Source organism: Natator depressus, chromosome 2 (assembly GCF_965152275.1).
Source record: "Natator depressus isolate rNatDep1 chromosome 2, rNatDep2.hap1, whole genome shotgun sequence".
Classification (NCBI taxonomy): Eukaryota; Metazoa; Chordata; order Testudines; family Cheloniidae; genus Natator; species Natator depressus.
Genome location: NC_134235.1, coordinates 36,067,522 through 36,211,700, shown reverse-complemented (window position 1 = coordinate 36,211,700; position 144,179 = coordinate 36,067,522). Strand labels below are relative to the sequence as shown.

Sequence of the window (144,179 nt, the reverse complement as noted above, 5' to 3'; positions counted from 1 at the left end):
CTAACCACTGGGCTATGGGATATTCTGATATAGAGCTCCCTCACTCTCTCCTCTTAAAGCTGTTGCACTGTGCAACTGTGGATAAATAGTCATCGGAGCTGGGGAACTGGATCCTACTAGATTGGGCTCCGCACATGACTTAGGGGGCCAAATGCCTATCTTACCCCAGTTTGTGAATAGTTCTGGGGCTTAGGTAAGAGATAGGTATCTGGAGGCCTCGAGGGTGAAAGCAGTACACACATGGAGAGGCAGAAACATAAGTGCCTAGGGAATGTATACCGCAAAAACTTAGGCGCTGAGAGTGAATTTAGATACTTACAGGGTTCAGAGGGAGTTTTGTGCATTGCAGTGGCCCAGAAACTGAAACAGGGACTTAGGCACCTACCTCCTTTTGTGCATCCAGTCCTTTGTACCTGACTTATGTGAGCCAGATTTTGGTTGATGCACTCTCAGAGCTGGTCTACGTGGGGAAATTTACAAACAGAAATACAATTTTACTGCTATAGTCATACCGGTATAACTCCTTACATAGACACTTATTCTGCAATAAGAGTGTCTTGGAAAAAGAGCGCACAAAAGAAGTATTCTAGAAGTAGTGTACGCTTAACTGTACATTAAATTCAAGTTAGTTTTACAAGGTTTATAAATAAGAGGGCAACTAGTCTATCACTAATCAAGACTAACTAACTAACTAATCACTATAACTAGTCTTTCACTAATCAAGACTAACGCTGATAGGCATTGTTGCACTGGCTGTGTTTTGTAAGCAAATAACCCAATCAACATGCATCACACGGAGGTCTGTATTAAAATTGTTCTTTATTGTAAACAAGGTATAAAGTACGACATAAGAAGTATTGTGCAAAATTTTAAAGTAGTCATAAAAGATTACCTAGTACACTATTATCCAACTGTTTAGTTGTCTATATTTGTGTAATCAACATAATAAGATACAATAGAAAGATGGTTAGTAAAAGTTGATGCATTATTTGTCACAAAAATCTACAGTATTAATTCAAGGCTGGTGTGTTTACTGCCTTATTTTTACTTTACAAATAACTCCTAACTTTCTAATTTAATACAGTATAGATTATATCCTCATTATATAAAGACCATTTATCTCTAATAGAAATCATCTTCAAAAGTGACCCCCACATCAAGTAGCCTAGCATAACATACTTGTTCTTGCCTTCTTAATAAACCCACGTAATTTATTATTCTTATGGTTACATTTTTATTTTTTTAAACATACCATCTCAGTGTTTATGACAAATGGGGTGGTATGGAATTTTGAAAGGTATAAAGGAAACCATAAGCAACTTGAAAGCAGAAGCATCATAGGATGCCTAAATATAACCAATTGTAATAATCATGAGCTTTCAAGAGGAATAGCAAAAATAGTATTAGTGTTCTATATTATAATAAATTAATGGGGATTTAGGTACTTTTGGCTCTCTCTAGCCACTCAATCTATTACATATTTGGACAGTAATGTAAAACTGGCATGACTGACATACTTGATACAGTATTTAATGTATCAAGAGGTGCTGAGCCTCAATGCCCATCTCTCATGATTGGGCTGCAATGTAAATAGAAGAAAAAAAGTACAAATATCCTATCAAGGAAAGGTGACAGCAGTAGGATAACTGTTTTATACTATCTCGTACAGATGCATTTCTGATCTACAAATCTGTACTATACATTGATATTTCTCTCTAGTCTGTGCTCTACTGAAAACTCATTACGTCTTTGAAAGCTGTAATTTTAGTTGGTTTCAAGAATTATCAGCCAACAGCTCTGCATGACTTATGTCTGACCACTCTATAGTACATACAAATAATCTGCATAAATTCAAAACCCTTCGCTACCTGTGCTGCTCTGCTCTCAAACCTTCAACCTCTTTCTCTTTTCACCAAGTCGAAAAGAAACCTGACATTCCATTATTAGTCACTGGTTCTCTCAGTAGCATTTCCTGTGACCAAGCACAGACTGCCTTTGCCTCTCTGCTGTAATGCCATCAACAGCTGGCACTGAAGAACTACAGACCTGGAGTAGGAGCTTTTTATACATCACTGGTGGTATACCATAGTGACAACAGTTAGTTCTGGTAACTTTTCAGGAGTTCTTTCACTGTGCAGGTGTGGATGCAGGTGGTACAACAATGTCATTTAGCTTGCTCACTTCCATTTGCCAGTTTGGTAGCTTCTTAGCTGACAAATGCCGCCGTGCATGCTTTGTTAAATGGTCACTCCTCATGAACCGCCGATCACACATCGGGCAAGCAAACTTCTTCTCACCAGTATGCGTTCTGCGATGCCGAGACAGTTCATCAGATCGTGCAAATCTCCTGTCACAGCCTTTCCAACTACAGCTAAAAGGCTTTTCTCCTAAAACAAAATAGAAACACGAGCATTTATTTAGCAATGATTTTGCTTTTGACTGATAATATGTTTGACTTTTTTATAACCGATTTCTACTGTGACAATCAAGACACAAATAAACAACCAGCAAACCCAGAGACATACAATATTAAGATGGTTTTGACGGTGCTAACTTGAAGAGTCACCATCATTAGGTAGCTAGCTGTACAAAGGGTCAGTGCACTAGCCTTTCATCACTGGAAAGCAGAGTTCAGCTTGTGCTTTATGTTTCAAAACAGTTATCTTCATTTATATACATTACGAAACCATGACAGCTTTGCGTGACCAGCACCCACTGCTGAAAATGACGTCTATACTAAAAACAAGAGGGATGTTACATGACAAGGCTGAAGTGCGCCAGTGGAGCTGTGTAAACATACATAGCCCCTTATCCTTTACTAGTGTGATTAGATTCACTACCAGGTTTTTTTAAAGAACTGCCGGACACCTGAAGGAATGACCCTCTGGGGTGTTAATGTTGAAGGTGAGAATGCTAGTCACCTCTCCTTTTTGAGGCATCCTACCAAAGATTATGCCATGTATTAACACCTACTGGCAAAAGCAAGCAATAGCACTCTGGGACTACCCCACAATGCTAGATTATGTTCAGTCAAGACAAAAAAAAAAAAAAAAAATTATCTTTAGAGATGTACAATGTTAAGATAGCTTTAACTGAGGTGACTAGAAAGGTCATCATTATCAGGAAGCCAGCTGTACAAAGGATTAGTGCACTAGCCTTTCACCTCTGGAAAGCAGCAAACATGAACAAAATCACAACTCACTAGAACATTGATAAATATTAGCACAAATATACATGAAAAGCTTTCTTTGAAATTCCTACTATCCACTGCTTAATGACTTACCCGTGTGTGTTCTCACATGAGCCTTCAAATGAGAGCTCTTGAAATAGGTCTTTCCACATCCTGGATAGTTGCAAATGTGGCTTCTTATTCTTGATGAGTCAATTGGTGGAGTGATTTTTGCTGCAGAAGGTGTAAAACCTGGAGCAGGAGCAATAGGAGAGAGTCTAGTGCCATTTGGACTAATGTTTGGAGCCTTTGTGTTCTGCACAACCGGCTGGGGCACAACAAACATAACGGCACCTTTAGGAACTTGAGTTCCCATGAACATCATAGGCTGGCAAAGGGTTGATTGTTGGCTAGAAGGAGTGCTGGGCACTATTGCTGTCACAACAGAGTTGTTAGTAGACAGAGGAACCATCTGGCAAATTACTGGTACAGATGAGACACCACTCGCTTGCACAGCAGGTGAAGATGCTATCATCGATGACTGCTGTACTGATCCAGGAACAGGCTGATGTCTACTGGTTGAAGTCTGGATCAGGGACAATGGACTGACAGCTAGTGCTGTACTTGTTTTTTCTTCTAAAACTGGAAGATTGTCACTTTTGTAAGTTGCTCTATTTGGTGACACAATTGCACAAGGTGGATTTTGTTTTGCAGTTCCATTATTCTGTATATTTATTTCCCTTGAAGTATTGTTCTGATACTTCAACACACTAGCTGCTCTCACTGGACATGTTCTTTGATTACAAAGCTGAGCATCAGCTGTATGGCGAATAACACTTGTTGCTTGAGCTTTCATTGGTCTTGGTGCTGGAGACATTTCAGTCTCTTTAAAAGTTGCTGAAGGAACAGGCTTTGAAATATCAGACACTAATCTACATTGTACAGCAGATGGCGCTGCTGCTGCTGGCAGATGAATTACTTGAGACATCTCAAAATCAGAAGGGCTGTAGGGTGGAGTCAAGCACTAAAAGGGGAAAAAAGATGCAAGTAATGAGACATCTATTCAGCATGATTATTTCTCACAGTTAATGTGATCTAAAAAACTTTAATAAGGCATGTACAATAATAGAATAAAGCTTACAAATGCTGGTATTGCATGAAAGTCAGCTGCACCAGGTAGCAGGTTATCATCAGTTTCTTCTGACGTATCAGATGCTGGTGTTATAGGTCTCAGTTCAGCATATTTTTTGAAGTCTGATTTCCAGTTGCAGCTCATGGACATAAGGGCTTCTACGGCTTCAAAATCACTCTTTTCAGCGGTATTGTTCCAGGAACGTCTATTATTTTGCTTTTCAGTAATCATCTCTATTCCTTCCTCCTAAAAGGAATATTTTTCAGTTTACGGTTAATTTAACTATATCAGTTCCTTCTTTAAAGAAAAATTACAAAAATTAAATGCAACCTGTAAAACATATCATACTTCATAGAACCTATTCAATATTTTTAAAGACACTCTACATTCCTGTTTCCTCTCCTAATACAGTATATAACTTTCATTAAAAGGTTAATATGAAAGAGGGAATCAGACTATCTGATGAATATTGTGTCTGCACAGCTGTCTAGTGAAATTATTTGGAACAAAATACAAAACAGTTTTTGAAAAGCAACAGTAAGTTACTCCCTTACTGCAAGTTTTGAATGACTGAAAGAAAGCTTGTTTCTTAAACTTTCCTTTAGTTATTTTGTACTTGCTGTTCCTTTATTCCATCCTGTAAGGATTTTAATTAGGGTACAATCTTAATTTTTTTGTTTGAATAAACTGAAAAGGGACAATGCTGAGGCACAAAAGTTGACTGACTTGAATTGTGACCTGATAAAGTTGGTCAGGCAATATGGAAAATGTTTCTGTTGTTTCATTCTGTTGTTTTACTCATATCATTTGAATATTAAAAACAGGTAAACACTATTTTGTGTAGCTGGAGGGTGGTGGGTGGGGAATGTTTTGGACTCTACAGGATCATATAGCAGCTGCCATTGCTGAAGCCGTTGATTTTAGAGTGCTGATGCACAAACAGATATTTGTGTGCCTGAGCTCATTGGTGGGTGTCCTCAGTGGACAATTCACTCTTCAGGAAGCTGTGCCTAAAGTGCTCTTGCCAGGGCCCAAACTAGTGGAGCTTCAGCATGCATTAAGATGGAGCTGTTTGATCAAGCTTTTAACCAGCCTCTGGATCATTCTTAGGGGCAGGACAGGTAAGGTTTTATAGATGCTTTTCTAAAGGCCTATGTTTTGCAGATTTTGAATTTTATAAATAAATAAAGATGGAACATGTAATACTCAGAAGATGGACCCTGAGAGGGCTAGGGAAAGGTTGTCCTCATTGGATTCTATAAGGAACTGGCCTATATTAAGAGAGACATGACCAATGAGCAAAAGCAGCAGAGGAAAAAACTGCCTTTGGCTCACAAGGGAGGCAGCAGAGGCTCAGGGAGATCCTCGCTGGCAGACGGATCCTGTGTTTGAACCACGCTCACCTCAGTGAACCTCTGTGACTCACTCTCTCCATGCCTGCACTCAAACCACGCAGTACCGCCCCCGCCTCTCGCCCATTGGTCGCCACGGGCAGGCACCTCAGAAGCCGAATGGCTGGCACAGGGCCGAGGCGAGGTTGGGGCGGAGGCATGTGAACAAAGCGTGATCAGCAGCTGGTCCCAGGCACTCGCGAAACGTGGTGAACTGGGGACTGCCGCTCGGCGACCTTTCCCCTACTTGTGCGGTCTCTCTCTTCCCCCGCCTCCCTCCCCAGAGGGTGGAGGCTGAGCCAGGGCCCGCCGCCAAGCAGGAAGGGAGCCCGCCTGCTGCAGCAGTGAGCAAGGCTGACAGCCAGCCAGCCGCGTGCTTCCTCGCAGCTCCCGCCAGGCCAGAGCCACACGGAAGGGAGGGGGCGGCCTCAGTCCACCCCCGCGGCTCCCAGGAGAATAAGGCGGAGACAGCCCCTCCTCTCCAAGGGCTGGGGCCGAGAGGTTCAGCACCACCACACCCGACGCTTTCTCGCGCCGCAGCTCGGGTTACCACAGGGAGCCCTACGAGGGGTGCTCCGGGGGGGGGGGGGGCTCTCAAGGGAACGGAGACAGGGCGCTCCCTGTTCCCAGGCTGCACAAGAACCATTCGCCCAACAGGCACAAGCCCTGTCCGGAGCCTGAGCCCGGCCGACGTGCCCGGGGACTCTTGCATGGCGGGAGCTGGCCACGGACTCCCTCGCCCCGCCCGCCGCCTTCAGCCTGTCTCGTCTCATCTCACCCACCCCCGGCTGACCTCCAGCCCCCGCAGCCTCGCCCACCAGCTTGTCCCAGGCTCATCCCTCCCCGTTCCGATCCCCCTCCCTGAGCCTCGCCCACCGCCTTCCGCACCCGCGAGGGAATCCCCCAGCGTCTCCGGCGCCCAGCCCCCACTCACCGCCCCTTTCCCTCAGAGGCCCTCTCAGTCTTTTACCGTCACCCCAGTGCAGTCCGCCCCCGACCAAACCCTCCCCACCCACCCCTCGCTCTGTCACACGCACCCACCTCCCCGCCCTGCAGGCAGGGCTCCCCAACTACCCTCATCCTAGCGGCGTGAGCCCAATAGCTCCCGGTACACACCACGTGCCCCTCCACTCGCCACAGGCCCCCCAGCAACCTCTCCCCGCCAGCGCCCGCAGACCGATGCCCTGACATCCAGTTCCCCAGTAACCTCCCCCAAACAGCCCCCCCCCGACTGCCTCCCTCTCTGCCATCCCCTCTCCGCAGATCACCACAGGTTCCCCAATAACCCTCCTCTAATCCCTCCCCCTCCTCTGCAGATCAGGCTCCCCAATAACCTACCCCAGCTCCCCCCACCCACTACCTCCCCCTCTGCCATCCCCTCTCCGCAGATCACCACAGGTTCCCCAATAACCCTCCCCTAATCCCTCCCCCTCCTCTGCAGATCAGGCTCCCCAATAACCTACCCCAGCTCCCCCCACCCACTGCCTCCCTCTCTGCCATCCCCTCTTCGCAGATCACCACAGGTTCCCTAATAAACTTCCCCCGACTGCCTCCCTCTCTGCCATCCCCTCTCTGATCACCGCAGGTTCCCCAATAACCTTCCCCTAATCCCTCCCCCCTCTCTGCAGATCAGGCTCCCCAATAACCTACCCCAGCTCCCCCAACCCCCGACTGCCTCCCTCTCTGCCATCCCCTCTGCAAATCAGGCTCCCCAATATACCCCCCGAGTGCCTCCCTCTCTGCCATCCCCTCTCCGCAGCCCCACAATAACCTCCCCGCAAGACCCCGATTCTCTCTCCAGATCCCACAAGCTCCCAGTAACCTCAGCCCCAGCTCGATTCCTCCTCTGCCACCACAGGATTCCCAGCAACTCCTCCCCGCAGCTCCCCAAAGGGAATCCCTTGGGGCATCGTACCCCAGACAACATCTCTCCCCCTCCATCCTTCCCGGGCTGAGCCCCTTCTCCTCGTGCCCCGCCTCACGGCGCGTATCCACCTCTCCCCAGGTGCAGCTGATGCGGGGAGGGCTCGCTGGGCACCAACCCCCCAGGACTAGGGAGCGGGAAGAGCCGCACTTACAGCTGGCTGGTAGAGGGAAGCTGCGAAATTCAGCATGGCCCTGCTGGGAGGCGCCGTGGCTGGGAGCTGCTCTGATGCTGATGCTGCAGCTGCTGACAAGAGCCTTCACCCCAGGCGCTCTCTGGCCACTGCCTTGATTTTCCTCTTTTTGTTCGCAGCTGCCCATTCGGCTGCTCGTTCCACCAGCCCGGCGTAGGGGGAGACCGGAGCTGGCCGCGGCCAATCCGCTGCAAAGGTGTGTGAGGCGGCGGCCAATGGCGAGCGGGGGCACGCGTGATCAGCGGCTGCCCAGCGGCATGGAGAGCGTGTCAGCTCTGCGTGTGCACTAGCCCCGGCAGCGTGTTCCCGACGCAGCCCTTGGGTAAGTCCCGACGAGGGCTGAGTCAGTGTCACGTCTCCTCTGTCTCCCTCTCCGGATCCATGTGGGAGAGGCGCGCCCGAGCGGGGGAGGGGGCAGAAAGATACTTCCTGTCAAATGAGATCATACCGCTGGGGGAGGGGAGGGCATAGATCATGTCTCCGCATCTCCCTTCTCATCCGACTAGCCGGGGCTTGTCCTTGCACCACTCCCGAGGTCTCAGGTTGGGTAGGGGGTACTTTGTCCAGATTTTTTTGGAGGGGGGATCTCCTGTGGGAGTCCAAATGGCTGTACCTAAGTGACATTAAATGGAGCAGTTTACAGTCACCAGTAATAGCTGCTATTTATTATTTTATTTATGGTCTCCATCTGAGCAAATATTAACCAACTTTTCACTGCAACTCCCCTGTGAGGTATGCAAGTATTATTATCTTCATGTTACAGATTGGGGACTGAGGCACGGAAAGATTTGTCACCCCGGGGGTGAGTGTGGCAGAGCCTGAAAGAGATCTCATACCCAGCCTTAACAAGACCATCTGATACTCTTACCATTTGAGTGGGTTGGTCAGTGTGATCCATGGAGGCTACAAGTTCCAATATTTGTTGCTCCTAGGGGGCCTTCAGTGCAATCAAAGGAAACAGCTGCTCAGGCTCCTACCTGTGTGTCACCACTCTAAATCCAGCCTAGGTTTGAGTCCCAGTGACAATGAGTTTGCAGTTCATAGTGTAGAACCAGGGACATCTACGTCGAACACATCACCGGCCGCCGACAGTACCAGGAGGTGTGAGCCAGTACAACATTGTGCATCAACTATGGGAAAGGGACTGAGAGACTTTTTCCATTGGACCATGTGAACTGGAACCATAAACTCACTGAACATTAAATCCCACCAAATGAGGGTAAATCCATCCTCATCATCGTATCCACTCATACTCCACACCTGAACATAGCCATTATATGAACAACATAACCCCATATCTCAATGTCTGTACTTTGATCTGTTAAACTTTTACCCCCAATCGGGGAGATTGCAGATTATGTATTCCTTACACCACCTGTTCCTAAACCGAATTTTGCACCCCTTGATAATCTGTACCTTATTCCCTGATAACCAGAAACTTCTATGCTTAAACTCAGTACCGTTTTCTTTTTACTTCAACGTCATCTTAATAAAATTATTAAATGTGAGTGACTTTAATCATCTGTAGAACCCAGCTAAAACCTCAGTCCTATCCTAGGCTTTAGCCTCCTATTGGAACACTCTATACTACAGATGGCAACTGTGTCAGAGGATAGCCTTGGTGTAATTAGGTTCATTCAGCTGTCTTCCTAGTGGCTTGGCCCTTAATGAACCTGCATCCAAGGCAAGCTCTACTTGTCCTAGCTCCCGTACTATTATTGAGACTCAAAGGGGAAGATGATAACTAAGTGTTTTTCACACATGCTTGTTGGGAGCAGGCCTTGAGAAGAGGCAACTCATGGCTTGATTTCTCCTACTGGGAAGTTGGAACAATAACTGTAAGGCCAGCCTCATCTTAATCGGAGTGGTGCAGCTTATGTGGCAGTTAGTACCTATTTTACAGGTTCTTATATTGTTACCAAAACTGTGGTATCTGAGTGCCTTGCATATATTAATGTATTCTCATAACACCTGTTATTTAGGAAAGTATTATTAGTCTTTTACAGATGGACACAGAAAGAGATTAAGTGACTTTGCCAAGATGGTACAAGAGGTCTGTGGCAGAACTGGGAACTGAAACGAGAGTCACAGTCTAACACCTTAACCACAGCATGTGCTGCTCTGCCTTGATCTGAGAGAACAACTCTTGCTTGGATCAAGTTGGAGTATCTCTCGGGCTAGGACCCATTGTCCCCACAGACTATCATTATGAATCAAAGCTGTAGATGAATGAGGGTCATACTGTTGCAGTCAGTGGGCTGTGTTTGATATAAGGACCAATGTATTGGTCCCTATATCTCTCAGTGATTACTCTGCTTTACTGTAACTGTTGTTAGAAAAAAAATAAAATAAAAGGGCTTAGTAGTTAAAAAATTTTTACACTCTGTTTTCCTGTGGAGTTGGTTAGAAACGTGAAGAGTGAAAACATCTAAACTTTTAAATTTTACATTTGTCAAACTTCATTCCTTTCTTAGTGCTGACTTCAGCTCTTTTAGTAGCACAGTTTTAAAATTAGTGTTCTACAGCATCTTTGTCCAAAACATCTTTAATAATGATGCTGTAGAAAGTACATATGGGTCTGACCCAACTTCCATTAAATTCATTGGGAGTTGGATTGGGATCAGTGGCAGTTTAGATGCTAAATAGCAAACGGGAGAGTACACACTTTTTTCTGCATTTCATAAAAATTGTTACTGTTCCTTGAATGTTAAACTTTATTTCAGACATTATAATACTTTAAATCTCTCTAATTTCTTTCGTTCTAAAGGGTTCTAAAGTACTTGGTTAACTATATACATCTAACACCAATGAAATGCAAGCCTGTCTTGGGTGGAGGCTGGCAGTCAACTGACACATTGCATAGTAACAAGGGGTGTGGGAATTTTGGCTAAGGACTGTCAAAGTCAGATTCAAGGCTCACAGAATTTGTCAGACCACTCTGTTTATTAGCGAAGCGCTTTGCCAATGCACCCAGATATGTGAGCCCCCTGCAAAAGCTCAAGCTAACTTATTTATACAGATAAGCCAAAGCCAATTTAACATAAGAGACAAAAGGAAGAGAAACTGACAAATATACATACATATCTTATTTGCATACTAACGTTTACCAATCTCCTAGCTCAGTAGGAGCTCTAAGTTAATTAGTTTGAGGACCCATTGTCTCACACTCCTTAATGTTTCTCTTCCTGACAACTATATTTCAACAAACCTTTCAAGCAGCATTTCTTTAATGAATTATAATTTAAATATAATTCGTTCTACTTTCACAATCCCTCCTTTTGGTCAAGCTACGCAATGACCAACAATTACTGGGTTCCACATATCAATCGTTTTTTATCTCTTTGTTCATCAGTGATATTTAAAATCATCAAATTAGCACTCTGGTTTGGGGCAGTTATCTGTGTAGCATGCCTGACACAATTTTGGATACAACAGGAAAGTAACTGAAAACATACAAAAATTATTAGGATTCCAAACAGGAGAGTTAGGGCTCCCTGAAACAACCAGTTTTCTATGCCAGAGAAATTGAAAAGGTTACTTAGCCACTTCCATAAAGAACTTGGCTCTTCGTGGGGAAGATATGCGATTTGTTCTAAGTGGCTAGCACGATCTATTACCTCATTGGTGTTGTCTGGTATATACACACAGCAGTCTTTTGCAATAAGAGCACAAGTCCCTCCTTTTGCCGCCAGCACTATGTCCAATGCCTGACGGTTTTGGAGGGCCATCTGTCGGATTGCCCCTGTTTCTTTGGCCAGGGCTCTTAAACTTTCTCCGGTTTCATTTGCCATTATTTCAACTACTGCTTGTAACCTTAGGAGCCTTTTTGCATGGTGTATTACTCCCCCTAATGGTATTAAGGAACCGCCAATGGCCTCTTCCCAGGTTAAAGGGCTTATGTTATTTACATACCATTGGGCATCTGTTAAGCCCCTTCTTTTTTGCCTGAAATTGCAGAGGCGTTCTCGAGGGAAGGTTCCTAGCACTCGGAATTGTGGGAAGAGTCAGGCGGATAAACAAATTCCTGACCAATTAGCTGGTAGTGCAGTATAAGCTCTGGTCCCACACACCCAGTGATGGCCTATTAAGGCCAGGAAGGGTTGGTTGCACCCATTTGTCATATAGGTGTTTGCAAGGAAGGAGTAGTATCCCACAAAGGGTACAGGGTAATTCTCCTTACGAGGAGTGATGTTATTTGCATGACATTGAAAGATTGTATTGTTTTCACTAAGGTTACTGTAGGGGGGAACATGAGAGTGATTTCTCTGTTTGATCCCAGGTTGAGAAAAAATTCATATCTCCATACCCGGCCCGCCACTTTTTAGTTTTGTTTGAATAATCCCATACACCACTGGCCACAATATGCTGAAGGCAACGGCTTTTCCCCAAATCCAGCACTGTCCCATTACACACCCAACACCAATGACCTTTTCCCTCCACCACACTTATCCATTTAGATGCATTTATTCCCACCGCTTCCCAAGTGTCATTGCTGTTCCATATTTTGTTAAATGGATGAGGCCCTCCAGTGAGGTCTGGGGACTTGAGTGGGATAGCCAGGACAGGAACACCAGTTTGAGAGTGGGCTGGGATGTGGCTGCAGTTAGAAATATTAAGGGTCTGAGCTATCCACACCTGCTGCTGGATAAAAGAATTGTCATCGTGGTCTCCCCAGACCATAAGATACCAGCAGCCGAGGAACAGGCAGAGGCGCATGTTGGAGGCAAGGCTCTTCTGGTTCTGACAACCTCAACTGAGGGAACCGCAGTCACGGTTTTATGCCCACCAGGCAGTAGGCGCTAGGCTCACTACTGCTTTTTTTTTTTTTTTTGTTCGTCGTCTGTTTCTGGCAACCCTTACGAGAGCATAGATTGTAAGGTATTGCAGACTGTTCCTCTATGTCTTCTTCTGGAGTCAAAATTGACTCTGCGTTGTCCTGAGGTGATGATTGGTTCTCTGGGGATGGTGCCTTCTTACACTGTGAAGCATGTATCCACGCTGCGATGCCAGATAGTTTAACAGCTGTCTGTGTAGTAAGCAGTACCTGATGAGGACCCTTCCACCAGGTCTCCAAGGTGTGCTTTCGATGATAGCGCCATACGTAGATCCAATCACCTGGCTGGAGGTTGTGGCAAGCGTCGGCGGTGGGTTCCGTGGGCCAGGTGGCTCGAACCTGTGAATGGAAGTGACTTACAGCTTGCATTAGTCCCTTGCAATACTGAAGGAGCGCGCGCTGTGGGTCAAGTTCAAATCTGGAACGGGAGTAATGGTAGTCACAGCTCACATAGGGCGTCCCAAAACAATTTCAAAGGGACTTAATTTATGCCTTTGGGATGGAGTGGATCTCATGTCCATAAGGACTAATGGTAAGGCTACTGGCCAGCTTAATCCTGTAGAGTCACAAATTTTAGCAAGCTTATTCTTAAGTACACCATTTCATCTTTCAACTGCATCTGCACTCTGTGGGTGGTAGGGACAGTGCAACAGGTGTTTGATATGCAATATACGGTCCAGGTGTTGAACAAGTTGTCCAGTAAAATGTGTACCCTGATCACTGGACAGAGTAGCAGGAATTCCCTTGGCAGGCATAATATGATTTAACAAACATTTGGCAACAGGCAGTGAGTCAGCCTTGCAACAAGGAAAGGCTTCAATCCAACCCGAGAATAAACATACCATAACCAATATAAATTCATATTGTTGACACTTAGGCATTTGTACAAAATCAAGTTGCCAATGCAAGAACGGTGCTTGAGGCAGGCCCTGGAACCCCTGGGCCATTTTTACAGGTTTACCAATATTATGGCTTTTGCAAATGGTATAGGCTGCACAGTGGCGGGCTGCAAAAGAGCAAAAATGGGGGGCCCACCATCCTGTCTTAGTTACAGCAGAGACCATCCCCTCCTTTCCGACATGCGAAACACCGTGTAGCAGGGCGGCCAGAGACTGGTAGAGTGAAAAGGGGGTTACAAAAGCTCCAGTAGGCGAGCGCCAAAGAGAATCGGGATGTAGAGAGCAACCTTGGGCAACCCAGGATTCTTTCTCGGTTTCTGGGGCAGAGTCTTGGAGCAGGGTGAGGTCAGTGAGGGACGGCGGCGGTATAGAAACAGAAAGGGAACCTAGAAATGCATCTGGGGAAGGTTCTATGGCAGCAGCATGTTTAGCAGAGGCGTCAGCAAATGTGTTACACTTAGCAACATCAGTATCCGCCATTGAGTGGCCAGGGCACTTAACAATAGCTAGGGCAGACGGAAGTAAAACTGCATACAGGAGGGCAACGATGTAGGGCCCATTTTTAATAGGGGTATCGGCAGAGGTAAGGAAACCCCGAGTTTGCCAGAGGGTACCAAAGTCATGTACAACCCCAAAATCGTAGCGGGAGTCAGTGTAAATGGTGGCGGAGCGTCCCTCCGCCAAAAAGCAGGCACGGGTGAGGGCAACTAATTCAGCGACTTATGCTGAGGTTACAGAAGGTAAAGGCACAGCTTCCAGGGTTTCAGAGAGTGAAACTACAGCGTATCCTGCAAGGAGATGACCTTGGTCATCTCGAAAACAGGAACCATCAGTAAATAAAACAAGGTCAGAGTTAGGGAGAGGGACATCAGAAAGGTCAGAGCGCGGGACGGTGACAGCAGAGACAGTTGCAAGGCAGTCGTGGGGATCACCGTCAGTAGACAAAGGAAGGAGAGTGGCAGGGTTTAACTGAGAACAACGCTTTATGGTGATATATGAAGCTGATAGTAGTAAAAGTTCGTACCTGGTAAGGCGGGCAGAGGAGAGGTGGCCTGTGTTACTTTGTAGCAGGAGAGTTTCTACAGAGTGAGGGACCAGGAGGGTAAGAGGAGAGCGGAGAACAAGGGAATCAGATATTTCGACTAGGTGCGCTGCAGCAGCCACAGCACGCAGGCAGGGGGGTAAGCCTTGGGCAACAGGGTCTAAAGTGGCAGAGAAATAAGCCACTGGGTGGTTCTTTTCTCCGTGCATCTGAGTGAGAACTCCAAGTGCACACCCAGATTGTTCATGGCAGAAAAGGGTAAAAGGCTTAGAATAGTCAGGCAGCCCTAAGGCAGGGGCAGAAGCCAAACCCTGTTTGAGGGAAACAAAGGCAGAATTGGCCTTAGGGGGCCACGGCATGGGGTCAGGCACAGAGAATCGAGTGAGTTCCTGAAGAGATTTTGCAAGGGAGGCATATTGGGGAATCCATTGTCTGCAAAATCCAGCCATGCCTAAAAACTTCTGGACCTGGCGTGGGGAGCGGGGTTGGGGAAAGCTAAGGATAGCTTGGACGCAGGTGGGAGAAAGTGCACGGGAACCCTGGGAGAGGAGAAAGCCAAGGTATGTGACAGAAGCTTGACAGAGTTGTAGTTTAGAGCGAGAAGCTTTGTGACCCTTATTTGCTAGGGCAGTCAGGAGCACTAAAGAGTCAGTTTCAGAGGCAGACAATGAAGGGAAACAGAGGAGTAGATCATCTACATATTGGACTAGTGTGGACCTGGATGGGAAAACAAGGTCAGCAAGGTCTCGGGCTAATGCTTGGGAAAAATATGACGGGCTTTCAGTATACCCCTGGGGCAGTGTGGTCCATGTGTACTGTTGCCCCTTGTAAGAAAAGGCAAACAAGAACTGGGAGTCAGGGTGAACCGGGACAGAAAAGAAAGCAGAGCACAAATCAACAACAGTAAAATGAGTTGCATCTGGTGGGATAGAAGCCAGAATCTTTGAGAGAGGCAAGTTTTGACTCTGTCCACCTATGATTTGCCTCTTCCCACCACTGCATGAAACAATCAACCTCTCCTTTTGCCAATTTAGTTTCAGGTTGGCCGAGTTTGTCTTTTAAGACGTCTACTCAGTCTTTGTCCCAAGATCCTAACAGTGGCCACTGAATTTTGGGATTCTCCTGAGTTAGCCTAGACCATTTTTCCAGAAATTTACAGGAGTCCGGACCCTTCCTAAAATACATAAAATGAGCCGGCATTCCTTTAGGGAACTGTTCCGACTTAGACATCTGGTTAAATATACAGGAGGACTTTACACACCAATCACACAAGAAGGAAAGTCGGGTTCGTCAGAGCGATGCCCGGTGCAACACACAAAAGGAGCCCACAGGCTACTGCCTCAGTCGCCCTTGCTTTCAAACCAAGGGTTTTACCCAAGGCACGGTGCGGCTGCGATTGTGCAGATTTCACTCACTCAGATCGTGGGGACAGGAACCTTTTGGTCAGCCAATCCCCGGACAGAGACGGCGACCAGACTCAAACACACCACAGGGAGGACGGATAGACACAGAGACAAGACAGTCCTTAGTCCGGACAAAACACAAAAATAATTACCTGACCAGATTCCTGATGTCAGATCCCGGGATCCCTACCAGAACAGAGTGGGAACCAACAGGTTCAATGGCGTAGACTTCACTGTGGTCATGCACCCTTCCGTTCTGGCGGAGGACCATTTGGGCCAAGTGCCCAGGTGCCGGCTTGCCACGGCTGTCCTAAGAACGGTCAGGAGTCACACGGCCCCAGTGAAGACAGTTGCCATCTCAGTGGGACCTCCAAATTGTCAAAGTCAGATTCAAGGCTCACAGAATTTGTCAGACCACTCTGTTTATTGGCGAAGCGCTTTGCCAATGCACCCAGATATGTGAGCCCCCTGCAAAAGCTCAAGCTAACTTATTTATACAGATAAGCCAAAGCCAATTTAACATAAGAGACAAAAGGAAGAGAAACTGACAAATATACATACATATCTTATTTGCATACTAACGTTTACCAATCTCCTAGCTCAGTAGGAGCTCTAAGTTAATTAGTTTGAGGACCCATTGTCTCACACTCCTTAATGTTTCTCTTCCTGACAACTATATTTCAACAAACCTTTCAAGCAGCATTTCTTTAATGAATTATAATTTAAATATAATTCATTCTACTTTCACAGGACCCTGGAGCAGAACCTCCTTCTTATGAAAAGTGCTATGGGATCTTTAACTTTCACACACAACAGGCAGGACGCATCCTAAAGGCTCTAACGCAAGCAACTTCTTTGGTTGTCTTTGGGAGGATGAAGAATTGCAGTGCATTTTTAGATAGTACAGATAAGTATTTAGAATCCAGAGAGTGCCCCCATAATATATGTAATGATTTTAAATGCATACCAAATAATGGGTTAAAATATTCACAGTGTCCTTTTAATTAACTCCAAGAACCTGATTCTCCACTTAGTTGCACCATTGTAAATCAGAAGTAACATAAAATAAATGGAATGATGTCAGTGTAAAACTAGTGTGAGAGGAGAATCAAGTCTTTTGTGCTTATTTTCCTTAGACAGAAACACATTGGTTAATCATTTGGGCTCTCGGAAATGCACACAGAGCAGTGCCAAATTCAGCATTCATTTACATTAAAGTAAATGTGGAGTCACTCCACGGAAGTTGATGGAGTAATCCATCCAGATTTACACCAGCGTACCTGAGAACAGAGTTTGAAACACAAGTTTTATGTTTCCCACCAAAATAAGAATAAATTATTTAACAATTATCTTTCTTCCCATGTTGGAGTATTACGGATCAGGTTTCAGCAACCATCCTTCCAACCAACATGGACTGGACATGGACTCCTTTTACAGTCACCCTTAAGTCCTAATATCTTCTAGAGAGGTTACTGTTGAGAAATGAATGCCTCTTTTCCTCCTTGGCTGTCTGTGTCTTTCCTCTCTGTGTGTCCCATCCTCCTGTGCACGTTGTGCTGCATTGAAGCAGTGTAGTTGGACACAGCACTGCTTGGAATGAGTGTTGTCAGGTCTGAACTCAGCGCTTAATACAGTGCTTTCTGTTATTGGTTGACACGGGGTGCTGCATTCAGCTAAGCCATTTCAAAGTGATATGTTGTCGTCAGGACAAGCGATACCTAACTTGTGTTTCAGATAGAGGCCCCATTCTCTCTGTGGCATGGTCTTCCTCTGTCTGTTCTTTTTAACCATCTCTTTAATGAAATGATAATACCAGGATGTATTGGGGGAGCTTCTCTGAAGCCCTCAGGCCCTGGTGCTCTCTTCTCTTGCTGCTTTTTTTTTTTTATTATTGTGGCTTCTCATTATCACGGCAAAAAATGTGCTCTTCTTTTGTGTCATGCACTCCATACAAGTTATGAGGATGAGAAGGTGGTTGAGTTTGGCAGCATCTGAAAAAGTATCACCTCCTGGAAGGCTGTTACTTTGGTGGTTCAGTGCACCATCTCATCTCTCCTGCATTGGGCCACTCCCCTCACTCCTGTTCTGCTCCTCCAATAGCAGATCACCACCTGCAGATGGGAGCTGACAGCAAGTTGGTTATATCCTGCTGTTTGCTTGTAAGCATTACATAATACTTTGCATATCTGAAGGTGAGAAGTGCCATAATAATAGTGCACAAAACACTCTGGGATATTTCAGTCTGAAGGTAGAGTGAGGATATAAAGTGAAAGCTGAATGCACAAATTCACTGGACAAGAATAATTCTAACAAATTCTTAAATTATTTATTTTTTTAGCTGAGAAGACACATTCTGAGGTGTTACCTTGATTCTGCAGTTGCCACTGAAATTCTGTGCATGGGGGTTCCTTTCAACACAACTGCTCATACTCATTTCCTTCCTACTGGGGTACTCCATGCCACACACCAATGGTGCCCTTCTGTCTTTCCTCTGTTCTGTCCTATTCAGGTTATTTATACTGCTTTCATCACCATGGTATCTGAGAGACCCATTATCTCTCTGAAATGGGAGAGCCTACGTATTTTGCCTTTTGGTTACATTATGTAGCTTGTAGCAATATTGAGGATCTGCTACTCTTTGGCTGGTTCTGTAAGACCTCTAATCTAATTGTAAGGAGCCCAATCGGCTGAAAAGCCCTTTTCTAGATTTCTTGAAAGAGATTTAGTATACTCTGAGCCTCACTCCCTAACAGCAGCGAACGGTTGTTTATAAACTAATCCTCTGGTTCCCACAACTCAAGTTATGCTTCAGCAGGAGAAATTGTATTAACTGTTACTCTTAGGGTTTGATCTTTCTCCTGCTGAAGTCAGTGGGAGTCTTCAGTGGGAATAGATCAAGCCCTTAATGTACTGTACTTCATCAAAAGGCTCAAAAAAATCCCTTAGGCATCCTCATAAGCACAGATTCTCCTAGCTGCTGCCCCAAGCCCCCACTCCCAGTTACATAAATAACTGCTGTGAGATTGAGGTAGGAGTCACTCAGTGAAATTCTATGGTCTCTCTTATGCAGGAGGTCAGACTAGATGATTGTAATAGTTCCTTCTGGCCTTAAAATCAATGAAATATTTCATTTACTAGTATGCTAGAGATTAATCCAGAATAATGACAACAAAGAACAATTGTCTGTGTAAATGAAATGAGTACATTGTATGAAATACTACTTCCACTTTTTTTTTTTTAAAGAGTTTGTTGACTTACCCTCTAAGGCCCACTGCAATTACAGAAAGTTGCTGGTAGGTCTACACTGCAGCTGGGAGCTAGTGCGGCTTGAGCTAGCACATTACAAACAGCAGCATGGACGTTGTGGCTGGCAGCAGCTCAGGCTCTCAAGTCCACCTGAGCCCCTTGGCTTGAGAGCCCGAACTGCTAGCTTAAGGAGAGCTAGCGTGAATGTCTACCTGGCAACAGTATAAAGAGACCCTCAGTCATCAGTGAAAGCTAATGATATACAGTACTCTCCTAGTGGGGGGGAGGGGAAAGAAACTACTCAGAGAAATTCCATCGTTATGTTCATACATAGGTCAAAAACAGAGTATTTCTTTAGTTTATCTATATTGAGGCTTGATTCAGTGCTCACTGAAGTCAATGTACGGACTTCCATTGATTTCAGTGGGCATTGGATTAGACCCTTAAATTGTATGCACTTTGGGGCAAGGACTGTGTCTTTGTGTTTGTACAGCACCAAACATGATGGGTTGGAGTCTCTGGGCACTGCTGTAGTATAAATATTAAATCACTCACATTCTCAGGTGGCCCTTCTCAGTCAGTTTTTCCTTTTCTGCTCTTTCTTCCTCTTTTGCTCCCTTCCCCTTTTCTTTCTTCACTGCACTTCGTTATTTTCACACGTTTATTTTGGCTTCCTCTTAACGCTTTCTTTCTGACTCACACCTTTTTTTGTTGCCTCCTCAAAGGGTGACCTTCTGCTGTTGCTATACCATCTTCAGATATCCAGTACTCACCCACCGCTTTCCAACTGCCACCCCCAATTAACCCCTCCTAACCTGGCCCCCCCAACTGCCATTTTCATCTGGCCCTGCCTTAATTTGCACCTGTTCCCAGATGCTCCTTCCCATCCATCATTTCCAGACTGCCTTCTCCCAGTGCACTGTGTCCCACACAACCCCCTCCCAACTGACATTCCCAACACGCCCCCTTCCAACCTGCCCTGTAACAACTGTCGTTGTCAACCCACCGCCTCCCCACTGCCCTTTTCAGTTAAATTCTTCCAACCTGTCCCTTGCCAACAGTCATTTCAAGCTGCTCTCTTCAATGGTGTTTCCCATCCTGCACCTCCCAACTGCCATTTTAAACCTACCTCTTGCAACTGTAATTCCCAGCTGACAACTTCCCACCTGCCATTCACACTTGCGTGACCTAACCTGCTTGTTGCACTCTAATTCCCAAATGAAGCTTTCCCAGCTGGTATTCTCAACTGCCCCTCCCAACTGTCATACCCACCATGACCCTTCACAACTATCATTCTCACTTACCCCCTCCCAACTGTCAGTCTTGTCTGTTCCCTCCCAGTTGTCTATTTCCAGCTGCCATGGCACCTTCAGAGTCCAGCATGCCATTCCATCTCTTGTTCAAGGGACAGCATCCAAAACACTGTGCATTCTGCCTGAACATCAATACAGAATAGAATATCTCCCTGTCGGAATCCTGTTACAATTCTTCTTGGATCCTTTGGGCTAGATTTCAAATGAGATCTGGCCAGCAGCACAAAGGGGCTGAGTTCTAGCTGCAGTGGCCAGCAGGGAATTTCCCTAGTGTAGAGGAACTCCATGCTGGCATAAAGCTGACACCTGAGTGCTATGCCAGCTGCTCCTGAATCCTGCAGTGGGGTTACATCAAGGGGAAAGGAGGTAGGGAGGGGAAGAAGTATGGTGGAGTAGAATTTTACTACACCTATCCTCCACTGACAGAGACTCCCTTAAGGACCCTATGCCAGTGACATACACATGTCAGGGCTGGGATTGGTGTAGATCAGCCCTCAGAATGAGGGAGCTGTAACCAGCTCCGTGACACTGCTGCCATTATCCTAAGGAAAGCTGCGTCTCAAGAGACTCTGGTCCTTTCTGTGTACTCAGAACTTCCAACTGGTCTAAACCTCTGCAGGGTACTGGGAGTGGGCTGGTGTATGTTGTACTGTCATTTCCCCCTACTCTGCATGTTTGTCCCAGGGTATTAAAGAGAGGAGGTGGGTGAGGTAGTATCTTTTATTGGACCAACTTCTGTTGGTGAGAGAGAGAAGCTTGCAAGCTGCACAGAGCTCTCAGTTCAGTTCAGAGTGCTGCTCAGAAATACCATCCATGCTTCCGAGAGAGGAAAATGTGACAGCTTCATTTTCACACCTAGATCAGGGCAGTGGGTGTCGGAGGCAGAGAAGTTTGAGGGGGTGGGAAGGGAAGCACAGTGCTGAAGCAGCAGAAGAGTGTTGAGCAGTCAGGGAACAGGAGAGGAGAGAAGTGGGAGGAAAGGGAACAAATTAGAAAGTGAGGAGGGGGAAGGGAAGGGAGGAGACAAAGGGGAGGTCAAAGCGGGCCAGTATGTGGCAGTTGAAGGGATAGATATATTTTTCCCCTGCCTCTAGTCTGACTTGAGGGAAAAATGAATTGAAGCAGCATTCATTTCAGAAGTGTTTTGTTGGCAGGGGCAGGTGACGAGTGGTGCAAAGGAGGGACAGTGTAATGATGTGTGGATGTTGTAACTGTGTGGTAGAGGTGGAACTTACAATTTGCACCTCTACCATGGGGGTGGATTCAAGGGAGGTGACAGCGTGTGTGAGGATGAGAAAGTGGATAGTGTGCATGGACCTGAGGGAGGGAGGTAAAGTGGGGAAAGGCAACAATGTGCACATGTAGCAATACAAGGCCGTGATCAGAGATGATACAGGCCCTAGGAAATGTTCGCAGTGTCCTGGTTATAGAAGTAGTTTAGTTTTTGTCTGTCAGAGAAAAGACAGAGCTTAATTGAAATGAGTATAAAGGGGATTCTTTATTAAGGCTCTGGAGACAGGCAGCTCCCTGTAGTTTCTTCTAGCAGCCTGCCTCCCAAGCTAACTAAGCACTGTTTGGCTGACTATTTTTTGTTGTTGTTGTTTCTTCCCCATGCTACATCACATAATCTGTAGTCATTAAATGTAGCTACTTTGTATGTGCATTTCACAGAATACTCCTCATGGCTTAGGGCCTCCTGTCTAAAAGCACTTGTGCCTGGTCCTGAGTCATCACTGCTCTAGTTTTGCCTCTCCTGATTGGTGCCTTTCAAGGGGAGGGATCAGAAAAGGGTCATAACCATGACGTTCTCACTCCTGCTGGTAGGAGACCAAGGCTGCCAGGAAGGGCAGTGACTCGGACACCAATGATGATCCTTCCTGACGCCTAAGGAGAGCAAGAGAAACTGTTTGTGCTATCAAATAAACCGTTTCCAATAAATCTGTCGCCCCCCCCCCATAGTCATTGGAAGCATTTGAACGATCACAATAAGCTCAAACTTAGTTATGCTTCTCATTCACTTTCCCAAACATGTTAACTACATTCATGTTTCTAAGAGAAAATTTGTGAAGAGTTTACAAGTATGACCTGTTTAGCACTTGTGCCGGGGTTATCTATTTGTATATGCCTGTTGCACTGGATTGTATATCTTTTATGCTGAATTTCCCAGAAAGCCTGCAGCCAGGAAGTCCAGCCCGCAGGTCCTATTCTGTTGATGTAGAAAACTGAATTACCATGGAATTGTGACGATAAACTGGGAGAATAATTGGCAGCATGTCAGGTTTCTGGTGGGGAGTCCCCAGGATTGGGAGGGGGATCCCAGGTCCCAGCCATGCACCTCTGCACAAACATCAACACTCCCTTCTAGGTGGGTCAGAGTTAACCTGAGGAACAAGCACCTTACTTAACCATTGAACAACAGTTCTATCTATCCCAGGCAAAGCCAGGAATAGACCCATGTGAGGATCTCTAGCAGGGCTTACACAGACTTCCTTGTCTCTGACACAGCATACAGAAAAAGAGCACCCCTTCTCCCTCTGCCCCCACCCCCCAAACGCCTGGCTAGACACACACAAGATCTCTGCTCCACACCAATGAAATCTCCCCCTCCCCACCCCTGCCCTTGGGTCAGTACAACCTGTCTGTGCACTCTGATGCTGGCATGTGATGTGAGCTCAGAATGGTGTGTCCTGTTGTGTGGTCTCAGCTGTTCTGTCAGCTCCAGGCTAGGCATTTACAAGAATCCCCTTTTGCAAACAGCTGGCTCTCCTCCAAGCAACTCCCTCCCTGCTGTAGCTGAGGGTTTCTGCTTCCTGTGCTTGCTTCTTCCTTTATTTCCTCTCTGAATTTTCCCAGGCTCGTCCCTGTTCGCGCATTCACTCAAACCCTGGCTGAGTTCAGAGTTAGTTCTGTGTCCTTGATTTGGAAACCACCCCACCCCCCACAATCAGGTTTCTGCAGAGTATCAGGAAGGGGAGGAGAGGAAGGAAGGGAGGAGCTTTCTGGTTAGCCCCAGACCTGCCACCATGTAACACAAATGTCACCAGGTAGTAGGCACACCCTGTAGCTTGGTCACCCTCATGACTGCTATAGCAGTCGGGTACGGGGACCCCAACCCCACCCCCACCCCCGGTTTGGCCTTTGAGAACAGCAGGGTCCTCTGCCTCATTGCTCTGTTTCCTCCCCTGCCCCAGTGTCAGGCTTGGGTGCCTCCTCCCTGCTCTGCTCTTGCCCTGCCTCAAGGCCAGGACCAAGGTCTGGGGCTTCTGGTGGGGATCCCTCCCAATGTGATCCACCCCACAAGTGGGAGCACATTGACTCCTTCTGGCCCTGTCTCCTAGGTACTAGGGCTTGGATCTCTTCCCCCACACCCTCTTTTGTGACTCAGGCTCCAAGTGGTAAGGCCTGAGCATGTTGTGGTGGCCCAGGTCCTCCAGTCTATCCGCAGACTCTGCTCAGATCTTGTATCCTGGCTGTCTGGGGTATGGGATCCCACAGACAATGCATGACTTGGGGCTCCAGGCTGGATCCAGTTTGGAGCACCTCTGCTGCTTAAGTAGGACCAGATCCCCCAGCGCCAGTGGCCTGGCACCAGTCTGTCATAACGCTGTTTCTGCCTGTCTCGGTCATGGCCTATGTTAGTGGCCACAATCTGGCCTGCCTCCCAGAGGCATTGGTGATGCTCATGGACCAATTCTGGGGCCCCTGGACCCTGGTTCCCCTAGGTGGTTGCCCAGGGTCATGTCTGTAGGCTGCTGGCCATGCCTGCTGAAAACCAGGAATTAGCAGGTGTATTTTGGGGCAGAGTGCACTGCATTGTTACACATGTAGGTCAGTTCCAGCAGGTAGGAAAGCCAGTGTGTCTGCTGCATTTCTGACAGGGGCCTCAGCCCTGCTAGCAGTGTCTGGTTGGCTTGTTTGCAGATGATAGGATGTCATCCTTAGCTTGTGGCTGCCATATAAAGAGCACAGTTCTTTGAACATCTGAGACTTGTAGGGTGTGCCTTTGTCTGTGAGCACCTTGGTAGGACAGCCATAGGGCTGGTCAAAGTAGTGCCGGAAGGCTTCTGTGGTTGCTCTGGATGTGATCTCCCTGAGGGGCGTGGTGACCAGGAATTTGGTATAATGATCTACCATGGTCAGGATGTAGGATGCACTGCTCTGGTTTATTTCCATCTTCAAGGGGTCCAATGCCACTGACTCCAAGAGTGTGCTGGTCTCTGTTGGCTGGAGGGTTTCTCCATTCCTGGGTTTCTTCTGCAGGTGCAGACCAAGCAGTTGTCACAACACTCCTGCATGGCTTGGGCTATACTACGGGTAGAACATCCTAAGGCTGTTTTTCTCAGACTTTTTGGGGCCAGAATGTCCCATAGCATCATGATAGGCTTGGAGCACTGTCTCAGCTGCTATCTGGGGCAGCACTGTCTGGATGATTTATTCATTAGTCCCTGGGTCTCGGGTCTTGTGTACCAGTCTGCCCTCTACCCTCACATAGATAGGCCTGCTGGTCACTTCTGGGGTCAGAGCACTCCAATCCATGGCAGAAAGTCCAATGCTTCTCTGGATAATCTCTAATACTCTCTGAATAACAGCGTTACGGTCTTGGATCTGGACCCAGAGGTCTTTGCCCTTTTCAAACTCTTCCAGGCGTGGTTCATGCAAGCCTGGACTGCTTCAGCAGAGATGGTCACAAGTGGTAACATCTCTAAATCCTTGTGGTCATCTGGTGCTCTGGTTCCAGTGTTGTCGGAGCCTTGATAGGGAATCAGCATTGATGTTGCTCCGGTCAGATCGGAATTGCATGGAGAAGCTGTAATTAGCCAGTCTTGATGCCCAGCATTGATCTAGTGCTCCTGGCAGAAGGGGAGAAGAGAGGAAGGCGCTTTCTGCCCAGCCCCACAATGGCAAATCACAGCACTTTTAGCCATTCAGCTGAACCTGAACCATTTTAAATACTTCTGATTCTTATAGTGCACTGGTATCTTTTAGTCACAGGTCTGTACAAGTGGGTGTCTGGCTAGTGGGTCTTGCCCACGTGCTCAGGGTCTAACTGATTGCCATATTTGGGGTTGTGAAGGAATTTTCCCCTGGGTCAGATTGGCAGAGACCCAGGGCTGGGGGAGATTTGCCTTCATCTGCAGCATGGGGCAGGGGTCACTTGCAGGTTTAAATTAGTGTAAATAGTGGATTCTCTGTAACTTGAAGTCTTTTTAACCCATGATTTCAGGATTCAGTAACTCAGCTAGAGGTTATGGGTCTATTGCAGGAGTGGGTGGGTGAGTTTCTGTAGCCTGCAATGTGCAGGAGGTCAGACTAGATGATCATGATTAAGGATAAGATTATGTCATGGAGGTCACGGATTCCGTGACTTTCAGAGACCTCCATGACATTTTCCAGCCCCGGCATGGCGGGCCGGAGCTGTCAGCTGGCGGTGGGCCCCTGCTCCTTGTGGGCAGTGGGCACCTGTAACAAGCGGGTGGTGTAGGTGGTGAATGCTGAACCCCTTCCGCAGTGGGGGTTCTCATTTCCCCCCAGCTGCCCCACTTGGGCTTCAGTCCCTCTCCAACCCCCTGGCCAGCCCCATTTTCTCAGTTACTTTTAGTAGAAGTCAGGGACAGATCACGGGCTTCCATGAATTTTTGTTTATTGCCCATTACCTTTCTGTGGCTTTTACTAACAATAACTGACAAAATCTTAACCTTAATCATGATGGTCCTGATCTTAGTCTATGAGAAGAGCCTGCAATTAGAGCAAGAGGAATTCTAGCTCAATAAATACCTCATCCAGTGCCTAAAGTGAAAGGCTTTCCATTAGCTTCAGGTGTTGAATCAGACCCTATGTCAGCCACAGTTCCTTCTGGGGTTCTGCAGGTGTGTGTGCTGTTGCAAAAGTTCACATCCTTTTGCAGTGTGCGGTATCGGTATGTGCACCTCCTTGTGTTCAGTTGGTGTGCTGACAGGCCCTTCCCTGTCCTCCCCCTTCCTCTCCTTTTTGCAGGCTAGCCACAGTACTAACCTAGTGCAGTGGCTGCACTTTCTAGCTACTGTGCAGCTGGTATCTGAGTGGGGATGGGGCCGGGACAGGGGAAGTCTCCTTGTATTCTCTACCACCGCCTTAGTTAGCCCCCACATGAGTGTGTGAGCACAATTTGCCCTTTACTGCTCTCAGAACACTCTAGTATTATTGTCAAGGTTCCTTCCCCACTCTGAACTCTAGGGTACAGATGAGGGGACCTGCATGAAAGACCCCCTAAGCTTATTCTTACCAGCTTAGGTTAAAAGCTTCCCCAAGGTACAAACTGTTTTACCTTTTGTCCTTGAACCTTTATGCTGCCACCACCAAAGTGTCTAACAAAAATAACAGGGGAAGTGCCCACTTGGAAACGTCTCCCCCCCCCAAAATATCCGCCCAAGCACTACACCCCCTTTCCTGGGGAAGGCTTGATAAAAATCCTCACCAATTTGCATAGGTGAACACAGACCCAAACCCTTGGATCTTAAGAACAATGAAAAGTAATCAGGTTCTTAAAAGAAGAATTTTAATAGAAGAAAAAGTAAAAGAATCACCTCTGTAAAATCAGGATGGTAAATATCTTACAGGGTAATTAGATTCAAAACATAGAGAATCCCTCTAGGCAAAACCTTAAGTTACAAAAAGACACAAAAACAGGAATATATATTCCATTCAGCAGAACTTATTTTATCAGCCATTTAAACAAAACAGAATCTAATGCATATCTAACTAGATTGCTTATTAACCCTTTACAGGAGTTCTGACCTGCATTCCTGCTCTGGTCCTGGCAAAAGCATCACACAGACAGAGAGAACCTTTGTTTCTCCCCCCTCCAGCTTTGAAAGTATCTTGTCTCCTCATTGGTTATTTTGGTCAAGTGCCAGCGAGGTTATCCTAGCTTCTTAACCCTTTACAGGTGAAAGGGTTTTTCCTCTGGCCAGGAGGGATTTAAAGGTGTTTACCCTTCCCTTTATATTTATGACAACTATCTATGCTAATTCCAGTAGATCCAGTACTTAAAATGGAGTTCTAAACATTACTCAATGAATTTCCCTCACACTTCGTAGGAAAAGTTTCTGCCTGTTGACAGTTTATGTATGCAGTACTGCAGCATATTAGACAGAAACATACTTTTGCCAAAAGTTGAAAATCCTATACAAAAGAGATTTATTTACCCCTTCACAAGAACCAGGGGTCACCCAAAGAAATTAATAGGCAGCAGGTTCAAAACAAGCATAAGGAAGTACTTCTTCACACAACACACAGTCAACCTATAGAACTCTTTGCCAGGGGCTATTGTGAATGCCAAAAGTATAACTGGGGTAAAAAAAGAATAAAATAAGTTAATGAAGAATAGGTCCATCAGTGGCTACTAGCCAAGGTGGTCCGGGGCGCAACCCCATGCCTAAACCTCTGACGGCCGAAAATGTGACTGGATGACAGAGGTGGATCACTTGATGAATTGCCCTGTTCTGATCATTCCTACTGAAGCATCTGGCACCAGCCACTGTTGGAAGACCGGATACTGGCCTAGACAGACCATTGTTCTGCCCCAATATGGCTGTTTTTATGAGATCCAAACCAAACCTGCTGCCAGTCTTAATTATTACATTCACAAACAAGCTATATTATAGTTTATGAATACCAAATTCATGGTCCATTTTGATCAATTTCACACGCACAGGATTTTAAAAATCATAAAATTCACGATTTCAGGTATTTAAATATGAAATTTCATAGTGTTGTAACCATGGGGAGGGGGGGTCCCGGGGCAGAAGGGGAGGATCACAAGGCTATTGTAGGTGGGTTGCAGTATTGCCCCCCCCCTTACCTCTGCAGGCGGCAGCGCTGCCTTCAGAGCTGGGCTCCCAGCTAGCAGCTGCGGGGAGGTTCCTAGAGATGGGTCTGACCCAGCCCTGGGAGCAGCCACTGCAGGGGAAGAGGAAGTCCCGTCCCTCCTCAGTCCAGCTGGAACTAGCATCTGGAGACCAGCGCATAGTAAGAGGCCCCAGCCCTGCCCCTCCCCTACACTAGCCAGATTTCTTGGGTGAGACCAGATTTCACGGTGTGTGACACATTTTTAATGGACATGAATTTGGTAGGTCCTATTTTTGAAGTTATGCAATATAGCAGTCAGGTGGAAACCTGTGAATGCTGGTTTGTAAAGTATTGGGACGACAAAATACAACATTTACATGTTAACTATCATGATTAAAGTAGCCCACGTGCCTAGAATAAGAAGATCCCAGGCAAAACCAAGGGCTGCTGTGTACTGGCCCCACACATCCTATAACTTTCCTACAGTGTTATTGGAGACATTGGGTTAGTGTGTGCTGCTTTAGTTTGTTTGTAGTCCTAACTCCTTCACATTTAGAACTGCAAGTAGTGCACACGGATTCAGAATTAGCTTTTCCTCCTCACTGCTGCCCAAATCAATGACGCTGTATTCTTGAGCTTACGCTCTTTATAGGATGATGATAATTTGCATCTACCCCATAAATGCAAAACCTTGAGTCTTGATCTGAGATGATACTTGCCCTGGTTTTCTTAAACCAATTGGCTGCTGCCCAAAATAGCTGCATTAGGGGCCAGCTTCAGATGCAATGTTTTAGTGAAGCAGACTTCTGCCCACACTTACGGGAAATAGCTCCTTATGTTGGTTCCATTCTGTTTGGGGTTAAAGATGAGTAGGAGTGCCTGTATATAATACAAGCACTACATCTGTTTGTAAGAATTGCTGTTTCAAATGGGTACTGCAAAATGTATACCCTCTGACTATCTTCCACAGTAGTTTTTGGTTCTTAAGCCCAGGGTTCACAATTTGGAGTATAGACTTGGAAGTGTTCTTATGGGTAAGATATACACTCTTGTTTAGATGGCCTTTTGGGTCTAACCAGCCCAGGAGAGAGATGAGGGTATATGGCCGGTGGAGAATGGGCGGGAGGACACAGAACCCTTGGCAGGAGCAGAATAGGGGACCGTGGTATGAAGGTGAAGGGGGCATAGAATCCCTGGTATGAGGGGGAGGATTAAGGGAGGCGGTAATGGGGGGAGGAACAGCCCCTTGTATGGGAGAAGGAGGGAGGGGGACACCTACAGTGCCCCTGCCATGGGGAGGGGGGAATGGGGAGTACACAGAGCCCCAGGTGGGGGAAGAATTGGGGACCCTGGTACGGGAGGGGGGATGCAGGGGTACACAGCGCTCCTGGCATGAAGGAGGTGGTGGGAGAAGATGCAGGGAGTCTCTGAAATGGAGGGAGATGGGAGGGTGGCACACAAGGAAGGAGTTTGTGGGAGGAATGAAGGGATGTGGGGAGCTCCTGGTATGTGCAAGGTGCTCAGTCTACAGAAGCAACAAAGTTACAATCTTCTAGTAAAACTTGCAGATAGGAAGCTGAATCTCTCTCTGCCTCATTGCTTTGAACTCTCATTCTGGGGTATTGCCTTGCCAGGGAAATGAAGCACATATATGGGTCAACTCTTTCCTGTACCACCCTGCAAAAACTCCTGGTAAGAGCAAGGAATGTTTGTCTTCACTAAATTAATGCAGCCAACTAGAGGTAAAGGAAGACTTTGCAACCTTTGAAGGTCTAATCTAAACACTTCATCTACTCTCCCTTCTTCAGATATTATCTGTTTAGATAAACACTTGCATTCCCACATATCTGTGGCCTTTAGGGTTCAATCACATTAGAAGTTAATTATGGATTGATATGCTGATTCATTCCATATAGGCAATGTTTCAAATTTCGCCATGTTTACATAGAAACTGAATATGGCACTGTTCTTCTAGAGCTACATTGAATAGAGTTGCCAGTTTGAGTTAGGGATACCAAAATATCACACAGAAGTAGTCAGAACTTGTGTTCATATTCTAGTCCTGGGGGAATTCTGTGCCAAAAAACTAAAAATTCTGTGCGTAATATTTTAAAATTCCGCAAAATAACACTATAATCATGCCAGTTTCAATTATTTTGGTAATTTATTTCAAAATACTTATCCGTAAGTATGTCTGTAGCAATACAGATTAAAAAAAAATCAGGGATTTTTTTTTTTGACAAATAGATTCCTTACTAGGCATATTAATACAGAATGTTGAGTAATTCATTTAAACTACAATACAGAAATCCTGTGTGCTCTCAGAAGCATTGCGAAGGCTTGGAGGAATCAGGGGTAACAGAGGAGCGGAGGAAGAGAGAAGGAGCCTGGGAAGGAACCTGGAGGGTTGTTGGGTGTGGGTGGGAGAAGTATGGAACTGTTGTTTTGGGGGAGCGGGGTGGGAAGGAAGGGATTTTTAGGGAGTTGGGGAGCCTCCCCTATGCAGACCCTGGTTGACCCCTAGCCTCTCCCATTCAGTCAAGCACATCTGCCCCGTCCCTGTGTGGCCCTGCAGCCCTTCTCCCATTCAACCCCTGGCTCAGTGTTGTCACCTCACTAGCTCCTGAGCCCACGCTCCAGTCTATCCCCGCCACTAGCCCTTCTGAACCCCAGTCTGTGACATGCCCCCCAGCAGCTCCTTGTGCCCTGCTCTGCCCATCCCATGTCTCCTCACCTAGCCCCATTGTGAGGAACGAATCCTCTCCCGCTGGCTGCCCTCTCTTCTGGTGCCACAGCAGCCTCTGGTGGGTGAAAGGTGTAACTGCAGCACCTCTCCAGCAGAATCTATATTCTGTGGAGGAAAAGAAAGTTGTGGGGGGGGAGGACATGATTCTGCACATGTGCAGTGGCACAGAACTCCCACAGCAGTAATATTCATTTATATCAGTGCCTTGTGTATCTTCACTGAGTATAAACTGCTAGTGGGTCTATAAATAAGACAAATAAGGGTAGGGACAATGCGCAGTCTTGTCATGTCCCACATCATAATTCAACAAGTTCTAAATGTATCCCATTTAAGAATGCCTTTGGATAGTTACAGAAGCATTCGATAGATTTCATAAATTATTGGATGAAGTTAAATTACCTTTTGCAGTACTTGAAAAATCTCATAACCTAAGTTCCCTGTAAGCTGTGCAGTTGGGCGGCTGCCCAGCAAGCTATCAAGTGCCACACAGTTCAGGTGTCCCTCCCCCCACTGCCATGTGTTGCTTCTGCCTTAGAGCTGCTCCCAGGCGCCTCCTGCTTGCTGTGCAGAGTAAGGGGGAGAGGAGTGCTGATGACAGGGTGCCCCTCTCCCCCCACCCCTGTACCCCATCTCCACAGAGCGGGAATATGACAGGGCTCAGGATGCCGGGAGCTTGCTGGCAGCTGCCGCTGTGTTTGAACTTGCTGATTTACTTAAATGGGAAGCATACTTAAAGCGGGGTCAGCATACTTAAAGGGGTAACATGCATCTCTATCTCTGTCTCACACACACACAAACACACACTGTCTTTCACACTCACCTCCCAGCACAAACATGTTGTTGTTGTTACTTCTTGATACTTCTTTCAAAGTGTGTTGTTTTAGTTTTTTGACTGCTCTATGCATTTCATAATTTTTATTTCTCTCTTATGCTTAAATTTAATTTTTTGAATAGTGAGTTCTCAAATGCCTAACCTGTCCTGGATGGAGTAATTATCCCTATGGTAACTCTTAAAAAATATATATTATATCTAGGTTTTTGGTTTCTACTGGTGGCGCACACATCCACACATTACCTCGATATGGTGCACATAACAAAATTCATTTTGCACATGGATGGAAAAAATTAGAGGGAACACTACCCATAATACACAATCAGAATTTTTTTTTTCATGGAAGGATAAAAGAAGCCTGTGTGTTGTGTCTTTGGGAATGGTGTAGGACATTCAAAGGTCTCCTGCTATAATGATTTGTTGATCTGCCATATGTAAAGCCCACTTGATCAATGTGAATTAGGGCTTGATCTTGCCAACACTAATAGCTGAGCTGTCAGCCACCTTGGTTGAAATACAACAACCTTTAAGCATGACAGAATGATGGGCTTTCACTGAGCACAACACCATCTGTCTGTACTATGAAAAATAAGCAAATTTCTTGACAAAATGCTAGATGCAACTCTGTGTTTTTAATATCAAAACCACAATTTATTTGTGATATAGGTGACCTAATTACTGCTATTCTTGACAGAGCTCCTTTGATGTGATAAACTCAGGCTGTAGGAAGTGGGATTGTTTAGTGATCTAAACGTCATGATTGGCATATTGATATGGATTCAAATCCTAGCAGGGACTATTCAGCCTTTCATCCTTTTAAGGAAGATAAATAGAATACTATCTAGCTACTCTGTGTGCATGTGTCTTTTGAGGCCTTAAAATGAAGGTCCTGTCTTCCCTCTTTACTCCAGTGTCCTTGATTTTCACCTCTCTGCCTTGATGTGCAGCAGACTGCAGGCCTCCACCCCAGAAGGGGTTGCATATCAGTGGCATTGTGTGTATATAAGCCCTGATCCTGCAGTAGTATCACCGTATGTGAACCCCTGCACCTATGTAAAGCCCTGCTGACTTAACTGTCAGGCACCAGTGTCTGCTTCTGTGGATTCTGTTGCCCCTTTTTGACCTGAGGGGCTAGTCAAATTTTGGGGCCCTGGGGTTGTGTCAATTAGAAATAGAAATTGATGGTGTGTGGTATTTTCTTTGATGCTATCTTGTTTATTTACAAGGAATGTACAAAGTCCTGCTTCAACAAACACAAGAGGAATCAAAAGCAAAAGGAGCGGTTCTTAGCTTCCATCCCCAAGCCTCTTTAGCCAACAGCCCCAAAAGGTCTGTCTGTAGCTTTTCCCAGGGTCAGACTGTGCTTGCAGGTTACTGCTTGGCTTTCTTTCTTTTTGTTTTTCACCCTCTCTCTCTTCTTTGTTTCTGTGCATTCTCTCACATGCCCATCTGGTCACAATACCCAGTGGAACTCCTGCCCACATGGTACTAGTTTCTGGGAAGACTCTATTAGGTCTTGTTTTTGGTGTGGCCTCTTAACTGTCTCTGACAACTATCTTAATTGAAGGGCACGTTCATACGTCAGTTTGAATAAGGTTTTGTCTCAACACATAGCAAGGCTTAATCCATTTTACAGCAATCTATTGTGAAACTGGGGTCAGTTTGTAAAAGGTTTTGTGATTCTTATAATTTTCCAGAGATGATTTTAAAGTATAAACTGCAAAAGCTACTGGAGAAAATCAGTTAATAACAAGAATGTTTTATTAAGACAATTAACTCCTGCTTTGTTTGTGAGCTGTCAAAATCCCATTTGGTGAGAATAGTTGTTTGATTACTTTTGTTAAATCTTCCTGGAATTAATTGTTACAAGATATATTATCTTAGCTCTCAGTATTTGCATGTATCCATTTCAGTTTTTTATTTTTATATTTTCTTGTTTAATGGTTAGATTGTGTAAACAAATCTTAGTTTTATTAAGATATAAATGTTCAAAGTAAATGTATAGCAATATCAGTTTTTATCTTTCAAATGGCTCTTTGTGTCAGTGGAATGGTGCTATCTAAATTTAACCATCTGTTTCTATAGTAATGACAGGACAAAGTGATTGTTGTACAAACCCATTTCACCTCACTTCAACCTCAGGACAAGGAAGGGCTGGTGATGGTGTTTGTGGTACGTGCAGAGGGCCTGATCCTGCAGTTCTGCTCAGAGGTTTTCTTGAGGAAGGGCCCTGTGGCTGAGAGGAGTGAGGGTGAGGGCCTTGAGGGAAGAGGTAGAGTGAGGGGGAAGGGAGGCTGGTGGTTCCCCCACTTCTAGGGAGCTTTGCATCCTGCACTACGAAAGTGACAGACTGGTGCACCTCCAAAGGGAGGTGACCCATGGTGTATCCGTGGCATTTGCCCTCCTGCATGGCCAGCCTTTATTTTATTTTTTTTTTTTTTTGGAGAGGCTTCCCCTCCCCAAGCCTCTTGTATGCGCTGCCCACACATTTGTGACACAAGCTCTTTGTTCTTAGAGACCCTTTGTGAACTGGTTTTCTTTCAGAAAGTGCTGTCAATTTGTGCATGCGGTGCAAACGCCTGTGTGTGCGGTTGATGGTTTCTAGATAAATGGATTTTGTGCATGTTCAGTTTATAACCTGTGTTTGCAGGTACTAGTGCTAGAAAAGTGCACATGCAACTTTACACATCCAAATACAAGCAAGTGCACAAAAGGAGGATGGGTTGGAGCCCTTTGAAATTCAGACCTTTGATCTCCATTGCCTTGAGGAAGCTTTGAGGTTAGACTCAAACTCAGGTCAGTTTTGTGACAACAGAAGGCACTTTGTGCAGGGTGACATTTAGTGCTCTGGAGCAGGAAACATTAGTGAATCCTTTCCACCCAAACATGCTCTGTCTGTTTTCTCTCTTCTGTGGAACAGCAAATGCTGGTGAAGGAATCCCTGAAGTTCCAGAAGTCCATGTGCGTGCTGTTTTATGAGTGAATTTGCTGGGATTACCCATAACCTTGTGAACTGAGCTGTGTTGTGTTTGGTATGCCCAGTGGCAGATTATCCAACGGGCCCGTGCTCAGGGGCCCCGGCCAATTGGGGAGCCCAGCAGAAACCTGCCTTGGGATGGCAGAAGCCCAGAGCCATTGCAGAAGCCCCGGAACAGCCAGGGGAAGCCCCAGTGCCTTGACCCAGGGTCCCTGCAGAAGTGCCAGGTGGGCAGGGCGGGGGAAGCCCCAACGGCTGGCTGCGGCCCCAGGACTGGAGGAGCTCTCACTCCCTGCTGTAGCCTCGGAGCAGTGGTGGGGGGACAGAGCTTCTCTGGTCTTGGAGCTGTGGTGGGGGGACACAAAAGGAGGCAACAGGTTGCGGTGCTGCAGTGTGGGAGGAGGAGTGGAATGGGGCGGGACTGTGGGTGAACTGGGGGCAGGGCTGTAGGGGAAGGGATGGAACAGGGGTGGGATTGCAGGCAGTGGAGGATTAGCCAATGGGCCCACAGGGCCCATGCCCAGGGACCCTGGCCAACTGGGGCCCCCCAGAAAATGAGTGCCCTGCCCCCAGCAGACAAGCACCAGGGTGTGGCAGGGGAAGCCCTGGACCCCGCTCCTCTCCCCGGCAGTAGTGCCAGGTGGGAAAAGCCCCCATACCCCAACCCCGCTCCCTGGCAGCAGTGCCTGGCGAATGGGATGAGGTAGGGGAAGCCCCAGTGCCTGGACCCTTGCTCTGGCTCCGGGACTGGAGGAGCTCTTGCTCCCTACTGTGGCCTCAGGGCTGGAGGACTCTCACTCCCTGCCGCAGACCATCCTCTTTTTTTTTTTTTTTAACACTGACTCTGGCCATCACAAACTCAATGTGCAATTTTATTATGGTCAATGCAATATTTGGCAATTCTGGCATAATGCCCCTTACTGGTTCTCTGGGCTCTACATTTTGGACAGCTTGAGAGTTTAGAAATCCTTTAGCCAGCTTTACCCATGTTAAACGAACAATTGATATGGATTACAACCTATGAGAGGCTCTGTGGTTTAACAGTCTTCCTGGTACTGTGACCACTCAGAATTCATTTTAAAACGTATACTCAGAATTCATTTCAGTAAATATTTGTTTTTGTGTGAGACAGAAAAACAGTTCAACCATTTCTCACAAAGCTGTCTCTGTGCCTTTATCTATATCACCCCTGCACATGGAAGGTAGAGTTTTCAAAGCTATTTGAAGATTTGGATGCTCAATTCCCATCCATTTTAATTGAGTATCCAGACAGGTTAAGCAGTTTGAAAATCTGAGCCACAATGCTCTGGCTAGCCTAGTTCACCTGGAAAAAACCCTCTCCTCATTAATATCCCCTCTAAACCAGTGGTTTTCAAACTGTGGGTCGTGACCCAGTACTGGGTTGCAGAATGTAAGGTACTGGGTCACAGCAGCGGCTTTGGTCAGCACTTCCGACTGGGCTGTTACAAGTCCCATCAGCGGTGCTGCCCGACTAAGGCAGGCTAGTCCCTACCTGTTCCAACCCTGCGCTGTGCCCTGGAAGGGGCCAGCAGCAGGTCCGGCTCCTAGGTGGAGGCTCGGGGGGACGGGACGGGGCTCCACTTGCTGCACCAGCTCCACACTCCTGGCCAGTGGGAGCTGGGGGGACGGTGCCTGCGGGCAAGAGCCGCGCAGAGCCCCTTGCATGCCTCCGCCTGGGAACCAGACCGGCTGCTGGCCACTTCTGGGGCGCAGCACAATCCATTGTGCCAGGACAGGCGGGAAGCCTGCCTCTGAACCCTGGCTGCGCCACTGACTGGGAGCCACCTGAGGTAAGCCCGTGCCCCAATCCCCTGCCCCAGCCCTGAGCCCCCTCCTGCAACCCCAACCCCTCATTCCCAACCCCAGCCCAGAGCCCCTCCAAACCCTGAACCCCTCATTCCCATCCTGAAGCCTGCACCCCAAACCTCTGCCCCAGCCCTGAGCCTCTCCCACACCTCAAACTACTCATCCCCAGCTCCGTTGGGTCGCGGGCATCAACAATTTTCTTCAGCTGGGTTGCCAGAAAATTTTTTTGAAAACCACTGCTCTAAACACTCCCATCTTCTGCACTGCCACAAAAAGTGAATGAAAATGCTTTAAAACAGATTTTAACGCCCCCCCACAACTGTTCATCCATCTAGCCCTGCTCTTTCCTGTCTGTGTTAGTGGTAAGGTCTTTGAGGCAGAGTCTCTCTGAGTTCCGCGTATTATACAGCAGCAAGTCCATTGTCAGCATGCAAATCATCATAATGTACCTGTCATAAATATAAAGGGAAGGGTAAACACCTTTAAATCCCTCCTGGCCAGAGGAAAAACCCTTTCACCTGTAAAGGGTTAAGGAGCTAAGACAACCTCGCTGGCACCTGACAAAATGACCAATGAGGAGACAAAGCTGGAGGGAGGGGGTGGAACAAAGGGTTCTCTCTGTCTGTGTGTTGTTTTTGCCAGGACCAGAGCAGGAATGCAGGTCAGAACTCCTGTAAAGGGTTAATAAGCAATCTAGTTAGATATGCGTTAGATTCTGTTTTGTTTAAATGGCTGATAAAATAAGTTGTGCTGAATGGAATAAATATTCCTGGTTTTGTGTCTTTTTGTAACTTAAGGTTTTGCCTAGAGGGATTCTCTAAGTTTTGCATCTGATTACCCTGTAAGGTATTTACCATCCTGATTTTACAGAGGTGATTCTTTTACTTTTTCTTCAATTAAAATTCTTCTTTTAAGAACCTGATTACTTTTCATTGTTCTTAAGATCCAAGGGTTTGGGTCTGTGTTCACCTATGCAAATTGGTGAGGATTTTTATCAAGCCTTCCCCAGGAAAGGGGGTGTAGGGTTTGGGAGGATTTTGGGGGGAAAGACGTTTCCAAGCGGGCTCTTTCCCTGTTATATATTTGTTAGACGCTTGGTAGTGGCAGCAATAAAGTCCAGGGGCAAAAGGTAAAATAGTTTGTACCTTGGGGAAGTTTTAACCTAAGCTGGTAAAAATAAGCTTAGGGGGTTTTTCATGCAGCATCTAGGGTACACATCTGTACCCTAGAGTTCAGAGTGGGGAAGGAACCTTGACAGTACCATTCTAAACTGACAAGGTGCGTGAGGTAATATCTGTTGTTCGACCAATTTCTGTTGGTAAGCTCGAAAGCTTGTCTCTCTCTCCAACAGAAATCGGTCCAATAAAATATATTACGTCACCCACCTTGTCTCTCTAATCTCCTGGGACTAACAGCTACAACAACACTGCACACATTATAAACTGATACAGATTAAGTATCCAGAAACCATTTTTTTGCCCCTGTTGATTCCTCTGCTGTACAAATACATGTCAGGCTTCTTGCCTAAATGAGAACACCACATAGCACTGCCAAATACAACTCAAGGCAGAACTATGTAGACAGAGTTATGTAGGTGAAAGGACCTGGGAGTCCTGTTTACTACACTGGCACTTATTATCCATCCTGGGACGCTACCATGTAGCATTGCCAGTTTTGTTATTGCAGCATAGCGAAGACATTGTTTACTGTAATATTATTTGATGAGTGTGGTTTTTTGGTAGTCTCTTGTGTCTCATAAAGGACTGTTTGAAGGATGAAATAGCCGTAACTATGAGGTCTATCTCCAGACATGCTGAGAGGAGGACCCAGGATAATGGTTCAGCCAGTCTGGTGTGGGTGAGTGAACGAACAATCACAGAGATGGACCCATCCAGCTCTGGGAAAATGGATGCAAAGGTGGATTTTTCCTGATGGTTTTTCCCTTTTCTTTTTAATTCTGGTCTAAGTGGAAGTCACCATGGTGAAGTAGATTGCTGAGCATACAACCCGTTGAATGGGAATTGAAGGTGCTCAGCACCTTGCAGGAATGGGCCCTCTGCTGGTGCTATGTGTTGCTGCTATGCTGTAGCTGTGTTTGGCCAGTGTTTCCATTTTAAACTCAATTTTTTCAAGGCAGAAATTAGCTTGGACCTTAGCATACCCAGGGCAATGCCGAGTGTGAACAATTTTAAAGTAAGGGGCCTGATTCTGATCTCCCTTACGCTGATATGACACCATTGACTGCAATGACTTACTTCTGATAAAGGTAGAAGTGTTCGGTAAATATTTCTGTTCTGTATTAGAGGGGAAAAACAGATGATATAGCCATATCATATAACAATCTGTCCATTTCACTAGCATCTGAGGAGAATGTTAAACAGTTGCTACTGAAGTTAGACTCTTAAAATCAGCAGATCTCGATAACATCCATCCAAGAGTTTTAAAAGAGCTGGCTGATGAGCTTGCTGGACATTAATATTGCTATTCAATAAATCTTGGAAACTGAGGAAATTCCAGAAGACTGGAAGAAAGCTAATGTTGTGCCGGTATTTAAAAAGGGTAACTGGGATGACCCAGATAATTATAGGCCTGTCAATCTAATATCAACCCCAGGCAAGACAATGGAGTGGCTGCTACAGGACTCAATAGTTAAAGGAGGGCAATGTAATTAATGCTAATCAGCATGGGTTTATGGAAAATAAATCCTATCAAGTTAATTTATCTTTTTTTAATGAGATTTCATGCTTGGTTGATATAATGTACTTAGACTTCTGTAAAGTGTTTGTTTGACTTGGTACCACATGACATTTTGATTGTGGGGGTGGAACTAGAATGATATAAAATGAACATGCCACATCACAGGTTAAATGGACTAAAAACTTGCTAATTGATAGGTCTCAAAATGTAACTGTAAACAGAGAATCCTCATAATCAAATGGGTGTGTTTCCAGTAAGGTCCCAACAGGATTGGTTCTTGGCCCTATGCTATATAACATCTTTATTAATGACTTGGAAGAAAACATAAAGTTTACAGATAACCCCAAAATTGGGGGAGTTGTAAATAATAAAGAGGACAGGTCACTAATACAGAGTAATCTGGATCTCTTGGTAAACTGGGTGCAAGCAAATAGGTGTTTTTAATACAGCTAAATGATGAAACCACTCCTGGAATAGTGTGTCAAGTTCTGGTGTCTGCAATTCAAGAGGGATGTTGAACATTTGGAGAGGGTTCAGAGAGGAGCAAATTAAAGGATTAGAAAGCATGCATTTATAGTGATAGAGTCAGGGAGCTCCATCTACTTAGTTTAATAAAAAGGTGAAGGGGCAACTTGATTACACGTCGATAAGTACCTGTATGGGGAACAAATATTTTGATAATGGGTTCCTCAGTCTAGCAGAGAAAGGTATAACATAATTGAATGGCTGGAAGCTGATGCTTGACAAATTCAGACTGGAAATAAAGTGTAAATGTTTAACAGTGAGGGTAATTAACCAATGGAACAATTTACCAAGGGTTCTGGTGGATTCTCCATCACTGACAATTTTTCAATCAAGATTGGATGTTTTTTTTCTAAAAAATATGCTGTGGGAATTATTTTGGTGAAGTTCCAAGACATGTGTTATACAGCAGGTCAGACTAGACTGGGGTGGGCAAACTTTTTGGCCCGAGGGCCACATCTGGGCATGGAAATTGTATGGTGGGCCATGAATGCTCACGAAATTTGGAGTTGGGGTGCGGGTAGGGGGGTGAGGGCTCCAGCTGGTGGTGCGGGTTCTGGGGTGAGGCTAGAAATGAGGAGTCCAGGGTGTGGGAGCGGGTTCCAGGCTGGGGCAGGTGTGCAGGTGAGGGGGGGAGGTTAGGGCTGCAGCTGGGAGTGTGGGCTCTGGGGTGCAGGAGGGTGGGATGGAGGGGTTTAGAAGGTGGGAGGGGGATCAGGGCTGGGGCGTGAGAGGGGGTGAGGGGTGGAGGCTCCAGGCGGTGCTTGCCTCAAGCAGCTTCCGGAACCAGTGGTATGTCCCCACTCTGGCTCCTACGCGGAGGCGCAGCCAGGCAGCTCTGTGCACTGCCCCGTCCGCAGGTGCCACCCCTGCAGCTCCCACTGGCCAATGGGAGCTGCAGATGCGGCACTTGGAGCGGAGGCAGCATGCAGAGCCCCCTGGCTGCCCATACACGTAGGAGCCAGAGGGGGGATGTGCCACCACTTCCGGGAGCCGCGTGGAGCAGGGGAAGCTCCCGACCCCATTCCCCGGCTCCAGGGCCAGATTAAAACAGCTGAAGGGCCGGATGCGGCCCCCGGGCCATAGTTTGCCCACTCCTGGACTAGATGATCACAGTGGTCCCTGCTGGCCTAGGAATCCTTGAATCTGTGATGTAAGGCCACATTTTGCCCCCAAACTGCCATTGCACAGTACCTTACTCCATGAGCAGACCCATTGAAACAAATAGGACAACTTGTGGAATAGGATGGGTATTGTCTGTGTAATATGAGGACATATGACCTGAACCTCTCATTAGTGTAAATGAAAGGAGAATCAGGCCCAAAACGTCCTAACAATTTAAAAAAAAAAGCCCACTTTATTTCTGGGAGTGCTGAAAAGTTACAGTGTAGTGGGGGCAAAGATCTTGTGTTCTTATAAACCCTGGAAACAGTGTTTTTGTTAAAGGAAATTTTCACACACAATGAATCTGTAACAATCTATCTATATACTTCTCTGGGTCTCTTCACTGCAGCATTCGAGAACCTGACAACAGAGCTTCCCTCAGACAAAGTCCAAAGTAAAGTGCTAGGCTAGGCTTCTCATGAAGGGGGGCCTAAAGTTAGGCCTCTAAAATCCCTATTTAGACACCTAAATAAGTTGCTTGCTTTTCAAAAGGACCGAGCATCCAAGAGCTTCCAGTGGAGACAATGGGAGCTGTTGGGTGCTCATTTCTTTTGAAAAGTAGGTCAGTAATGGAGGTGACTAAATCCATATTACATCTAACTTCAGGCACACGTTTTTTAACTTGTGGCACTAACCCCAGAACACCTATGTTTCCTCTGTCCTTCCGTTTTGGGTGGCCTAGCACCATTTCTGAATTGCTGTCAGCCAGCACAGACCCAACAATGCTCTGCACTGCTATGCTGGCAACCATGAATGTGCAGAAGCTGTTTGGGCTGTCTTAGAGCTCTCAATGCTGGATAAATTTGGCTTTGGACTCCACCCACCACCCACTGAGCACGTGATGTGGCGGCAGCAGCAGCTCCTCAGTAGTAGGAAATTCAGGGGCAGAAGAAGCAGGACAAGAATGAAGAAGAAGAGGAGGATGCTAAGCAACTGGTTCCTGGAGCAGCTTCATGCTGTGCAGGGCTGTTTCTGGGCTTGGGGAAACCAGTGTGGACTGGACATTCTGCAGACCTGGAACAAATAGCAGTGGATAGAGAATTTCAGGATGGGAAAGGCAACCTTTTTGGAGATATTTGCTGAACTAACCCCTAAGCTGCAGCAGCAGCGAACCAATATGAGCTGTCCCATACCTGTGATCAGTCAGGTTGTCCTTCCCATCTGGAAACCAGCCACCCCCAAATGCTTCTGGTTCATAGCTAACCAATTCAGCATGGGGAGGGGCCATTGTCATACAGGTGTGTGATGCCATGGAAAAGGTGCTGCTGAATTGGGTTATAAAGCTCAGTAATGTTCAGGAAGTTATTGATGACTTAGCACACAGGGACTTCCAACATTGTACTGGGATAATTGATGGGACCCATGCACCTATTATTTGCCCACAAACCTCCCTCCCCCATCAGGGATCAGAATTTATAACCAGAGATGGTCATTTCTCCATGGTGCTCCAAGGGCTTACAGAACACCCTGGGCAGATCTAAGGTCACACATACTGGCTGATCTTTCAGAACTCCGCTCTGTATACCTTAGTATTGAAAGGACTCCTTGCCACCAGGAATGCTATGGACCTTCATGGTGTGGACACTGCTCATTATCCTGGAAGACACGGCTTGTCCTCTTGTTTCCCTGGCTAATGAAGCCATTCACTTGTTGAACTACTGTCTCAGTAGTTGCAGAATGACAGGGGAGCATGCATTTGGCCGTTTGTAAGGAACGTGGTGCTGTTTGTGGAATAGGTTGGAAGCAGCAGGAAAAAAGTGCCCAAGATCATAGCAGCATGTTGTGCTTTGCACAATGTTTGTGAGAGAAAGAGAGAGAGCCTTAGTGATGAGTGGGAGGCTGAGGCGCAGACACTTACTCAGCGGTTTGAGCAGCCAGCAAGATGTCCAAGAGAAAATGGAAACAGACAGGACAATATTGTCAGGGATGCCTATTGCTCCTACTTTGAGTCTCAAGCCTAAACCTGTGCGGCTGTACATCCAGCTGTTAACCCGCAGGGAGGTCTGGATGGATTGTGAGCAGTTTCATGGTGTTTATGGGCAATGGAGGTGCAATGTTGTGACAGTCCTTATTTACCTCATGTCTTTGCCTAGTACTCTTGTAAAATGGTATGAGTTATATAAAACTTAATGAATTTCAGTATTAAGTGCCTTGACCCCTTATGAATGTTTCTTTGAATTTCTCAGTGGTTTTGTTATTAATCTATTACGTAATAAACAAAAAATAAACCTATAAATGAAACCATAATGAAACAATGTATTGTCAAGCAACTACAAAGAAACCTCTAATTAAAACAATAGTCAAAACATTAAAATGCAACCACAACGCATGGTTTGAAGTCACAGGCAAGCTTTACGTCTTGCCTCTGCTTCTTCTTATTCATGGGTCTTATGGTGTTGAATGGTGAGGCTTAAAGTTACCAGGGCAATAGAGGTTTCTAAAGAGCTGGGCCAGCAGGTACAACTGTTCTCAGTGCCCTGAGCTTGGCCCAACAAGGGGAATGGCCTCTGGGAGCTCTCCTGTGGGGTACAGAAGGGAGGAGTTGCTGGTGCTCCCACTATCCTGTATTGCCCAGGAGCTGCAGAACTTGACTGGGTCCTGGTTTACAACAGTGCAGTGCCTGCTGCCCTAACAGCAACATACATTATAGTGCAGCATTTTGGCTGTGTGTTGTATTCAGGAGCTGCCTCTGCATCTCCCTTGTCTTTGATGAGGTCTTTGGCCACAGCAATACTGTCTCTGGCACCTGCAATGCTTTGAATCCCACAATGTCATTGGCCATTCCCGCAATCTCCGAAGAGTTCCCTGTCAGTTTCCCTTTCCATCCTCAACAACTACCTCCACCACTGCGGAGGTTTTTTTGGGTTTTGGGGGAGGGGGGTAGGGATGAGGAGGAATTGGATGGTGGTGGGTATTTTGTTTTGGACTTTGCGATGATGTCCATGAAGATTTCATCATGAGTTAGCCAGCCGGTCAGTCACTGATAAAGGCCCTGTCCTTGAGGGTCTGGCCAGTGCAGGTGCTGTGTCAGTATTTAGAAGAGAGGAAAAAATTAATAAGTGATTATTGTTCATATTCTAGGGAAGCTGTGATAGAAATGCATGCTAAAAATGCTGACTTTACCTCCCTGAGAGTCTTCCCATCCTTGGGGGAGCCAGTTGAGTGGTATGTGCTTTGGGATTTTTGTCTTTGCTGTTGTGCATTGGAGGTGGGGACATAGGCTGAGTTGGGAATTATGTTCCCAGTCTGGGGGTGGTCAGGAATTATGTTCTCAGTCTGGGCTTTGCAGTTTTGGTGTATCTTGGAGGTGCCTGTATGCGATCAGAAGGGACACTTCCAGGAGCAAACTGCATAGTAATCCCTTCTATGTCCCCTTTAGGCTGTCCTGACTCTGGATGACATTACACTGAGGCAGGAAAGCAGGAGACAGAGAATGGCCTTATTCAAAAAGGCAGAGAATAGACCAGTGAGGTACACTGAAGTTATTCACCAAGATGGTCCCTCCCAGAAGCGTTGCAGGCGTGGAAGGGAGTTGTGAGCTATACCATGCAGCTATTCCTCAAAATATCCGGACAAAACCTGAGAAATTTCTCAGTCTTAGATTTTGCTTTATCTGCCCTGCAGCCATGGTGAAAGTTCAGAGAAAAATAGAGTTCTGAAACGATGGACACATTCACTGTTCCCAGTTTTATTCTGTGTAAGCCTGTGAAAAGTCACTAAGATCTTTGCTGTCCCTACAGTAAAGCTTTTGTACTGTAACACGTTATGGAGCTTTTATATCTCAGCTGGGGGCTGCAGTCTTTGTAACTTTATTGGCAAGCAATGTCCATGTCTACCTCATGCAAACAGAGAACGCTAACCAAACTTCTTTTCCTCTAATCACTGTCTCAATAAATCAATACATTTTGCACAAAATAATATTTTCATTATTCGAGTCAGCTGCAGGAGAGGGGGCTAAGAGAGGCTGTTGCTGGCTGCCATCTCGAGCTGGGGAATAGGGTTGTGGGCAGACTGGTGTGGTAGGCTGGGCAGATCAGGGAAGGGGAAAGGAAAGGAAACCAGAGAAACTGAGGCATGCCTAGGAGTCATATTACAGAAAACTCCCACTTTGTCAAAGCTACACCCCATTTTTGTACAGGTATAACTATTTCTGAGAGAGTATGATTTATTTTGGGGTTTTCATTTTTTTCTTTTTAACTGACATAACCAGTATAATCTACCAGTATAACCTCTCGTGTGGGCACAGTTATACTGGTAAAAAGGCACCTTTATACCAGTAACACATATTCCCCTTCCCCTACAGGAATAGCTATGCTTGTATAAGCAGTTATACAGAGTAACTGTATCCACCCTAGGGCTTCTACCAATATTGTTAAAACAGTAGAACATCTGTGAATAGACAGGGCCTTGCGTATTACCTTGGAATCAGTTGCAGAACAATTTACCTTGAGCTGACAGCTTTTTTTTTGGCTCCGTCTCCTGCTGATGACAGTTACTATGGAAAATGAGGGTGATTTAGAGGGTTTATGAACATCAGGTTCAAGGCAAATTGGAAAAGGAGACATATTAGCTCCTAATCCTTGTCCTCACTTTATTTGATGCCTGTCTCTTTTTACCGTCACCCCCATATCTCCTTGGTCTCCACACCTCCTTCCCAGCTGGGGCTGTGTTATCGTCAGATGTCAGCTTTTAAACAAAAAATCAAGGTCCATCAGCAGTGTATGGGAATGCTACAGAGATGAGCTGTTCAGGGACAAGGGAACTCTGCCAGTCAGCAGCCAGTCCACTAGCCAACTAAAGGTTACTATTGTCAGGCTTGGAAGGGGGAGGGTCCTGTCTGGCTAGCTAGCTCCAGATGGAGCAATGGTGGCCATGATTTGATTTGTAAAGCAAAAGGAAAATTGTGGGGAGATCCTCAAGACTGCATCAAGGCAGGAGATAACCAAGGCATGGAGATGCTTCTTAGCTGTAGGGGCAGAAAGGAAGGGTTGGAACTTCTGTATGTTGTGGAGGAAGAAATGTCAGGATTTGATGACATCCTGGATGTGTGAAACATGACACCAAGGGCTAGATTTACAAAGGGGACTTAGATTCAGTGTAGCAAGGCCTAATGTTTAGATGCCCTGCCACCTAGCATAACTCTCAGCCTTTTGTCAGGTGCCCAGGCTCCCTACACACTGGATGGTGGGAGAGAGGTGAATGAGAATGGGATCCACAAAAGCCAGCACACTAAGTGGAGGGCTACCTAAGCTAGCCAATAGGACATGCTGAGGAGAGGGGTCTGGCCTAAGCCCTGTTCTTGAAAGGGATTTAGGTGCCTAACACCAGGTCAGAGGAAGGTGCCTGTATCTAGTTGGGATTCGGAGAGATGAACCCCTTCCTTGAGTTAGGCTTACCTGACTTAGGCACCTTTCTCACAAAAACTGGTGGTAGTGATGACTTTCCCCCGTAGTCCAGTGGATGTGGAGAAAGGTCTTGACCCTGACTTGCCCTTATTGTACATGAGAGCCCTAACTACTGGGCATAGAGTCAGCGTCAGTCTCTCTCTCCCCCACTGGCAGAAATTTAGGCACCTACAGGGGTAGGTGACAGCTGAGCAGAAGTTTTGAGGATCTACATTTTGGATATAGGCACCTAAATCCCTTTGTGGCTCTAGCCTCAAGGTTGCAATCTGGATGAACAGGAAGATGGTGATGAAGGGAGGGAGAAGAGAGGTGAGAAGGTCAGTGAAGGTCATGTTGAAGCTGAACTGGAGGCTGAACATCCAGCATCATAGGTAGTAGGATAGTTGGAGGAGGGCGGCTGGACTGCAGGGGAAGGTTAGGGTGGAGAGAGAGAGAGATTTCAGAGTCGTTGACATAGATGGCAGCTGCAACAGAGTAAGCAGATTAGGTCACCCAGTAACAGGGTATAGAGGGTGTCAAGGTTCCTTCCCCACTCTGAACTCTAGGGTACAGATGTGGGGACCTGCATGAAAGACCCTCTAAGCTTATTCTTACCAGCTTAGGTTAAAAATGTCCTCAAGGTGCAAACTTTGCCTTGTCCTTGAACCCTATGCTGCCACCACCAAGCGTGTTAAACAAAGAACAGGGAAAGAGCCAACTTGGAGACATCTTCCCCCCAAAATATCCCCCCAAGTCATACACCCCCTTTCCTGGAGAAGGCTTGATAAAAATCCTCACCAATTTGTACAGGTGAACACAGACCCAAATCCTTGGACCTTAAGAACAATGAAAAATAATCAGGCTCTTAAAAGAAGAATTTCAATTAAAGTAAAAGAATCACCGCTGTAAAATCAGGATGGTAAATACCTTACAGGGTAATCAGATTCAAAACATAGAGAATCCCTAAGGCAAAACCTTAAGTTACAAAAAGACACAAAAACAGGAATATACATTCTATTCAGCACAGCCTATTTTACCAGCTATTAAACAAAAGGCAATCTAACGCATTTCTAGCTAGATTACTTACTAACTTTCTACAGGAGTTCTGAGCTGCATTCCTGATCTGTTCCCGGCAAGAGCATCACGCAGACAGACAGACCCTTTGTCGTCCCCCTGTGTTCCCCCCTCCCCCCAGCTTTGAAAGTATCTTGTCTCCTCATGGGTCATTTTGGTCAGGTGCCAGTGAGGTTATCTTAGCTTCTTAACCCTTTACAGGTGAAAGGGTTTTTCCTCTGGCCAGGAGGGATTTAAAGGTGTTTACCCTTCCCTTTATATTTATGACAGAGGGAAAAGAGGATAAGACCCAAGAACAGAGTTTGGAGAGTTAACAGTACAGGGAGGGAGGAGCAAGAACAGAAGGGTTCCTGGAAGTAGCAGATGGGGGAAAACTAGGAAAGTGTATCAAAATCCTTACAAAGTTCTCCATGAATGCTATCCACAAGCTTTCCCTCAGCCACTATTCTTCGATCTCTTTCCCCAGCCCCTGAATCCTGCTCCTGAGGGTTCACTGACCTCAGCTTCTTCTTTCTGCTGTAGCTGCTCTTACCACTGGCTCAGTGCATGCCTGCTTTGCTAAGTCAGTCAGCTCAATGCTGTGCTTGACAGGAGGCTGTTTCTTCAGGGCTGAGTAACAGAGTGGGGACTCATGGAGAATTACATTCAGGACGCTCTTCAAGTAATGGTTTGTCAAGTTATGGAAGGATATATTCCCTTAATTATACCCCTGCCTCTGATATAAATAATTATGAAATAAAACAGGAATGGAATAAGAGTAAACCAGACAGATCAGTTCAAGTACCTGGGTGGCCGAGTTACAGAAGATGGCGAGTTTGAACATGAAATACAGTCCAGACTGGGGAGCACTGGAAGAGTGTGGGATAACTTCTCAGGAGGTGTGTATGCCCCTGAGACTGAAGGCCCACTGTACAGAGCAATGGTTCTGAAGCATGGGCAGTGAAGAGACTGTAGGTTGAGTGCCTACAGGGGTTTGCGATTAAGTCTTCATGCAATAAAAAGAATTGTGACAGGACAAGATTTTGAAATGAAAGCATTAGGATGGGGAGCTAGCGAACAGGGGAGTTTGTAGGAGGGAGTTGTAATACAGTCGCTATGGTTAGGAAGGGCCACATCGCCAGTGCCAAAGCTGCTGCTGTCTCCTCCACCTGCGCCTGTATCCACACAGACAACCTAACCACAGATGCCTCTACTCAGATCCTGGTGTGGATTTGCAGAGACTGTGGCCTGCATTTCCCACTCTTAGAAAGCCAGGCTAGGGGGACCATCCAGTGTGAAAGGTGCCTGCTGGTGGAATCTCTCAGGAAGCAGGTGGGAGAGCTACAGGAGGAGGTGGCTAGACTGAGGAGCATCCTTGCCCGAGAGGAGTTCCTCAAGAATATTTACATGGAGACATCCAAGGTTGAGGAAGCTATCCAGCTACAGAGGATTGCTGTCACACCACCGGGGGAGGAGGATATGGGTCTGTCACAGGGAGGGCACTGGCAGCTGGTTACTTCTGGCAGCAGGCAGTGCTCCACCCCTACTCCCAATCCACCCACCCACCATGGTGATGGAAAACTGATATGCTGCCCTAGCAATGACCAATCCTCCCCCTCCTCCCCAAGGCTGGGAGGATCGCAGCCACCACTCCCAGGAGGAAATGTAGGGTAGTGGTGATTGGTGACTCTCTTCTGAGGGGGATGGAGGCACCCATCTGTCGCCCTGACATGGCATCCCGGGAGTTATGCTGCCTGCCAGGGTCCTGTATGCAAGACGTTATGGAGGGATTGTTGAGGATCATCCAGCTCTCTGACTACTGACTACTACTACCCCATGTTACTCATCCATGTGGGCACTAATGATACTGTGAGGTATGACCCTCAGCACATCAGAAGTGACTACAGGGCTCTGGGAGTAAGGGTGAGGGAGTTGGGAGAGCAGGTGGTGTTCTCTTTGATCCTTCTGGTCAAGGGTAGGGGCCCAGGCAGAGACAGATGCATCCTGGAGGTGAATGCCTGGCTGTGAGGATGGTGTCGCCAGGAGTGCTTTGATTTCCTTGACCACAGACTACTGTTCCAGGAAGGACTGCTAAGCAGAGATGGGATCCACCTATTGAGGATGGGGAAGAGCATATTTGGATACAGACTGGCGAACCTAGAGAGGAGGGCTTTAAACTAGGTTCAAAGGGGGCAGGTGACCAAAGCCCACAGGTAAATCAAGAACATGGAGACCTGGGAGAAGGTTTGGAATTTGGATGGGAGCACAGGCTGTTATAGCAGGGATAAAGGAGAGACCAGACAGAATTGGCAGGGAAGCGGGGGGATCAAATCAGTATTTTAGATGTCTGTATATTAATACAATAAGTATGGGGAATAAGCAGGAAGAACTCAAAATGCTAGTGAATAAACAGAACTATGACACAGCTGGCACCACAGAGACCTGATGGGATAATACGCATGATTGGAATATTGGTATAGAAGGATATAGCTTGCTCAGGAAGGACAGGTAGGGGAAAAAAGGGAGGAGGTGTTGCCTTATATATTTAAAAATGTGTAACACTTGGATTGAGGTTGAGAGGAAATAGGAGACAGACTTGTTGCAAGTTTCTGGGCAAGGATAAAAGGAGTAAAAAACAAGGGTGATATTATGGTAGAGGTCTACTACAGACTACCTAACCAGGAAGAAGAGGTGTTGTAGCCAGACAGCCAGCCCCCCCCCTCAGACCAGCATTGCTGGAAACACACGGGAGCCAAAACACCAGGGCACTCCAGCACAGCCTTTGAAGCTGAGAGAAGCACAGGTGTGCTGCGACAATGTGCCTCTGGGAACGTATACAACAATTGGGCTCACAGCAGGCAGAGGCGCTGTGACAGACATGGCTCTTAGCCCCTACTAAAACAGCATGATGCACACACACCAACATCCTAGGTGGGAAAATATTTACCCTGATAAAAGAAGTGTCCAGTAGTCGAAACTTATTGTTTCTCCCTTGCAAGTGTGAACTACTCTTGCGAGAGCTGGCGTCACCCCGACAGACCAGCCCCAATTTGGCATAGAAAGGAGAAAGAGAATAAAGGAGTACAGAGGTATAAGTAGGGGACCTACAGCACCATGATTTTTGAGTGCTTTTCACTATCTATCTGCTGGTCAGATAAGTGACAGCCTCCCAAGGCTTCTGCAGCTAAGAGGGTCCCTGAGCCTTGTCCCTTATTCGTCTTTCCGCGGAATTGAGTGACCGATCCTGGCTTGGCACCGCTGGAATCGAGAGATGCAAGGAGGGTAAGAAGCACCCACACCTGATCTCCTATCTTTAGTGTACACATATTTTGAAATAGAGCTCTATACTTTGTTTTCTTTCTTTGGGATTGTAGCTTCAGTTTTGTAACTTGTTTGTGTGTGTAACATCTCTACACTTAAATAAGTAGGCACTAGCAATTTTGTAACCACATGATTAGAATCTAGTTTAATAAATTTTGGTAACCATTTATGCATAAGCCTGACTTGTTTCTCTGGTTTACTGTAAAGCAGCCAACACAATTAAAAGAACCTCAGCCGTTTTGGCTATAAAGCCTGGCCATTAGGTGAGAGTACTAAGAGCCTAGCGTTGAGTTGTGCCGCCTCCACGGGGCAAACTCTTGGGGCACCTGTCAGTCAATCCTGACTGCCCGCTGCGAAGGAGCTCTGAGCTCTAGCAGTTAAAGTCACGGGTGTGGAGAGGCTCTTAGTGCTGCCATTGGGGCACCTGTCAGTCAGTGTTGACTGCCCGCTGCGAAGGAGCTCTGAGCTCTAGCAGTTAAAGTCACGGGTGGTTAGGACCTTGGGGCATCCGTCAGCCTAGCCCGGGCTGCCCGCCGCGAAGGGACAGTGCGTCCTAGCGGTTAAAGTCACGGATGGTATAAACGGGCATAGCTGGCACCTCACCAAACATCCCTGGCCATCGGCTAACAGGTGTGTGAGGCTTTTTTAAACAACTAAAAAAATCATCCAAAGCACAGGACTTGGTGGTGATGAGGGACTTCAACTACCCAGACATCTGTTGGGAAAATAACACAGCAGGGTACAGATTATCTAATAAGTTCTTGGAATGTATTGGAGACAATTTTTTATTTCAGAAGGTGGTGACAGCTACTAGGGAAGAGGCTGATTTTGACAAATAGGGAGAAACTGGTTGAAAATTTGAAAGTGGAAGGCAGCTTGGGTGAAAGTGATCATGAAATAATAGAGTTCATGATTCTAAGGAATGGTAGGAGGGAGAACAGCAAAATAAAGACACTGGATTTCAAGAAAGCAGACTTTAGCAAACTCAGGGAGTTGGTAGGTAAGATCCCATGGGAAACAAGTCTAAGGGGAAAAACAATAGAAGACAGGTGGCAGTTTTTCAAAGAGGCATTATTAAGGGCACAAGAGCAAACTATCCCACTGTGTAGGAAAGATAGGAAGTATGGCAAGAGACCACGCTGGCTTACCCAGGAGATCTTCAATCAAGAAGAGTCCTGCAAAAAGTGGAAACTAGGTCAAATTACAAAGCATGAATATAAACAAATAACACAGACATGTAGGGACAAAATTAGAAAGGCCAAGGCACAAAATGAGATCAAACTAGCTAGAAACATAAAGGGTAACAAGAAAACATTCTACAAATATATTAGAAGCAAGAGGAAGACCAAGGACAGGGTAGGCCCATTACTCAAGGGGTGGGGGGGAGGAAATAATAACAGAAAATGTGGAAATGGCAGAAGTGCTTAATGACTACTTTGTTTTGGTTTTCACCAAAAAGGTTGGTGGTGATTGGATGTCTAACATAGTGAATGCCAGTGAAAATGAGGTAGGAACAGAAGAGGCTAAAAAATAGAGAAAGAACAAGTCAAAAATTACTTGGACAAATTAGATGTCTTCAAGTCACCAGGGCCTGATGACATGCATCCTTGAATACTCAAGGAGCTGACTGAGGAGATATCTGAGCCATTAGCAATTATCTTTGAAAAGTCATGGAAGACAGGAGACTGGAAAATGGCACTATATTTGCCCATCTATAAAAAGGGAAATAAGGACAACCGAGGGAATTACAGACCAGTCAGCTTAACTTCTGTACCCGGAAAGATAATGGAGCAAATAATTAAGCAATCAATTTGCAAACATCTAGAAGATAATAAGGTGATAAGTAACAGCATGGATTTGTCAAGAAAAAACCATGTCAAACCAACCTTATAGCTTTCTTTGACAGGGTAACAAGCCTTGTGGAAGTGGTAGAGGTGGTATATCTTGACTATAGTAAAGCTTTTGATATGATCTCGCAAGACTTTCTCATAAACAAACTAGGGAAATGCAACTGAGATGGAGCTCCTATAAGGCGGGTGCATAACTGGTTGGAAAACAGTTCTCAGAGAGTAGTTATCAGCGGTTCACAGTCATGATGGAAAAGCATAACAAGTGGGGTCCTACAGGGATCAGTTCAGGGTCCAGTTTTGTTCAATATCTTCATCAGTAATTTAGATAACGGCATAGAGAGTACACTTATAAAGTTTGTGGACAATACCAAGCTGGGAGGGGTTTCAAGTCCTTTGGAGGATAGGATTAAAATTCAAAATGATCTGGAGAAATGGTCTGAAGTAAATAGGATGAAATTCAATAAGGACAGATGCAAAGTATTCCGTTTAGGAAGGAACAATCTGTTGCACACATACAAAATGGGAAATGACTGCCTAGGAAGGAGTACTGCGGAAAGCGATTTGGGGGTCATAGTGGACCACAAGCTAAATGAGTCAACAGTGGAACGCTGTTGCAAAAAAAAAGCAAACATCCTTCTGGGATATATTAGCAGGAGCATTGTAAGCAAGACACGAGAAGTAATTCTTCTGCTCTACTCTGTGCTGATTAGGCCTCAACTGGAGTATTGTGTCCAGTTCTGGGCGCCACATTTCAGGAAGGATGTGGACAAACTGGAGAGAGTCCAGAGAATAGTGACAAAAATGATTAAAGGTCTGTAAAATATGACCTATGAAGGAAGATGGGGGGAAAAAAATTGGTTTGTTTATTATGGAAAAGAGAAGACTGAGGTGGGGGACATAACAGTTTTCAAGTATGTAAAAGGTTGTTACAAGGAAGAGGAAGAAAAATTGTTTTTCTTAACCTCTGAGGCTAGGACAAGAAGCAATGGGCTTAAATTGTGGCAAGGGAGGTTTAGGTTGCACAGTAGGAAAAACTTCCTAACTGTCATGGTGGTTAAGCACTGGAATAAAGTGCTTAGGGAGGTTGTGGAATCTCCATCACTGGAGATTTTTAAGAGCAGGTTAGTCAAACACCTGTCAGGAATGCTCTAGTTAATACAGTCCTGCCTTGAGTGCAGGGGACTGGACTAGATGACCTCTCAAGGTCCCTTCCAGTTCTATGATTTTATGATGGAAGTCAAAGTCCGTGATGTGGCTGACAAATCTAGGAAGCGCAGCTTTGCTGGTTTGGTTATGTACAAAGGATGAATGAAGAGGACTCGGTGAAGATAGCATGGCAAGAGAGGGTGGTAAGAAAGAGACCATGAGGAAAGCTGAGGAAGCAATGGATGGATTGTATCAAAGAAGGTGGTAGGCAGGTGGACATTAGTGCCAGCTCAGGCAGGTAAAGATGGCAGAAGCACAAAGACCTGACCCCAGATAATGGGATAAGACGAAGGAGGAGGAGAAGAATAGGAATAAGGAGCTGGACAAAAAGGTGAAGTCTAGACAGAAACATAGGATGGGGAGAATGGGATGAGACAAAAACTCATTCCTCTCCGGCTTCAGCTGCACTTTCAATCCATCCTGGACCATGCCTTCCAAATGAAGCCCTTCTTTCAGGGACTGGCAGGAGAGGAGACCATGCACTGATGCAGCATGTTGATGGTCAGCTAGACTAGTCCAAATTTACTGGAAAACTGTAGAAAATCAACAACGGAGACCAGTGCATGGTTTCTGAACATCTTTGGAAGCCAGTAAGGCTTTGCCTCTGGTATAGATCCTTAGGAGGAGGAGGACTCACAATGTATCATCCAAACAGATGCTCTAGGCTGCAACTGGCATTGACACCATTTCAGATACATCTGAATGAGCCTGGAGAGGCTTGTGGCTAAGAGACAAGCACGCTAGAGACCATGTCCTCAACTGGGAAAGAAAAGGACCAAAAATAAAGTGTTAGCATTTTGGTTTTGTTGCAAAAGTAAGTCTCAGGGAAAGTGTGTCTGATTCGGAGAATGAATTTCTACCCTAACGGAGTGGCCTGATTGTGAGAGGTGCTGAGCACCTGCATCTCCCAGTGATTTAAAAGGGACTTGTGCTGATAATCTGCACTTCTTGGATTTAGGCCCTAACAAAGCAACTGTGATGGAGGGAGGGGTTTAAAATAAAGAGCAGGGAAGGGTGGAAGGGAAGGGAGAATTTTCTCTCTAAGGTTCTAGCAGCGAACTTGACATGATTACATCAATTTTGTTTGACTGTAGCTTTGACCAGATGTATAGAAATTATGTTCTCGGAACTGTGTGTAGGGAGGAATTAGCTTTTTATTTCAATCTGCTGAGAAGAAAGGGGTAGTATGATCAAATTACTAGGGCACTGAGCCTGAGGCACTGGCTTCTGTTCCTGGCTCTGCCATTGACACACTGTTACCTGGGGCAAGTTACTTAATCTCTGTGCTACAGTTTCCCCATAACTCACATGGGGACGACAATGGGTACCCATTGTTGTAAAGAACTTTAAGATCTACAAATGGAAATTTATCATGTAAGTACTAAGTGTTGTTTGTTAATAATCGTTTAATGACACTTTAACTACAAATAAAACAACAAATCTTTGTCACTAGAATGTTACTTAAGCCACAGATGGGTTTTTTTGTTTGTTTGTAACGTCCAATCTGTCTGCCTACATAAAGTTAAAGAGCCAGTGATTCAGGCAGTGCCTTCAGTGCTACAAGGACATTTGTGTTTGAATAAACCAGCAATCCAGTTTGGGGGAAAAGGTTTCTTTGGGAGAAGGAGACAGTCTGTCTGTGACATGCAGATGGGCTGGTCCCTGAATTCTGTGCCGGTTCTTTCTACTGCAACAAACCAAGTATTTCGCCCTGCAACTGTCAGTACTGCTATGATGCATCACAAGTGTGCACTGATAATACTCTAGGAAAAGGAATAGCTACTGTCAAGAAAGCCGTAGATCTCATCCAAATGGGGGGAGAAGGGAGTGCTGGTGCCAGAGTAGTGACAGGGCTCGTGCAATGTGTGTGGTTAAGAACAAAACACATCCCACTTTCATGTACCTGACTTGACTATCACTTTCACTGTCACTGCCAAATCCCAGAAACATCCTCAGGTCTGAGCTTTTCAAGGAAAGTCCTGCCCATAGAAGCGAAAGTCGTAATAGTCACTTTAGAAGGCAAGACCCATTTCTGTAATCAATGTGTCTGGGTGGGGAAATTGAGAAGTTAACTCTTGCTGTGGAAGTCAAGGATTGGAGTTGTTCACATTATAGTCATTGTGATAAATACAATATTGTTATTTTATGGACTGTTCATCACATCAAGTGTTACTTTACACTCATAAGCTAGAGACAGAAGATACATTCTAATGCAAGATTTAAAGCAATCTACTCGCTGGCTCTTGAGGGCACTAAGTCCCAGTCAGATGGAGTAATACAAGAAAAGCTGTGACCTCTAGTGGAGAGTGATAGTAGGACACTAAGAGGAGGCTAATGCTGGAGGAGGGGAGTGAGCTGGTAAAAAGTGATGAGGTAGCACCAACAGACAACCCTTCCTGGTTTGTCTGTTTCACTAAAGAAGTATTTGATTAAGACAGCCCATGCACTGTCTTATCAAGCCTGTAAGATTGTATTGAACAAGTCCATAGACCTAACTGTCTGAGCTGTGTAGGAAATGATACATCCCCTTTTCACCCATCACACATACATTTTCAAATCTCAGAAGTGTTAATGTAGAACATTATTCTGATGGAGCCTCTGGTTTTCTCATATCTGGGTTTGGGATGATGGTGACTGATTTCTATCATCCTTTCCTGAAAGGTCAAAACAGGTATTTTACATGTACTACCATCTCAAAACAGGTATGTGCAGACCTGAACGCAGAGAGAAGACCTATTACATAACTTAGTCTATCCCTTGTCAATGCAAGATTATATTACAAATAATCAGAGACTGGTTTAAGTAGCTTGTCCCCATCACTATTGTATTGAGTGCCTGCCAGCTACTCAAAAGTAAATGTAACGATCTCTCCTCCTTTTTCAACGTGTAGAAGAAACAGCTTGGTTAGGTCTTGTGTGGGTGTAAAGAATTTAGTGAAGGAAAGCCAAGTCTAAGGGATGAGCTTTGCATTTAGTTCTGAGAATGCTGATAGCTGTGGTCACTCTTACCTGTTGCAGGAGCGAGTTCCATAGTTTCTGTCTACCTCTTGTGGAGGTTTTGTCTTCCACGTTGACCAACCTCTCAGTTATTGGTCACAAGTTTGATCCAGTGAAACCAAGGTGTCACGGGAGATCACTGTGCTGGAGAGAAAGGCAGTGGCTCAGGTAACTAGATAATTCACACAAAGAGCTTTAGATATCAGGATAGAGATGCTGAACTGGACTCTCTTATTAGTGGAGGCAGAACACTGGAGGGGAGTTCTAGGAGACATTTGGGAAGCAGACAGGCTGCTGTGTGTTGTACCATTTAGACCCTTTTCAGGGTTGCAGGGATCTCAAACTCAAATGACCACGAGGGCCACATGAGGACCACATGAGGACGACTGCATTGGCCCGAGGGCCGCATCACTGACACCCCACATCGCTGCCCCTGGCTCCGCCCCCACTCCACCCCTTCCATGAGGCCCTGCCTCTTCCCACCCCTTCCCTGTCCCCATTCCAACCCCTTCCCCGAAGTCCCCACCCCAACTCTGCTCCCTCCCTGCCCCCAAAGGGTGCAGGAGGTATGCAGGGTACGGCAGGGGGCTCAGGGCAGGGAGTTGGGGTGAGGGGTGCAGCAGGGGGTTGGGGTGCAAGGATGCGGCAGGGGGGTTGAGGTGCAGCAGGGGGTCAGGGTGCAGCAGGGGGCTCAGGGCAGGGAGTTGGAGTGTGGGGTACAGCAGGGGGCTCAGGGCAGGGGGTTTGGGTGCAGGAGAGGTGCAAGGTGTGGCATGTGGTGGGGGCTCAGGACAGAGAGTTAGGGTGCAGGCAGGGCCAGCTCCAGGCACCAGCAAACCAAGCAGGTGCCTGGGGTGGCAAATATAAAGGGGCAGCAGGAGGTCGGGCTCTGGGGCAGAAATCCACCCTTGGCAGCGGCGGGAATTTGGCGGCTGCTCCGTCACAGCGCGTTTCGCGCTCGGTGGCGGGGACGCGACTCGTATTTGGTCACCGGAGGCAATTCAGTGGCTGCACCGTCACTCCCCATCCGTGTTTGGCGGCAAGGTTTTTTGTTTGTTTGCTGCTTGGGGTGGCAAAAACGCTAGAGCCAGCCCTGGGTGCAGGAGGGGTGAAGGATGCAGCAGGGGGCTCAGGGCAGGGAGTTGGGGTGCAGGAGGGGTTCAGGGTGTAGGCTCCGGCCTGGTGCCGCTTACCTAGAGCGGCTCCGGGGTGGCAGCGGCGCGCACTGGGGCCTGCCCTGGCCCCACTCCACTCCAGGAAGCAGCTGGAAGTATGTCCCTGCAGCCTGGGGGGGGGAGGGGGAGGGGCAGAGGGCTCCACGTTGCTCTTGCTTCCAGGTACCTTCCCTGAAGCTCCTATTGGCCGCGGTTACCCGTTCCCGGCCAATGGGAGCTGCAGTTGGCGGTGCCTGGAAGAGAGAGAGAGAGAGAGAGAGCAATGCACGGAGTCATCTGCTCCCCCCCCCACCCCGGGGCTGCAGGGACATGGTTCTGTGCACCATGGGGGGGCAATCCCATGGCTGGATTTGGCCCGCGGGCTGTAGTTTGCCCACCCCTGGCCTAGAGATAGGCAGAGAGGTGGGGGGGGGATATGGGGGGCACAGGGAGCTTGGTGGGCCGCACAAAAGAACCCCGCAGGACGTGTGTTTGAGACCCCTGGTTTATGGCTTCTTTCCTAGGCATGAGTTGCAATAACAAAGCCCCCAGGTCACACAGACACGGCCAGTTATCTATGTATGAGACTAATAGGATAGGGCTTTATCTTCTGACCAGACACAGATTCGTAAGTTCCAAGGAAGAAGGCACCATTGTGAGCTGACCTCCTGTACAACATAGGTCATAGAACTTCCCCAAAATAATTCCTAGATCATATCTTTTAGAAAAACACATAATCTGGATTGAAAAATGGCCTGTGACTGAGAATCCATCATGATGTGGTAAATTGTTCCAATTATTAATTACCCTCCCTGTTAAAAATATGCCTTATTTCCAGTCTGAATTTGTCTAGCTTCTTGCTAGATTGACGATCTTACTACATTCGTTCCTCTCATATGTACCTGCAGAAGTGATCAAGTCACCCCTTCATCTTTTTTTAATGTTAAATAGTTTGAGCTCCTTAAGTTTGTCACTATAAAGCATGTTTTCTAATCCTTTAATCATTCTCATGGCTCTTCTCTGAACTCTGTCAATCCCCACCCCCCCAACCCTTCTTGAATTGAGGACACCAGAACCGAACCCAGTATTTTAGCAGTGGTTGTACTCGTGTCAAATTCAGAGGTAAACTATCCTCTCTGCTCCTACTCAAGATTTCAGTTTATGCATCCAAGGATTGCATTAGCCCTTTGGGTCATGGGATTGCACAGTGAACTCATGTTCACCTGATGATCAACCCCAATGCCTAAATCTTTTTCAAAGTCACTGTTTCCTATGCAAGTATGGCTTACATTTTGTTCCTAAAGGTATCCATTTACACTTACATATTGTTTGCTTGCACTCAGTTTACTATTTTAATATAACCAAGTGATCTAGATCACTCTGTATTAGTGACCAGTCCTCTTCATTATTTACCACTTCCCCCAATTTTTGTGTAATCTGCAAACTTTCTCAGTGATTTTGTTTTCTTCCAGGCCACTGACAGAAATGTTACAGCATAGGGCCAAGAACTGATCTATGTGGGATCCTGCTAGAAACACACATTTTCAGACCTCAGTGCGCGTTTTCTGCATCATAGCTATTCGTGCCCTCAGTAGAATTGAGGGCCTTGTTGGGAGTCGATTGGCTACAAACAGCTTGAGGGCAGGTGACCTCAGTGGGAGGATGATGTACAGTAAACTTAGGACTTCTGTACAACTTTTATAGGATAGGAAATGTCTTCTCATTCTAAATCTCAAGGTTACGAAAATAGGACCTACTCAGCCCTTCAACAATGTAGACTTTAAATTAAAAAAACAAAACAAAACACAGTGTCAATTTCCAGAATTTGGAATGGCTTCAGTATAGCAATCAAGAGAATCTTAGTATAGATAGTTACATTCAGAGGCAGCCAAGGAATAACAACCAACTTGACTTCAGAGAAAAATAACTATTTTTGTAATAACCGCATTGCTCTGTCTTAATCTGACAAACAGGAGCACTCGGGACAGAACAGAAATTAATCTGTTAGTGCTGTTACTGTCTTACAGCAAGTTTCCCTTCTGTCAGCTAGCTCGTACTGTCAAGCACAATTGGCTTTGTTCTACAGCAATTCGCTGGGTAATCCTATTAAAACACCTAACTCAAATTAGACTATACAGAGGCAAGGAGATTAAAATGTAATGTGAAAAGGAGGCTTTGTTTAGCTTGAAGGTTACAGTATTGTTTAATATTGGGTTCTATATTCTACTCAGCCTGTGACCATTTCCACGGCAGCTAGTTTTACAACAGTCAAACCCTCCTCTTCTTCAGAGGCTCTTTTGCCACAGGTAATTTTGTCATGCCAGCCATTCTTCCACTGGAGGACCCAATACTATTGTATTATACAAAGAGGCTACAGGGTAGCTGTACTAGGATCCAAACACGAATTCCCTTATGGGGTAGCAGTATTGCCAATCTCAACCATTCTAGATCATGAGTCAGATTAATTTAAAAAAAAAAAAAATTAAAAATAGGGGGGTTTACTTGCCTTCTTATTCTGAGCCTGCAGCATGCATTCCAGTTCACGTTTTCATGCTTTTCTTTGCAACCATGAGGTCTAAAAACTTACTTAAAAATAAAAAGCCGATCCATATCACTTCTCTCCAGGAGATTTGGGGGCAGAGGGAGGCAACACTGCAGTAGTAAATGGTATGCCTGCATGACCACCATCTATAGCTCCCCCATCTTCTTAAGAAGGGTTTTAATAAAAGATGTGTTTATGGCTATTTGCATTTTACCATGGAAACTCTCAGGATGCAGATTCTAGTTGGCGTCAGGTAGGAAAGGAGATGATCTAAAACAATGAGTTTAGGCTATTCTTGTGTGAACTGAAGGGCTGAATACTTAAAGCCTTGGTTGTTCACAGGCAGGAATGGATTAAGACTATCAAAGGCCACTGGCATGCCACAGCTTGCCCCCCACCCTGCCCAGCACCTGAAGTGGCTGTGGGCCTACCTTCCTTCCCAGAGAGGTGGCAGCAGGTACCCTTGTCTACCCCCTGAGCAACAAAAGTCAGGGTCTACCACTTGTGGGTCCCATCTCCCTTGCAGGGGTGACCATATCTTCTAGGGTAAGTACTGGGGCCTTACAACTATTTATCTTAAGAACTGGTGAGGGGGAGCCTCTTACACTCCCCTGCTGCCACACACCGAGGTCCGTGCTAGGGTGCTGTTGGTAGGGCCTACTAAAGCAGCAGTGGATCTTGGTCTTTATAGCAAAGGCACCTCATGCCTCAGCACTGCTGTTTGACTCTACAAACTCAGGCAGACCTCTCTCTAACTATGCTCAGTTTACATTTTCAATATTTTTGTTTTAATGAAAGCTGAGATGTCACAACCTCATCATATGCCTCTCGGAGTTGGTGCCTAGGCCTGTGCCTAATTACAGGGAGTCAACAGCAAACCAAAATGCAAGATTAAGTTTTAGACTAGCACGCCCTAGTCTATCAAATTCTAGCAATTTATTTAGCAGGTATCTTCTGAGGGAAGTAGGGACAGTAATTAAATCTAGTTTGTTTTCCTAAATATACAATGAAATGGTTTTTCATAACTTTCCCTGTTCTCTCAAGCCTGGATCAAGTCTCATGTACAGCCCATTAAGAGTATTAAATCTCTTTGGTGTTCCCTATAGTGTGGGGGAGTGCTTTCATTAAAAATAATGAGATGAGGAATGGAATTTACCCACCTCTGACACAGGACTCACCTTAGCTAGGTGACAACCCTCAGCTCAAGGTAAATTTTATATTTAGGTTGACTGGGTAGCAGCAATGGATTTACTAAATCACATTTATGTGACTGGTTGCTTGGATAGAGCAGAAGCAGCTGCAAAGTGTCTTTCCCTACTGAAAGATAACTGACAGAGCTTGAGTAGCTTGGTTATACCATTGCCTCAAGTTGTGGTGCCTAATTAAAGGGTGGTGATGAACGCTTGGGAAATGCCAAACATATATACAAATTGTCAAATGTATTGATGTAGTACTTCAGAAGAAGTATTAATAGTTTTGTGAACATAGGTATGGTGTAACACTGAGCCTGTTTGGGATATACATGATTATTCCAGTTTACTGGAAACAGCGCTTGGATATTAACATCATGGAAATTAATGGTTTAAAATCCCCACTGTATTCATACCAAGGTCCACAAGAGTAGTTTTCTGAGCAAGAAGTTGTAGATGTGTATTCAGCATGACAAAGCTACATTACAGTTCAATTACCATATAGAAATCATTCAGGTTTATATTTTAACTTCTGAACTGAGATTACAATATTGTAAACAAATGATGGTAACAATTTTTAGCATCAAATTGAAATACATACTGGGTTCAAACTTAATTTTTTTTATGGCAAACTGTCTTCATATACAATAGGTATGTCTGAACTGACCACCATATCATTTACAATGGAATTATTCACAACTGAGCTGTAAGTTTAACATAAAACAATTCTCTTTAAGGCTCCACAGCAGAATCCTGCAACATGATCTCAGATAACCCTAGCTGATGTTTTGTATTTGTTTAGGATTTCAATCAAACCTGCCACTGGAGGACTAGAGTACACAGACTCTTTCAAACCTAGAGAAATTTGGGCTGATGGCTAGATTTTCCATAAGAAACTAACTCCGAAAGTATTAACTCCCATAAATAATTATTATAAAACATGACCATCTTCAACCTGTCTCTTCAAGAGACACGAACAATTCATTAACTCAGAAAGCACAAGACAGTTAAGCCCAGAGGTGCAAAGGTATTTAAGCACTTAACAGCCACTGATTTCAATGGTACTTAGATACCTAAATACTTCTGAGGATTTGGGCCTTAGTGCTTCCCTTAGGACTGGCCTACACCATTCTATCAATTGAGAAACAGCATGGTACAATTCCCTACTGTGATTGTAGATACAGGTATAAAACTGTGTGTAGGCAAGCCCTTGGTGCTGGAAGTCCAAGGTGAAAGGATCATTCCATGATAAACTCACCTTCTTTCCACCTTTAAAGATATACAATATTATGTATTCTTAGCCTTTCTGAACTGCAAACTTGGGTTTCCTGCCAGTTGGCACTAATGTACAAATGCATTTGTACATGTAAGGTGGAAATTTCACACCCCCAGGTAAGGAGCTAAAAAATCATCTCCATTTTCTAATTAATGCTTTTGATTCAGAGATCCAGGATTTAGCACAATAGCCATGAGTATTTAAAAATCCTGACTCCTAACAGTTTCAGGTTAGCAAGAAAAATAAGTTAAAATGAAAAAGCAAGTGGAGGACTGGAGAAAAGAATCAAGAGACTTTAATAACAGAACAAGTAATTCCACTGAACAGCTTCAGTTATTAAGATTAGTTGGCATATATAGTTGATGTGCTTTGCTGTTATTTAAATACACAAAGTACAGTGCAAAAGAGCATCAAGGTTTCTGAAGACATGTAGCCCTTCTATTACAAAGACAATGCTGTACAGGACTAGTTGAAGGTTTTCTATAAAGCTAGTTCAAAAAAGGGAACTGACATTTCTATTTAACATTCAGTACAGCTGTAATTCATATTTCTACATGGGTACTACATGCATTCTAGCTACAGCTACCTCTCTCCTAGGTACTGCTATATTCACTACTGTTGCCTTGAATGTTTGATATTTTTGGTGTTAGAAATGTTAATATAATTTAGTTTATGTTGAAGCAACACCACAAACTGCATTTCAGCTTGCCAGGAACTTATCATCTGAACTTCCCTTCACGCGAGCTCACCAAACTTAATTTACTTAAATTAATTATTCATCATTTAATGTTCTGCCAACCTAAACCTGAAATAATAGGCTGGAAGAAACAAAAAAATCTTTCCAAAACAATCATCTACATATCCATTTCACTACTATCTAGTCCCTCTCACAAAGAGAGCCTGAAAAAAAAAATCTACACAAAGTTTTATTGCAATCATACATGGGTTACGTCAAGGGTCAAATACAACAAATACTATGATGCAATTTTACATTTATTGAACTACAGTTCAAAGCACAAATTTACACACTAAATACACTGAACATCTCTAATGAAGTCACACTAGTCTCCCACTGACATTTGATATATCTGGGTGAAAGACAATAACTTTACAAGACTTTCTAACAGGAATCCTTAGTATAAAAACTGTGTACTTGTATGTAAACTGTTTAACTGAGAACCCAAGTGATGGGTTTCCATCTCGACTAAGTCATCCATTTTGTTGCATATTTTATTTAAACGCTCAGGGGTTGAACGAACTGGCAAGTTTAAATCTGCACACTATTATCTAACCCTCCCACCCCAGTGAATTGTAGTTGTAGCTGGTTTTGCCTGGTCCCAATTAGCTATTACTAATTTTCAAGTTTTGAAGAGAATGAGTTGAATTCAAGATTGTTCCATTTTAATTCCACAGTGGAATGTTGACCAGACAAACTACAGGCTTGCAACTGCAAGTCTACATGAAGCGTTACGGCCTGTTTAAGCTGCAGTGGAAAAGCTGTCTTCTGGGCTCAGCTGAATGCAAGAAGGCACAAAGAAGAAGTTCTTCATCAATGTGTCTGAAGTAATTCCAGCATCTTGCATCTCATACCTACAGCAGAAAGTATAACAGAGGTATGTTCAGGAAGCATAGACCTGAGAGTTTTAAAGTTCTCATGGCGGCTTAACATTGGAAACCAGCATTAAGTTCAGTATTCAGTCTAAACAAAAAAATTATTTGGCAGACTTAAGATTAAGTTAACCTTTTCCACCTTAGTAATATGTGCATTCCGGTATTTACTGGTGAATATATGTTATATAGGCTGTGCTTATCACAACACTTCCTTTTCACACATTGGACAGCTGCACAGAGACTCATCAGCCAGCAAAGCAATAACTACAATTGTATGCATTCTACCATTGTCTTAAATGAAAGACTTGTCTACACCACACCACAGGGTAGACTATGGGATTGTGAACTGCAGAGCACGCCAAACCATTGTGCTCTAACTGTCCTGCATGGAAACTACTGGTGAGAATACCTAGTTCATGTTAATGTAGTCCTGTTTGAAAGGTGAAACAGTGTGGTAGCATTTTAAAAAAGAAACATGAACTAATTGTCTAAGTTGATTTTTTTTTTAAAATAAATCTTCCTATATCAATCACCATGCATCCAACTGTAAGATTATGACTAAAAGTTTTCAGGGGGGAAAAAGGCTGAGTGCAACTACCACAGCAAATATTGAGATCATCATCTTACCAGTCATTGAAAGACATCATGTAGTAAATTGGTGGTCTCTGAAAATCATTAAAGGCAGACTGTTGACCCAAGGTACCAGAACCCATATTATCAAAGATCAGCCAGTCTCCGACACTCAACTCAGGAAGAAGACAGTTTTCCACAATTTGATCAAGCTCATCACAGGATGGACCCCAAAGGCTGCTGGCAAACAGAGGCTCATCTTCCTTGTATTTCTACAAAAACAATCCAGTCAAGTCAGGCTTTAGTTTAAGGCAAAAGAAAGTTTTACAGACACATTAGAAAAAGAACATTGATATTAAGTCATCTGAAAAATTCCTTTCTTCTAGGGAAAAAGTCCACAGATCCATTACAATGGGTCTCACGCCGGCTTGCAGCTTCTTGGGGCAGAAAAGACTTGTCAATCAGGCAGTCTGGGAGAGGCCATACCCCTAAAGACCTAGCCAGTTCAAAATACTTCCAAAGCTGTTTTGTAGTGCAAAGTCCTTTAAAGGTTAATTCACAGGTTAACAGACAAGATTCATAAACATTTTCCGCTGCAGAGCAACTTGAAATTCCACCCCAATTATATTATGTCCCTAACTTCAAATTTCACCCCAAGGAAATATATATTGTGTCCCCAAAGAAAATGGAGGCGAGTGTGATGGTTTAAGCCTTCCTCAGACCACAATCCTTGTGCTGGGTTGGATCTGCGGACTTTTATGACTGGAAGAAAGGAAATTTTTGAGAAAAGATATGGTAGGTTTCCCTATTCTTTTTCACAGGGAAAGTCCACAGAGCCATTACAACAGGGTGTCTAAAAGCAGTGCATTTCCGTGAAGGGAAAACAGGAAGAATGAGATGAGTGGCTCTGAATGAATGAGCACCAGTTTTTTTGGTGGGGGGCATGCTTTGCCTGTTCCATGCAGGCCAATAATGTAACATGACACTCATAGACCAAGCCCTTGAAGATGTCCTGTTTGTAAAAATACTTTTTCAAGGCTAAAGAAGTGTTAACACATCTGACTATCCTATTTTAATTATACCTCTCACATAATGTAGTTAAGATTTGATTTTCTGGACTTGGGTACAGAATTTTGTCCTTGGGAGCAGATTCTTTTTGTAGAGGAGACATAGCTGAGTGGTGGTTGACAACTGAATTCTACATGAGACCTAGAATTTCCCTTGACAGCATGGAGGCCATCATGGCTCACTTCTGCCTTGTTGGTTTGTCCTGGAGATCCTGGAGAATACTGTGATCAGAAAAAGAAAGTCAGGCTTTTGGCCCTGGAAGAAAGGTGCATAATCATGCCTGCAGCTTATTAATTTCTTCATCAGAAAAGAGACTCGTCTTTGCTGGGTTCTGGCTGCAGATATGTCCATTGACACACAGGTGACTCAGGGCTGACTCTGCACTCAAAGACCTTAGGCTGTAGACTCCACTCTTCTGGATTTTTCCTTTACTTTAACCACCTGCTATAATTATTTATTCTATATGTAGTGCTTGAATATACAGAAAATTTTTTTTTGCTCTTTTCAAAATATGCAGCCAGGAACAGCGAAGATTAGATGCTCATCCAGGTTGAGGACCTGGTACCTCTGTCCTTGTTTAAAACTATTGCTGAAGTGTTGTAAGGGATCACTGCTACATCTTGGCTGATCAGGACTGCTCTTAAGGCCTAATTATTTTGATTCCCTTGATACTGTGTTAGAAGTCTGTTCTTGCATTAACTTTGGATGAAATTTGTTCCCTGAATGAGGTTTCCTGCTTTTGAAGCTGCTATAGATTATCTCCACCAATCCTCTCATTGCAACATACCCTCTCTTCCAAGTACCCCTGGCAATGGCACAAAAAAGACAGTCCTACATGCTCAAGAAATTTATGGAGAAAAACCATGTGGAGTCTCACAACAGTATGTTGTTCCTAGAGACCTCTGTTCTTATCCAAGACAACAGAGCCCTGACAGATGTGACTGGAGAACAAAGGATACTGTGCCTCCTGACCACTGGCTTGGAGTGGAGGTTGATAGTTATAACTATTCCCAGAAGTAATAGTGCCAGTATGATCTCATTTAGATGTTTGTGATATTGACAAACTATGTTGTTCCAGGAAAGAATATGAACTGTATGGTATCTCTTTTGTGTGGGCATTTTCCAGGAACAGTGCTCTGATGAGCAAGTCATCTTAGCACATGTATACAGGAACCTTTTTCTGCTTGAGGAGAAACAATGTTAACTAGCACTTTGGAGGACAGCCTCAGAAAGGCAGGTAGGCCACAGAATAAAGGGCTATATGGGTAATGTAGTCTGTTGCACATGATGCTGGTATCTCCTCCAGCACGGTTGCATAATAACATGTAGATAGGTGTTCACATCAATTAATGATGAAAATTTGGTGCAGTGGTAGAACTTGGTCTCCATCTTGTGACTTTGGAGTTGAAGTTATGAATATTGGCTCTAACTGTCTGTATTTCAAACTTATGCTATGCTTCTGGGTGACACCCCAAACAAGTTGGTGTCAGCTCTGCCTAGCCTGCTTGATGGTCTATTAAGGACCATCAGCTATAAAACCGACACATTGAAAGAAGGCAGATACACCTTGTAACTCAGCAAGGTATGCAGGGACATGCCTATGGCCAGAACTCTGAGGTTTTTCCATGCCATGTGATGGACAGCTTGTCTTTGGGACAAAGAAAGCAGAGACCACATGGCAAGAGACTATAAAAAGCTGCTGCAGCTCCTCTACCTTGTCTTCAATCCTGCTTCTTACCTCTGGAGGGACTTTGCTACAAATGGAAGCTCTACACAAAGAACTGATGACCCATCCTAGATGTGGATGTACTCCAGAGACTTGATTTGAACTTGCAGTTTATTCCATCACTGCTACAAGCCTGAATTAAGAACTTTGCCATTACTGTATGTAATTGATTCCATTTAACCAATTCTTGCTCTCATCTATATCTTTTTTCCTTTTATGAATAAATCTTTAGACTTTAGATTCTAAAGGATTGGCAACAGCATGATTTGTGAGTAAGGTCTGATTTGTATATTGACCTGGGTCTGGGGCTTGGTCCTTTGGGATCGGGAGAACCTTTTTTCTTTTACTGGGGTATTGGTTTTTATAACCATTTATCCCCATAAATAGTGGCACTGGTGGTGATTCTGGGAAACTGGAGTGTCTAAGGGAATTGCTTGTGTGACTTGTGGTTAGCCAGTGGGATAAAACCAAAGTCCTCTCTGGCTGGCTGGTTTGGTTTGCCTTAGAGGTGGAAAAACCCCAGTCTTGGGCTGTAACTGCCCTGCTTTAAGCAATTTATCCTGAACTGGCACTCTCAGTTGGGTCCCACCAGAACCAGCATCGTTACACCCTCCTCTAAGTCTCAGCTGGATCAAAGAGTGCCAAGACCCATAGAAGAGTCTTTTTCTCCTTTTGAGTTATCAGAGCTCCTTAGATGATTAGTATGTTTTAAAATTATTTTATGTAAGCAGGTTTCCAGGGCAGGTTTGTTTATAGTCACTAAAGTGTGTGCCCCCTGTCCTACTCAGCAGTAACCAGTACCTACTTGGCCTGAGGATTGGACTTCCACAGCCTCAGGCAGAGCTGGTGCTGTGACTAAGTTGAGCTTATTGCTCTTACTGTAAATCTCAGGCTGTTTTGATGTGGGAGGGCTAAGGAAATCTTTCTCAACCAGGCTGCTGGCCTGAAGGTTCTTAATGATACAATGGGCAAGAGGTAGTCTGGCCATGTATGTCTGGTTCTAGTCCAATATGTGGAGGCACAAAAGACTGCTGAGCTGGCTCAGGGGTTGTTTTGGTTTTTAAATTATATTCTTTTAAATAAAGATCATTTGTTTCTTTAACATGAGGACTGAATCAACATTGGGAGTACAAATTATCACAAATTTGCTTGTGGATGAACTAATTCCCCTTTCCTCATAATCCCCATGTTTCCTTTTGCAGGGGCTTATCTGGAGGCATACAGAGTCCCCACCAAATACTCCTGAGAATGGTTTCTGATTACTCCTCAAAAGAAAAAAACCTGAGTTCTTCCTGTATTGTGGTGACCTACAAGTGGAAGGAAGTCCCTGCACCTTTTTCTCCTCCTTTTTACTAGGAAAAAATCAAGCCTTAGAAATTTCCTCTGTGGAGGAGTGACACCTGCGAGTAGAGTCCATAGTGTGCCTTTTATGTCCCTCTCAGCTTCTGTATTCTGTGGTAATAGAATATCAACAGAGGGGGTCAGGAGAAAGCATAGCAGGTGTGGTTCTACAGAAATAATGTTCTTTTGAGATGAGCCCTTGAATTTTATAGAAGCTCCTTAAATCCCTGCCTGTGGAAGGAGCAGGGAAAACAATCACATGACACAGCCCTTTTGTCTCACTAAATCCCCTGGTGGGCCCTGTAGTGCTACACAACAGTTAACACCCATGTTGTCTCACTGAATCCTAGGGTGGGCAAGGCAGGCTTCCATAAGGGATGACTCCCACCTTGTTAAAGAGGGTGAAGTAAATTAGAAACAAGTAGTGGGCCAAGACACCCTTTACTGCTGCTTGTTCCTCCACCTCTGGGCTGCTCTCTACCTCAGCCCTCCAAGACTGGTAGTCTGGGACATGGCTGACCTGCAAAGAGCAGGGACCCATTAGTCAGGCAGGTAGCACATGGCTGACCGGCAAAACAAGCTGAGTTCAGCTGGCCAGACATTTTTGCGCCCTTTTCTTCCAACTTCTCTCTATTCCTCTAATTGCCTTGAAGCGGTTCCAACAGAGCGGCATGTCCAGACAGGTTAAAACGGAAACTTCTGCAGCCAGCAACCCTGGTATCAAAACGGGGTGGGGAGAAGGTGTTTCAGCAAGCCTGCTGCAGAGCACAACTCCTCCACTCACCCACACCCCTTCCAAGGCAAAATAAAAAGCCAGTTCAAACTGGCTAGAAGTGGCTGGGTCTTCAGGGGTGTGGCCATTTGCACCTGTCTGAGTGGCAGGTCTGGTTACTGCCCCAAAGAAGCTGCAAACAGGAATAAGATCCATTGTAATGGATCTGCAGAATTTCCCCACAAAAGAATAATCCTTTGTAAATTCTGTAAGAATATGATATAGACTCACCTTGTGAACCTCTGGGATGGTATTAAATTTTTCAAACAATTTACTTGCAAAAGAACCATAAACACCATCGTTCATGTAGTACATAAAGATTGGCTCATCATCACTCCTGGTTTGCTCCACTGGAAGAAAAATGGTTACAGAGGATTGCGAATTAAATGTTTTTATTATAAAAATATGTAACAGTTAATCCCCACCCCCCAGAGTATGTAAAACATGCACTGGGATAAGAATGTTGGGGAAGGAGTGTAATTATGAGACTACAATATCCATTCAAGCCTACCGCTAAAGGCTATGCTTAAGGACACATTTTGTATATTAATATTTCAGTCATTACTCAAAACATCCAAAAAAATTCCATTCTAGTAAAAGAGGGACAATAGTAACTCCATTGCATGTTCTTTCATCTTCCCCTAATACAGCTGTAATTATATGCTAATAGGATGCCTGAAGATCATAGATGAGTCACATCCATTTACCAGTGAGGAAAAAAGCAATGCCAAACAAACACAGAAAACAGAAAATTAACAGAGGTACAGATTAACCAGGCTTGGAAGGATTAGATTTTTATCGGTAAATGTCTTTCATTGTGTACACACCAACTGATGAAAAAATATTTCCACCAATGATAACAAAATATACAGATAGGCAAAGAAAGAAAAACGCTGCTTGAGAATTTATTAGAATTTGATTAATGATATTTATTTTATATATTTTGACATGATGTTGATAATTTGTTTTAACAGTTATAAAAAATTTGGACTTTTTGAAACTCAACATCTACTATAACAAAGTAAGTATTGTCTGACCATGCCACTAATATCCTGCAAAGGTGAAAATTTAAAATATATAAAAATGAAAAAAATATGCTTTAAAACAAACATCAATTATTTTTAAAAAAATCAACACTTAATTCTGCCAAACCTAAGATTAACATAGGGACAGAACCTTAAAAATAGACAGACTCAAGTATGAGCCATTTATTGAACAGAATATTTAAAAAGCATAATTCATGATCTGCACATAAAATGGAGCTATGCTGACAAAAATGGAGACTTATTTGTACTGATTCACACATGTACAAAACAAATATATTGCTTACTTCCAGAGGGAAGAAATTTATCGTATTCAACAGCTTTCTTTGCAATGATGTTAACTGCTAGAGTAAATGCAGATGAAACATAATAGCATCCAGGCTCTGCAATCACATTAACACCGGATTCTTCAGGAAAGTAGACATCCAACAATGGACTGATGACATGATTAACCTAGGAAATTGAAGTCATAGCTAATGTTTAGATTGCTCATCTGATTTATTTTGAAGTTTATTTATAGTTCTTGTGAAAGGTGCTGGATTGATAAATCAGACACAGAAGTCCTCTGTCACAAATTCCCAGCCAACAATTTACAGTGCTGGTGAGTTGGCCATAAGCTGATTTTTACTATCCATATTGGGCCTTTGCTGAATCAAGTCTCAGACACCACGGTTAAGATTTACAAAAATAAAATGGGTGTTACTTTTGGGATACTGATGCCATACCTAGGCACCTAATAATAATTGCTAGCTCTTATATAGTGCTTTCCATCAGTAGATCTCAAAGCACTTTACAAAGGAATTAAGTATCATTATCTTCAGTCTCCAGTAAAGTCCAAGTCATCCAAATGACTGAATCACCCATTTAAGTAATTTCATAGTGGTTGTAGTACAACAGATGTTGTAAAATTATTTATGAATCCATGAAATGCATCAGGGTTGCGTTTAAAAACAAAAAAGCAATTTGGTCCACTACCCTCAATAGTTGTGCATCTTGACAAATAAAGAAACAGATGGTATTCACTGAATTTACCCAACATTAATCTGATTTTTAACTTCAGTATTAATGCCATAGTCTTGCATGACTTGTCCACAACTACTTGATAAGGCAAACACTAAGTAGACAATTTTCAAAGTTCTATTAATGATTTTAGCTGTTTGAACCTATTCATTTCAGCACCCCAGGCTTTGGGAGTTTATCTTTAAGAGTACACAAAATACAGTGATCAGTCGAAATCTCCATTATTCACTGGTGACCAGGTCATGACACCAAACCAGAGATCAAACGAGGCTCTGTCTACACTTAAAATGCTTCACTGTAAACACTTACTAAAGCAACAGGAGGGGTTCTGTCATAGCTAGTAGGTAATCCACCTCCCTGAGAGGTGGAGCTAGGTCAATGGAAGAATTTATCTGTTGACCTAGCACTGTCCACACTATGGGTTAGGTTGGCTTAACTGTGTCTCTCAGGGCCATAGATTTTTGACATCCCTAAAAAATGTAGCTATGCCACTTTAACTTTTCAGTGTAGATCTGCTCTAAGAGTAAAAATCTTAAAGCTCATTAAAGCAAATGTCCAGCTGATGCATTGTGTCTTCAGTTCTAAACCAAAATACTGGAAATTCCAGCTGCAGCAGCAGGTCAGTATTCATCCACTATGAACACAATAAAAAAGAACTGCCTCCAGAAGAAAGGGCTAAAATCTTCATGGTAAGAAGTATGCAACATTTTAAAAGTTACAAAGATAACCGAGGCTTTGGTTTGCTGTCAATTTAGAATGGTTACTGTTTCTCTCATTTGTAAATCCTTAGCACCTGAGGGACAATTTTGTGAATAATTTATGTAACATTAGTTGAATCAGAGTTGAGAAACTAGCAGGACTTCATGGACCTGTACTAATTCTCTGCTAATGACTCCACAATGCAATTGTGGCATATAATCCAGTCCATCCCCATGGTTTTAAATCTGTCAATCCAGGTTTTAACTATCAATATTAGTTGGAAACTGACATGTCAAAAAACTCCAAACCTACAAATGAAAGGCAAGCTAGTTCTAACTTCCACTGAGTTGCATACCTCTTCCAGCTGAAGTTCTGAACCTGTGAAGCCCCCACCAATGTCCAACATGTTCATCTTAAAGCCAAATTCTTCCTAAAAGGAAGTATAGACAGGCCTTTAAGTATGCAGACAATAGAAATTAAAGTTTTTATTGAAGCGCTCTCCAATCTCATTCAATATTGTATGCTCATGATTTTAAACATGAAATTGTGACATCTTAAATACAGTAGAGTATTCCAGTGAACAATTCACTCCTGTTATACCTAGTATTATTCTACATTAAACATTACTGCAATATTAGTAAAGAGAATACATAAATTAAGCAATTCCAAAGTAAAGCAACCTTAATTTGGCCTCTGTTGAGTATGCAGTAGAAGAGTCTTTTCCTCACAAAACTGGACAGTGCAACACACTGTCCAGCAAATACTTTACTACAGTATAGTGGGAAAGAATTACATGTTTATAACATTAGATGCACATAACAGTATGTATAATATAAATGGATGCATGGTATGATAATGTAATTCAAGCCCCTCTTGTAATGCATATGCACAAGGAGGAAAGAGTTAAACTGTCTTCCTTGTGTAATTAATCACATCAATAATTTTGCAATAATCACAGCAAGGTCATTATCTTTGATTTTTCTGAAGTAAAACTTAAGCTTTTTTTTCTCAGTTAAAGCGAACAGAAATATTTTCAATACAAAAATCTGTTTCATTAACACAAGAAGTATACATTTATAGCCTAAAGCAACAAATTAATTTACCAGCATCAACAAGTCAGTTCCTCTTTGCCAAGAGGATCATTCAGAGTTCTGTTCCTCCCCACCGCAAAACCCAATGACATAATTATACAAGGAAACATAGGGAAGGCAGCCACATGCATTGTTCAGTTGGTAGTGATTTCATCTCATGCAGAAAAACAAAACCTGTTCACTGGTCTTGGTAGATAAACATTTTAGTTTACTTTTAAGATGTATTCTTAACTTAGAAAGCTACAAATATATTCTGCTCGAGTTGAGATCTGGGACTTAAAAAAAAAAAAAAAAAAGCAGTTGGCCTTTAATGAAAATTTTAAAATACAATCAAAGGATGTTTTAGTGGAAGATTTTATTTGTCTCACATTAAATACTAAGTAAGGTCTATAATTTACTGCTCAGTTGTGTGTAATCATTCCTTTATTTGAAGGGTCTTTACAGCAATTATCTTTCCTACCCTTATCATACTAGCAAGACACATTTTAGGAAACAATTTTTCTTATCTCCATTAGTGAGAATATAGTTGGATGATGACTCTATTAAATCATATGTTACCATAATTACTTACAGCCATGTCAAACACACACCGAGCATCAGATATAGCATGAATGTACACTTGAGGTTCCTTGCAAGAGCTTGAAATGTGAAATCTAAAAGAAATGAAATATAATAATAAATACACAAACCTACAACCTGCATTAACAACAGACCACTGATATATCTAGACCAATAGGGACGTACAGCAGATCACTCAAGGAAATTTGACAAAGGAAGTATTGTTTTGACAGTACACACGTATTTATAGTAGTAGAAATGCATGTATATTCCATGCATAGGTGATTAAGGTTTTATTTGTTTACAAGAAATGCATGCAATATATACAGGACTATAGGAAGAGACCTCAAAACATCTTTGCTTTCCTTCTAGCTCATTAATTTTGCCCACAAGACAAATTTGTACAGCACAATTTAAGAATGGCTAACAATGGCTTCATTCTAATCTTTTTCAAAAAGGAAATGTCAGTGTCAGTGTTCTCAAGATATGACAGTTAAAGTTGCCTAATGGCGAGTCCATAGAAATAGTTTATTGAAATAGGTTTATAAAGAAAAATAGGCTCAGTAGTGAGATAGCATCTGAGAACCAGTTACCAAAAATACTCTAAAACACAGTCCTAGCACCTCCCTACCCACAGTGTCCATATCAGTTTTGATTTTAAACATAATTTTAGGCTTTGGAGAATTAAAACTCTTGTAATGCAGGTTTATAGAACTGTACAAATGACCAGAGGGACACAGTAAAACAATAGATGTTACAACAATTGGGAACAGTAGTTATTCCCAATTATCCTCTTTATGATTATTTTCCTAGTAGACCAGATTGTGGACTAGACACTAGACAGATTGATTGCACAGATGAGATGGGGTAATTCAAAACAGGTGAACAGAAAACATTAGCTAGAAAACGAGAGGCTAAGAACAGATCAGACAAACCAGCCATTTTCTCATATCTAAAACTACAGACATGAAAGGAATAGAGCACAGTTTCAGCCAGCAGTCTGGTCTCGAAATCTAAGATTACTATCTTACTATGACAGAAGACGACACAAAAAAATAAACATTTTCATCACGGAAACTTAAAATATTGTGACACCATGTTTATTCACAAAAATTGTTCCTTGTGCCCATTCACTAGTACAGGGCCTTTTAAAAGAGACCTAGTACTTATGAACTTTGTTGTTCTGACAGCCCAGAAGAATGATGATGTCTTATTTATGTACAGAACATAAAAATATAAATACAACTGTGAAGATATAAATTTTCTTTATAAAAATGTATCCATATTGACACTGGAGAGATGAGAAGGTAATTCAGCTTCCATGGTTATACAATCTACTAGACCACTCTGCTCAGGCTGCCAACAAGGTGCCAATTAAGAGGGTGACTCTTGTCCAAGGGAACTAGATGAAGACTACAGTTCATTTTATATCTTTTATGTTTCATGCCCCTATAATATAAAGCTTCAGTGCTTGTGAAAAACACTAACTCTGCATCATATAGAGTAAAGGTCACAAAAGCCATTGGTTGCTTCTGATCACTATTAACTTGGGTAAGAACCAAAGCAGCAATCTAGAGGGGAAAGGCTCTGTATCCCATTATCAATCCCCTTGAGCCATTCAACCTCTAACATGCATACTTTGATATGTAACATGTATTCACTCAGTATTCTATAAGCTGTTTTATAAATAAAAAATGGTACAAAGTGCAAAACAGATGACCCGTAGCTAGAAGAAAAGGCTCAGCACAACCAAATGATGGGAAGGAGAAAGAGTAGAATGTAAGTTTGAACTACAATGGATAGAGTATTTTAACATATTTTAGAGCCCAATCCTGCACCGCCAGGATGGACTAAGCGTTCTTTTCCAAATTATTTGGCCAAACATCTGAAAGAGGGAAGGAGACAATGAAGAATGTGACAAAACCAGACACAAACTCAGAACCAGCTATATTTTCTGCCTCTTTTTGGAGCCTTGCGAGCCATGCGGCCCCACTGATTTTCATTTCTAGAATTAAGTTAGAACAGTTTTAGACAAACTGATTTAACCCTGTATGCTGACAATTTGTATTCTCTTCTCATCCTTAGCGCTAAGTAAGCTCAGGCACAACATGACTGTTACTGAAGTGACAAAAATCAGACAGATTAAACTACTGATACCTCATCCAGAGTCTAAGTCTTCATTGTGACAGACATGACAGATCAATTTAAATCAATTTTCATCCTGTTTTGCATTTGTACATTTTAGTTATTTTTCTAAAGAAAGGGTGATTTGCATTGATTGGTTAAATTTGGTACTTCTTTTTGCTAACCAGGAGGATACATTATCTATAAACAATATTTCAAAGCAATTCTATAGCTTAACATATAATAAAATGCAAAAATCTGAATAAATGTGATAGAAAATGGTGAATGATGCAGTTCTAGATGATTTTCTAGATTAATATTTTTACTTGTGATGTTTGTCAAACTACATTTCAATGGAAATTGGAATTCAATTAAAAATGCACAAAGCTTTTTATAATTAGTTAAAAATACCTTAAATGTGCCGAATACATAAAGTTTATCAAAACATATTTTGCATTTAAAACGGATTTATAAACAAAGGAAGTATCTGCAGTTAGTGAACTGAACTAATTGTTTCTGGTCACGTCCTTCAGGATTTATAAGTAGTTCATCTCATCCTCAGACACCTCATTTTTGTATATTGGAAGAGCCGAAGAAGCTTCTCTGCTTTTTCAGCTCCCAACTGGTTTCTCAAATTTGAATGAATTAGTCATTAAACTGAACTAACTGAATAAACTGAAATGAAGAAAATATTCTCTCTGTACTTGCAGAAGCAGCTAATGCTCTCAAAAGCTGGTTTAGCATTTCAACACACACTGGTTCCAGGTGCTTAGCCAATGACTTCCATTAGTTCAGTGCTTTGACTTTCTTTAAAACTTTGGCAGCAAACATATACTGCTTGAATTTTTTTAAATTTAATTTTAATACTTTAAGAGATTATAGTAAGTTTAGGCATTAACATACATTGCCAACTTCAATTTTAAATAGGTTCATTTATTAAATAATAATGTATTTAATTTAAAAAATCCAATTTGTTTAGGTTAAAAAATAGATTTTTTTAACCCACCCCCGGTGACTGATAAAGGAATATTCCTCTTATTTTGATTGTTTCCTTAATCTATCAAACATGTTCATTAGTGTTCCACAAGTTTTTTCAGCAGTTGAAAGCGTACAGACAATTTGTGCATCGATTTTTGATCAGTGTGATATGAGAATTTTTCATCTTTGTGTATCTAGCTTACTCTAGATTTAAGAACCACAGGTCACTCAGTTTAGGAAGACTAAAAACACTTCAAGAAGATCCTCTGCCATCTACAGGTCAAAAACTAAAATTACTAGAACTCTGAATTTGAAGTGATTACTATGGACATCACTAAAAACTTTTCATAGTTAAATCTTACAGCATTATCTCACCTAGTATCTGTACTGATTTTCCCACACTTAACTACTGGCTTTTATCAGTTCAACTGTTTATTTTTCTATGCAGAGTTAGACAGATAAAAGCTAATCACTGGAAAGCACAACAACAAGAGTATGGAAGTCAGTGGATGAAACGCTCTAGCAGTTTTTCTGACTACAGCAGAAGGGATTTCATATTCCCACTATGGATTGCAATAAATTCACTTTATGTAGCTCAAATGCAATTACTTTTCTGTTTCATACTGATTTGAATGCTTAAGTGTCACCAAAAATTCTCAAATGATGGAACTGGATTTTATATTGTTCCCTATAAGGAAAGGAGAATAAACTGGCACAATAAAAAATAATTTGAGTTAAATCTAAGTTTGAGTATTTAATATTACACATAAAGGGAAAATGAAAAAGCTACTCACTTAACACCAACTATTTGGACTTCAAGCTCCTTAGCACATTCCATGAGGTGCCTACAGCTCTTCAGCATGGTGCCAAATTTCATGTTCATCTCCTCAGCTCCACTAATGTCTTCTGTGGCAATACGTAGTAAGAGCCTAAGAGAAGGGGAAGATGATTGGGGCACAGTTGGTTTACATCATCATCAGCACATGTGAAGCCTGAAGACTGTCAGAAGTATGTTGATTATGTTGTCAGTACTCCAGCTCCATCGATGGATGAGTCAAGTGAACCTAATAAAAACAATCCTGTACAGAGAAAAAACTAGCAATTAGGGGCTAAAACATGGAGCCAACAAGGAAAAGGGATTTGGAAATGCAGCAACTAAGACTCTGTTGTAGCAGCAAGAGTCTGTTGGGTGCTGTAATAAAGAAAGTGTTACCGTCTCATAAGGAGTGCTTGCTCAAAAGCTGCTCTTTAGTGACAATGGGATTGCTTCTCTCCAGCCCTTTCCTCCTGGCTGGCAGGAGGAAGAGTGCCCTGGGATTCCCTTTGGAGCCTGCTGTGTTTCTCTTCTTACATCAGCCTTGTCTGGTAGAAGTCTGATACATGTAGAGACCCCTCCCATCCCCCCATCTCCACTGGCAGTTGGACTGGGTGCAAGGGGTGTTCCATTCCCTCCCCCATTACTTCCTAGTTGCCTGTGAGAAGGAGGCTGCTGTCTGAGTGCCATTTCTCCTCCTCCAATGGGTCTCACATATCATAGCTAGAAGACCTATTAACTCAGTCTTTGGCTAGAGCATAGGTGGCTAATTTCTTGTGGCTTCGTGAGCTGAGTCTCATTAGTTGATATTTAATCAGTCTTGTTATGCTTTAATTGCTGTGGAGTGGTAATTTGATAAGACATGCCTATCAAAACCAGAGAATGTACAAACAAGATTATATTAATACAAACTCACTCAACGTCAGCTAAAAGGGTCAATGATTCCATTTTCAATCCCAAGTGAGAAACACCATCAAACATAAAAAGCCGCATTTTGCACTAGCTGAAGGTTGGCTGGTGAAGTCCAAGCACCCTATGCAAAGATAAGCACACTGTTGGCTACTACCAGTGATGTGATAATCTAACAGCTGCCAAAAATTTAATGGAACCCTCAAATTGCAAACATTTACAAAGGACAGTTTAAAGGTGTATGCCGGGGGGGGAGGGAGGGGAAAGAATCATCTAACTTCCATTTCTTCCATGTGTGCCCTTCAGCATCCTTGCTCGTCATTTATGCCATTTCTTACTGCTGGCATTTCACTCATTTTGGATAATTAAAGTAGACTGGCCAGTTTCATTTCCTGGTTCTCTTTCACCAGCACAAACACTTCAGAGGAATTTTTTAAAAATCATTTATCAAAATTAAACAATTTTAGTTATACAGTATTCCGTAATAACATTTGGACAAACCTATATATTCGGCCTAGTTATTTGACAAAATCAAATCCTTTTAATTCATCATATGAAAACTCCAAAAATATATCTATTTTTGCACACTACAGCTTAAGTAGCACCAAGGTTAGCCTGAAAACATTTGTTAACCAAGACTATATATGCCATACTGAACTGACAAATTTTCATGACAGCATTATAAAGCATCAGTAAAGATTTTCTAGCGAAAACAACTGTACAAGATAAAAAGAGAAAACTACTTTACCTTGTAATTCTGCTCTTCTCAAAATATCTTGCAGGATTCTCACACCTGGGTCTCAGCTGGCTAAAGTGAGGCTGGAGGAAGTCCAAGATCTTGGTGCTTTTTGGCCCTTAAAGGCAATGGTAGTGGGTAGGAGCATGAGCCATTCTTTCCCTACCAGAGGTCACATGACACCCTGAGCTTAATTACTGCCTTTGGATTCTTTCAGTCAATTCCAGGTTTTAGCAAAATGTGAAGGCTCCGCAAAGAAAAATTAGCCAATCACAAAACAAAATGATTAGAAGAAAAGAATGCTTCAGAAGGCTGAATAGTAAAAGCATCAAAATCTGAGAAACCAACTTCAAAAAGGTTCCTCTTCAAACATCGACAGAGATGGATGAAAATCTTCAGAGAAGAAGTACAATTTTCTGTGCAGGATTCTCTCCAGGAATGCAAGTAACTAGAGTCACATGATTGGAACAGGCAGCAAAGGCAAGTCAATGCAAAAATATGAAATTATTTTTGAAGTACACAAAGAAGGTATAAGATAACTCCCAAAAGGAAAACCAGGCTTATCACTTCAGACTGTAGGACAAACACAACGACTTCAAAAGTTTAGCCAACTCAGGTGAAATCCAGAAAGAAATAAAACTATATAGTAAGAGAATTTGGACTCACAAGTTGTATAGGATTTATACTCCAAAATGGGATTTCTTCCTGTAAGCTGAATCTAAGCAACTGCTTTGTACATGCATGGAGCAAGCATCATGTAGCAGTCTTGTACACTGCTAGAAACATCCACGAGGAAGACAGCACAAGCCACTCTGACTCTGATTGAATGATCCTTTAACAGGGCCTTTAGCTTATAAAGGCTTTCACATACACCTGCTAGCTACCATCACCCACATCAAAGGCTGTCTGCACCAGATGCCAGCCCAGGTCCATGCCCTCCTGCACTAAGATTATTTATTTACCTTAAAGAGTCCTGGCATTTTGTCCAAAGAGACTGACTGAACCAGGGCAGAGGCCTTTTTTCGAAAGTCAGTCTGTCCTTTGACCGTGAAGAACTGATATTTCATCATGCTAAAGGATCCAACTGTGCACTAGTAAACCTTTGTCCAAAAGAATCTTAGTACTGAAGCTCAGGATCACAATGAACAGTCTTTGTTCCAGCCATGGTCACCTCAACCACAAGCTCATGTGGGGATGGGACAGGGCAGAGAGAGGGGAAACTTAGCTGAAATACACCTCTTGACTGTCTGACAGGGACAACAGTTTGGGCAGCCTGATACTTCTTCACCAGCTGGACCCAAAGAGGGTGCAATGGTACCACAAGCCTACTGGATGGAGGTGAAAGTCTTGATTATAGCCTTTGAAGATTCCTGAACTGGCACTAACTCAAACTAGCCAACTTAGCCAGTTTTTCAAGAAACTGGAGGAAGCCAGTTCCTCCCACAGTCTTGCTAACCTGCTGCTGCTCTGCAATGGAAATGTATTTGCCATTCGTTGGTGGTCAGCTTATCTGATTCCAAATAGAAGCCATGTCATCCTGATCACCACCCTGCTCCCACTATAGTGATCTATCTAACACGCTAATGGAGCATAGACAATACCACAGAAGTCATCTACACTGCTTTTCTTAAGACCCTTCAATTGCATGAGGTACCTATGTCAAAGCCAATGCTTCATGCACCAGCTCAGTGTGAGTGTCGTCTCTGTGCAGACGGTGCTCTGATTGTGTGAAGCGCCACCAGGTCTCAATGCAGGGTGGGAGATAAGCACTGAAGGGAGTACTGTAGCCTTTGGGACAGCCTGAGAGATAAGCAGGAGGGATGTGGCAAGATCCCAAACACGTACCATCACAGAATCTCCCCACATCCATCTCCAAGATGTGAACCTGAACAGAGTCAGGTGCTTTGGTAGTGATATGTCAGGGCAACTTGTTTCTTGGTGTTTCCTGTTGAAATTTACGTGGAAGCAACGCCTTGTTCACCAATGTGAAGCACAGTACTGTTCACTTCAAGTACTAACTCGCAGTGTCTTGGGAGGCTCGGACCATAGGCGAGCCCCAAGCTATGAATGGGAATGATGCAAGATGCTTTGAGGGGAAGCTCTCTCGCACTGCGTCTGGAGGGAAGTGGAATCTGTACCAATGTGGGTGGCACTAACGGAACTCCAGCCCTCAGCAGCTGAAGCAGACTCAGGTTTATGATTGAGTGATTTCTCTTTTGAAGTACTCTGAGCCATGGCTGGGGTATCTCAAGAAGGGACTGAAGGCAATACCCATTACTCTTAATTCGCTTGTGACATCTGCAGGTGTATCTGACACCACTACACAGCACACCCAAATCCCAGGCAGAAGATTCAGTGTATGCGGTCATTTGTTGACAATTGAAGCTGTTGGGAGTCAAGTAAATGGATGACATCCTGAAATAAAACACTGAAGCCATGCAAAGCAAGACTACTTGTAGATGAAGAGAAGCTGAGGCCTCAAGGCAGGTGCCAATGTACTGAAATTAAACTGCCAGAATACTGAAGTGAAAGTTGGGCCCCCAAAGCCAAAGTTCCCCCCAGGTTCTCCTGAGCATAGGAAGTTCCACCTGTTATGCTAGGAAGCTGAGACCCAGAAGAGAAAATCCTGCAACAAAATATCTTTAGAGAAACACTGCTACACCAGAGCCAAGGTTGGACAAAATACATGCAAGTAAACTGCATTAAAAAACCCACATGCTTCTCTTGCTTCCAGGTAAACAGACAAACCATACCACAGCCAAAGTTAAATTCCCACAACAATAAGAGAAACTAAGATTTCTCTCTCTTTTCAATGCAACACTTACTTAGCACTTGGATGGTTACGTGCAATTTTCTTTAATTCACTTTCACTGTCACAAGTCATGATGTTTACCCCAGCTTTCGCTGCATATTTTATCTGAGAAGCTTGCTTGCAAGGATTTGTATATATAATGTTTTCAGGAGCAATGCCCAAGTCTTGTACCAATGCCATTTCAGACTGAAAAACAAGACAGTATTAAAGTGTTAGACACAAGTCAAATGAGTTTCAGTAGTGAATTTATCTTCAATTTATGTGGGGATATATAGCTCAAATAAGGTTTTCTTCTAATTAAACTGTATATTATAAGCGGCTTCAAGAGTACAAAATGGAATTGCTATACTAAATCATAATGAAGGGTTTACAGTTTAAGGCAAAGAATGTGTCCGCATGGTAACTAACACCAAGAGTAGAAGTTTTATACAGGACAGATTTAATGAACTCCAGGATAGAGAGAGGGTAATTTGACAGGCAAACAGGATATACAGAACAAACACTCACTTTACTAGAACATGCAAACCCAATTCCAAGAGCTGCCAAAATCTCAAGTACACCTGGAGTGGAATTGCATTTTACAGCGTAAAATGGTTTTACTGGTGCCATCACATTCTGCCATTGGTTGTGTTTCTTCAGAAGTTTTCCAAGATCACCAACAAAAAATGCATTTTTTCCAGTCTATAAACAAAGGACAGTAGAAAAATAAAAATCACGTATCTATAATGGTGGACCTGAAGTCAAAGCAAAAATATCCTATGACGCACAAATATCTCATGTTTATTAGGTCAAAGAATGACTGGGAATCATAGGTTATATATTTTTTACTCTGCCATTTGCTTAATGTATGACCGTGGACAATTCATTTGACTTCTGTGCCACAATTTACCCAAATTTAAAATGAAGGCAATACCTACTCCTTCAAAGAAGTTGTTAAAATTATTTACATAATACTTTGAAATTCCTTGGATGAAAGGCCCTACCTTAAATGCCTAGTATTATGGCTTTTGCAAGAACTATATTTAAGGTAACAACTATATTTAAGGTAACAAAATATTTCCATTACAAGCACTTCTTTAAAAAAAAAAAAAAAAAAAGTCATCAACTTTCTTGAGCAGGGCCAGGGCCATAGCATCACAGAAATGTAGGACTGGAAGGCACATCGATAGGTCGTCTAGTCCAGTCCCCTGCACTGAGGAAGGATTAAGTATTTATCATGACTAGGGCTCCGTGTCTGTCATGGAGGTCATGGAAGTCATGGATTCAGTGATTTTCTGTGACCTCCGTGACTTCTGCAAGGACCAGTGTGGCTGACCCCAGAGCAGCCGACTCTGGGGACAGCTACTCAGGTGGCCTCCAGGACAGCCACACCAGCTACTGCGGTCCGCTGACCCCTGGATGCCTTGCCTCAGCCACCCCCCCGGATGCTTCCTCCCCAGCAACACCCCTCCACCCCCAGCCACCCCCCCAGATGTCCCCCAGCAGCGCCCGCCCCAGATTTAGTCACAGGTATTTTTAGTAAAAGCCACGGACAGGTCACAGGCCGTGAATTTTTGTTTATTGCCCGTGACCTGTACATAACTTTTACTAAAAATAACTGTAACTATATCGTAGCCTTAATCATGACCATCCCTGGCAGATCTTTGTCTATCCTTATCTTTAAGTGATGGAGATTCCACAATTTTCCTAGGTAATTGGTTCCAGTGCTTAACTACCCTCAAAATTTGAAAAATTTTTCCTAATGTCTAATATAAGTCTGCCTTGCTGTAATTTAAGCCCATTACTTCTTGTCCTGTCCTCAGTGGATAAGGAGAACAATTTATCACCCTCTTCTTTGTAACAACCTTTTATGTACTTGAAAACTTTTATGTCCCCCCTCAGTCTTCTCTTGACTAAACCCAAATTTTTTTCAACCTTTCCTTGTAGGTCAAGTTTTCTAGACCTTCAATAATTTTTGTCATTCTCCTCTGGACTTTCTCCATTTTATCCATATCTTTCATGTGGAGGCCTTTGCTGAGCAATTTAGTGCTGAGCAGTGTACTCCAATTGAGACTGAGCAGAGTGGAAGAATTACTTCTCACGTCTTGCTTACAACACTCCTGCTGCTATGTCCAAGAGTGATGTTCACTTTTTTGGTAACAATATTACAGTGTTGACTCATATTTAGTTTGTGATCCACTATAACCCCCAGATCTTTTTCTGCAGTACTCCTTCCTAGGCAGCTGTTTCCCATTTTGTATTTGTGCAATTGATTATTCCTTCCCAAGTGTAGTACTTTGCACTTGTCCTTACTGAATTTCATCCTATTTCTTTCAGACCATTTCTTCAATTTGTCCAGATCATTTCGAATTCTAATCCTATCCTCCAGAGTGCTTGCAACCCCTCCCAACTTGGTATCATCTGCAAATTTTATAAGTGTACTCTCTATGCCACTAGGCAAATTTATGAAGATATTGACTAGAACTGAACCCAGGATAGATCTCTCCTGCAACCCATTTGATATGCCTTTCCAGTTTGACTATGAACAATTGATAGCTACTCTCAGAGTACGATTTTCCAACCAGTTGTGCACCCACCTTATAGCAGATTCATCTCTAGGCTAAATTTCCCTAGTTTGCTTATGAAGAGATCATGTGAGACAGTATCAAAAGTCTTACTAAAGTTGAGATATCTACTGCTTTCCCCCCTCCACAAGCCTTGTTACCCTGTCAGAGAAGGATATTAGGTTGGTTTGACGTGATTTGAGGTTCTTTCCCCCATCTATCTGAGGCATCAAGATTATAATTACAATTCTATACAAGAATCTATCCTAAAAGTACATTAAGGTTCTAAAGTCAAGCACTCAAAAGTTAGGAAAATGCCAGGTCACCTGTGCAACCTGGTTAACTCTTAGGTATGGCATATTAAAGAACAGGGTTCTATTCTGAGCTCTGCCACAGATGGCCTTGTGCAACACTTCCATTACCCCTTTATGCTGTCTGCCTGCTTCTTAACATTGGGGTGTGAGACCTTGCTCAATAAAAAAAGTCTATGACATCACAGAATTAATAAAACTAGTCAGTAGAAGATCCAAGACTAGAACTCACTGTCTCCTCCTGGCTCCCAGTGCAGCATATCTTCCTCTAGGCTGAAGGAGGAGCTGCTGCTGTTGTTACCCCACCCTACCCCACCCACTCTGTTCCTAGCATGTAGGAGGCTCGTTGGGAACGGGGAGCATATACAGTGCACTTACCATATGTGGAGAAGGGCTCTGTGGGACTGCTCAGTGCAGACGGAATATAGAAATTTTAAGAGGAAGACCCAAACAATCTCTGAGCATGTGCAAATGATTATTTTCAGAGGCTTATGAATCAGCCAAATCTGGGCAAATTTTCACGGGGGCAGTAAAAGTCACTTCTCTAACCCCAGCACTATATACTGGCCAAACTTCAGGTCGCTGCTCCAAATCCCATAGCTAAAGCTCTTCATAGGAACAGCTGGAGAATTTTATTTATTTAACACTGGCAAAGCTATTTTCCCCACAACCTCATTCTTGGAAGTGGCTGACCAGGTTTTGCTCAAACTTTGCCAGCAAAATTCAGCCTGAGGCAGAGAGCAAACATGGAAAATTTCAGCCCAAATGGTTAAAATTCAGCAAAGTTATAAGCAATTGGAAAGGGGTTTATAATTAAACAGGTTAGGCAAACTTAATTGTATGTGTCATTGCCATCTTGCCTACAATACACTTGCTAGTCAAACAATTTGAAACTAGGAATTGAAAAATTTAAGTACTAGAAAATTATACCTGAAAATTAATTCAGTTAAATTAGAAGGCATGGGTATCAAATACTTACAAGTGTATGTTCATAAACATAGCTGTCAATAACATCTCCAAGAGTTGCTCCTTCATCCAGCAAGCCAATAGAATAGTTTGCATCCTCAAGAAATCCTTTCATCTCAGCCGTATTCCGCAAAGCCGACAGTCATAAACCAAGAAACACAAGGGACAGGCCGCCAAGCCTTAGATCCGGGTCCTTAAATTATGCAACAAACTGCACAACAGAAAAAGAAAAGAAAAAAAAAAGGTAAAATAAACCAGCTGATAGCAAACAGCACACATCAGCCCCCAAGGCTTCTATTTAAATTTACAGCGGACCTTCCATTTTTGGTGTGCTGCAAATGATAAGACACTTATTAAATGAAGCTTTCTGCTCTGCTCCCTTCACTTACCATGGATCAAGAGAACGTGGGTCCTGCACAAAGATACTCTGAGAATTAGTAAAATTGTGTAAAATAAAATAAAACTGCCTTAAACTGATGCTAAACTTTGAGATGAGTCAGCTTTCATATTTTCTACTAGAAAGGCACTATTCTTACCTCTATTCAAATGGTTGAAATAGTTCCTATGAAAGTCCTGTTCTTGGAAAGGTCTCAGGCTGGACACACATTTATTTGTGTTTCGCGACAGGAATTCAAAATGTACTGCTCTGGATTATACAAATTATTAAAAATACTCGTAGATAAACCATAAAACCAAAACGTGGGTGGGTGGAAGCTTGTTTTCAGTATTGTTGTAGCGTGTTGGTCCCAGGATATTAGAGACAAGTTGGGTGAGGTAATCTCTTTTATTGGGCCAACTTCTGATGGTGAAAAAGACAAGCTTTTGATCTGTACAGAGCTGTGTGTGGCTTGAAAGTATGTCTCTTTCATCAACAGAAGTTAGTCCAATAAAATATATTACCTCATCCACCTTGAGTGTGGAAGCATAGTTCAATGTCCAGAGTGTCATCAGCACTGGATGTGCTTTATCATCTTAACAGCTGCAACCCCTTCTGTGTTATTCCTTACGTTTGGAGACAGATGTGTATACAAGGCTTTCAATAGTATGCTTCTTGCTGAGGCCTGGTCTACACGAGAAAATTAGGTTGGTATAACTACATAGCTCACGGGTGTGAAAAATCCACACTCCTGAGCAATGCAGTTAAACCGACCTAACCACTGGTGTAGAAAACGCTAGGTCGATGGGAGAATCCTGGCAACTGCCTCTTGGGGCAGTACCTACGCTGACAGAAGAACTCCTCCCATCGGCATAGGTAGTGTCCTCTCTGAAGTGCTACAGCAGTGCCACTGCAGTGTTTTAAGTGTAGACAACCCATATTCATGGAGGCCCTATCCGCAAGGAACCCCTGAGTCTACTGGAAACATGCTAGCATTGAGATTTGTTAGGCTGTTCCTATATTTTCCGTTCACAGTTTTGTTTTGAATTTAGAAAATACAAATGCATACCCATTCTATGCTGATATTAAATCCAGGATGGGAAAAAAAACTTGACTTTGTGCCATTCTAACTTTATCTACGGTCTTTGACATCTCTATTTCAGAAGAGCTAAAGATATCAATAGAATGGAAATAAGATCAGTGAAAAGCAGTTATTTAAGAAGCTTTGAAATTGTATAAGAACTATAACTGCATGTTGTTTTAAAACTCATTTGTTGTGTTTGCTATGTTGCGATTAATAGTGACAGACTTCAAAATAAAATCACTGATGTAAGAAACATGCATTCGTTTGTCTTTTGTTTAATAATAAAGTCTGTATTGACAGTTAAAAAAATTTTCTGAACAAAGTGCATCAATTCAATTTAACAAAGTGACAATTTGGGTCAAGAAGGGCCCTGAATAACTAAAAAATATTTTTTATTAAACATATGCAATGTATTAATATGGGGGTATGTGAGATAAGGCCAAGTAATTTCATGTAAAAATGTGCACATGGCTGAGAACTACCAATTGCTCACTGGATCATCCCATCAGTCTTACTTGCTTAATAGGCTGAACTAGTTTAATCCTGCTTAAAACAGTCTGTTAGAACCCTTTGAGATTTTAAAGATTAACTGTCCAGCTTTCCATTTTTTCAGATCCTGGACTGGAGCTTATAAAAATTGTCTGGCTACCACTTTTACGTGAACATTGTGGATATTCCCCAAAATCTCTGGTTGAAGATGTCACACTGATTAGGAAAAAGAAAAGGAGGACTTGTGGCACCTTAGAGACTAATAAATTTATTTGAGCATGAGTTTTCGTGAGCTACAGCTCACTTCATCGGATGCATTTAGTGGAAAATACAGTGGGGAGATTTATATACACAGAGAACATGAAACAATGGGTGTTACCATACACACTGTAAGGAGAGTGATCAGGTAAGGTGAGCTATTACCAGCATTCTTACAACTACAATACCCACCTGCGGAAGTGAAGACACAGACTGGCAGAGCCAGAAGAGTTCCCAGAAGTCACCTACTACAGGAACAGCCCAACAAAGAAAATAACAGAACGCCACGAGCCGTCAGCTTCAGCCCCCAACTAAAACCCCTCCAGCGCATCATCAAGGATCTACAACCTATCCTGAAGGATGACCCATCACTCTCCCAGATCTTGGGAGACAGGCCAGTCCTTGCCTACAGACAGCCCCCCAACCTGAAGCAAATACTCACCAGTAACCACACACCACACAACAGAACCACTAACCCAGGAACCTATCCTTGCAACAAAGCCCGTTGCCAACTGTGCCCACATATCTATTCAGGGAACACCATCACAGGGCCTAACAACATCAGCCACACTATCAGAGGCTTGTTCACCTGCACATCCACCAATGTGAGATATGCCATCATGTGCCAGCAATGCCCCTCTGCCATGTACATTGGTCAAACTGGACAGTCTCTACGTAAAAGAACAAATGGACACAAATCAGACGTCAACAATTATAACGTTCAAAAACGAGTCGGAGAACACATCAGTCTCTTTGGTCACTCGATTACAGACCTAAAAGTGGCAATTCTTCAACAAAAATCTTCAAAAACAGACTCCAACGAGAGACTGCTGAATTGGAATTAATTTGCAAACTGGATACAATTAACTTAGGCTTGAATAAAGACTAGGAGTGGATGGGTCATTACACAAAGTAAAACTATTTCCCCATGTTTATTCCCCCCCACCCCGTTCCTCAAACATTCTTGTCAACTGCTGGAAATGGCCCACCTTGATTATCACTACAAAAGTCCACCCCCCACCCCACCCCGGCTCTCCTGCTGGTAATAGCTCACCTTACCTGATCACTCTCGTTACAGTATTTATGGTAACACCCATTGTTTCATGTTCTCTGTGTATATAAATCTCCCCACTGTATTTTCCACTGAATGCATCTGATGAAGTGAGCTGTAACTCACGAAAGCTTATGCTCAAATAAATCTGTTAGTCTCTAAGGTGCCCCAAGTACTCCTTTTCTTTTTGCGGATACAGACTAACATGGCTACTACACTGAAAACTGATTAGGAAAAAGCTGAGAGCTTTCTGGAAAGATATGCTACTTTGCTTTGAAATAAAAGCTTTGTAGATTTTAATAACGGTTCTGGGAACAATTGTACAGAAGCTGCAATAACCAAATGAAAAGAACCCATTGTTTCAAATGTCAGCATTTTCCTATATTTGGGGTCCTAAGTAAAGCACCAAAAGATATATTTCTACCAAGGGGTTAAAAAAAAAACAAAAAACCAAAACCACCACAAAACATGGTTGATCTGTTTCCAAAAGTTAGTAAGATAACTATGACTTCAGATGGCTTGAAAACCACTGTACTATTCCTGGGGGAATTCTTCACCACTGCATATGAGCAGAATTAATTTCCCCACAGATTTCTTTGCTTCCCCGCTGAAAAATGACTTTATGATGGGGAAGCAAAGGGAATCTGCAAAAGTCGTCATGTGCCACTCCCCAGCAGCGCGGGTGCGTTGTTTTGGGTGCCCAGAGCAGCCATCTGAGAGGAAAATCGGGGGGGGAGGGGGCAGAGCAGGGCTGGGGATGCTCCAGCCAGTGGCTCCTACTCTGTGCCAGGCTCAGCTGTTAATCCTGGCTGGGCTGGGCTGGGCCTTCCTCTTCTCCTGCAAGGAGCAGCCAGGGCTGGGTCAGACCCATCCCCAGAAACCTTCCCTCCCCCCGCTTCCTGCCCCCATTCCTCCTCAGTCATGGGGGGTGAGGAGTCACTGTATAAGGAGCTGCTCCCCCATCTGCCCAACACCCATACATCTGGGACTTCCCCCATATACAGATCCCCCACACAGAACCCTCTGCACCCAGGCCCCAACCTCCCAGCATCTGGACCCTCACCCCTGCACCCAAACTGTCCCTGCACTCAAACCCCCACTCTGACAAACTCCACCCCAGATCTCCATCCAGACTGCCCCTGGCACCCAGACCCCCCACCAAGCCACCTGCACCCAGATTTCCCCACACAGAACCTCTCACCCCACACCTGGATCCACTCCCACTTGCACCCAGCTGGGCTGAGCCTTCCTTCCTATTCCTAGTGTACCTGGCATGGAGGGGCAGGGCCCCGGGGTGTTTCTGGGGCAGGCCTAGCCCTTGTGCTGTTTCAGGGATGGGTGCAGCCTCACCACTGAGTCCGTGTCCCAGGGAGGAGGGGACAGGGCTGCAGGGTGATCTCCCATCTCCGTGCTTGCATTGGGGAGCACAGGCTACTACCATGTTGGAACCATCACATTTATTTATTGACAAATAAAGTTTGCAGAATTTTAAAATACTGGGTGGAGAATTTTTGGGGGGGGGGGGGGGGACACAGAATTATATCAGGAGTACACTGTACTAGCCCCTTCACCCTTTCCCCAAAAAGGATACTGGGAAATGAAATGTAAAACCAATTTCGCTAATCCTGCTTAGTAAGGTTATGAAAACAACACTGCTAGTATCTCAGACCATCTTTGAGAAGGACAACTTCTATATGCAGTTCGACTTCTTAGCATTTTAATCTGGTGTATGGAAACAAATCATGGGGCCTTGATTTACATGCTTTCTATTTGGACTCATTTTAAAACTATATGGTCAGAAAAGTGCCTTGAAAAAAAAACCTGTACCTTCTTATCTGGCATACCTGCCCTGGTACATATAGCTTATCTGAGATTTCTACTTTTGTGAGCCCTGCAGGGCCAAAACAACTACAGGAGAGCGAGATGGATCCCCTGATTAGCATCAACAGAATTATTTACTAAGTTCTCAGCTGTAGAAACCTCACTACAGGTAATGTGAGCCAGAAAGATAGTGGAAATGTCTATCAGATCGGGTTGAGTTTGGCAATTAAAAATTTACTTTTAACCTCAGCACATTTGATTTGGAATCAATGACACCAATATGGAACACCACAGTACTGTTTACATAGCTACTATGCACAATGCAGTAGCATTTTAAACACCCCAGCAATATCACGGACTTGACAGCTAGCCAGTGTCCTAGGCAGGAGCCCATGAACCCATTTTCAGACCACAGGCAGAAGTTACAAGAAAACAACACTGGGAAGACTCTAGCTCAAATCTTCATTTTATTAAATTTGGTTTAGTTCTGGAATCTATTCAAGGACTGATGGAGAGAGGAAAAGCTATAAAAGGAGTTAAAATCACTTCCTTTGCCATTTCTCAATACTACAATTTAAGGCAAAACTAGTGTTTGACTGTTCTTTGAGATGTGTCCCGCTGTGTGTGTTCCACTGTAAGTGACTTCACAGCAGTATCCCTCATGGATGGCTGGGACTTTGGAGTGGAGTCTGTTACTACAGAGTACTGTGGAGTCGAAGATGGCATTGAAGGCCAAATCTCCAGTGACTGCATACTGTTCTGTGAAAGTGTGGACAGAGATCTAAGTCTCAGCTCTGCAGATTTCCAAGATAGGGGACATCTTTAAGGAATGCGACCAAGGTAGAAATTGTGGAGTGCATAAGGATTCCAGACAGAGGCAACAGTTTGCACCCAATAACAGTGATTAATGTAACACGAGACCCATTTGGATAGTCTTTGAGCCAATATGCACATTGGAAACTATACACATAAAATGATGGGATCTAAATTAGCTGTTACTGTAGAACTGATCAATGAAATAGTTTTTAATTGTTCACTTTATTAATATAACTTCATAAGCAAAGTTTTATGAATGAAACATTCATTCATAAACCAGGTACCCCAATAACTGGCTAATTGAATTTCACTTTCAATCCAATGAAACTTGCACTGTTTCAACATTGTAACTTCTGCTCACTGTTTGTCATTCCTTACACTTGTCCATACTGTAACTCAAACTCCATTTTAAAATGCTCACTTCATTTTTGCAAAACCCTGCTGTAATCTTATTAGTTTAGATGTGTGAATGAGGTATGTATGGATGATGGAATCAACCTCCAGCCCCAGACTGTCCTGATGAAATAAAGTGTAAACACCAACGGCTGAAGATCCAGACAACAGCCCTGGCAAAGCAAGAAGAGTCCACCCTAAAAAGAAAAGAACAAAAGTACAACTGAAGAAACATCAAAGCCAGGTCCCAGGCTGAAAGTCATGTCTGCAATTAACGGGTGATCAATCACACCGAACCCAGAGGCAGCGTGACACAGCAAGACCTATAGCCTCTGGATTCAAACTGAAGCCTACAAAAAGGACGGGTGAGATGGAAGACTTTGGAGGGTAACATTCTGCTGCCAACATGGAAGGGCATCAGTGCATGCCAACAGAGACCCAGCCCTTCCTTGCGCCCGGCTTTCCTGGCCAGTTAGCCGCCACAAGCTACAAACCCAAGCCACAAACTCAAGCTACATTCAGGACTGGTAACTATCTAGCAGCTGCAGAACATTTGATATATGTGTGTGTGTGTACATAGGTATTAGATATTAGTTATTGGTCATAACTCAAACTGTGTTATTATAATAAACGTGACATCTTGTCTTATCCCCTGAAACGATCCTGTGCAGTTTTGTCTGTATAACATTACCACTCGAGAGACAGCTTGGAGTCATTGTGGATAGTTCTCTGAAAACATCCACTCAATGTACAGCGCCAGTCAAAAAAGAGAACAGAATGTTGGGAATCATTAAGAAAGGGATAGATAAGACAGAAAATATCATATTGCCTCTATACAAATCCAAGACGGTTGGTAGCGATTGGAAGTCTAAAATAGTGAATGCCAGTGAAAATATGGTAGGATCAGAGTCTAAAATAGGGAAAGAACAAGTCAAAAATTACTTAGACAAGTTAGATGTCTTCAAATCACCAGGGCCTGATGACATGCATCCTAGAATACTCAAGGAGCTGACTGAGAAGATATCTGAGCCATTGGCAATTATCTTTGAAAAACCATGGAAGACGGAGGACATTCCAGAAGACTGGAAAAGGGCAAATATAGTGCCCATCTATAAAAAGGGAAATAAGGACAACCCAAGGAATTACAGACCAGTCAGCTTAACTTCTGTACCCAGAAAGATAATGGAGCAAATAATTAAGCAATCAATTTGCAAACACCTAGAAGATAAGGTGATATGTAACAGTCAGCATGGATTTGTCAAGAACAAATTGTGTCAAGCCAACCTGATAGCTCTCTTTGACAGGGTAACAAGCCTTGTGGATACGGGGGAAGCGGTGGTATATCTTGACTTTAGTAAGGCTTTTGATACTGTCTCGCATGATCTTCTCATAAACAAACTAGGGAAATACAACCTAGATGGAGCTACTATAAGGTGGGTGCATAACTGGTTGGAAAATCGTTCCCAGAGAGTAGTTATCAGTGGTTCACAGTCATGCTGGAAGGGCATACCAAGTGGGGTCCCGCAGGGATTGGTTCTGGGTCTGGTTCTGTTCAATATCTTCATCAGTGATTTAGATAATGGCATAGAGAGTATACTTATAAAGCTTGTGGCTGATAACAAGCTGGGAGGGGTTGCAAGTGCTTTGGAGAATAGGATTAAAATTCAAAATGATCTGGACAAACTGGAGAAATGGTCTGAAGTAAATTGGATGAAATTCAATAAGGACAAATGCAAAGTACTCCACTTAGGAAGGAACAATCAGTTGCACACATACAAAATGGGAAATGACTGCCTAGGAAGGAGTACTGCGGAAAGGGATCTGGGGGTCATAGTGGATCGCTAAATATGAGTCAACAGTTTAACGCTGTTGCAAAAAAACCAAACATCATTCTGGGATATATTAGCAGGAGTATTGTAAACAAAACACAAGAAGTAATTCTTCCGCTCTACTCCACTCTGATTAGGCCTCAACTGGAGTATTGTGTCCACTTCTGGGCGCCACATTTCAGGAAAGATGTGGACAAATTGGAGAAAGTCCAGAGAAGAGCAAGAAAAATGATTAAAGGTCTAGAAAACATGACCTATGAGGGAAGATTGAAAAAATTGGGTTTGTTTAGTCTTGAGAAGAGAAGACTGAGGGGGGACATGATAACAGTTTTCAAGTACATAAAAGGTTGTTACAAGGTGGAGGGAGAAAAACTGTTGTTCTTAACCTCGGAGGATAGGACAAGAAGCAATGGGCTTAAATTGCAGCAAGGGCAGCTTAGGTTAGACATTAGGAAAAACGTCTTAACTGTCAGAGCGGTTAAGCACTAGAATAGATTGCCTAGGGAGGTGGTGGAATCTCCATCATTGGGTATTTTTAAGAGCAGGTTGGAGAAACACTTGTCAGGGATGGTCTAGACAATACTTAGTCCTGCCTTGAGTTTAGGGATCTGGACTAGATGACCTCTCGAGGTCCCTTCCAGGTCCATGATTCCTATGGTATGCCCATATCTTGAATACTGCGTGCAGATGTGGTTGCCCCCATCTTAAAAAAGGTATACTGGAATTGGAAAAGGTTCAGAAAATGGCAACAAAAATTATTAGGGATATGGAACAGCTTCCATATGGAGGAGAGATTAAGACTGGGACTTTTCAGCTTGGAAAAGAGACAACTAAGGGGGGGGGGAAATATGATTGAAGTCTATAAAATCATGACTGCTGTAGAGAAGTAAATAAGGAAGTGTTATTTACTCATAACACAAGAACTAAGGGTTACCAAATGAAATTAATAGGCAGCAGGTTTAAAACAAACAAAATGAAGTATTTTTTCATACAACTCACAGTCAACCTGTGGAACTGCTTGCCAGAGGATGTTGTGCAGGCCAAGACTATAACAGTGTTCAAAAAAGAACTAGATATGTTCATGGAGGATAGGTCCATCAATGGCTATTAGCCAGGATGGGCAGGGATAGTGTCCTTAGCCTCTGTTTGCCAGAAGCTGGGAATGGGTAACAGGGGACGGATCACTCGATGATTACCTGTTCTGTTCATTCCCTCTGGGGCACCTGGCATTGGCCACTGTCAGAAGACAGGATCCTGGGCTAGATGGACATTTGGTCTGACCCAGTATGGCCGCTCTTATGTTCTTATGGTATTGCAGAGCCTTTGGATCTTTCCGCAAGCAAAAGGAAGAGTTTAAAGGACCTCCTGAAGTCCTTAGTTCTGTCAAAGTAGAATGCTAGTGCTCTTCTAAAAATCTAGCATATTCAGAATGGCCTCCTTGTTGTCATAATGTGGTTTTAGGGAAAAAACAGGAAGATGGATCTGTTGATTCATATGGAAAGTCGAGGCAACTTTAGGGAGAAACTTGGGATGCGGCCTTAAAGTTACTTTGTCTTTTAAAAAAAGATCATGTATGGTAAGTGTGCTATTAGGGCTGCTATTTCTTCTATGCACCTAGCTGAGGTGGTGATGGCCATTAGAAATGCAGTCTTCACGTACAGGTGTTGAGAGAGTAAGTTGCCGTGGGCTCAAACGGAGGTCAAAGCTCTGAGAACTAGGTTACGATCCCAGGTTGGAGTGGGTGGGTCCCACTACCATGGAGACCAAGTGGGCCACTGAATCAGCTGCATCCGGCGCCATCTGTAGTGCTGTTCTGGCTACTAACTGACCATCTCTGACAATGTCCTGAACCTGCTCCTTGTGTGTCTGGTAAAATGTCCAGAAACACTGAAAGAAAAGGAGTACTAATGGCACCTTAGAGACTAACAAATTTATTTGCAGCTCACGAAAGCTTATGCTCAAATAAATTTGTTAGTCTCCAAGGTGCCACTAGTACTCCTTTTCTTTTTGTGAATACAGACTAACACGGCTGCTACTCTGATACCTGTCAGAAACACTGAGTTTCCCATAATTAATACGATCATATTTAGCCATGATAGCTCAGTAGTTTGCGACTCTAAACTGCAATGTTGCCGATGAATATGCCTTCCTCCCAAAGAGATCTAGCCTCTTCTGATCCTCACTGTATGGGGTCTACTTGGTATGCTTTTGCTTGCCTCGTGCACTAACCACACCCACTATGATGGAGCTGGGTTATGGATGCTGAAACAGGAACTCTGCCTCTTTGGGAGGGATGTAGTATTTTTGTCAGCTCTTGTAGGTTGGTGCAATGGAGATTAGTGTCCACCAGATGACTTTGGCAGGATCTAGAATTGCTTCATTAATTGGGAGGGCAATTTTGGATGAGGAGGTGGCGTGCTGAATATCTACCAGCTTGTGATGTGTATCTGGCACCTACTGTAGAGGAATCTGCAGCTCATCCGCCACCCTCTTAGGAAGGTCTTGGAAGTTCATGAAATCATGAGCTAATGATGGGGGGGAGGCGCATCACAGCCTCATCTGTTGAGGACTAGGAGAAGTAGCTTCCCCTTCAAGCCCTTCTTCCTGTTCCTCAAAAGGTTCCTCCTCCTCTGGTTCAGGGGTTCTGGACAGTGACACTGTAGGAGACCATCTGGCAGACTCTCTCTGAGACACTAGTCACCTGCAGAGTATGGGATCTGTACATCACTCAAGGATCCCAATACGGCCATGGGTTGGGGAAAGGGCATAGGTGGTGGGAGTGCCCAAGGGGGCCCAAACCAAGAACACAGGTCAGCTCAACGAAACTGAAGAGGATCCTTGTATTGTGACAGGAGGCCAGGGAAATTATATCCTCCTGGTCACTGTCTGACTCCTTACTGGGTAAGGGTGGTGCTGACTGTGGTATTGGTGGTACACAGCCCAGTGCTGAGGGAGGCTCCAGGCAGTGGGATGTGCTCAGTACCAGGGAGTAGTAACAAGTAATGGGGATTGCTGTTCCTCCCCAACTGTCAGGTCTCTAGGGTATTGGAACTCTTGTGGTACCGTTGGCTCACTCAGTACCACAGAGGAGTGTCCATAGTATGTTGTCAGTACCAATTGTTTGGAAGGTGCATAGCGCTCCCTAGACCAAAGGTTTTCTCAGTGCTGCTCCTTTAGAGGCAGTATGGTTTTTTTTTTTTTTTTGTCCTTAGAGGGGGGTAACGCTGCCTCAGAGACTCTAGGTGGTGTGGCAGAGCTCACAGCAGAGGCACCCTGATGTTTTTGGATACTGTGCTTTGGAGCCACTGGTACCGAGGTGGTCGATCACACTGGGGAACCCTGCTGGGGATTTGGAGCCCCTTTTTCCACAAGCCTTTTTGGGGGAAATCTGCTGTTTTTTCCCCCACAATTCTACCGCCTTTGAAGTTGAAGGCTCCAGAGTGAGCAGGGGTCAGCACCAGAGCCCTCTGGAGGGTGAAGTGCCTTCTCCATAAGGAGGAGTTTTAACTTCAGCACCTGGTTCTTGAAAGACCACAACTTTAGCTGATGGCAGAGGGAACACTTCTGAGGGATACAGGACTCTCCCAGTCACCAGACACAGTGAGTGTCCATTACAGGAATCAACTCCTTGCAGGAGAGGCACCTCTTGAAGCCAAGGATAGGAGAGGGGAACGATCCTACTCTAGCAGTGAGGAATGCAGAAGAAAGTTGTCTCCCCCCGCCTTCCTTTTAAAGTGGAAGAACTTAGAGAGGGTCTTCTAAATACCCAAAGGGAGGGTGGGTGGAGAGAGAAATAGTCCCAGACAGGGCAGGGAAACAAACTAAAGTTTTTTCCTTCCTTTCCCCCCCCCTTTTTTTTTTTAATCCCAAGATGGTAAAAAAGGAAACACTAACAAAATCAACTACTACTTATGCTAATAACACAGATAAGAAAGGGATAACTATTTGCTGAGGCCAAAGGCAGTCAAGAAGGAACTGGGTGGGGGGTCGTCTAGGCAGTGCTAGGTAACCTTGAGGCAGACCATGAGGGAGGGAGAGCGCATGTGGGGGCTGAACTGACACTGCAACCTAAAATCTCCGATAAGAGGTGTAGGGGTGCAGATATACCTATAATGGAGCACCCACAGGAACACTACTTGAAAAAGAAGCTGCACGTTTAAACAACTGGTGAAGTTGAGTACAAATAGGAGAAAGAGGGCTTTTATTCATTCTCAGGTTAGTACATTAATTAATTGCTCAAATTACCCAGAGCTGTCTAAATTAGCTGTCTAATACTACAAAATGGGCTAGTTTAAAAAAGAAATGCAGGCCAGGTTTTATAAGACACTATGTATTTTTTTTCTTTCAATTAAGAACATCTGATATGCTGAAGGTTATAGTGTATCATCTCCGCTTTAAGTTATGCTTGAGTAAGAACACTGAATTCTGAAAATGAAAACCAATTACTGTAAAGTCAGGAGGCAAAAATAAAGGGACTTTTAGGAATGAACAGTTAATTAACATTTTATATACAATAGGCATTTAAAGTGTATTTAAAGAAAAAATTAAATCACTAAAAAGCAAATCCATCCCCTCTCCTTCACAGGTGCACAGGCTCCCCAGGCAGCAGAACAGATGTAGATTTGTTTGGAAAAGGGGCAAGTTTCCAGGAGCTGCTCACTACTTATGTGGCATATAGCTTTGCAGCAGCTCCTACACAGCAGACAGTCTAGTGGATTCTCTGCTGCACTGATCCTTCTGTGGATGACGGTTAGCGGGAACACAGCTTCAACTGTTGGGTTTCAGTAGCCTCAGAGGAACAGATCTGTCCAACACTCAAGCTGGCTCTTCATTTTAGGATTTATCCCTTAATTAGCTTTTAGGAAAAAAAGCTCAGATTTTGTCAAGAGTTATTGTTCATGTGTGTTTTCTAACGCTCTCAGCCTTGGTCCAACTCTGCTCTCATTGAAGTCAACCATTGGGAGAGCAGAGTTAGGCTAACTGCTTCATACTTTGACAATACAGGCTGGGATTTTTAAATTTAATGAAGGTGGTGGCGATGTTTAGTAGTACAAACTAAGCTCAGTGGAGAGATTTCTTCAAATCCCTTCTCCTCGCCCCCACCAACACATTAGATGGAATCAAAGATGACAAGATAGCTGGGGGGGGGGGGGGGGGGCAAAAATGACAAACAGAAGGAGGAAACAGGGGTTTAGCTCTTAATTTTAATCTTTTTCTGCACCTCACTCTGAACAACTTGGGCAGAAACCACCATTCCAAACTATGAAGTGAAAGTTTTGCTTGGAATGTTGAATTACCATAAAAAAGTCACATAAATGTAATGTGTTGGCAGTAACAATACCCTCTTTACCCCACAAGTGTCACTCTTCAGACAATATTGTTTAAGGCAGACCCAACTACCATCAACTGAGCACTATAAAAGACAGCCACACAGCCATGTAATTGCTACCTTTGATGTAGGTGTTAAACGATGAAGAGCCTGGGGATGTAAGAGAGTGGATCCCTAGATTAAAAACTTTCAATTATTGATACATTAAAAATGTATCTTAATGTAAAATACTTAAATACGGCTGTTAATACAAATATCAAAGCCAAAAAAGTTAAAATTCAGTTTTACTTTGAAAAGCAATTCAAACCAAATATTTGTTTATTGTATTTGAGTGTCCATAAACTGTAAACTAAGGCATTTGTTATTTATTTAAACTGACAGCACTGGATACACAGTCTATGCTCTAAAACAAGTTAAGGTGGTTTCCTTCTTTGATATATATCACCTGAAAGCTAGCTAGAAAATAGAAATCACTTCCCACCAACCCCCTCCCCCCCCCCCACCAAACCCATGGGGTTGGTTTTTTGCCTGTTTGTGGGTTTTGGTGGGGTTTTTTTTTTTTTTTTTTGGGGGGGGGGGGGGGAATAATCTTGAACCACAACAAAATGGTCAAAAAATACAAAAAAAATTCACAGGAAGATGTTTCAAGAAAAAAATCCATTTGGGGAGAACCAAACTGGAATTTTTCAGCTTCCTAACAAATGAAATTGAAAAGTGCTTACAGCCAGGCTGCCAAAGATGCAGAGAGCCGGGGTACAGAGCCTCCCCTCTAGCTCCAGGGCTAGAGAGGCAAAGGTCAGTCTCTGCCACAGCTGTGAGAGAGGGGGGAGTTTGAGAGACCAAGTCAGGGTGCTCAGCCTTGGCACCTGTTCTGGAAACCTTTTATCAATTTCACTCACAGAAATTTAAATTGACAAAAACCTTTGAGGCCTAAAGCCAGGGAACCATCATTTTGATTTTCCTGACAGAAAAACCCAAAACTTTTCAGAAAAGCTGAAACTTCCCACAGAAAATTTTAGTTTGGCAAACAGGACATTTTTTGTCACAAAAGCATTCTGATGTAATTTTTCTGATGCGCTGTAATCAGTATCAGGGGCTTTGCAGGCTAAGCTAGGTTCTCAGTAACAACTTTCAACTCCATTGGCTTCAGTGGAATTACAGAGGTAACAGATTGGAAATTTAGCAAACAAGTCTGTTGATGCACTAAGAGGAAGAGAATTCATCTTACATCACTAGCTGTGTTAATTCTGCAGAGCTAACAAGTAAAAACCAGCAAAAGTATTATCACTAAAGCCAGCACATATGACTGAATATATCCAAGGAGCTATTCTGTTGAGTCAGGAAGTGCCATTAGACCCTGGTTTTACATAGTAAAACCCAGACTACAAGATTATACAAGAAACTCCAAACATTGAATATATATATATATATATATATAAAAATCCCTGTTTAAGATACTCCAAACCACCACTACTCTGCCATTCTGTGCATCTTCCGTATACAAAAAAAAGATTTTGGTACTTCAGTTAACTGAATTTCCCCATTAACAAGGCCATGGGAACATGTGGGGTCACACTCCACTTAGGCCAGGTCTGCATAAACAAACTAGATCACTATGTAAAGTGCAGCAATTTAATTACTGAACCAAAGCATCTACACTGCTTTGTTACGCTGGTTTAAGGCATCTGTATTGTTAATCATTGCATCCACACAGTTCTCTCTCTGCACTTGTCCATATTAACTCGTAAGTATTCTGGGCAGATCTCTCATGGCACAATGTTCCACCACTCTGCTCCGATTTTTCTTGCAGTGCAGTGTGATGCCTACTGAAAATTACAAGAATTCTGGAACTGGGGTTCGAACTAACAGACTCATGACTCCTACCCAGCATCCATTAATTTTGCCAGTGCCATTTTCCAATCTGTCAGGCAGAACAGATGAACCCCTGTGCTATGACAGTCATTAATATAAACAGGATGATACACATGCACTGGGAGTTGTGCAGACAGATGGATTCAGCTCTGCAGGTTCATAGGGCTTTGGATGATGCGGAAATACAGCTAAAAGAGGAGGAGGATTAAATCAAGCAGTTACTTCTGCACAGCATTTATACAGAGCAGCTTTATTTGGTGGCGTGCTGCTTCTAGTTTCAGCCAACTCTCACTTGGTGAGATGAAATATTGATGCAGAACTGAGATGACCAGCAGTGGCTGCAGAACTTCACAGGGAGAAAGGCCACTTTCCTAAAGATCTGTACAGAGCTTGCTTCAGAGCTGTGAGAGCAGCAGAACACCAATATTAAGAGCTTCCCTCACTGTGAAGAAGCATGTGGCCATCACCTTCTGGAAGCTCACCACCCCTGATTGCTAACAGGTCAGTAGTTAACCAGTTTGATGTTGGCAGATCAACTGTTGGGGCTATTCTGATCAGGTTTCCAATGCTGTGAGGGTGCTGCTGTGCTATGTAATGAATCTTGGCAAGGCACAGGAGTTTGATGACTTTTCATGGATGGAGCTCCTGAATTGCATATGGGCTATAAATGGGATCCACCTGCCTATTTTTTGCCCCTCCCACACTGAAACAAAGACTATCAACAGGAAGAGGCATTTCTCCATGCTGCTGCAAACATGGTTGATCACCATGGAAGATTCATCAATATTCATGTGCAGTGGGTTGGAGGTCCATAATGCCAGGATATTTAGAAATTCAGGCCTCCTTGCAGGAATAGGCAATGCAATATTTGCTCCACAACCACTACAGACATTCATGGAGTTATGGCTCCTCCTGTCATTCCGGGAGACCAGGCTTATCCTCTATTTCTGTGGCTCAAAGCCTTTTGCTGTACACTTGGCCAAGAAAAAGGAGCAGTTTGATTTTGGCAGGAGTAGGTACAGAATGCCAATGGAGTGTGAGTCTGGAAGGAAAGATAGGTGTGTGGTACCTTATGAAGAGGCTGGATGTTTATCATTAAGTGCCTCATCATAAGTACCTGCTATATTTTGTACATCTGTAAGAACAAAGGAGAGCCTGGAGGATGGGTGGGAGCAGGCTGTGGAGAGACTTTTGAACCAGACAGAAAGGGTGCTGCTGAACATGCCGCAAGTGGTCAAGGAAACAAGGTGAGGCATGCACTATGCTCCTACTTCAAGGCCAGAAGCTGTTAGGGGTAATAAGTCACTGTAACCAAGAAACAAACCAAGGTGTGTTTCATTTTATTAAGAGGTGACAGGGAGGAATATTATGCCATTTATGGATTGTGCTGTGCCTCACTAAAATTTTTCAGCCAAGCTGTACCAAAACGAAGGTACTAAATTAACAAAGCCATCACTCCGACATTGCTTCTTTAATGAAACCAAAAACAATTAACCAAGACTATAGTACAAACTTAAGATGAATAGACTTGAGGCACGGACAACCTAAAGTGTGCTCAAAACACTCCTGTAGGTGATTCACTCGATATGGAAGAACAGTGTGCAAATGTCCTATAAGTGAAAGGGTAGGTCCAGTAAGGTGTTCTGTATTTTGCAGGACCACTGGAAGGTTAGGGTGCAATATTTGACCTCTAAGGAAAAGGACTCTAGCAGCTGTTCGTCTCTATATCATATCCATTGCAGGACTATATGCTCCATTTTGATCTTTGGACAATCCTCCAAAAGCCACCCCTCTGCTTTCAGGGCACTCTGGTGGGAGCTCTCTAAATCTAAAGCAAAAAAGCACAAGTACTTATTATTGCACACCTAATCTCCACCTCTAAAAATGTTTCTTTCCCCACAATCTGGAAATGGCATTCCTTTTTCCCCCTCAGAAGTGCCCTTTGACTTTTCCAAGTTATTGCTGCATAGAAAGGGCCTTCTGTGCAAAACCTGGTATTGGGGTGGCTGCTGGGCTGTAAGATGGGTATGAGAGGCTATAGGCTTTCAGGTGGGTAGGGGACAGATTAGTAATTGCACATGCAGGCTGTCCTCGGTTGGAGGAGGTTACTCAGAGGCAAGTCAAGAGACATAGGAGGATCTTATTCAAAAAGGCAATAGGGCAAACTCTGAATGGATGTAGAACTGCTAATTGCCCAGACAGCACCACCTTCCCACTCCCAAACTGGTACAAGAGAAGGGGGGGGAAAAACACCACATTAGCTCGATATGCAGTCCCAAGAAATCTGCTTTACTTTGGCATGTTCATGAGTACTATTTTTGGCTTCAGTTCTTATGGCACTTACACATCAGCCGCACAGATACAAAATTTATAGAATTCTGCAAGAATTGTTCTAAAGCCAAATGCCTTATAGAGCCTTCAAGTCTCTATACAGCCTCTGCAGACGGGTTTGGGTAATTTATTTAATGAAATCTCAGAGTGCATTATGACTCTGAACCAATCTACATTTTCTCTCAGTCTGCCACTACAACATACACACATTGAAAGGTAAGTCTTACCCCCAGGGTGCCAACATCTTGAGAGGGGAAGGTTTGTGGGGGAGGAAGGAGGATACCAAGAGAAAGCAGCTTGGCAAAGGGGATCAGGCACCCATATCGGATCATATTAAAGAAGTTCTGTATTAAAATCACAAATGAGTTTGATTCCCCATAGTTTAAATTCCAGGGTATTACTAATTAAGAGGTCTCTTGGTTTTTGGTACTGTTTCTCTCCCTCTGTGTGAAACTTGCAAGCTGCTAATTGTGTTAGTACATTCTAAGACAGAGTCTGTTCTCAAAGCAATTCTTTGTAACAACAACTACTCACACAGAGAGAGACTCAAAGCAATACTCTAACAGAAACAGCACCCAGAGACTCTCCGCTCTTTTGTTGTATTCATCTCGCTTTGTTAACAATTGTGATTAAAACAGAGAGAGGATGTATGCTTGGTGTGGATAATAACTGGATGATCAGCCTAACTGAATGATCAGCCTGAGGTGCCAGCCTAACAATCCAGTGTCCATTGGCTGAAGAAGGCGTCAAGTGGAAACAACCAGAGGACCCCCGGAGGGCAGACTGGAATCCACCCAACAGCCTCAAGAATGGGAGAACCAAAGGACAAGATAACATCTGGCAAGCATGGAGCTGTCAGGAATGTGCCATCTGCTGACTGATTCAGCAACAGCATGATGAAGCAATTCCCATAGACTGGCATAGGAAGAAATTCCTATAAAATGGACTCTAGAAAGTGAGAACTTTGGGGTCCGATTCTGCAAACCAACTTCCAGGAGCATCAGATGTGCATCTGACAAGGCCCTGCTCCCTCATGTCCAGGCCACCTGGCCAGTGGGCAAACATGAGCAACTCAGGCTGGTAACTATGATAACCTGGCAGAATGTGTGTGTGTGAGAGAATGTGAATAAATATGAAATTGAATGGAATCTTATAGCTATAACTGCTTACTATGATTCTTTCTGTATTCACAATAAATGTGGCATTTTGCCTTTTCCCCTTTAATAAGATCCTGCTGGTTTTTATTTTATTGGTGTAACATTTTGGAGGAGAATTACGAAAGGGGGAATATTGGTAAAAAACCTCAGTTGTTGTAAATATTGGTGTGCACAGCGCCAGCTCTACTGAGCTAGGCATTTTTATTAGGTTAACCAGACCTGCTGGCCTCCGGGAAGGTAGCAGGGGAAAGTGTATAAATTAAGCTACGATTACAGAATCCAATTCCTATTGTTCACTGAAGTATCAGGGGCAACAAGAAGGCCTAAGGGCCAGGCAGTGCTGCTCGCTGGAACAAGGAGTAGCAGGATCAGAGAATCTAGGCTGTGTCACTCGCTGACCTGTGCCAGGTATGACGAGGAAATTTGATAAGCTACGATTTCAGAATCTAGGCTGTGTTACTCGCTGAGTAATACCAGGAGTGACAAAGAGATTGAAATACCTGTGTTAAGATGTTTAAAAGAAAACTGGGTAAGCCAGTACCAGAGGGAGGAATGGAGTGAGAAGGAACTCCAACCTCACCTTTTGTTAAAAAAATTACACCTTTTAAACAAATCCTTCAAAAATTTGGGCACAGTCCTTGGACTAAACAAGCCCTAGTTGATGTCTGCACTATTTCGGACCTAGAGGATAGATTGGCTCAGTATATCCTCATATACAAATCTTCTAGTGCTGCCAAAAGAGATGCAGCAGCAATTTGGCTGTTGTGGGAGGCATGTACGGATTCTTACCTCCACTTGTCTTCATGTAAAGAGGAAAAGGCACAGACAGAAAAGGGAGCAGACAATTGGAAGGTGCTGGCTACAAATACCCAAAGTCAGCTGAAAACAGTGAAAGAGGCACTCCAGGAATGCAAAGAGAGAAAGATTCCTGGCAGACCAAGCTAAAGCCTCTGAGAAAATTGAAAGAGAATTATGTGCTCCAAGGTATGGTAAAGAAATTAACCTTGAAGCAGGGCAGAGCACCTGCAAATCATAGTCATCATGAATCACTAATTAAGAGTCTGAGACAAAAATTGGGCTTTGCCTCTAAACAGGTAGCAGCCATTACAGCAGGTGAAGGGGGAGAAGGTCCTATGTACGGCACCCCCAGGCATAATTACAAAGAGAAAATAGAGTGAAAAAGTTACCTCTGCAGAGGCTGGAGGGAATTAAGCAGCTAAAATTTGTGAAAATCTGGGTTATGCCAAGAAGAGAATGAGGAAGTCCAGAGAACCACACCAACACCAGTAGAGGCAGATCTGATTGGGGATTCCCTACTAAGAACAGACACTCCAGTCACCAGAGCAGATCTGGAGACTAGAAGGGTGTGCTCTCTGCCAAGGGCTAAGATATGCAATGTGGACTGAGGCTGAAGGAAGTGCTAGTGGGAGCAGGAATGAATCCACTGATTGTCCTTCACATGGGAAGGAATGATAGAGCAAGATTCTTGTTGGGACACATCAAAGGAGACTATGCCAGGCTGGGGAAAATGCTTAAAGAAACAGAGGCTCAGGTGATAGTCATTGGGATTCTACATGTTGCTAGAGGAGGTCAGAAAGGGAGAGACAAGGTTATGAAGATCAACAGCGGCTCAGGCAATGGTGCTATAAGGAGGGATTGTGGGTGTTCTGTCCACGAATGCCTCTGTGGTTGAAGACTGTTTGCATGGGATACACTCCACCGGAGTAGGGCAGGAAATAGACTTCTGGGATGGAGGTTGACAACTGAGCTTTAAACTAGGAATTCAGAAGAGATAATTGGAGATGGTCATGTAATCACTACACCTGATTAAAATACTGAGTGAGGAAAATCAAGTAAAAAACACAGCAATTGAGAAAGAAAGAGGATAGGAGAATGGACAACAAAATAAAAAGATAGTGCCAGTACCAATGACAGTAACAGTCAGGTAGGCGATACTGGCAGTAAAACTACTACTAAATCAGGATAGAAATCTGGGTTATGCCAAACAAACAATTAAGATATCTGTACACCAATGCAAGGAGCCTGGGTAACAAAATGGAGGAGCTAGAACTACTGATGAGGAAGTTATTATATGGATAATGGAAACCATGGTGGAATAACAGTCATGACTGGATTACAGGTATGAAGTATATGTACAGTTAAGGAAAGACAGAAAAAAGTAAAGGTGGTGGAGTGGCATGGTATATTAATGACGAGGTGGATTATAAAGTGATGGAACAGATAAAAAAACAAACAAACAATCTGTTCAGGTTCAAGTCACTTTGGGGAAGAAAGACGACTCCACTGGGATAACACTTGAGGTTTGCTACAGACTCCAGGATCTGATCTGGATATGGACAGAGACCTAATATTTTTCACCGATATTCCTGGATGTGATAGCTGACAGATTTTTTTCTACCAAATAGTCACTGAACTAAGAAAAGGTGATGCCATTTTAAATTTAGTAAGCAGCAAGGACCTCATAGAAGAGATGGTTGTAAAGGACAACCTTGGTTTTAGTGATTCATGAGTTCCTTTTAGTTTAAACTAAAAGGAAGGATAAACAGGTGTGCAACTAGGGCCCTTGACTCAAAAAAAAAAACCAATGAAGGCAATTAGTTAGGGAAGTGGACTGAACTGAAGAAATGAAGGATTTGAATGTGGAAGAGGCTTCGAATTAATTGGATACAATTAACTTAGGCTTGAATAGAGACTGGGATCGGCTAAGTCATTATGCAAGGTAACCTATTTCCCCTTGTTCCCCCCCCCCCCCCAGATGTTCTTGTTAAACCCTGGATTTGTGCTGGAAATGGCCCAACTTGATCATCATACACATTGTAAGGAGAGTGATCACTTTAGATAAGCTATTACCAGCAGGAGAGTGGGGTGGGAGGAGGCATTTTTTCATGCTGTGTGTGTATATAAAAAGATCTTCCACACTTTCCACAGTATGCATCCGATGAAGTGAGCTGTAGCTCACGAAAGCTTATGCTCAAATAAATTGCTTAGTCTTTAAGGTGCCACAAGTACTCCTTTTCTTTTAATCAAAGTTGAAGATAGTATCTGGAGCCCGCATCCCAAGCAAGGGGAAAAATTCATAAGGCAGGGTTGCAGACCAAACTGGATGAACAAGCACCAGATTATTGAGAAAGCAAAAAGCCTACAAGGAATGGAAGAAGGGATGGATCAGCAAGGAAAGCTACCTCTTGGAGGTCAGAAAGTGTAGAGAAAAAAAGTGAGAATTGCCAAAAGTCAAGCAAAGTTGGACTTTGCAAAAAGTATTAAAACCAGCAGTAAAAGGTTATTTTAGCCATATAAAGAAAACAATGAAAAAAGTAGGACCAGTAAGCACTGAGGGATGGGGTGGAGATTAAAGGTAATGTAGGTATGGTCAACCACTTAAATATTTTGCCTCTGTTTTTAAGAATAATGAGGCACTTGGGGACAGTGGCAGGGTGGTTAATGGGAATGAGGATACAGATGTAGAAATTACCACAGATAGAAGCCAAACTGAAACAGTTTAATGGGACAAAATTGGGCAGGCCAGATAATCTCCATCCAATGCTATTAGAAGAAGTGGCACATGAAATTGCAAGCCTAATAGCAAGGATTTTTAATGAATCCATAAACTTGTACTCTATGACTGGAGGAAGTGCAAATACAATGCCTACATTTAAGAAAGGGAGAAAAGTGATCTGGGAAACTGCATACAGTTGGGGTTAAAGTAATAGGCCTGTAAGGTCTTAGAACAATTTTTGAAAGAGTAATTAAAGACAGAAACAAACAGTAATTGGGATGAAATACAACATGGTTTAAAAAGGTAAATCATGCCAGACAAAATTCTCTCTTTAAAATAAGATTTTTCTAGACAAAGGAAATGCAGTAGATCTAATCTACCTAGATTTCAGTAAAGGATTTGATACAGTTCCACCTGGGAAATTAGTTATATTGAAGAAGATGGAGATTAATACAAGAATCAAAAGGTGGCTAGGGAACTGGTTAAATGGGAGACTACAATGGATCATGAGGAAAAGTGAAATGTCAAGCTGGCGGGAGGTTACTAGTGGAGTTCCTCAAGGAACTGTTTTGGGACTAATCCTATAACATTTTAATTAATGTCCTTGCAACAAATAGTGGGAGTGCGCTAATAAAATCTGCGGATGCCACAGCTGGGAGGTATTACCAACATAGAGGAAAACTGGAATATCATACAGGATGATTTGGATAATCTTGAAAACTGGAGTAATAGAAAAGGGGTGATATTTAATAGTGCAAAGACATGCACTTATGGCTAACAACAAGAATTTTTGCTATAAGATGGGGACATATCAGTCAGAAGAGACAGGAGGACGAGGAGAATCACAGTATCGGTCAGTCACAGGATGACTATGAGCCACCAATGTGATGTAGCTGTGAAAAAAACTAATATGCTCCTAGGATGCATTAGGAGAGGTATTTCCAGAGGAGTCAGGAAAGAGTTATTATACAAGGCACTGATGAGACTTAATCTGAAATACTGTGTGCAATTCTGGTCTCCCATGTTTAAGAAAGATTAATTCAAACTGGAACAGGTACAGAAAAGGACTACTAGGATGACCACAGGAATGAAGAATCTACTTCACAAGAGGAGACTTAGGCTAAACAAGCTATGCTCCTTAACAAAATGAAGGCTGAGAAGAGATATGATTGCTTTCTATAAATACATCAGAGGGATAAACATCAGCAAGGGAGAAGAGTTATTTAAGTTAAGGCCCAATGTTGACACAAGAACAAATAGATATAAATTGGCCATCAACAAGTTTAGGATTGAAATTAGACCAAGATTTCTAATGAGCAGAGGAGTGCAGTTCCAGAACAGCTTTCCAAGAGGAGCAGTGGGGCAAAAAACCTAACTTATTTCAATACTAAGCTTGCTAAGTTTATGAAGGGAATGGTAAGATGAAGCTGCCCCACAATGGCACTTGGCCCATCCAAGACTGCTAGTAGCAAATATCTTCACTGGCCGGAGATGGGACATTAGATGGCAAAGGCTCTGAATTACAAGAGAGAATTCTTTCCTAGGTATCTGGCTGGGGGGGTCTCTCACACATGCTCAGGATCTTATGATCACCATATTCAGGGACAGGAAGGAATCCCCCACATCCCTAGTCAGACTAGCAGAGACCTGGGGGTTGGGCATGTGTCTGATGGGCGGGGGGGGGATGGACCTTCCTCTGCAGCATGGGGCACAGGTCACTTGCTGGTTTGAACTAGATTAAATAGTGGATTTTCTGTAACTTGAAGTCTTTAAATCAAGATGTGACAAACTGGAGTGGGTGGGTGAGGTTCTGTGGCCTGTGATGTGCAGGTCAGGTTAGATAATCATGACTGTCACTTCTGGTCTATAGGAATACACCACTCTGGGATATCACCAATATCAAAAATCAGAGCTTAATAGAAACCACTGGTCCCACAGGTTTATGGAAAGTTATGAAAGTTTGTGATCCCCTGCTCCTTACAACATCTGCTGACAAAGTTACTCCCTGACTGCCCTTTCTTCAGTAGTCTAATCAGTGGGAACACTGAGCTGATGTGTTTATGTTTAGCTCAGCTCGTTTTCTGGTTTTGCAGTTGAACTGTAGCTCTACAACTGGGTATGTGAGGAGTGAAGCCAAAAATAATGTTACTACTGATCAGTTCTTATGGACCGTACATATAGTAAAACTTATACTCACCTAATAAATCAAAAGTGAATACATCCATTAGGCATCATTATATGAGAAAAAAGTTGACTGCAAGAACTTAAAGGAATAAACTCGTTAAGCGGCTTCAGCTCTGCTCACCTGGCAAAACTACAGTCAGGATTTAAAGTCAATATCTGCACAGGGACTTCTGAACAGTAACTGAAGAATCCAAGACTTTCAAATATGCAAAGCTTAGGATAAATCAATTGTTTATGTTTTGCCCAAGTTTCTCCCATAGTTCTTTGGCCACTAAATTTACTGAAGATTGTGAGGTGCTTGGATACTACAGTAATGGGTACATGAGATATGATATATACGTACATGAGATAGACCTTTTAAATTTAACCAAGCGCACTCAATTATGCATTACTACAACATGTGTTATTTAACCTAAGTAGTATCCATTGAAAGCCTTTAGTCTAGGATTAAAAATGCAATTCTAAGGTTGCTTTTCTAAAAGATTACAAAAATGGCTTGGATGAAAGCTGCAGTCTGAGTGGGAGAAGAGACTTCAAACATGTAATTTTCTCCCAATGAATTCACGTCAGGACTACAAAGTTTCTTCAACAAGATTGCTGTAATAGCCAAGCACTTTTAAAAATTATTAAATTTAAATCTTAAATTTTCATCTGAATAATCTTTAATTTTAAATTATCTTATAAAAAGTGGTTGATGGGATCAGAGAAGGCAAGAGCTGTAAAATTCAGACAGCTCTGAACCACTACTTCTTTCACCTGACAGAGATGGGTCTGGCTAAAAGTTAAATGGCTTCCCCACTGCCTACTACTTCCCTTCATCTCTCCATTCAGCGGGATCTGGCAGCAAACAAAGCAGATTTTCTAAAGTAGATCAAACCACATTTGCTAGCCCAGAAATGCTGTTCAGCAGGAGCAGGGCTTGAAAGAGCAAGGCAGAGCTAAGCAAGAGAATGGGATCATAGTAGTTTCAAAGGAAAACAGCTCAAGCAGTTCCTCCTTTGCCACCATCAGCTGGAAGAGAAGGAAGAAAAATGGGAGGGAAGCAGGTTTAATGGGAATATAAACACATCCTCAGACATAAGCAGATTTTTATGAGTGTCTGTATGAAACAGATTAATAATTATGCTTAAATGCTTAATTGACTTTCCTCAATAAACCATTTTATAAGTGGAACAAACTCCCTAGGTGCACATTAATCAGCTAATTTAAACACATCTTGGCTGTGTCTGAGGGACTGCTGTGCTTCAGCACACCCAATATGTGCGTATATTGGCTGATTAACAGTTGTGTGCTGTGGCTTTATACATCACTAGTAAATTAAGATTTAATCTCCTTAAATTCATATCATACCACTTGAAGAGTAACAGTTCCTACCACAAAACAGAAAACCAGAATGTCTTAAGACATCGTTACAAACAATATATCCAGCTCTACGATAAACCAATTTTCACTATTTCCTATGGCGTGTCTGCTAATTCACCAGTAAAAAAAAAAATGAATTAGGAGGCTTTAACATTAGAACATTTTGTCTAGTAGCTTTTGTATCTAATCAACTTAAAGAGATTTGTATCTAGCCAGTTTTCAAAACGAATTTAAAATTGTTTTAGATTGTACATTACACCCACCTAACTCTGACAATTCTTCTGATTCTGCAGTGACATTTTCCTATCATTTTAAATGTATTCCCTTTATCCCCTATTTCTGTGAAAGACCCATCTGTCAAGGAGAACTGACCATGTAAAAAGTGCAGTGAAACTCAAAGTGGGAAAAAGAAAAAAAAACACCTGAAAAAGAAACATCTATTACAGTAATCATAGGTGTTATCTGCAAAACAGCAAGCAAGAGATTTTCAGGCAGTTTTCAATTTGAGAAACATTCTCTCAGAAGGTAAGCATAAAAGTAAGCATATTTAGATTAATTCAAAACAATTTTCTCCTAAGCTTGAAGAAAAATAATCCCAACAAAACGAAGCTACAAGTCATGATCAGCCAAATTGTTCCCCAAAGTGTTTTCTAATATAGGATTCCATCTGTATTAGATACCTTATAAATACCAGTCACTTTGGTATCTCATTTAACTCTGAAGGGTCATTTCAAAAGCACATGAGTGTTCCTAACTCGCTTGGGTGCTTTTGGAAATCTCACCCCGAAGTTTTAAGTAAGAGTTATACAGCAATTAGCAAATAAACCAATACAGCATATTACTTTGAGCCAAACTGAGAAAAAAAGGTACCATGTATAGAATATCAAACCATCTTAACTTTTAGGGTTACACTTAAACAGTAAGACTTATGATAGCCATCTTAAGTTTTTCAATATTATACAAAAGGAGACTATGCAAGTGCAAAATACAGAGCAAGATCTTGCAAGTTAAAAGAGGCCACTGGAAAAAAAAACCCAACAATAAATTGATTCAAAAATGACTTGCATGAGTTCTGGATTTCCAAGAAATTAGGTTTTTCAACTTTAAGAAATTTACAACAACTAATACCTGAACATTTAGTCACTAATACACTTAAGTCATCAGAAGTGCAAGTGTAATGGTATTGGAAGATCTGGTATGGACATTCATTATCAGAGAGCAAAGTCGTTGCTTTCTTTCGTAGCCTGCCACTGTAATTTTAAGTCTGTTTATAATTTGTACATAATGTCAGTCCAGCACAGAATTCAAGATTCTACTCTAATTGAACTATAACTATTTGTGGAAGTAGCAAGGTAATTAGCAAATAATGCAGACAGGCTTTTGGGGAGGCTCACCCTTCTAGAGCAGTATTCATACTGACTCTTTACAAGAGCAGATTTAACTATTTAGATATAAAACATTAAAAACATATAGTGCTGTGCCAAACATTATGATTCAATAGTCTAAATAGCTATGATCTCCAACTTAGCACAATGGAACTACAATTGTCAAACAGATTGGAAATAAACATAGCATTTTATTTCAAAAATTTCTGTAGCCTGTAGTTGTGATTCAGGAAAGCATTTCAGCATCTGACTTCAGTGGGACTTAAACACATGCTTAAGCACCCTTCCTGAGTAGGGAGAGACTTCAGCACAAATTTAAGTGCATTCCTGATTTGTAGCCCAAGATTCCACACATTTCCCCACCTATTAAGAACTCTTGTAACAAAGTAAATTAAATATTTATCAAGCTGTCTGGATCTATAAAAGAGAATAGATGTGTCCTACACATTTCTCTAAGTTGTTTCCTTGCTTGTGTAGCCATAAAAAAAGAGAGACTTACATGGACAAGTTAGGAGATGGAACCCTACTATCATCAGCTAGGTTCCCAAGGTGGCTCGGCGTTGAAGTCGAACTGTTCTCTATAAAGCACTTCTCCTAGGCCTTCTGGATAGTTGTAAACCTGATCAGAGAGTTTGCCCTGTAGGAAAAATACATAGACAAATAAAATTGATAACTTAGGAGTAAACACCACTTTACCTTCAAATATGCAACTTCTGTTCTTAACTGCACTTTTAATATGGACTGCTGTCTCCTTTTATAGTAATTTACAACAACTTAAAGCCTGTTTTTCAAAGGTGAGTGCACACACAAATGAGCATAAGCAAGACAAACTGTCATCAGTGACATGTTTAACTATCAATAGATGTTATCCACCTTATGGCCTCTTGACATTTATGTCCTCCTAGAACCTCCTCCCCTTATTGTCTCAGATAGCAACTATGAAAAATCGGGACAGCGGGTGGGGGTGAACAGGTGCCTATATAGGAGCACAGGAGGTCAAAGCTATGTGCAACGATTGAAAATGGGACTACAGGCAGTGGATACAAGGACAAAATATAACAATCCACGGGTGAGGGAGACAGTGGGAAGTACACAGGAGAATTAAGCTTGAGTATGGAGTGACATCAGGGGGTATGGGACTGTAATTGTCAGCAGGTGGTACACATGGAATTTAATAGTCATCTTTGAGGGGATTAGCAGAGTCAGAAGTGGTGCAAAGAGCACCACTGTTCTGATGGCCCACCCATGATGAACTACAGGTTTGTTAGAACAGATCCTCTTTGAAGAGCTTCCCATAGTTCATAGGCCTGCAGTGCCTCTCTCACGGACCACATTTAATTAATCCAAGTCGAGATGCTGCATGCACCACAAGTCCCCTCAGAGTCAAAAACGTATTTCCCCAATTCCTACCCAGCTCTAATTAGCCCACACCCCCCAAGTGGGTACATATCTTCTAGGACCTCCTACAGTGCTCCTACTTCCTCCCCACCCACCCCCTTAACAGAGAGTGGTTGGGAATATATTCTAGGGGAAAAGTCAGGGGCCTTGAGCTATGGGGAAGCCAGAGTCTGTGCATCAAGAAACTGGCAGTTTAACGGGCCCTTAAGGGCCAAGCTATTAAATACAGATGCAAAAGTAAAACTAAAGTCTGTCTACAGAGGGACAGCAAAGAAAATTAATTCAAATTAATTAAAGGTGTGAATTCAAAGTGGCATAGTTAAATTGCATTAAATCACTACATGAAAACATTCATTCTGAATTAAAGTGGCCTTAGTTTGGTTTATTTCAATTCACTTTGGAAGTTAATTTAATCCTGTTTAGTTTAATTCACTTCCAAAGTGAACTGAAATAAACCAAACTAAGGCCACTTCCATTCTGAGTAACAGCGTCCACACAGGAATTTAATGCAGTTTTACTAATACACTTCAAATTCACACCTTTAATTTTCTTAGCTGTCCCTATGAAGACAGCCCCTTAGGTGTTAAAATATGAGGTTTATATACCTGAGTTCAATTACAATAGTCATTTCAAAAAGTACCATAATAGGTCACAGTGGAGTTTAAACCAGCCCTGCTTACACAAACTGAATTCTTCACAGGTACAAACTCAGTGTCTGTCACATTTTAAAATAATTGAAATAACCAGTGTAAGCAAACTGGTCATCTTGAAACCTGGGACATGCAGAGATTAAAAAGTGTGTGATAATCCATGGTATAAAAAACAGAATACTACCAATATTTAATAAAAGTAAATCTACATTCAACTTAAAAATCTGAATACATATGGGCTACCAAAAATGACTGATAGCAATCTAAACTAGTCTGTTACAGATCCTTTATCACATCTTTATCTTTTCAGCCATAGCAGTTGCTTATGTATGTATTGGCAAGGATAAGTGAGCAAACACAAGAGAATTATGCTAGTTCACATTCCATAATTTGCACTCCAAATGTATCCTCTTTCTTTCCATCCCAACAAAGGCATAATAGCAGTGCTGTAGTGGAATCTCATTAATAAAATGTCATTACTTTTACAACACAAACTATAGAACATTTACTAATACAGTTATGACTATTAAAACTGAACTACATTTGTTAAAAATGAATTGGGATTCTTTACTTCTAGCTGACAAAGTTACTTTTCATGTTCAGTTAGCTTTAATTTAAAGAATTCCCGTGGAAAAATTAAAGTCAAGTCAATAACATATTGGCATAAGAAATACGTTTTAAAATCAAGTGTTAATTTCACAAAAGCAAAATGTTTAAATATCTACACTATTTTTGGATGCTGTTCAAAAAATGAACATCTGTATGCGGCTTTCAAACTGAGAGCCCTTTTACAGCAAGATAAGTCTCTTAAACAGGTGTTGCAAGCAGAAAAGATGACCTTTACTAGAGTACATAAAAGGCCACACTACAAGCAAATATGATCTGCAGTACAGTCAAAATAAATTTTGCCACATGCCACAAGGAGAGAGCGAGCGAGCGCGAGAGCAAGTTTCCTTGGAGTTGGAATAAAAATTGACAATTTTCCCTAGTGATAACTTCGTTGTGTTGTGTTTAGAGGAATGCACTGGAATTTTACTTAAACACACTTAGCATTTTAAGTCCTAAACTCAGGATTTTCCCACACACACCCCCCTTATTAGTGATCTCTACTAATGTATAGAAAGAAATATTCATGCATGAGAAGTGAATTGTAAACTCTCAAATATCCATAAAGGATAGAACAGCATTAATGAAGTCTGACTTGAAAAAAGAAAAGGAGTACTTGTGGCACCTTAGAGACTAACCAATTTATTTGAGCATAAACTTTCGTGAGCTATAGCTCACTTCATCAGATGCATTCAGTGGAAAATACAGTGGGGAGATTTATATACATAGAGAACATGAAACAATGGGTGTTACCATACACACTGTAAGGAGAGTGATCACTTAAGGTGAGCTATTACCAGCAGGACAGCGAGGGGTGGGGGGGGGGGGGGGGACGCGCCCGGGACAATAGACACGGACCTTTTGTAGTGATAGTCAAGGTGGGCCTGTCATAAATATAAAGGGAAAACCCCTTTAAAATCCCTCCTGGCCAGAGGAAAACTCCTCTCACCTGTAAAGGGTTAAGAAGCTAAAGGTAACCTCACTGGCACCTGACCAAAATGACCAATGAGGAGACAAGATACTTTCAAAAGCTGGGAGGAGGGAAAGAAACAAAGGGTCTGTCTTTATGCTGCCTTTGCAGGGGATAGACCAGGAATGGAGTCTTAGAACTTTTAGTAAGTAATCTAGCTAGCTACGTGTTAGATTATGATTTCTTTAAATGGCTGAGAAAAGAATTGTGCTGAATAGAATAACTATTTCTGTCTGTATCTTTTTTGTAACTTAAGGTTTTGCCTAGAGGGATTCTCTATGTTTTGAATCTCATTACCCTGTAAGGTATCTACTATCCTGATTTTACAGAGGGGATTTCTTTACTTCTATTTACTCCTATTTCTATTAAAAGTTTTCTTGTAAGAAAACTGAATGTTTTTTCATTGTTCTCAGATCCAAAGGTCTGGGTCTGTAGTCACCTAGGCAAATTGGTGAGGCTTTTTACCAAACCTTGTCCAGGAAGTGGGGTGCAAGGTTTTGGGAAGTATTTGGGGGGGAAAAGAAGTTTCCCAACAGCTCTTCCCCAGTAACCAGTATTTGTTTGGTGGTGGTAGCAGCCAATCCAAGGACAGAGGATGGAATATTTTGTACCTTGGGGAACTTTTTGACCTAAGCTGGTAAAGATAAGCTTAGGAGGTTTTCATGCAGGTCCCCACATCTGTACCCTAGCGTTCAGAGTGGGGGAGGAACCCTGACAGGGCCATTTCCAGCAGCTGACAAGAACGTCTGAGGAAAGAGTTTTATTCTAAGAGGTAAAGAATTTAACTAATGAAAACGTTCAGTTTCCAGATCAAAACAGGACAGTGCTAAAATGTGAAGTACTATATGCTAACATTTCACGCAGGGTTGCCACATGTCCCTAATTCATCTGGGCAGCACAGATTTTAAAGGAATTGCCTCATGTCCAGACTGAAATGCTTGATTTTTCCCTATTTTGACTGAAAGTCTCAAAGGTGGCAATAAAAGTTGTTCTTTACCAAGAGAAGTTTTCAGATGAGGTTTTTTGTTTTTTTTTTTAAAACTAAATGCCTAGTAGCTGTACTTTGCCTTACAACACTTATAAAACCACCCCCCCCCCCCCACCAAGAAGGTGAGACTCCTAATTCCCCTCTATGGTAAGAATGGTACAGTTTATTACACAGAACATTCACATCAGCATCAAGCCCACTAAGGAAAATACTTGAGACTCAAAACTAGACAAGGTACACAGTCCCCTTTCAATTTTACAGCATAGGCTGGGGCAGCCAGAGGTACAGCTCACTGTAGCTCAGTTTCTCTAATACTGAAGGATTTCCCCCACCCCTCCCCCGAGAGAAATATTTACATTACTATGTTACTACCAAACCCTGTCCTAGCCTCAGAAGCAGCCACAATCCCCTCTTCCCCACAGACTTGGAATTCAGTGCTGCCTGTCTGCCACCTGGCTGGGGAATAGAGAGAGAAGGCAAGCAGTGCCTGCTGGAGCTGCTTTGGGGAGAATTGCTGTTCAGTGTATATGAGGCAGAGCACGGAGGGGGCATCCACTCTTGCACTCACTGCAGTCAGACACATGGGGTGGGGGGATGCAGTGTCGCAAGCAGCCGCGACGGCAACGGCAGCAGCATTGTTCGCATGGTGACAGGAAGGAAAGAACCAGACTGGACCAGTCCAGACTGGAACAAACCCCTCCTCCCCTTCCACCACCATTATTCAGGCTGAAATGCTGTTGTCTTTCACATTCACCAAGGGAAGAACAGCAAGCAAGTGCATTATCTCTAAAGCTGGCAACCCTCACAAACTCAGGGAGGACGAAGAATTGGGGCAACACTTCAGCTCACTCACACATAAGCATGAGTGTAAAAGAACAACTCGGAGTTCTGAGTAGGGGCCCAGAGAAAGGAAAGCCAGAGCTAATCCATTTCGTAATTGTTATACAGCCGCTTCCCACAGCAACTGACACAATGCAGCTGTATTCCACTGGGGCTACCCAAACAAGCTATGCTGAGCCACCAGAGACTGCTGTAGACAGGATCTGAATTGCAGCAAGCAGAGAATTGCAGTAACAGTACTTTTGCTCCTGTGTACTGTCACTTCTTGGTTGTGCAGGATGTTGCATAGCAGAAGATACATACCAAAAGGACTGAAAGAGGTTTAGTCTTGCTTTCCTCTGATACCCACAATTTGGATCCACCCTTATTGCAGTTACACATTTGTTCTGACTCCAAGCTTATATTTTATATGGATGGCATCGTGCTAAGTGTGAGAACATGAGTCTTCCAAACCCTATCACCTCATACACATGTGCGTACTCACTTGAAAACATACTACAGTCCCCACCTTGTTGCGTCTATGTATAAAAAGCCCTACAGTTCCCTCACGAGCTCCTCTTTGTATACTCACTCCCCTACCCCCCCACAATTCTCAACAATATACCTGACTCTTCTTTCTCCTAGCACCCCCCTCCAATGAAGCAGATGCTGGGACCATGACAAACATATCCAGCTGACACCACTCTGAGAATACACTGACAGCCAGACCCGCTTTGTACACATTCTACCAGAAGCTGAGTAGTGACTCAATCCTCCTTCATATACTTTCCACAGGCCACCACTGTGACTGAGAAGGACATAAGTAATCAGACCAAAAGGACTCCCAAGGCAGCCAAAACAGTGAAAATGGGCTTAACTGAGAGAATTCCAAAAGAACTGGTGGGCAGCAGCAACCCAGTTACTGTTAGCCTGACAGACTGGTGGTGGGGAGGGGAGAATATGTGTGTGTCCTTGAGGCAACAAGGGAAGGAGAGATTGTGTCTGAGGTTGAGGGTGATTGCTAAGCAGGATAGAGGGGGTACAGAAGAGCATTCCTTACCCATTGGCATATCAGCATTAAGTCAATGTGCCCAAGACATTAAGACCCCTGGGAGAGGGCTACCGTAGGCCCCTTGTGCAGTATCCTCAACCCCTACACCTCCCACTGCTGCCACATGAGCTTCACACATGCCCCTGTCACGAACCCCAGTAACAAAGGCAGAGCATAAAGATATCATTGGGGGTTACCACTTGCCAGCACCCACAACATGGCTCAAGTGGTGGGGATAAGAAAAGAGGTGTGTGACACCACAACAGAACCCGGATGGATAGTCACAGTCACACAACATGGCCTCTGAGAAGCGAGAGGAGTCTGCCATGCTACGAACACCTCTTCTGCTCCCTTGCCCTCCTCCCCAGTCTAGTCAGGCCTTCTTTACTGATCAAAACATCTAGTTACAAACCTATTTCCCTACGCCCCCCAAAATGGCATTCTGAGTGTCAGTTTACTAGAGAGAAAGAGAATCAGCGAAGATCCATGTGGGAGGGAAACACTACCCCTTGTCAGAGCTGCCCTGACTCAGAAGTGATGATGAAACAGTTCCTGCTACAAGGACTATTCCTGGGGGAGAGGGGAGTCTCCTTTCACTGTTATTAAGTAGTGAAGTCAAGAGACTCCCCTCTCCTCCCCCAGCCCCAAAAAAAGGGCATCGAGCAATGCAGAAGCAGCTGGAGAAGGAGTCTGCTATTACTGCTAACTGACCCACTTCAGACTGAGACACATCACACAGCCACCCAACCCCCTCCACAGGAATCCGCCATGTTAGAGCAGCTGCTGAGCCCCCCCTTACATAGGCACATTTGGGTCTGTTGCTCGTCTCCTCTCCTCCCCCCACTGAACGGATACATCAGCCACGGACACAGCAGCCCCCAGATCCCCGCTCTCTCTCTCACACACACACGGGTGTCCGCCATGTTTGAGGAGCAGCTGCTGAGCACCCTCCACACACACATTCCCTTGCTAAATGTGCAACAGCACCTCACTTCTGCCCCGCTCAGTGAGGACACGCCAGCCCCGCATTAAGCGGCAGAGATCCGCAGCAATGCGTACTAGGGGAGGGCGCAAATCTGTGACTCATCCTCTTCTTCCCAGCGACCGCTGCTGGAAAGGGGGGTGCTGCCCGCGGCTCCCCCAGCCCGCCACGGCTGCCAAGGACCGGCAGCTCACGCCTCCCACAGCCGCTGCTCGGGGCGGGGGTGGCCGGAGGTCTGCAGATCCCTCCCCAGGATGGAAGCGGTGCTTGGATCCACCGCCCTCTCGTCATGTGGGGAAGGGGACAAACATCCTCCGCTCTTTCTGGGGGGCTGGAGCCTGCCAAGCCCTAGGAACTTGCCCTCCACCAGCCGGGAGGTCTGGGGCCAAAAGCCCGCAGAGCCCGGCTGTGCCCGTACCTCCCGCCGACAAGCCCCAGGCTTGGGAGGGCGTCTGCTTCGCAGCTGCCAGCGTTGGAGGCGTGGGGGGGGTCTCTGCCTCGCCCCAGCCCCCGGGGGTTTGGGGCTTTCGCTTTCCACCCCACCCCCCTCCCCGGCCATACTGAGAAGGGATGTGCCAGCATTTGGGGGGGTCTCCCCCCGCCTCCTCCACCGGCCCCTGCGCGGCAATACGCAGTGCCGGAGGGCAGGGGGTCGGCCTGCCCCCACCCCACGCCCAGTGTCCCCGGGGGTGGGGGGTCTCCCTCCGCCCTGCCCCCAGCCCGGGTACTCACGTGGGACAACGGCCCGAAAGATTTGGTAAATCGTCTTCGCTTTTTAGGCGGAATTTTTAAAGAGGGATGTGGGAACCTACAGCAGAAATACAGGCGGCGGCAGCGGCGCCCTCCAGGGCCATAGGCTGCGGGGGCGGCCGGCAAGGGGAGCGCAGGGCAGCGCTGGGACGGCGGGGCACGGGCGCGGAGAGACGGGCAGGCCGGGAGCGCGAGGGGAGCGAGCCGGGCAGAGCGGGGCGGTGGCGGGCGGCCAGGCAGGGACACGCGCAACGACTCTGAGCAGGCAGGAAAGAAGAGGACGGGGCGCCGCAGCCCGGCACTTATAGGAGGAGCGGGGGGCGGTGCCACGCGTCACAAGCATGGGGGACAGGGCGGCGCCTGCAGCGAGCAAAGCCGGTAACCCGCCGCCTCCCGCCTCCGCTACCCAGGGCGCAGCGCACCGCTCCGGACAGGCCTGGGGCGCATGCGCCGGCAGGGAGCGCGCGGTCGCGAGCCGCCCCCTGCCCTTTGCTCCTCAGCTGCCGGCTGGGCGACGCAGCGGGAGCGCCCAGCCCACAGGTGGGAAACGTGACGTAATCCAGCCCCGGAGCTGCAGCCGAGCCTGGGCCCGGCGTCCGTGTTTCCCCCAGGAATTGAAATGGGAAGGGGGGAAGATGTTGGAATATGGGCGGGGCGACCAGGGTTGAGACCGTGGGGGCGAAGGTCAGCTGTGTGGCACCGTAGTAAAAACTGAAAAATGTTTCACCCCCTTTTTTAGGTTTAACTCGTGTTTTAAAATCATCACAAAAATTAAAGTTGGCTACTCAAGCTTACTGTGAAGCGCTACATCTGCCTGCTTCTTGGTTTCTTGTTGTAATTTTGCACAACCCTTTGGTGTCTTCTTGTGTGTCTGTTACTTCCAGTCCTTCATGATATGCTCATGATCAGGCAGAAGGCGACAGGAATGCTCAGTTGTAGCTGTTGTGACTGGGAGTAGCAAGAGATGAATTTCTACTTCTTTCATCCCAGGAAACATAGCACAAAAATTGGGTCAAACCATTAGTGATGATAAAGAAGTTGAAGTTAAGTCTTCATTTATTTGTCATCTGATATTCCACCCGCTGTTCAAAATTTTCTGTTCTGTCGTGATCCTATTGCTGGTAGTGCCTAACTCCACTCAACTGTAGGTGTTTTATAGGACAGGCATCTATAAAAGCTATGTAGAGGTTGAGTAGAATCCAGAAATAGCTAATGTAGATTTGTAAGAATCAAGTCTGTGTACTTTTTCAGCTGGCTTAACAAACACTTCTTGTCTTCTTCACTTAAGACCTTCATTAGTCAACTTCTGGACTGAAGTTTTTGCTTCTTCTAGTACATTTTCAATGGATATCTCTGATTGATCCAAGGGTAGCTTCTATTGCTGGACAAAGATCTACTACTGTTGTAGCAGATGCCTGGATGACGTTGTTTAATGACCCAAGTGGTTTCAACAATAGACTTAGAGAGAATGGCGTTAGTCTTCTCTGAACTTAGTAAAAAAAGTAGTCCACCAGTCTCCTTACTTAGATCTGTCCTATCTTGGATACTTTCCAAAGCCAGTAACAATGGTTGCAGTAATTTTAAGACAACAGACAAGAATTGCTCATGAGAAAGCCAGCAGGTTTTCCCAGGTTTGAACTTCAGTTCCAATGTAGCTTTTATTTGTTTCCAAGATGTTCAGTCCTTTTGGACTCTTGCTGAAAATGTATGGCTTTTTAATGTCTTTTGAAGATTCTGCAGCTTGTACTAGCGCTAGCTGGAGTAGATGGCCTCTCCAGTGTGTATAGGAGAGATTAGGGTTACACTTTTCTCTGAGCAAAACTTGTACTCAACTATGTCTTCCAGAGAAGTTTGTAGCTCCATCAAATGCACAAGCAGCCATCTGTTTAGGGTTCAGTTTACAAGCATTTAATTCTTCTAAGATATCACAGATGCAGCTGATGTGTCTTCTATAACCTGAACATCAAGAATGCATCTACTGGCCTACCACGGACATCAAGATAACATACGCAATGACTTAAAACTTAATGCCTATTTGCATTGGTGCATTCATCAGCCATGTATGCATATATTTTGAATATGGTGAGAGAGTTCTTCACTTTTTCAACTGCTGAGTCTTTCACTGTTGCACCGCATGCTTCTAGAGAGTCAGCTGCGTTTTTTCAGAAAGATAGCGAGCATTTGCCAGTCTTGTTCAAAACCAGTGTCCAACTTCAGGATTAACAAGTGACAATGCACTTTTCATTGGTCTCCAGTTTGTAGTGTGTGGTATCTCTTGCTGAAATAGAAAGTATGATGCAATAGCCACATAAACAGTTCACATAAACTGAGTTGAGTCTCCAGCATTTTACAGCCTCATTAAGTTCTTCTAAAATTGGCGTTGACAGTGACTGGCTTATAACGCTTTCTGCATGTTGATGCAGTCCAGAGCCATGGTATTTTGCAGCCTTTTCATATAGGTTGTCAGTATTGGCTTAGCTGATCAGTTTGGCAAACGAAGCTCCTCCACTTTTACTGTATAAATCCATGATATGCCCACATCTTGAATACTGTGTGCAGTTCTGGTCACCCCATCTCAAAAAAGGTATATTAGCATTGGAAAAGTACAGAGAAGGGCAACAAAAATGATTAGGGTATGGAACAGATTCCATACGAGGAGAGATTAAAAAGACTCGAACTTTTCAGCTTGGAAAAGAGACGACTAAGAGGGGATATGATAGAGGCTTATAAAATCTTGACTGGTGTGGAGAAAAATAAAGAAGGAAGTGTTATTTACCCCTTCACTTAATACAAGAACCAGGGGTCACCAAATGAAATTAATAGGCAGCAAGTTTAAAACAAACAAAAGGAAGTATTTCTTCACACAACACACAGTCACCCGTGGAACTTTTTGCCAGGGATGTTGTGAAGACCAAAATTATAACAGGGTTCATGAAGGTTAGGTCCATCAATGACTATTAGCCAGAATGGAACACCATGCTCTTGAGTGTCCCTAGCCTCTGTTTGCTAGAAGCTGGGAATGGGCAACAGGGGATGGATCACTCGATGATTCCCTGTTCTGTTCATTCCCTCTGAAGCACCTGGAATAGTAACTGTTGGAAGACAGGATCCTGGGATAGATGGACCATTGGTCTGACCTAATATGGCCGTTCTTACATAAAAAATAATTATAATAATAAAGTTTAGTACAGAAACTCCCCAAGATAATGACCTCTTGAGATAGCGATGATGATAGATAATAACCTTGGCAAATAATGCATTTTAAAAATCTTGGCCTACTAGGAAACATATATTTATATATGTTTCCCAGTCACAAATCTAGCATTCTGGAGCAAAGTCACTAAAACATAGTCCAATGTTCTGGCTGCTGCTGTTTTTTGTGCCACTGTTCACACTACCACTCCGTCCCCAATGTCCCTGCACTGTCACCTTCTGCTGCCACCTGCCACTGTGATCTCGGCAAGTCAGTCTCTCGCGGTTCTGTCCAGCTCTCAGTGGGGAAACCTCACGGCTAGTGCAGGCTGGGCTGTCTCTTCCACAGAAACACTGTCCCATAGCAGGTCTAAGCTCTTAGTACAGTTCTGCTGCCCTTTACTCATACAATAAGAACAACAACATTTCATGACCCTCACATTTAATACTTACGTGATTTGTAACCCAACCCCAGCCAAAATTGATCAGTTGGGCAGCATAGCTCTGTCTGCTGAATACCTAGGCAGAGTAGGTGTGTTCGTGTAAATACAGTCTGGTCCTGAAGCCTTTCCACCCACCACTGGCTCATCACTAGCTGTCAGGGGAGAGCTCATTCAGACCTTGCTTATAAATAATAATTTGAAATTATTAGGTAGGCCAATATAGCCAAAACAAATGTACCGACATTGTCATAAATAACAGCTGTATGAGGAAGCTAGTCTTTGTTCATACTTTTCAAACCCATTATGCTTTCTCAGGTACAAGTATTTTCTCATATACTGCATATGCTTTTAAAGTGTCTATTAATGTTTCAGTTTCAATTCAGATTTCCAACCAATGACTAAATTGGCAACACTGCATGTAACTGGGGGGGGAGGGAGTGTTGGGGAAATTCGGGGGGGGGGGTGTACACCCCCTAGGGGGGTCTCAGGGAATCCATGCCGGGCAGCCTCCCCGCACTAGGGGCGGCCAGAAGGGACTTGCTCCGTTCCCTGAGGGGCTGCAGTAATGTGAACCGGGGCCTCAGAGGTGTGGAGGAGGCTGAGGACTGCAGTGTGATGGGGTGCGGGGGAGGGGAGGATTAGAGGAAGATAGGGCAGTAGCCAGTATCTACTTGGGGCCTCACAGCACCTCAGCAACTCCCAGGCTGGCCCTCTGGACCAGCAGGGTATCCTGTGGGGGAGGACAGGCTGGCTACCAACACACCCACCCTGTGAGGGGGCAAAGGAGGAAACAACTCACTAGGATATCATAAAACTGGAAGGGACCTCAAGAGGTCATCTAGTCCAGTCCCCTGCACTCAAGGTAGGACTAAGTATTATCTAGACCATCCCTGACAGGTGTTTGTCCAACCTGTTCTTAAAAATCCCCAATGATGGAGATTCCACCACCTCTCTAGGCAATTTATTCCAGTGCTTAACCACCCTGACAGGAAGTTTTTCCTAGTGTCCAATCTAAACCGCCCTTGCTGCAATTTAAGCCCGTTGCTTCTTGTCCTATTCTCAGAGGTTAAGAAGAACAATTTTTCTCCCTCTTCCTTGTAACAACCTTTTATGTACCTGAAAACTGTTATGTCCCCTCTCAGTCTTCTCTTCTCCAGACTAAACAAACCCAGTTTTCTCAATCTTCCCTCATCGGTCATGTTTTCTAGACCTTTAATCATTTTCCTTGCTCTTCTCTGGACTTTCTCCAATTTGTCCACATCTTTCCTGAAATGTGGCACCCAGAAGTGGACACAATACTCCAGTTGAGGCCTAATCCGCGTGGAGTAGAGCGGAAGAATTACTTCTTGTGTTTTGTTTACAATATTCCTGCTAATACATCCCAGAATGATGTTTGGTTTTTTTGCAACAGCGTTACACTGTTGACTCATATTTAGCTTGTGATCCACTATGACCCCCAGATCCCTTTCCGCAGTACTCCTTCCTAGGCAGTCATTTCCCATTTTGTATGTGTGCAACTGATTGTTCCTTCCTAAGTGGAGTACTTTGCATTTGTCCTTATTGAATTTCATCCAATTTACTTCAGACCATTTCTCCAGTTTGTCCAGATCATTTTGAATTTTAATCCTATTCTCCAAAGCACTTGCAGCTTGGTATCATCCGCAAACTTTATAAGTGTACTTGTGACGGGTTGGATCACAGAAACCCCCTTGGGAATTGCCAACTGATGTGCTGAGACTACCTCTGAGCCCGCTTTCCCTGCCAGCTTGGGACTTCAGTGTCCTGCCTGGTTTGAGCCAGACATCCTTGCCTGCTCCAAACCCAGACCCAGGTCTGAACCACATCCCACAAATGCTGCAGGCTTAACTGGAAACAGCTTAAGAAGTGTTCAAGTCTCCAACACTCAGGTACCCAGCTCCCAATGGGGTCCAAACCCCAAATAAATCCGTTTTACCCTGTATGAAGCTTATACAGGGTAAACTCAGAAATTGTTCGCCCTCTATAACACTGATAGAGAGGTTTCAGAGTAACAGCCGTGTTAGTCTGTATTCGCAAAAAGAAAAGGAGTACTTGGTTAGTCTCTAAGGTGGCACAAGTACTCCTCTTTTTTTTTTTTTTTTTTTTACTGATAGAGAGGTATGCACAACTGTTTCCTCCCTCCCCCCCCCCCGGTATTAATACATAATTTGGGTTAATTAATAAATAAAAAGTGATTTTATTAAATACAAAAAGTAGGATTTAAGTGGTTCCAAGTAATAACAGAGAGAACAAAGTAAATTACCAAACAAAATAAAATAAAATACGCAAGTCTAAACCTAATACAGTAAGAAAGTGATTACAGGTGAAATCTCACCCTCAGAGATGTTCCAATAAGTTTCTTTTACAGACTAGCCTCCTTCTAGTCTGGGTCCAACAATCACTCACACCCTTGTAGTTACTGTCCTTTGTTCCAGTTTCTTTCAGATATCCTTTGGGGGTGGAGAGGCTACCTCAGCTGAAGACAAAATGGAGGGGTTTCCAGGGGCTTAAATAGACTTCCTCTTGTGTATGGAAACCCCTTCTCCTCTCCTATGCAGAATCCATCTCCAAGATGGAGTTTTGGAGTCACATGGGCAAGTCACATGTCCAGGCATGACTCAGTCCTTACAAGCCAGGCCCCATTCCCAGGAAAGCTCAGATGTGGACTGGAATCTCAGAGTTCATTGTCAGCTTAAGTGTTTCTTGATTGGGCACTTAACTTGCAAATTCCTTTCTAAAGAAGCTGACCAAATGCCTTACTAAGGCTACTTAAAATCAAACAAGTATACGTCCAATATTCATAACTTCGAATACAAAAATGATACATGCATACAAATAGGATGAATACATCCAGTAAGTCATAACCTTTGCAGAGATATGTTACATGGCATATCTAGCATAAAACATATTCCAGTTATGTCTTATTTACTTTCATAAGCATATTTCCATAAAGCATTATGGGGTGCAACATCACAGTACTCTCTATGCCATTATCTAAATAATTGATGAAGATGTTGAACAGAACCAGACTCAGAACTGATCCTTGCGGGACCCCACTCGTTATGCCCTTCCAGCATGACTGAACCACTGATAACTACTCTCTGGGAATGATTTTACAACCAGTTATGCACCCACCTTATAGTAGCTCCACCTAGGTTGTATTTCCCTAGTTTGTTTATGAGAAGGTAATTTAAGACAGTATCAAAAGCCTTACTAAAGTCAAGATATACCACATTTACCACTTCCACCCTATCCACAAGGCTTGTCAAAGAAAGCTATCAGGTTGGTTTGACATGATTTGTTCTTGACAAATCCATGCTAACTGTTATTTATCACCTTATTATCTTCTAGGTTTTTGCCCACACCAACCCCCAGCCAGCCAGGGGGCCAAGGAGAAGGAAACAACTCAGCACTGCATCTGCCCACGACAGCCCTGTAAAGGGACCAAGGATAAGGAAACAACTTACCATGGTATCTTTCCAACTTCCAGCAAAGGCACTGAAAAGGGAAGAAGCAACATATTACTAGATCATCCTATTCATCTCTACTTCGCAATAGGAGCAGTGGGGAAAGGAAGCATGAAGTCTGATTGTCACTCACAAGGAGTAGGGTGGTACCTGTGTGTTAAGAAAATAAAGGACTGCTCCATGAAAAATGTCAGGCAAAAGTTATTGTTAAAGGACACCAGGCCACAATGTTTTTATTCATAGAACAAAAGTGTACACAGTACAAAATAATTCATTTGTGTCAAAGGGTCTGATTGTTGGCATAATTATTGCTTGAAAACACATTTTATTTGATTCAGTGCTTTGTGGTAGTTCCTTATTGGAAATGGGTCATGGGCCATTAGGCATCAAATAAAAGGCCTCTCTCAAAATACAGTGCAACTGGACAGCCATGCATCACTTCATTATGGCAAGTTGGAGCCCTGCTTTTGATTGGAGGCCCCCACAAAAATAATGTCTGGCTCTATCCATTTGGAAGCAGATGTCATGGCAGAAACTAGGTCTTTAAAGTCTATCAGCAGCCTCATTCAGTGAGTTAATGACAGCCTATTAATTGACTGACTTCACTAAGCATTAATAGGCTGTTATTAACTCTCACTGAAGAAGGCTTTAATCATGTTCACATACCTGGCAAACGCAGGCTTTTTATGGATTTCCCAAGCCCTCAGGACTACTGCATAAGCAAATATGTGGACTAAAAAACTTAGGTAGCTCCGTATATTCCATATAGTTTATCTGGGCACTAATGGTCTCCAACACTAGTATCTTTGCACATCACAAACAGTTTGTCCTCATAAAATCCCCTGAGGAAAGGAAGTATTATCTTAGTTTTACAACTGAGGCACAGAGAGATTAATTTGCCCAAGGTTACAGAAGAAGTGGTAGAGCTGGGAATTGAACCCAGATCCACAATCCTGATCCAGTAGTTCAACCACAATGACACGTTTAGGATATTTAAAAACTCACCTTGTTCAAACTGTCACAATTCTATTACACACACAAGTATAGAATGAATTGTCCAGCTCACTTACACCCACCAAAAAGCCACATGAGGATGGGTGCTTCTGACTTTCCAAACCGATGGCTGAGCTGAGAATGCACCCAACACTAGAAAAATATGAAATTACCGCTGTGGAGGGAAACTATTTGTTTTCCTTCAATGCAAGACTATTTATAGCGATATTTTTATAATAATATACAGAGAGAGTTGATAGTCTTAAGCAAAAGGTACAGACCTGTCAACTTTTCAGAAAAAAAAATTGAAAGTATACAGCATCCAAGGATGGTAGGTCTGGGTGTCTTCATTTTTGCTTCTCACTCTTCCACCAGTCCAGTTTCCCTTTTGTCAATCACTTTGGTGAGGATGAGGTGAACTGGCAAGTAATTCTGGGTTCATTATGGTGTCTCTTCATCTCCTGTAGGCACAGGTGGTTCCATGTGGATAAGTCAACAGGACCAGGATCAGCAGGCAGAAAGTCAGCAGGTATTTTGCAAGGTATTCTGCATCTGGGCACAACAATTTAAAATGCCTGTAGTGCTATACCCCTATGCACATGCTTCTCATTTTCCACCTAGACAGGCTTACAACCTGCTATTGGGAGCTCCATCCCTAGGGTGTACAAGCAGCAGGGAAGATGGAAAGAAAAAAATCCTGTGGAGAGATGGGGGGAAGCAACCAAGTAGCTACTACATTCTGAAAGCCAAGGGGGAAACCACAGTCAGAATTCAATTTTTGAGACAGATTGTATGAAAAGCAAATAAAATTTATTATTAACTGTGAAACCAACAGGTGAATAGAGATTAGAGGCAGGCCAGTTGAAAGTCTCCGAGTAAAGATAAAAGGGGAAAAATAGGGGTGACATCATGGTAGGGGCCTACCAGAGACCATCAAATCCGGAAGAGGAGGTGAATGAGGCATTTCTAGAACAAATAACAGAAATGTCCAAAACACAAGACCTGGTAGTAATGGGGGAAAGTAATATTGCAAAATTTCCAAATTTGGAAGGTATTGGGGACAACTGTTTGTTTCAGAAAGTCAAGGAAGTAACCAACAGGATGGCCATTTTAGATTTGATTCTGACCAACAAGGAGGAATTGGTTGTGGATTTGAGGTGGAGGACAATTTGTGTGAAAGTGATCATAGAATCAGAGATTTCATCAGTCTAAGGAAAAGAAGGAGTGAGCGCAGCAGAATAACATAAACATAAAACTGTGAGCAGGACGCCCACCTCTGAGTGCATGGGGCAGAGTCTTCTGCCTCATGTTCTTGAGTTCTACAACCAGAAGTTCTTTTACTGTGCCCCTCTCTGCTTCCTCACCAGACCCCACTCACGGTGATTGTCCTTCGTCAGTGAGGACCCAGGGTTCAGAAGTGCATCTGTGTGAGTTCACCTCCCACCCAGAGAAGAAGACACCTGGCTTGCACCACCATGTGAGCACCTGCTCTGGCTGGCCGCCCTGCCAGCTGCTGTTCCTGGCCACCCTGCCATCCGCTGTTCCTCAATGCCACCAGCCGCCTGCTCTCTGCCTCCTCACCACTTTTTCTGTCACCTGCCTCTCTGCTGTGACCTCTGTAGATCAGTCTCTTAGTGATTTTTAGTTTTTAGCAGCGTGGGCAGAAACACTGCCCCACCACAAGTAATTTCAGCTCTCATTGAGTACTTAATGTAACAAATGGCTCATAATGAAGCCTATTTAGCTCTATCTTTCAACAGTGGGGAGGAATAAGTTAAACCGGGGGGGCGGAGGGGGGAGAAGAGAGTCCACATCTCCTTGCTAGAACACCCACACCCTGCCCCTGCCCCTCTTACTTTCATGGGGGTCTGGCATTCGAGCCCCTGACTTAACGAGGTCCGTTCAGTTGAGGATGACCCCCTCATTTGAGACAGGTTAAGCACAGTTCTGATCCCCTTTTTTCATACAATAAAGACAACATCGATAACAGCATTTCACTACTCCTATATTCAGTACTGAAATGATTTGTAACCCAACACCCGCCAAAATTGATCACTTTGAGCAACACCACTATCTGCTGGATATCTAAGCAGAGTAGGTTTGTTCAGGTAAATACAGTTTGCTTCTGAAGTCTTGTCCCCTCCTAGCTAGCTGTCAGGGGAGAGTTCATTCAGACCCTGCTTACATCAGGAAGAACTTTCTAACTATCAGGGTAGTTAAGATCTGGATTAGGCTTCCAAGGGAGTTTGTAGAAACCCCATAATTGGAGGTTTTTAAGAACAGGTTGAACAAACACCTGCTAGTGATGGTCTAGGTTTTACTCAGTTCTGCCTCAGTGCAGAAGACTGGATTTGCTGACTTCTTGAGGCCCCTTCCAGCCCTACATTTCTATGACTATGAAATTTTCAGGTATTGTACATTTATTTGAGAAAGAAAATAGCAAAATTTCTATCATTTCCATCAATTTATACAATCTTTCCATCACTAGTGATATTAGTAATATTCCCTTCAGAAGTGATATAAAACTGATGTCACAACTCAAATATTATTATTTTTAATGTCTTATTGCACAGAACAATGATGTCACTTTGTCCATAGCAAGCTGTGATACAAGACAGCTGAAACAATGAGACTTCTCTCCTTCCTCATTTTAATCTCTCCTGATATCAAAACTATACATGATCTCCAAATATGTACATTGTAAGTCTCTGTATATGTATATTTCATAGGTGGCTGTGACATAAGCACATGGGATAAAAAGTCACCAGATGACCCAATCCATGTGTTTGTGTGTATATTTCATAGGCTGTTGTGATGTAAGTAAGCAACTCAATTTTTGTTCACATGGGATAAAAGGTCACCAGAGGACAAAATACATGCATGGCCTCAAGATTTTCCCAGATACTGGTAGTGTGGCAGACTCACCATATTTTAAATCCCCACATTCTCCTCCTTTAGTGTTTACAGCTGGGTATATAGTAAATTATGTTTTGTCCACATGACATAGCACGTCAAAAACAAACAGCTGCAGGAAAGAATCCACTGTCTGGATTGCAAAAAATACACATTCAAATCAGTGATGATAAAATTAAGTGGTTTGGAGTTCAGAATTGATTTGGGTAGACATCCTGAAAATACTTCTTTGATTTACAAAGGCTTCCCACCAGGCTTTTTGACCTCTGCCACCAAACCAAGGCATTTCCTTCTCTCTTCCTCCTATGTGTCTACCCCTGGGTCACTTTTTCTCTTCTCCCGTATGCTACCTCTTCCTTCCTCTCTCCCCACTTACGCTCCCTCCCTCACCAGACCCTCGCAGTGGCACCAGATTTAAGTCTCATTCCCTTACCTGTATGCTCTATTTCCTCTTCTCCCCCTGTTCCAGTGTTGCCAACTCTAGTGAGTTGTGAAAGCTGGTGTTTTTCTTAAAGCCTCAGCTCCTGGAGTCATGTGATTCTGTGAGTTTCTCACTTTTCATTAAAAAAGAGTAAGTCTCTAGTCCAGGTGATTATGCAGAAAAGTTTGAAAACTTGGCCCTAAAGGTTCAAACACCAAAAGGCAAACAAAAAGAACCTAATACTTAAGGTTTTATAAAATATCACTGTTTTAAAGCCATTCTCATGATTTTTTTTTGGAGCCTAACATGATTTTTGAACACTTGAGGTTGGCAATACTATTCCTTTCCTGCTCTAATGTAGCTCACTATTTGACTCAATCAGGGTTGGAAACAGTTAAAATCTCTTGTTCTCCAGTTTCACCCTAATCGAGGGGGGTGGGGAGAGAATCACAGCTAGAATTTTCATTTCAGTCCCAGGGCAGAACAACCCAGTGTACAGAGCAGCTATATGAGACAAATTAAAGGAGTGGTGATTCTGGACTTTTCTTTCACAAGGTGTTACAAGGAACTGGTGGTTTTCATACAAATTTTATGATTCTGTAAGTCTTCTAATCTTTTTTATTAAGATTAAAGACACAAGTAGAACCTTCTGAAAGTAACAGCAATTTTCATATTTGTATATGTTTAAGATAAAGAATCACCATCTTCCTCTCCCTGATATGGTAAATGAAATTTTGGTGGAAGCCAGAGGGATGATGTATACCTATTAAAAACACAGTTACGGTCGGGAGAGAGGATGTCTTTTACTGAGCATATACACAGCACTAACCTTTTGTCTGTTTTTACTGAATTGCTGTTTGGATCAAAATTAACTGGAGCACAAACAAGTGCCATGACTTCCTAGTGCTATCTTGGATCATCTTCATCCCAGACCCAGAATATGTCAGTACACTGAGTACAATGCTGAACATCCCATGTGCAGACTGAAGCACTTACACACAGGAAGGGGAAAAGGAATACTAGTGGCAGTGTTTTCACTAACTGAGCTTCTACAGGTGTATAACTGCATGAAGTCACACATGGAGGCTTAATGGAACATAGGACCGCACGGCACTGTATCAAGATGCCACAACTAAACAAATTATGGTTGATCCACAAAATCAGAGACAGTTGGGAAGTATAATGGGAAATGTAATCTTATTTTGAAGGTATCCAGCAATACATCATTAACCCAAATTCTGCTTTTTCCAACTGCAACACTCCCCCAGACTGATACCAGATTGTTACCATCACAATTTCAGGGTAACTGCATCTGTATCCACCAATGCCTATTGTCCACTCCAGGAGTTCCCAGTCAGATCTCAGATCTCCAGCTGTCACCTGTCTCTGGACAGGGACCCTTGTCCCACTCCTTTGTAACCGGGGGTTTTAAAGCTGTATAGCTTCCTGTCTTCCACTGTAATGTGCCCAGCAAGCTGGTCTGCTGAAAGTCCAGCATCCGTACTTTGCTTTCTCTCCAAATCCTATGAACAGTGCATTGCCAGCAGTTACAAGTTACCACACCACAAAGCTCCTTCTAGGCAAGTGCATTTAATCAAGGTAAAAGCATTACAGAGAAAACATAATAAAAAACGTAAACAGATTTAAACACACACTAAACGCACCAGGAGTCAACCATCAGTCTTATGGGGCCCTAGTAGGTCAAAGTATTTTCAACCCTACTGCAAGGATTGCAACACACCCGCCCCCCCTTCCTTGAACAGGAGGTCCTATCCGTTTGCTGTATCAGAAAGAAGGCCCCAACTCCAAGTCAGTTTAAAAGCAGCATTTTTATGCCAGAAGCCTTTTCTTTGTCTGTTGGCCTCTGGAAAACCCAGTTTGAACTAGTATATGCGAGCTTCCCCAAGGGAGGTATCTCTCTGGAGATGTTTACAACTTGAGTGATTCATCTTAATCATCCTGCACTCTTTTTAGTTCCTGGGGGAGCTAAAAGCAACCCTTTTCCCTTCCTCCCATATAACCCCTGGCCCACAGTGATACCTAAACAATTCATAACCTTAATACAATATGTTCCCCCAAAGATACTGCATGCAGGTGCAATATCTGTCAGTTACATCACAATAAAAGCTGGACTAGAGACACATGGACTAAAGGTAAATCAGTCTGAAATGAGGATTTGGCCCGCAGAGTATGGACAATTAATGAGTGTATTCAAATATACAGTATTTTGTTTGGCCAGAGTCAAATTACACACTCAACAACACTGATATTAATCAGTGAGAACTGGAGGACTGAACAGCTTAGGGTTTCTGTAATCCACCAGAGAGCTGCTTGCTTCTAAGTCACAGGCATAAATTCAGCCCAGGTCAGAAATGACCTAAAGCCATTACCATCTGATGGTTGTTCAGTGCCCTATAGGAAAATAATTGATGGTCTCATTCCAGTTCTAGTAGGCAAGTAACACAAAATACCAAAATCAGGAGCATCAGCCAAGAGGTTGCTGTTGTGGAGTTTATCCTTTCCCACTACAAGTAGTACCCCCAGATCAGAGAAGAGACATAATGTTCTGGTAATGTGCGGAGCACCTTTTATAGCTAACTTGAAGAAATCAGTTTCCAGAGCAGTCAGCTGAGCACCATTAATAACCACTAAATTTACTGTTTAAAAAAAACACTAAAATTAGATAAATTCGTTCATCTTTAAGAGCTAAATCAGGACTCATGACAAATGTTTTTAAAAATTAAAAAGACAGCACATGCAAATTATTTACTGTTATTAGTGCTTACTGAAGAATAATGCAATAGTATTTTATTACAAATCACATTAGCCATGCCATCAGGGGTTTGTTCACCTGCACATCTACCAATGTGATATATGCAATCATGTGCCAGCAATGCCCCTCTGCCATGTACATTGACCAAACCGGACAGTCTCTATGCAAAAGAATAAGTGGACACAATCTGACAGCAGGAATCATAACATTCAAAAACGAGTAGGAGAACATTTCAACTTCTCTGGCCGCTCAGTAAAAGACTTAAGGATGGCAATTTTGCAACAGAAAATTCAAAAACAGACTCCAACAAGAAACTGCTGAGCTTGCATTAATATGCAAACTAGATACCATTAACTTTGGTTTGAATAGAGACTGGGAGTGGCTGGGTCATTACACATATTGAATCTATTTCCCTATGTTAAGCATCCTCACACCTTCTTGTCAACTGTCTAAATGGGCAACCTTGATTATCACTACAAACGTTTTTTTCTCCTGCTGATAATAGCTCATCTTAATTAATAAGCCTCTTACAGTTTGTAAGGCAACTTCCACCTTCTCTGTATGTGTATATATATATATATATATATATATATATATCTTCTTACTGTATGTTCCATTCTATGCATCCGATGAAGTGGGCTGTAGCCCACAAAAGCTTATGCTCTAATACATTTGTTAGTCTCTAAGGTGCCACAAGTACTCCTGTTCTTTTTATCTTGGTAATATCAACACTCTTTTCATAAATAATCAGTTATGATTATTTTATTTTTGTTACATAGCCCAGATTTTCTTTAATAGTTCTGTAGTTTTTCTGAAGAAAGTCCACCTGGAATTTGGTCCTATGACTACTTGGGACTAATTCCAGGCATTGATTAAAAGTGTTTTCAAGCTGCTTTGCTGCCTAATAATCCTCATCTGTTACCTTCCCTCCCACCTCCCACCCACACAGAGACACGTACTACTTGTGCTTTCTAAGGCTACACTTACAGAATCTTCCAGAGTCCATGATGGTTTCAGTTGAGTTTCCTCCAGCTGAGAGGGCATTAATATGGCATCAAACTAATTAGTTCACCATCTTAAAAGAGGAAGTTTTCCAACTGAGTCTTGGAAGAGTGCTTTACACCTGTCAATTTCTCTCTTCTTGTTTTTCCACCTCTGATAAGTAGCAGTGATTTCCCTCTTGTGACTGGAAGGTGAGAGATAAAAGAGGATAAAGAAAGTGCTCTCTCTTGCGATTCCACTTCAGTACTTTCTTAGATGTCAATGGACATGCGTCTGCATTTTGTTTGATCAACAGCATTGCCTCATGCATTCTTGGGGTGAGAGAACCACAAATCAAGGCTGAGGTCTGTTCCCACAAGGATGAAAAGGGCAGGACTCTTCAGTCAGACAAAAAGCACAGAACTGCTACAATTTTTAAAAATAAATTGCACAACATGTAGAAATAGGTTGCACACAGAAAAATAAATTGCACAACATGCAGAAATAGTTGAACCTGTTTAAGACAACAAGACCTATTTGCCTTACTTGCGTAAGTAGACTCACTAATGTTAGGTTAGCAGGATTTGGCACAACAGTAGTAAAAACCATATGGACATGCATAATATTAGATTCATATTTATGTAATATATTTGAAAATATTTTCTCTATATTTGAAATTCCTTCACTGCATGCATTTTTTTCCTGAAACCGCTGATGACAGAACATCTGAAAAAGATCAAAACATGCTATATAACCTGTGTGGGTTTTCTAACACATTTTCACAAATAAAATGTAAAAATGATAATAGGCCAGCAGTTGGGCCTGACATTAAGCAATATTTGCTTGAGTAAAATTAAGCATACATGTAAGGGTTTGCAGAACTGGGACCTATGTCACATATACAATATCATACATAATTGTCGAGATTCTGTCGGTCTGCATTTTACTGAGATACCTGTACAATTACTGTTCAGGATATTAGAGCCAGCTGAATTGCATGGCAAGTCAGAGCCTGACCTTGCAAGGTGCTGATGCCAACATTTTCAAACCTGAGTTCCTAAAAACAGGCATTTAAGCCGGTATTTATGCATGTAAGTGGCCTTATTTTCAAAAGTGCTGAGTGCCTGCAGCACCCAATGGAAGCTGCTTATTCTCAACACCTTTGAATATCAAACCACAGGCCACTTATTTTTAGGTGCCTAAAAATAGGCTTTAGTGCCTAACTTTAGTCACTGTTTGAAAAGTTTGGCCACCGTGCCTCTTCAAGGGAACGAGCAGCCTCCTCTCCCATGCACTCAGCACTTTCCAGAATCCGGCGCTTAGTTCTTTGATATATAGTTCATATTTTCTTTTCATAAATTAATTGTGTTAGTGGTTCTCAGGGATGAGTGTCAAAGGAAATTCCTATTACTTAATTCTCTGAGTCCAGAGAGCCATCCAAACAGATCTTCATTAGTTACTTTAGTTCCAGTTTATCCAAGATTGCGTGAAGCAACATTGTTGATCAAATAAGAAAAATAAGTGGAAAATGAAACATTAAATATAAATGTCACAAACTAAAGATACTGTGTTAAGATATAAACAAGGAAAATAGAACTAGATAGCTAGTTTTGCTTAAAGAAAAGAAAACGTTGTAAGGGTGTTTCATACTAAAAAAGAAAATAAATTTAAATGAAAAACTGCAAGTTCAACTGTTACCAACCTGTCTCACTACCAGCAGTCACTGATGTCAAAGGCTCCTGTTCAATTTGTATTAGGATGGTTAGTATACGGACATGGGCTTGGTGTTTTCAGTATATTTCTTTTCATCAGACCCAGCCAAAATGGTCAATGACCTCAACTTCTGAGTGAGTTTGGGGGTACAGATAAAAGCCAAGGGGCTGAGTCTTAACCAGACAAGGCTGAGGTGATACTGGTTGTTTGGGAGCTGATCCTCTTCTTTTTCCACCTATTGTAAGCAGCAAGATAGTGTGCCTTCACAGAGCTCCACAATGTACTGAGAAATACATCCAGCTAACACACCAGCATACACACCACATCCACAAGGAAATATGATCTCTGGGCTAGGGGACACATCCACTCTCCCAACCAGCCAAAGTGTATCTGTTAGCAGCAAGCACTAGCTGAGGTGCAGCGTGTTCTTGCTCAAGGAACAGTAAACAGTGCCAATAAGAGTGTTGCAAAAGTTCCCCCCTATACAGGCTGCCCTGCAATTGCAAGATGGCCTGTGCTCATGCAAGACAGATAGCCAGGATCATTCAGCTACTATCAGCCTTGCACGGCTGCCTAATGTAACCCTTCTGCCAGGCCGAGTTGATATCAGCAAGGGCCGGGTTCAGTACACAGGGGTTCCCTCTCATCAAAGCAAATGCAAAACTGGCTCGAGCCCCCACCCAGTGACCTGGGAAAATCTTACACACACCCCTGGGCGCCTCAAAGAGGCAATACTTCCCCTCTTGCAAGCACAGAGTCTCGGTGTAGCAGAGAATCTTTAATAACATGAGGTAAACGACATCAACATTAAATTGGGAAAACACCACAACTAGAGTTCATCAACCAAACCATGAGCAAAGACCCACCCCAACAAATTGGGCCATGTCCTTTCCCTCGGGTTCTTGAGTTCCACAACCCAAATATCTCTTGAGTTCAGCAATCCAAAAATCACCCAAAGTCCAAAAAGTCCAACAACCCCAAAAGTCCAGCCCCAGAGTTCAAAAGTTCATCTGCAGAGTGTTACTCCCCAGTCTGGGTAAAAATGGGGGTGGGGGGAGAAGAGGTAAGGGGCACCTTACGTGACCTGAAGCTGACTGCTCCACAGCTCTACAGGGCTTCACTCTGATCTGCTCCACAAGCCGCTTGGCTCCGCTCCGCTAGCTGTCCCATGAACGGCTCCGCTCCGCTCCACACAAGCAGCTCCCGCCATCCCATGAACTGCTCCACCAGCCCATCCACGAACGGCTCCCCACTGCTTGACACAGGGCTCAGTGATTTCAGCTCTTAGTAATTTTAGCTCTTTAGTGATTTCAGCTTGTGGTAGTAGGAGCCTTAGTGCTGGTGCACCACAAGGCCAAAGTGAATTCAGCACAGTACCTGTAGCTAGACTCTTAATAGACCCAAAATTAGCTCTGACATTCCACAGTGGGGAGAGACAGAGGTGCAATTGATGTTTCACAAAAGGGGCCTGGCCCAGCCCACCCCACCAGGTACAAACACCTGTCTCCAGCCTCTCTCAATTCACAGAGTTTTGGAACCCATGTCCCTTGCCTAGCAAGTGCTACTTAGTTGATGGCGAGTCCCTCCCAACAAAAGGCCAAGTACAGTTCCACTGTCCTTGATTCCCATAATCAGGGTAATAACAATTTATTCTTCCTGCCCCAATAACAGAGACACTGCGGATCCCATAGCAGCCAAAGTGACCATTTGGGCAGCTATGGCCTCATTCTAGGCGGGGTGGGTGTGCCTATGCAAATGAGATCGACCCCTGAAGTTCTTTTCCACAACTTGCCACACCTCACCACCAGATGTCAGGGTGGAGCTCATCCTGACTCTGCTTACACTAAGATAAGTGTAGACAAGCCCTAGGACACCTAGGTGTTTTGGGAAATGTCACCCTCCATCTTGTTTAGTAGATAGCCCCTGCTGTTTCCCTATATTGCCCTCATGCTGCCTCGAGCCAAGTTGCCAGCATCTCTCCTTTTTTATATCCACTTTCTCTCTGCATTTGTTTTTCTTCCTCACTATGTATTTTTTTCTTTATATTTTTAAACTATTTCTCACTTCTCTTCATTACCCCACTCCCCAGAAGGTTACATGCTACTCATGGGGGTGACCCATTGCTGGATCTATGGGACTGTGTACATTTTATTGTAGCTGAACTGAGTGCCAGAGGGGAAGAGAAGATTGGATGAGCTGCTTTCCGAATCTGCTCCTCTGTACAGGAGCTGATACCATGTCTAGCTTCATCTATAGTACCACTGGAACTGATAGGGAAGGTGAGTTACTGTCAAGGAGCCATCTATCACTGGAATGGAAAGTATAACGTGGGGTGAATCTGGGGTCATGCATTTTCCCCCCTGCACTCTTCCTCTCCTTTGCCCTGGATCTCCCACCCCATACCACTGATTAGACACATTGCTTTGGGCCAAGTCTAGCTCCATCGAGTCAGCGGGAGTTTTACCATTTGCTCAAGTGGGAGCAGCATCAGGACTCTGTGAAGACTTCAAAGTGTAACAGATTTTTCTGTGGAAAGAATTCAGTATCCTTAGGAAAGCCCTATCCTAGTAAAATGGCATGTAATCATTCCTAGATTGCATCGGTTTCTGAGATATCACCATGTGTGCACAGTATCTTTTATTCATCAGCTTCAGTGACTTCTATTGCATTTTCATTACTTTTTTTTTTTATAACACCACATTGGGTTAGACATGGCCAAGGGTAAATTAAACTTGATTAGTTCTACTATTTACTTGTATAACATGCTAATTTATTTCCCACAACAGGGCCATTCATTGTACAAAGCTAACAGTTATTTTTCATCTTTTAACATGTCTGTGTTGTATGCCAAGATAAATTTACAATTGTTTCAAATTGGGTTACAAAGCTTGTATTATTTTGTGGTAGACTATGTTCAACAAAACCTAAAACATCCCTGTGAAATTGATCAGCTGCCCACGTGATCTCATGCATAAGCAAGTTTAAAAATGTTAGACCTTTACATTTCTTTGTGACAAATGTGTTAGAAACCTTTATTAAGCTGATTCTTAGTGGTGATCTTGATTTACATTCATTTATTAACTTACACTTTTAAACACAATGTATTTGAATTGAAACACTGATGTCATGGCATTTTTTGCAGACCACTGAGCATCATAGTGATGATCTTTCATAGAATCATAGAATATCAGGGTTGGAAGGGACCCCAGAAGGTCATCTAGTCCAACCCCCTGCTCGAAGCAGGACCAATTCCCAGTTAAATCATCCCAGCCAGGGCTTTGTCAAGCCTGACCTTAAAAACCTCTAAGGAAGGAGATTCTACCACCTCCCTAGGTAACGCATTCCAGTGTTTCACCACCCTCTTAGTGAAAAAGTTTTTCCTAATATCCAATCTAAACCTCCCCCATTGCAACTTGAGACCATTACTCCTCGTTCTGTCATCTGCTACCATTGAGAACAGTCTAGAGCCATCCTCTTTGGAACCCCCTTTCAGGTAGTTGAAAGCAGCTATCAAACCCCCCTCATTCTTCTCTTCTGCAGACTAAACAATCCCAGCTCCCTCAGCCTCTCTTCATAAGTCATGTGCTCTAGACCCTTAATCATTTTTGTTGCCCTTCGCTGGACTCTCTCCAATTTATCCACATCCTTCTTGTAGTGTGGGGCCCAAAACTGGACACAGTACTCCAGATGAGGCCTCACCAGTGTCGAATAGAGGGGAACGATCACATCCCTCGATCTGCTCGCTATGCCCCTACTTATACATCCCAAAATGCCATTGGCCTTCTTGGCAACAAGGGTACACTGTTGACTCATATCCAGCTTCTCGTCCACTGTCACCCCTAGGTCCTTTTCCGCAGAACTGCTGCCTAGCCATTCGGTCCCTAGTCTGTAGCGGTGCATTGGATTCTTCCATCCTAAGTGCAGGACCCTGCACTTATCCTTATTGAACCTCATCAGATTTCTTTTGGCCCAATCCTCCAATTTGTCTAGGTCCTTCTGTATCCTATCCCTCCCCTCCAGCGTATCTACCACTCCTCCCAGTTTAGAATCTGGCATATATGGGAGTTCTCTACTGTATGAATCAAATCCAAGCCATAGTATCTCATGAAAAATGAACTTAGGTTACACTACAGCAGCTATGATGAAATGTGTGGAAGTCAAGCACATCAAGGAGTACAGAGAAATCACTGAAAGGTTTAACGGGGGCACCCTGTTTTTTAAAATATCATTCTTTAATGTCCAGTTAATTATAGATTAATGTGGCACTGCTTGGCGAGTGCAATCCCGGGAGATCCAAAAGACCTAGCCTTCTTCGTGAGATGCTTCCCCTAGATGTGCAACCTGGTGCTATTGCAATGGATGAGGAGTTTATCCAACTACTCGGGGCACTACGGCTGCATTATCAAATCCCACATGTACATTTTTTGCTCTGACAGCGGTTCCTGGCATACAAAGGTTGTCATACAGAGAGTTAATGTTTTAAATTTTATCGCACCAAACACGTACATTGCTCTTACCAGACATAATATGGAAGACATTTTGTGCTGAGGAACAAACAGTCTAAATCAGACAGGAACATCAGGAAGGAAATAGGAGAAAGGGATGTAGCATAAATTTCTGTAATTTTATTAATTGGTTAGGTTGACTAGGTATTGTGTGTGTGTGTGTATATATATATATATATATATAAATATAGAAAATATATAGATATAGATAATGACAATAATTTGATGATAATTTTGGGCTATGAGAGTGTGTGGAGATGGCTAAAGTTGGGAGGTGAGCTGAAGGAACTGAGGGCCTGATTCTCATTCAAATTAAGATTCTTTTACACCACTCTGGAATTGTAAAGGGGTCAGAAAGTGGGTGTAAATTGCATTCAATATTCCAAGGAAAACACGGATCTTCTAAAAGGAAGATGGCATTTATACCCACTTTAAGGCTCCTTTATACTGTGAGAGTGGTGAAAAAAGTGTCTTAATGAAAGCAAAAATC

The 144,179-nt window shown here is 43.5% G+C and overlaps 2 protein-coding genes across 3 annotated transcripts; both read right to left on the bottom strand.

Moving 5' to 3' along the window:
* Positions 1–806: 806 nt before the first annotated feature.
* Positions 807–8,189, bottom strand: KLF10 (KLF transcription factor 10). The gene is made up of 4 exons (XM_074942986.1): positions 7,771–8,189; positions 4,311–4,547; positions 3,284–4,193; positions 807–2,387 (listed from the first exon to the last, which is right to left on the bottom strand). Exons 1-4 carry the CDS (start codon positions 7,804–7,806, stop codon positions 2,128–2,130), a joined length of 1,443 nt encoding a protein of 480 aa, XP_074799087.1. The 5' UTR covers positions 7,807–8,189; the 3' UTR covers positions 807–2,127.
* A 54,181-nt stretch (positions 8,190–62,370) lies between these two features.
* Positions 62,371–122,485, bottom strand: AZIN1 (antizyme inhibitor 1). 2 transcript variants are annotated; one of them, XM_074944008.1, is made up of 12 exons: positions 122,333–122,485; positions 114,556–114,693; positions 86,816–87,013; positions 83,490–83,663; positions 82,996–83,168; positions 78,506–78,640; positions 74,623–74,704; positions 73,316–73,390; positions 71,529–71,694; positions 70,430–70,548; positions 65,349–65,563; positions 62,371–64,700 (listed from the first exon to the last, which is right to left on the bottom strand). In XM_074944008.1, exons 3-12 carry the CDS (start codon positions 86,915–86,917, stop codon positions 64,589–64,591), a joined length of 1,353 nt encoding a protein of 450 aa, XP_074800109.1. In that variant the 5' UTR covers positions 86,918–87,013; positions 114,556–114,693; positions 122,333–122,485; the 3' UTR covers positions 62,371–64,588. The 2 variants fall into 2 exon arrangements, with proteins under 2 accessions (XP_074800109.1, XP_074800108.1); XM_074944007.1 differs by having other exon boundaries at positions 122,253–122,476.
* Between the last annotated feature and the right edge of the window lie 21,694 nt (positions 122,486–144,179).

Bases quoted from the DNA above. Each gene is read 5' to 3' on its own strand.
- AZIN1 (XM_074944008.1), bottom strand. From the start codon at position 86,917: ATGAAAGGATTTCTTGAGGATGCAAACTATTCTATTGGCTTGCTGGAT. The intron at 83,169-83,489 runs GTGAGTGTTTGT...CTTGTTTTTCAG, and splicing joins GGTTTGCATGTTCTAGTAAA to TCTGAAATGGCATTGGTACA. The intron at 65,564-70,429 runs GTGAGTCTATAT...TTGTTTTTGTAG, and splicing joins CCATCCCAGAGGTTCACAAG to AAATACAAGGAAGATGAGCC.
- KLF10 (XM_074942986.1), bottom strand. From the start codon at position 7,806: ATGCTGAATTTCGCAGCTTCCCTCTACCAGCCAGCT. The intron at 4,548-7,770 runs GTAAGTGCGGCT...TATTCCTTTTAG, and splicing joins CTTCCCTCTACCAGCCAGCT to GAGGAAGGAATAGAGATGAT. The intron at 4,194-4,310 runs GTAAGCTTTATT...TTCCCCTTTTAG, and splicing joins TTCATGCAATACCAGCATTT to TGCTTGACTCCACCCTACAG.